The sequence below is a fragment of the Melopsittacus undulatus genome, chromosome 1 (genome assembly GCF_012275295.1).
Source record: "Melopsittacus undulatus isolate bMelUnd1 chromosome 1, bMelUnd1.mat.Z, whole genome shotgun sequence".
Lineage (NCBI taxonomy): Eukaryota > Metazoa > Chordata > Aves > Psittaciformes > Psittaculidae > Melopsittacus > Melopsittacus undulatus.
The window spans coordinates 72,082,179-72,226,357 of record NC_047527.1 but is presented as its reverse complement, the minus strand read 5'-3'; the positions used below and the strand labels follow the sequence as shown (position 1 = coordinate 72,226,357).

Genomic DNA, 144,179 nt, shown 5'->3' with positions numbered 1-144,179 from the left:
ATGCATAGATCTGCAGAATATGAAATACTTCCTTGTATTACTGAACTCAGCAGCCACCATTGTCACAGCATGCCTCCTCTTCTGCTCCTTTTCAGACTGAATGCAACTCATTTTGCTCTTTGCTCCTTGTGTACTCATCTAATCCCATGCCTTTTCTCAGCAAAGTTGGTTATTAGTCCTGTTAGGTTTTGTTTACTTATCACTCAGTGGTATAACTGAGATCATCAGACAAGAGAATCACAGAATCCCAAGGGTTGGAAGGGACCTCAAAAGATCACCTAGTCCAACCCCCCTGCAAGAGCAGGGTAACCTGGAGTACATCACACAGGAACTTGTCCAGGAAGGTCTTGAATATCTCCAACGTAGGAGACTCCACAACCCCCCTGGGCAACCTGTTCCAGTGCTCTGTCACTCTTACAGTAAAGAAGTTCTTCCTGATGTTAACGTGGAACCTCCTATGCTCCAGTTTACACCCATTGCCCCTTGTCCTACCACTGGATATCACTGAAAAAAACCTAGCTCCATCATCCTCACACATAACTCTAAAGGTCTTCTGACTCAAGTACAGTTCCAAACAGAACTGTCTTCAAAGATAATTCAGGTAGCTCAGGGTCTTGTCCATGTGAGTTTTGAACATCTCCAAGGATGTCAGTTCCACCACCTCCCTGAGCAACATATTTCAGTGATTGAATCCCACCCCTTGAAGTGTTCAAGACCAGGATAGATGATGCTTTGAGCAACCTTGTCTAGTGGCAGGTGTCCCTGCCTGTGGCAGGGAGGTTGGAACTAGATGGTCTTTAAGATCCCTTCCAACCCAAACCAGTCTGTGATTCTATGAGTCTATGATTGAGAACTTTCCCTTTATGTGCTGCTTATTCCCTTTTCCCTTTTGTGCTTATGAGGAGAGTTATGCTTCCTGCTCTCTATAATCCCCCTTTGGATGGTGTAAGACTGGGTTATTCATTCATGCAGGGTGAAAACAACTATAGAAAAATATACTATGCAATAGTAGTCATTATCAGTGTCATTAATTCTGATTTCAGAGGTAAAAGTTTTTCTATCAAAGATATTTTTGCTTAGGAAAAAAAAATGAATGCAGACAATTATTGAAATAACCCCTTTTATTTCTTTCTCTTTAGACCTAATTGTTTCTTTCTCTTTTTCATTAAAACATCTTGTTTCCCTGTACCTGTAATCTTTCTACATATCTTGCAAATCTCTCAGTGAAATTATCATCCAGATTTGTTGTTTTACCAAGGTCTATCAAATATAAAGCTGGCAAAATTAATTCTTCTGATTTTCATGTTGATAGTATTTTCTCAAGGAGGTAAAATAATTCAGAACATAAATATACATGTATATTATGTATCTATTCAAATGTCTGGAAGAAATTTATCATGAAAATGTGCAAACTTGTCTGAAGAACTTTGATTTCTCTAAAGATATTATGCTGTATTTTCCAAGTCCTGACATTTTTATTTCTAAAAGGCTCCTTATGATTATTTGTATATAAGGTGCTAGAGGCTTGCTTTTCAGGACTGTTAATCTCAGGAATACTCTGCAGACTTAACCACAGTCTACTCTCAGAAGGCAAGTACAAAACGTGTGTCATTTCCTTGGAGACACCATTTATTCTCCTGGACCTGGTGGAAGTGTCCTCAACCCCACTGAACTTAGAAATCTGCAGAACAAGACACAGGGGAACTCAAGCTCGTCTTCACCTGGGAAGAGTTTATCCAAGAGTTTTTAACTTCTTGATTTATTATTCTTCTTTATTGAAGAGAAAAAAATGCATGAAAACTGTAAGATTCTTAAAATAGTTTCTTTTTTGTTGTTGTTTTGATAATCTGAAAGCACAGTATGAATGCACATGCCAAGACCAAGAATTATCACCTAATATTTGGAGATAGCAATATATTATCACAGCATAGCTTTTCACTGGTGAGAGTTCAGTGTAAGAACCTACTGCTGATTCAAAAGTAAGTCTCTTTGTAGGAAGGAAAAAAACCCAGGGAAGTGAGACAAAAAAAGAGAAAGTCAGAGAGAAAATTCCTTTAAGTGATAATTCAGTCTCTCTGGGCATCTTTTTCAGTTTGTTTTATCTAGCAGGCTGTGAAATACATTGTTCTCTCCAGATGAAAAGGTAAAGATAGACTTCACTGGAGTTGAAAGAGGTATTTAATGAACTCTGCTGATGATATCCCTGGTAATAGAACAATGGATTGCAGTGAAATATCTGAGTTGGTTTGTATTCACAGTAGTTCAACTTAATAGCAGAACTTAATGTTCTACTACTACAAATCCTGGAAGTGCTTTCTAAGTAATAGGAAGCATAAAACAAACAGGCAGGCAGTGTGGCAAAAATGTTTTGCTCTTACATTGATTTTTTATTAAAAAAGGAGCTATTCACAATGTTCAGCTTAGATGCAAATGCTGAAATGCTTTCTCCATGAAGTGATGTATGATACAACCTCCCCACAAAGCCTTGGAGCTATTCCCCTTCAGTATGCAAAAAGATGGAAAGTGTCACGGGGGAGTGGTATGACAACACATATGTTTCTCACCGTTCCTTCACTGTAGAGTTTAACAACTACATATCACAGGAGGCACTCTACCCTTCAAAGCCTTAAATGACATGTCCCATCAAAGTCCTTAATGTAAACAATGTGAGCTATTTTTATATTTCATAATGGAACTGCTAACTCCCCTCCTCCTCATTCAGCTGCACAGTTGCTCTGCATCAGGATGGGTGCAGGGTTCTCTCTATATCTCAGTAGGAAAGGCACAGAAGCAAACTGTGCAACAAAACTGCTTTAATAATAATTACAACAGCACAACTGAAACAGGAAGGGAAATATTGTTGTCATGGTTTAAGCCCAGTCAGCCATGCAGCTCACTTGTTCACCACACATACCCCACCCCCCCACCCCCTTCCTCCCCCCCATTCCTAGAGGGGTGGGGAGGAGAATCCAAAGAATGTAACTCCCACAGGCTGGGATAAGAGCAGTCCAGCAGCTAAGGTATAACACAAACCACTGCTGCTACCACCAATAATAATAATGATAAGGGAAATAACAAGGGAAGAGAATACAACTGCTCACCACCCACCAACTGATACCCAGCCAGGCTGAGCAGTGATCTAACCCTTCTGGGTAACTGCCCCCAGTTTATATAGTGGGCATGGCGTGCTGTGGTATGGAATACCTCTTCGGTTAGTTTGGGTCAGGTGTCCTGTCTTTGCTTCCTTCCAACTTCCCCTCCTCCCTGGCAGAGCATGAGACTCATGAAGTCCTTGGTCAGAGTAAACACTACTGAGCAGCCACTAAAAACATCGGTGTTATCAGCGCTGTTCCCAGGCTGAAAGTCAAAACCACAGCACTGCACCAGCTACTAAGAAAGAGAAAAATGACTGCTACTGCTGAACCCAGGACAATTGTTAGTGAGTGAATCTTACTGTTCTTCAGGTGCTGGGAATCCTGCTCTCCTGCAGCACCGGACAGGCCCCAGATGCATAGCCACAGTATGCTGTGCAGATCCCATCTTTGGTGAGGTTCACTCCTGCCCAGTACCATGTCTCGTTATGTCTAGTATAGTAAACAAAACTATCCATCTTGTTTTGACAGGACTCTTCCCTTATGCCCGCCAGAGTAAGCAGCTGTAAATATATCCAGGAAGTGTATTTGGAGCCTTCCAGCATGTTGCCCTCTATTGTTACATACCTGAGGTCATGCAGCAATTGCTCATGCAAACACATGTATTTATCAAGCACAAGGCCCAGTATGGCTGTCAGGGCTTGCTCAAGATCACTGACTCCTTCAACACAGTGTCTTCCATAAGACCCATGATGCAACATTATTTTTCTTTTGTTTCCCTTGGGGAAATAAGACTGAAAAAGGTATGCCAGAAAGAGAAGCACCGACTGGAAAATAGACTGTGATGGGATGACAGCCTGTGGCAATTAGTATACTTTTTTACTCCAGAAACTCTAATGGTGCCTGTAGTTCTCAAGTTTCACCATTCCTCTGCTGTCACCAAACATCTGTGAAATGAGAGCTGATTTAAATAGAAGTTATCACCAGCTGTTGATGTTAGTCTTTCTATTTTATTTGGTGACAAACACGTGTACAAGAGATCTACTTATGATGGGCTTTGTGACCATCCCCTCTGTGATGGGATCTGTGCTTTTAAAAGAGAAGAAATGGCATGCAGAGGAAATATGAGTAGGCTCAAGCACAAAAAAAAAAAAAAAAAATCAGAGGCATGAACATTAATATTCACTGCAAAAATCCTCTTTTTTCTCTCTTAAATATCATGTTCAGCACTCTAGGTGTGTCTGTCTTTCAGATGAAACAGAATAATTAAATAACAAAGGGAGTAGAAATGCCAGAATTTGAAGGTATGGTGTGATCAAGGCAGGGGGGCATGTGAGACCACACCGGTCTCCCAGTCAAGGAAATTAGATGCTGATTAGTAGACTTAGTATGCAGCCTTGCCTCTTCAGTGTTCTCATAAGAATGCTTGTTAAATTAGTAAATGAAGTTACCCAAAGGTAGTAACTTGTTCCTCTATTCATGGGTTCCTTAACTGAGACTGCATTTTTTCTGATTTGTGACTGCACCAAGTACTTGCAGCCTGAAGTGAAATGAATAGTGCAGTTTCTCTGAATCAATGAGTTTCCTTCCCTTAAGGGGTACTGTGTGAAGATACAGTCCCCTCAGGGGTACTGTGAAGATACAATCATGCATGCTTATAATATTGTCATGAGTCCCAGACAACAGTGTGTGAAGAAAATATGTATTTTTTTTTCATCAGAGTGAGTTCTGAATAGTGTATAGTGAACCAGGTCTCGTTGAAAAATAAAGAGGAAAAACTAGGTAGTGAAGAGGAACTTGATTAACTTGTCTCCAGCTAGGCTGTACACTGAAAGAGGCAGAATGACCACGGGAAACATCTAATGAAATTCTAAGGCTCAGAGTGGATTCAGAGACAGTCAACCTCAGGGTTCAAAATCTCATTATCCTCTGTTTGTGTAACGTTACTGGCTGTTCTTGACAGTTCTGAGAAATGTCAGAGCCCTAAGGGCATTAAGGGCCTTGGCCAATCTCACCAGTGAGGTCTGTCCACCCCTTCTACTCATGAGTACAGGCCCATTTAAGCTCTGTCCTGGGCTACTGGTCCCTGTTGGCCTGATGAATGCTGTAGGTTTGCTTGTCTCTAGCTGTATGACAGCATGCCTGTGCTTGGCCATGGACCTGGCTGCTGTGCCTGAGTTGTGGACTAACTGGTTTAACATCAGACTTGTCACATGCTTTGAAACTGAGGGACTGGATCAGACAAAAACTAGCATTAGAGGACTTGTCTTACATTCACAGAAGACTCCTTGTCTTGCTTCAAATGTGGTCATGGCTTTTTGCTTTAATTTTGAAGTCTAAGGAAAGCATAGTTTTCTTGGAGCTTGGGAAAGAACTACATATGAAAACTACATAATCAAAAATTAGTTGCTTGATAGCAACCAATAGGTCCTCTTTGGACCACAGCACACTTTAGTGAGTTAGAGGGCAAAATACTCTTCCTTGAGAGATGCATCAGTCACATCAAATGCCCTTATAGTAATCAAGAAATGCCAGATTAGTCTTTTGAAGATAACCAGAGATCAGGGAGGGGCGTCATTTACTTCTGTGACTTTGAAGAATATTTTGAACACTATATGAAAATGTGCTATGTGAAACTGGAGTGTGCTTCAGGCATAGAAAAGGCTCCAATCCACATTTGTTATTATTCAATCACACAGTCTTGTGCCTCAATCTGCACAGAATCTAATTAGCTAAAATTAATGGATGGAGCTCTCATTTTCTTTAACATAGTTGAGCACTTATTCTATGTAATTTTTCACAAATCACAGCAGCTCCAAATCTAGTCAACAGGCAGTCTGTACTTCAGCCAGCATAGGATGTGTATTTCTTCCACTCTTTGACAGATAACCTTGTTCTTATCAGAAAACTTGAACAGTAGACCATTAAGAATTTATTACTCCTTGCAGACACTTGGCTGTGATAACAACAGAAGGTAAACCAGACAATTTCCATAGCCCACAGGCAAAATATTTTTGTCTTTTCTTTATGTAATTCATATGAATCTTTCCTTATGAAAAAACAGATTCTTCAAACTGAAGAAGAGAATAATTTAATTATTCAGTTATTCTAATATTTTGGGGTTAGAAAATAGTAACAATAGCAAAAGATCATAAATTTTGCTACAGAAAACAAGGTAGGTTCTACCTATGCATTCTGTAAAGGCAATAGAATAGTCCATAGGATTCTTTTATGTTAAGTGTATGTTGAGTAAATTTCTCAGCTTAGGAAGACATATCCTTTGTTTGAAGTAAAAATATCTGTAAGTAATTTCTATTTAGCATTTACATAATATTTATCTACAGTTTCTTACAACTTTGTCTGGCCAATACCACAGAAGTTTCTTAAGTAGGTCTGTGAGATGTTGTGTAGTGATTTTCTACAAAGCTTAGGAAAGTATTTACCAGATACTTTAAATTCTCAGGATCCTATTCAAGGAACTGTAGAATACTTTATGTTGAAAGTGACCTCAGAAGGTCACATAATCTAGTCTTCTCTTCCAAACAAGGCTAACTTCCATGTTGTACCAGACCTTGTCTCATCACATTTCAGAAATCTCCAAGGATAGGTATTTCCCTAGAGGAGTCTGCCTCCATCTTCTCTGCAGTTCCCTTAGGTAAAGGAAGACAGCAGTGAGGTTTCCCCCATAAACCAAACTCCCTCAGCCACTCCACATACATTACACATTCCAGCCTCCTAATCATCTTTCTCACTCAGACAGTTCAGCTTTGTAAGCAACACAATCCAAGACAGCTGCATGTGACTCTATCTTGAATGGCCAGCTCCCAGTCCACACTTGGATTGACTAGGAAGCCCTTCAGCCCAACCAGCAGCTGAAAGGTGGGCCTCTGGATGCACAACAAACCAGAGCCAAACTTCTATCACAAACTAATAAAGAGCAAGGAAAGCAGTAATTTGTTCATTTATTTATTATATATGGATACAGAATTCAATACTAAAGTACCAGTGTGCATTCAGATAGCATGGAGCACCTAGGAGCAAGAAATGAAAGTGAGCTGCTCTTGATGTCTTAGCAAATTGCAGAAGGTACTTTAAGAAGTAAAGCTTTGAAGTTAGCCCTGCTTGGAGCGCAAGGTCAACCTAGATGGTTTCCACAGGTTTCTTTCAAATTAAATTATTCGCGTTTTATTTTGTGCCTTGGGACACTCAAAAAAAGTCTATACCATACCATAACATTCTCTGTAAAGATAAGAGCAACTGACTGGATGAAGGAAAGACCTCTAAAAAACTTTCTTAAATGGAAATAAAAGAATATAGATACTCAAGTCCGATATTTAGCAACCACAGGATGTTCCCAAAATACCCACTAACCTGCTACATAAAGGTCTCTACCAGTCTGTTTTCCCTTAACTTTTACTCTGACCCCAGTCTCTCATTTGCATCTCTGCCTCACTCCCACAGCACAAATGCCTTGATTGACAAGACTGACACAGTAAAAGGCACATCCCTTCCAAAATTACCTCTCAAACCCTGCTGTTTCATATCTTAGCAAGAACCTTGGCTCCCCTGCTCAAGTCCATTTTGTTTGCTCTCTCCTTAGTGTGATGAGATTTATTTTATGCAATATAGAACAGATTCAACAGGATAAAGTAAAGAAAGACTTTAATCCTACCCAAACTAGACTGCAGGTTATGATATTTTTCTGAACTGACTGAAACCAGAACTGAAGATGTTATGGTTATATCACTGGGAGAAGTGTATGTGGGGAGCTGTCACAGTTTTGGTTTGAAGGTGATGAGCTACCATATATGACTTGACAAGAAGAAAAGTAACTAAGAAAGATCTGAAGTTCCTCTGGGAGCAGGTCTTGGATTTAACTACTGCAATAGGCAGAATTTAGGTCTACCAGATTAAATACTAACTCACTCACTCTTGGGATATAGTCTGTTCTCACAAGAATATCGCATGAAATTACTAACAGGTGTTTCCCCTGTGGAGGTAGGACAGCTGATTGCACTTTGTAAACCTTCATAACACACAACTTTTTATCCTTACCTTCTCTTTGTTTTCCCGTACTTTTTATCTCTCCATTCACCTTGCACACTCTGGTTTCTTCATCCTTATCTCCTTCCCAAAAAAACCCCACATTTTTAATTAGTTCTTCCTATTGTTCCCTGGTTTGTCCCATAGGTAACATTTCTGATATTGTTATTTAGGCCATTTAGGCCTTACATGTTATTACTGATATGGTTACCCAGCTACTGGGGGTCTTGCAGGACTGTGCTCCCCTAATGACTCTAAATACTTCTCTTCAGTTGTCAGTGAAGCTTGACCACTTCTCACAGAACTCACTCACAACCATCTGCGAAATGTGGCCATTTCTCAGGGCACTACCCATGTATTTTGTCAGTGTCATATTGTTTTATTCATTATGTTCAACTGTTTCTCACGGTCTGTTCACTTAGCTAAATCTCAGGCTGTGACCCAGTCATCTGCCTGCACACCTCAAGAAACCCCATCTGTTAAATGGATTATTTTTTAATGCTAATTTGACAGGAGACAGCTTTCTGCTGCTGTTATACTCTACCAGATTTGTTAACTGTGTACTGGGGATTTTTGATTGCATTTACATAAAACACATTCAGCTCCTTTTGTTGTTTGTTTGGTTTTTTTTTTTTTGTGCATGCATTAAATTAATTTTGTTTTGCATGGTATTCTAGTCTAAAAAGTCACTGTCAGTATAGAACTTATTTATAAAACAAACATGCACTTAAACTGTGCTCTCAAAAGTTTATGATGGCAAGAGTTGCCAATTTTCTGATTACTCTCAGACAATTTTACATGCAAGTTCAGAGAAAATGACCAAATAGAGGAAAAAGAGAGTAAGATAAATTAGTACTTCTGGAAGTGGGCTGTTTTGAAAAGGTAGGTGGCATGTTGCGGGAAAGGTGAATGATGTATGAATAGTGCCAGACCAAGGACTTTTGCTCAATCCTGGTGACTCAGTCCTCTGAATCGTGACCACTAGACCAAGGGGCACAGCTGGAAACATTAGGCAGATTTATGAACACAAAAGCCCTTTCCTAGAGCATTTACAAAATCTTGGTGCTAACTTCTAATAAACTCTCCAAACATGCTAAATTCAGCAGTACATTTCCAATGTACACAATATAGCAAAGGGATCTAGACTATGCAAGAAATCTGTTGCAACCAAAGAAACATTGGTCAACAGAACACCACTAATAACATGCTATTACAGAATCTGGGTCAAACCTAAAATACAACTTCTTGGTGCTGATTTCAGTATTCTGGTTCTCCTGACCAAGACCAGCTGGAGGACTGAGCCTGCCTCTTCATATTGCTTCATTTGTTTTTCAGCCACCTCAGAGCACTCAGCTGACACATGTGTGAAAGCATCTTTTGTAACTGCAAATTCTCTCACCCAAGGCATAACAGTCAACTCAGAGCCAACTCAGAGAGAAGAGATTATTCTTCCCTTCATGTGCATCACTTCATGTTTACTAACAAGAATATCAAGATTTGCTGTAGAAACCAGTCAGTACCATAATGAGTTTCTGCTGTGGCAACAATTGGGCACATTTTTTACCCCTCTGGTACCCCAGTATCAGCTGCAAACTGTTACCTCACTGTTTACCTCCTGTTGACAAACATGTTGAACAGCACAAGTGTAAGCCCAAGTCCCCAGAGAAATCTAGCAGTGATCCTACTCCACTCTCAGATCCGACCTTTGCACATTTCACCAGCACAACCAAAGCTCTCAGGAAGTGAGGAGGTGAAAGTAAGCTGCCACGACGAGCCAAAATTAGATCCTGAGTTAATGTGTAAAGGATGAAACATCCAGCCAGCAAGGAAATGCTCTGCACAAAACAAGCACTTCATATCTCAGTCCTGATCCTCAAGGCAGACTTACAAAATACTGTGCACTGACACACCTGGGAATTAAATACGTAACACTGGGACATTGAAACCTGTGGATTCAATCAAAACACCTCTTTATAGCACATTATAGTCTCCTTCTTCCCCCTCCAGCTTTTTTGTGCTCCATAGAACACAAACCCTCTCTCTCCATCTTTCTTTCCTCCCTTACACTAATATCCCATCTGCTTCAAAGATTCCAGACACCTGTATTTGCAAAGTTAGTCTGATAAGTAACTCACTTCAGAGGAAGTAATCTCAACCTCTATGTCTGATGTCTGCTCCTGGAGAAGGGATAAGCTGCTCAAAAATTGTTTACTTTTCTCCTCATTATACCACTTAGTCTATTGAGATATTGCTGCCTACAGGCCTTATCCCAGTGATATCTTTATACTGTCATGTTTACAACAAACTGCAGTATTCTGGTTTAATTTTGCTTGGGTTTTACTGGTTTTTTACATCCACAAGGGATGCAGCTGGATTGTCAGATCTCCAGTCTTGAATACAGCCCTAATATTTCCCAAATATGTTTACACTGGGCAACAGCCCAGTGCAATGCATGATTTCAGGCACTCCTCCCAGGCTACGCCAGCTTAGTCAGACCTTGAACTTCTGAATGCCTCCAACTGTCTTGTGTACATATGTAAAAGTCATCAGTTGGTTTAAACCTTTGGCCATTCAACACCAGAACCCAGACTGCCAGGTATCCAGAATATGACTCTTCAGTAGAAGAATCCTTTGATTATCTTTCATTCCCATGAAAATCTGTCAGCTGCAAGCATCCTGTTTCTCACAGACAGTGAATGAAAATGGAGAATAACACTCTTATTTGTTACACTGAAAGGCACAATGGCACTACAAGTTCCATATATTCTTTATGTAGTTTGTTTGCTTTATGGCTTACAAGGAACAGCAAAAGGAACATATGACACAAAGGATGCTGACCTTGCACACCCTTGTGAGGGAGGTCAGAGGCTGAATGAAGTTATTGTGCTTTTGCTTGCCTACCTTCACTCAGAATAAACATGAATACAATAGGCAGCCGCAGCCATATTCAGGTTACACATCAGTGCTACAAGTGACAGCCAGGCGCTAAATGATGTACAGCAGCAAACCAAGTGCCTTCCAGATTCACAGGAAACTACTATCAAGACAAATTCACATTTCCTAGTACAGTCTGAAACTAAACGAACTGTCATTAAGGAAGGTAACGTGGGTATAGGAGGTGTTTGTCCACAAAAAAATCCCTCATAATCTCACTTATTCATATCCCTTTAAATTGTTATAATGTTTGGGGATTTTAAGTTTTAATTTTAACAGTGACATGCAAATGAGTAGCATGCTGCTCTTAAGCATTCAGAAATGCAAAATTAAGGACAGATACAAAGGAATGTTCAAAGATCTATCATCCTCTCTAAGCAAAATTTCAAGCATGTTGGCTAGGTACTGGACCCGCTTTTATACTGAGCTAGAAGTCTTTGCTGCATTGTACTTACATTGGTTTACACTTTTTGCTCACTTAAATGACTTATTTACACATCCATGAAATGAAGCAAGAAGATCTGTTCTGTGCTCCAACTGAAACCAACATGAGAAGATCTTCATTTTACAGGCACTGAGAGAATAAAACAGCAAAGGTTTAGACTGGATATAAGGAAGAAATTCTTTACTGTGAGGGTGGTGAGGTACTGGAATGGGTTGCCCAGGGAGGTTGTGAATGCTTCATCCCTGGCAGTGTTCAAGACCAGGTTGGATGAAGCCTTGGGTGACATGGTTTAGTGTGAGGTGTCCCTGGCCATGGCAGGGGGTAGGAACTAGATGATCTTGAGGTCCTTTCCAACCCTAACTATTCTATGATTCTATGATTCTATTTCCTACTTGTCTTACTTTTCAGCTTCAACTACCATTTATGTCCAACATGCAAGTTTATTTGTGAAGGACATCTTTTGTTTCCTCTCCTTTAAAAATAGTTTACAGTTAAGTGCAGTTTAAGACAATATTTAGACAACTAATAGCACTGATAAAACAGAAAACTGTGAAAAGCCACAGTCCTCAATCAAACTGCCAAGAACAGTTTCACTGGGATAGGATCAAACTACTGTGGATTCTAGGGAGCTAATTCCCCTTTATCCTGTTTCGACTATGACACTGCTAAGTCCCTTGTTGCCAGAACAGAGCCACAGGTCCTTTCCAACTTTGTGTCCCCACATAGCAGATACAGGGAGCCAGAGCATATGTGTGTCTCACCAGTTACAATTTGTAGCAGCTCATATTAGGTATGGAAATAATCATTAGTGTGATAAACATTTAACACCAACATGTCTGGAATTCCCACCATACGAAAGATGTAGGGATCTGAGAGTTTTTCTTTCTTTCCTGCTATACCTCTTGAAGACAGAAGGAAAACAAAGTGGGAAAGGACACAAAACTTTACAAGAGAGATGGATGTGATACTGACTTTTGGTACTTTCTACCACAGTGTCCTCATTTGAAAACTGAGAATGCATGTAATGGACAGTACTGTTGCATGGGCTTAAAATTGTCTGGACTAACGTGCTCAGGTCATGATCAATGTCCAGCTGGGAAATGACGGTGAGTGAAGCAGAGATTCATACTGGTGCCCATGTGGTTCAACACTTTCATCAGTTGCCTGGATGGTGATGGTGCTCATCTTCTGCAAATCTATAGAGAACACTGACTTAGGGATATGGTTATGACTGTTAGGATTTGCCAAATCCAGTAGCCCAGGAGAGAAAGGTTGCTACAGCTCCACGCCTTCAGAACTAACCAGTAGCAAGGCTGAGCATGTATTGGCCACAAGCACATACACACATGCACATGTGAATAACAGCACAGGGGGTCCCATGGCCAAGAGGCTAGGCAGTCAGAGTTCTGATGGGATGCTGAATTGGAACCCACCAGAGATCTTCTTCAAAGAGCAATTCTATGATAGTTCAGACGATGCTCAGTTAATTGGGGGAAGAAGCTGCATAACCTCCATCACCATTCTCCGGATCCATGGAGCAAGCCAGAGAGCTAAATTTCTTCAACCATTTTTACCCTCCCCTGAGTTATACTTGGGACGATCAGAAAACCTGCCTAATCTGATTTTCCTGAAGAAAATCTGATTATGAAAATGGAGAGTGCTTGCTAATGCAATCAGCATTTCAAAATATGTATGATTTTAATGAACAAACCTGACAAAAGGTTCCGAATTACGCTTTTAAGTATGCATTCATCTTCAACTTTCTGTATTCCCATAGTATCTGTAATGTATTTTCTCTGCTCACATATATTTTCTGTTGTATTCCCTCTTGGCTTTTTCTGTGAACCAAAAGCACTTGGTCATCCAGTAGGGAGAAAAGAAAGGGGTATCACTTTACTCTTTTTTTACATACACAAATAGAAACTAGCAATAAAAGAAAGACCAAGTAAACCATATGAGGAAATACGCTTTGTTTTCAGCATTTAAATGGTACACACAGAGACAAAATAAATACCTCGGAGTGATCAGCCATGCAAAATTGTCAGAAAGGAATGAAATATAATTGTGAGATGCCAGATCTGTAGAGGTGTGTGAAAAAACTTGCATAATGAAGGGCAGAAAGGGAGACATGATGAGAGGCAGGCAAGTTCAGCACTATGTGAAAAGGGAGGTGTATATGAGATATGCCAACAAAACCTACTGTGCTGCAGAAAGGAACACATTCCATGAGAAGCAATGAGATGCAAAGACAAAAAATATTTTCCAAGGAGATGCAAAATGAAAGGTGATCTATAAAAATAAACATGTGTATAAAAGTGAAAAGCAAGCCTTTTAAAGTGATAAGTGAGTAGAAAAAAGCATGAAATGGAGAAATCATAATGAAATGCAAGTACATAAGAAGAGGAAAAAGTGAAAGAAATGCAGTAAGCATCACAGACTGATTTGTAATAAAGAAAAACGGGTAAGCAGGAGGAAATACAAATAAAGAGATACATGATGTTATATAAAAAAGGAAACATAACAGCCTGGAGAAAAGAATGTTCAAAGTAAGGTGACAGAAGTAAAAGATTAAATAAGAGGTAAAAATGAAAAGCAGTAGTGTGCTTCAAGAAAAGGCACATGTGCTTTGAAAGTAAAAATGAAATAGTTCAACACAGTGGTAAGTACGAAATAAGAAATGTAAAAACACATGCTAGGGGATGTGAGAGGATGTGATAGGACAGTTAAAATAGATATTCAGCTACAGGGAAAAGAGCATGTGTTAGAGACGAAGATGCATACTGAGTTAAAAAAATTGAACTCTTCAATAATAATAATGAGATGTGCAATTTAAAACCTAATCAATTATAAAAAAACAACCTACAGTAAGACCATATATAACAAAAGAAAAAAAACTGGAAAAAATATAACGAAATGATAGAGAAATAGATTATGAGGTGAGCAAAGATCACACCTGGTGCATATAAAGCTGCTCAAAACCACAAACAAGTACTCATATGTGGAAAAATACATCATAAGCAACACAAAAGTTGTTGTAAAATGGATATGTGTAATGGCATTTTAAAGACAAATAGGGAACAACATGTGGATAACGGAGCTGCATGATGAAATACAGAGCAGATAAAAAAACATTAAACAAAAATCCAAAATGCGTAATGTTGCACACCAAAGGATGTAGTGCATAAGTGAGCAAGTAAAACCAGGTGATTCATTCAAGAAAGCTTCTAAGAAAAATTTAGGCTTGGTGAGAGACAAAAAGGAAAAATCTGAAAGTCTGAATAAGAAAATGCAAAAATAAAAATGCACAAATAGATAAAGGAGAAAAGCATAAGAGTATTCAAAATCAGAAATGTATCATGAGCTACAAAATATGAAACAAGAGATTAGAAATGAATCAAGCTGCATAATCGCATGCATTAGGAAGAGTGCAGAAATAGCTCTGAAAAAGAAAGCACATAAGAAGATGCACAAATCTGAAAAGGAAACATGGGAGGATTTGCAGATATGAAAATGTATGCTAAGAGGCACCACCACCCCCAAGTTTCAAAAAATACAAACCCAGGAGTTCATTATGCATTCTGTAAATGAAAACCTAGTCTGAGGGAACGAAAAATGAAATTTGCAATATGATACCATTCAAATGAGCAATGAGATATTAAAAAAGAATGTTTAGTGAGGTGCTAAAGAAAGACAGTTTACTCAGGTGCAAAAAAAAATGACAGATTCGAAAAATGATAGTAAGATGCTAGTAAGAATATATTAAATTTATTACAAGACGTAAGAAGTTAACTGAGGAACGTGAGAAAAGGAAAGCACATGAGAAAATCTGAAAGCTCATGCTCAGAATGCTACACATAGTCTGTAATGGACAATGAAAAGGAAATTGACTAATAAGCGATGATACTTCCTAATTAGATCAAAAAGTACGTAATGAGACACTGAAGGAAAACCAAGCAGTGAAATAAAATGAACATGCACAGCAAAAACCAAAACTGGAAACTGGAAATGAGATGTAAAGAAGCATTCATATTGAAATGCAGAATCAAAAAAGTGGGTAATGGGGTGTGAAAAGGAAAACTCATAATAGGATTTGATATCAGAAATGCATAGGAAGTTGAAAAATTATAATAAGCCATGAAATACAGAATCCAAAAGAGTAATGATAGGCAAGACCAGAACTGTTCCTGTAAGATCAAAGAGGAAAAATGAAATTAGATGCAAAGTTAAGTAGGGAATCATGGGATGCAGTAGGGAAAATGCAGAATGAAATATGAAAGTTTAAATGAATGATGAAATGCAGAAAGAAAAATCCATGACAAGTTGTGAAAAATCAGCGCTTGACAGGAAGCAAACCCCCCAGTGTATGATGTAATATGAACACTGAAATCCACAGTGAGGGTCTGGAAACTGAGTAATGAGATGTGAAATCAGAAATAAAATTATTTGTGATAACAATCATTCAAAATGACAGGCAGAAAAATGAATTGAAATGCTAATGCAGCTTGGCATGCAAAATGTCAAAGGGGATACAATAGATGAGATGCGTAATGGAATATGGAAACAGAAATATATAATGAAGTGTGAAAAAGAAAACATGTACCGAGACAGGAAATGTTCAGCATAAAACACACATTACAAACCATTTTGTCTCAGAAGGACTGAAACACATAAAGCAGCATGAGAATTGAACAGTGCCGTTGTTGAACTGTCAAAACTGAAACATTCAAGAGGTTTGTAACAGGAATACTACTTGAACATTTGAACAATGGGATTAACTACAAAGTCACTGGCTGTTGTGGAATCATTTTACCCATTTTTTTTCGTTTTGAGCTTGCTCCACTTGTCTTAGGTCAAATACAAGAAGGATATGACCCTCAAGATACGAGTTCTTGACACAGAGATACGATACTGCAATGTGCCACTTTGTGTGGCATCACCTCTTATCATGCCATAGCAATAAGTTCCACTGACAGATTACACAGGAGAAACAGCCTTTGGGAATTTTCCATCAGGCATGTCAAGGCTACTAAGCAACTTATTAATTGCACATCAGTTTCAGCCTTAAGGCATTTGTACCCAGGCCCAAAAGCAGAAATGTAGGTGGCTTGGTTGGGTACAGATCTACAAAGAATCAGACAACAGGTACGCAGTGATTCTGAGGATGTTAATAGTCTATGCAAACAATGAGCCTAAGAGTTTACAGTGAAAAGCAAACAGTTGCGCAACTTTTTTACTACTTCATGCTTTAGTCATGCCAGGCAATATATACAAGGCTAAATTCCCCAAGCAGCAACAGCATGTTTGGCTTTGAAGCACACTTGCAAGCCTTGTGAGGGTTCTCTGTGAAATGCTGGGTCTGTTTGGCCCTAACAGTGCCTTCTGGGATGTCTCCAGCCATTGGGCAATAACTTTGACTTTCACATGTAAATATTTGATGGTAAAGCAGGCCTGTTCTTCAGTACATACTCCAAAGGCAACATGACACTGGCATCATCTACTGCCCCTCAGGATATTTCCTTCCAATAGGTAGCTCATTTTTGCAAAGACTGTAGCACTGGCATGATGCTGGTACTGCTCATACAGAAGACTCATTTACCCTGCAGTGGGTGCCTACAAAGAGGGAAACCTTCGAATCATACAAAGGAGCAAGATTTGGATCATGCAAGACATGCGCCAAGGAGGCCACACGACCACAGGCAGGTTGGGAGCATGCTTCGCCGTAGCAATGATAAGCAGAAGGCTCTCCGGACTAAATGCAGGAGTGCAGGAGCGATAACCCCACCTGACACATACAAGGCCATCCTACTCCTAATGCAAGTACTTCACAGGCTGGTCTGGGAACACACACCTAAAGTGTAGTGTGGCACAGGCTAAGTCACCCCTGGTTAGGTGGCCTCTGCAGGAAGAATCACTGCATTGAACATGTGCTGCCTTACTTCTGTTGCCTGTCATACTTGCCATGGCCAATGAAAAAGCCACAGCTCAAAAAAGACCTGGTATTAAGGCTTCTGCCATCCTTTCCATTGGGAGTAGCTGCATGGAAAAAGGGTCTCAAACTCTCCCAGGGAGCTGGATAAAGCAGAAGAGAGCAGTGCCGGCACAGACCTCTCATCGTGAAATCTGTCTGCCGACAGAGACATCATGGTATGCCTTGGTATAAACCAGCTGAGCTATCAATTCTGACTGTACAAAGGACCAGCATGGAATGATGGTGCTAGAGCAGGATACCAGCTGCTGGGCAGAGGAAACTGCAAAGCCTTTGCATACTACCTCTAGGTCACAGTTTCCTTTCTTAGTGTCTAGCACTAACAAGAAGTGTTCCATCACTTTCGTAACTGCTTACTAAGCTGTAGGAAGCAATGGAATCATCTGTCAGTCTCATTTTTGTCAGAGCCCCTCAACATCATATGCTTCCTCAAGTTATATGTTATAGGTCTCTGATCATCTTTATCAAGTTTTGTCGTATACAGCCAGCTACTTTATCTTATGCTAAATACTATGACTAAGGTAAAGAGTTGCAAATAAATGACACACCTGTCTTCCTTGCAGTCACCTGAGGTCAGAGAAGCAGGGTGCAATTTACGTAGCTGTTTACTGTAACCGTGACAAACATACATCAGAGAAAAAACCTTTGTAGTCCTGCCTTGGACCATCTTCCAAAGGCAGCTCTGCCTCAACTCCAGTCTGAAAACAGGATAAGAGGCTTCTTGAGTTCTGGAAGTGGTGGCTAAGGACAGCTGCCAGGGACAAGCATGTCTGTGCACCCTGATCTCATATGGTGTTTCGCTCTAGAGATGCCTTATGCAGTAAGGTCAGGACAACTGTCTTGGCTTGGAGGTTAACATGAAAGAAGAATGCAAAGCAGCCTTCTTGGTGGAGCATCGCAGTGGTCAGCATCAACTACTTTGGCACAAATGGTTCAGGGGTTTCTTTTCAGTGGAACAGTTTCAGAGGGTTTTTTAAATAGGGAGAGGCTTCTATCTGCTCACTTCTGATGCTTCTCCTTTTCTTAGTGCCCTCACAAGTTCAATCTGACCCCTGCTTTCTTGAAAGAATCAACACTGAATTTGAAATGTTCAAGCCCTTTCATCTTAGAACCATCCCTCAAAACTGATAAACTACACAAAGGAAACTGATTGTCCTCTTAGCTTCAGGGAAAACTCCAGCTGACTGCAAGAAAATCAGGATTTCACCAATAATCACCTTGATTCTGAAATTCTGAATAGCCTGTAAAATTTGATCTGACAAAAGGCAAAATCCTCTATGGCATAAAGCTTATTAGGCTGATTCAAAAGCTAAAGTAATACTGTGATTAGTGTGTATTACATGCATTAAGACTGTAATAAGTAAGAATACAACTAGTTGCCAGAAGCAGCTGGTAACTTGTCTTAAGCTGTAGAGCCAGTCAAAATAACCCACTGAATGGCAAAACACTTAAAAAAAAAAAGGGTAATGTTTTGGATAAGAAATAGCACAAAAATACAGACTCGGATAGTATAGATAATAAAGCTAACAGCTGAATAGAATAGAACTACTGAGTGCACATATACACTCCATCATCTTTCCACAGCATGCTTCCCTTCTATATATCCTGCATCCTCCATTTATACTGTCTGGTAAAAGACTATTAAAGCCATGCTCAGCCAGCTACAGAAAATGCTCACAGATTATTTTAAATAAATAAGCACTCAGCAGATCTCAACTTTAATGGTGCAAAAAGCACTTTGTCAGAGCTAAAGAGCAGCGTGAGGATTGTGTATCTTTGGTACAAAATTTACCGTGCGGTTGGTTAGTGAGTGTTCCACTTCGTGAGAATGCTGAACTTCTCTTTCCTGAGAAAATTAAAATGTCATTACAAAACAGTCTCCTTGGTCTAGTTATATGAAAGCCGTCTTCATGCATTCTCTGGGCACACATTATTTCTTCTGTAAATAAAACAGGCTCAAATCTTGGAAGGGCACATGTACACATCACCAAAGTTTTAAGACAGATGTGCCAAAACACCATTTCCCCAACCTGGAAATAAGCAGAAAAAAGGAAAAAAAAAAACACAGAAGAAAAAGTCCTTCTTATAAATGTTTCTCTTAAAAGCTTTAGCCCTGCAGATGAAGGAATTACTACAGTCACTAGCATATGTAAAAAGAAGACTTTTTAGTCTCTAAAGGGTGCCCAATTACATTCAAATGGTAATACTCTGGAATGGGAAATCGGAAGTTCGCATACATTCAAAGGCTACAAATTGTCTAAAGATGTGGCTTTCACAGAGTATGGTCTACCCCTTTCTGCTTTACATATCAAACAGCACCTGTTCAATGAGCCACAGAGCAGATCCATATGTATCCGCTTTGGTGCTCAGCTGAAAGGACTTTCACTGCTGATCCTCCTCCTACCTGACAAAAGAGAAAGTCCCTCTTTGAGTTTCCCAGTACTTCTTTTGACAGCAAAGAGCATGAAGAGAGGCAGCCTCTTCTGCTTGTCCTTCCTGTAATGACAACAGGACTCCTACAAAGAGAGACAAGAACAGACTCTCAGCATCTCTCTGCAGACATGTGGGAATCTCACCAGCACAACATGTCTATTTTTTTGTAGTGGCAAGTCCATATACAAGCAACCCTTTCAACAAAGGGATAGAGGGCTGTGGCACTTCAGGCCCCCAGCCAGCCAATGACTCATGCTTTAAGAAGAGCTGATTTCTTTTAAACATTTCCCACTAAATTCTAAGGCAAGAAGTCTAATTACACTTTACGCTTTAGCGCACTTAGGAGAACAGCATGATTTGGAAATGGCTCTTTTCATAAAATGGCTTTGTAGAACACATTTGAAAGTGACTGCTTTCCTGAATGCAAATGTATGAATTCCTCTAATTATATAACTGGGGGAAAAGAGGCTGTTTTTAGACTGCCAATATCTAAAGAAACGATGAAAGGACAGGATGGCTTCTCCCAGTATTCCTTTTAAGTATGTTTTCTATTCTAGTTCTAAATACAAATTACCAGTGTGATTGCCAGCACTTTCTTTCTGATATTTAGTAATTAGATGCCACTCTTTAAAAAAAAAAAATCACAATTTTCAGTTTCGGCTTGTCAATCCTAATTATGCAACACTGTCACACTGAAGTCAGGAGCCCCTCAACACCATCACATGGAGTTCAGAGATTTAGAAAGAATGTCTCCAGAACTTCTTAATATAAACCTTAACTTGTTTTTATCATGACAGGTAAATAACATCCCTGTAGTAAGTACAGAATCTGATTGCATGAAAAAGCAGTAATAAAAAGTGTATTTCTAGTTTCTTTTAATGGAATTTCACAGCAGGAATGGGAAAAAAAACAAGCATCATGGCTACATCTGAGCTCCTTTGGAATATGATTTAGGCACTAAACCAGCTTCTACCCTCATTGCTTACAGGCGAGAGCATCATTAGGACTGAATCTAGAGACATCTGCTGGGTTTTCTGGGGTGCGTGTGAGTGATGGGTCCACTGCAACTTTTATTGAAAACTCTAAATGGAACATTCAGTTGCAGTCAGTCAGCCCCCACCTATCTTACTGACCCTTTTGGTGACAGTATCAGCAAAAAAAGGATGGTCTGTACGTCTTTCCTAACTGCAGGAGAAGATATGGGCTACAGGTGTTGAAAACTCAGTCTGAACACTTATCAAAAGGGTAGCTGTGTATCAGAAAGAGGTATCTATGCTCATGATTTGCACTGGTGAGGAAGCCCTGGTCTCTCAGCCAGTTCCTGAGATAGCTGCAGTGGGAAGCTCAGGTACAGCCGGGGACTGAACAGCCTCTAGAAAAGCTGCCAGTCCTGCCCCTGCCTCCTTATCTTCCAGCTGCCTCTCTTCCTATTATCACACTGTTTGCTGTCATCTGTGTGCTTGAACTCCCATTTAAACTGTCAGTCAGTGAGATTTTCACAGCTGGAGACCAAGTCACTTCAGGTCCGCATGTTACTCATCTCTGATCCTGCTACCTCATTAATTTGTAACCTACAGGATAGAAAGCAGAGTAGTGAGAGGTCTGCTCAGCAGAGCTCTGCTTTCATGCTAGATGTGCTGGGATTTGTCGCAAGGGTTTCTCAGCATATAAGAGGTCTTCCCATGGAGCAATTGCCTTGGATAAAGAAAAGTAATCTCTACACCACTGTATAGAGACTGCATAGAGACTCAGGTAAACTATTTTTTGCTGTGCCCTTGGCTTTCTTCCCCCAGGCACTCCTTGCTTTACTCTGGATTGGATGCAGAGGATGACTTAATTTGCGCGCAGCGGGGATAAGCAAAGGACCAGATCTCTGGGCCACCCTGATAAGGTGAACTGACAGCAAGGTGGCATCAGGAGCACAGGGGAATTCTGGTGAGTCACAGAGAGCAGTGACAGGCCAATGCAGGGGCACTGACAGAAGCTGCCATACCTGGCAGCCCAGCAGAGGCACTGCAGCCATAGCTCCAGTCCTCCACATCCAACAGCAGTGGGGCTGAGCATGTGTTCCCAGTAGGCACATGCACAGCCCTGCTTGACCAGCACTGAGGTTACAGTCAGGTTCAGAGTAAAGCCTAGGTCCTATCCAGCCCGGAGACGAGCACAGCAGTGGGATTCACATCAAGATGGACCGCTCTACACCCCGGGGGTGCACAGAAGATGCTCATCTAGGGCAGACCCAGGAGTGTGGCTGTAGGGTCCCAGGTCCTTTGAAGTGTCTCCTGAGTTCAGAAACAGTGCTCACCACTCCTGGGAGCATGGCTAGATTCCCTTCAAGGGGTTTGCTGAGGCACTGTGAGCACTAGTGACAGTATTGACATGTATAGTCCCCTCATCACTTACAGGGTTATGTTCTGCCCAGGGCTGGATATAGACACAGAAGTTAGGAGAGGACTTGAAAGCATAAAATCCTTCACTGGATAATGGGGCTGAGATTTGTGTGTTTTGTCCCTCCGAAGGGCTCCTGGTTTCTTCCTTACAAATTTGAGCCCTGGTACCTGACTCCATAAAGGTTGAAATTCTTTCTGTAAACTGAGGAAATCATATTGCAGCTGTTTACCAGATTCCTAAAATTCCACAGGGCAGTTTGAAGAGAACCTGGCCTCAGCTTGTTTCTCTCAGGGTCTCTATCTGCTTCATGGCTGTCACAGCTCAGATCTCCATTTGTGGTGGGCTACCTGCTTTCATAAGACACTAAATATGTGCCTTTAAGTGTGCATTTTATTCAAATAAACCAATACCACCCACAAGAGGCAATTTATGTCTCATTTTTGACAATAAACTAGATTATTCTCAATTTAATTACTTGAGTTGTCCCAAGATTTTTTCCTCACAGTCATCTAAATCTTTGGTGAATAATTCCACTACATGGGACACACATCAAAAGTATCAGTCCCTTCTACATGTGGGAAATTTGCCTCATGGTGATGGACATTACCCCCAGACCATAGAGCAGAGAGGACTCTAGTGACAGACCTGGAAGCACCTGGGCCCGGACTCTGTTCCCTTGCTATTGAACTGTACATTGGGTGCAGACGTCAAGATTTTGGCAGCAGTGGGGCTGCAGGGACACCTTCTGCAAGGTGAGCCTCATTCCTGCTGCTCTGGGTGGGGGTAGAGGAGCTGGGAGTGGAGGAGTGAAATTGAGCCCGGGAAAAGGGAGAGGAAAGGTGTTTTAATGTTAGTTCCCCATCCCACTGAGTGAGGGAAGTGAGTGAGTGGCCTGGTAGGAGTCAGCTGTTGGCTGGAGTCAACCCACCACAGCTTGTCAACAACTTGCCTGTCATGTTGGTTCTGTGCTCTTTTGTGTTTGTGGAGACGTGCCTTTCATCAGCAATTACTCACCTGTGATAAGCCTGGGGGTAGCCTGTCATGGTATTATTTGGGTTCCCCACCACCACCATTGTTCCTTTGTGTATGTGAAGACAAACTTTTCATAACAACCTAGCACTTCCTATCTTGATATCCCCTCAAAGGAAATTCTTCCATGTCTTGTGCTTCCATTCCTGCAGTAAGAAATGTCTTCAAAGTAATTTTCAGTAAGATACTCTCCAGTAAGTTTATGTCTATTCTTAACTTTCCCTCCTCTTCACATAGATAAAGCAGCAAATTTCTCTCCTGCTGATTCACTACCCATTCCTGTACTTCGGTTAACACACTGATTGAGACCAAGCATCTCCCCCTTTCCTTAGCAACCACCACAGAATGGTAGATCATTTCAAATCTTCCAAGTCTTATTTTTCTAAGGAGCAATCAAGATGATTTCCTTTCCAGACAAACCTTCAGCACTGTATATTTAAGTTATACTGGTAAGTCTGCATATCCTGCAAGATGCAGGTAGCTGAAATTATTGGCCAGGTTTAACCCTCCAGTTCCTTTAGGACAGACTATCCTCTTCCACTATTTGTCAGTGTTATTATCTTCCCATTCTCTTTAGACTTTTTTCATTGCAGACCAAATCTTTCTGATCAAATCATATATACATGTGTTCAGCTTCTTTATGCTTTTAAGACATATAGCAGGAGCATTCTTATACGGTGATCTGCCTCCTGCGCATGAAGATGAGGACACGGGCATGCAACTTTTTGTATGCTGTTTCCTATAGTTTCCAGTGTCTGAGAGCTCATAAAGCCAAGGGAAGGCTAAAAGGCAAGAAACCATCATGGAAACGTGTATCACATTAAACTATGCGGCTCAAAAGTCCTTCCAAATATACCATACACCTGCACAGCGAACTGCTCCCTGTACTTGGCTCTGAGATAGACATGTATGCATACCTATGCATGTTTTATATATGTATATATATTAATTCCTTAAATATGAATGTGCATATTATGAAATCTCACATGGCAATAGAAGTGCTTCAGCTCTACATAAGGGTTCTTTGTATTAGCAGTTGTTGGCACAAGATATTCTCTGGTCTGTTTACAGGATCCTATCATATTTTTCCTCTTTGTCTATAAGGGTCCTTATAATCTGAAAATTGGTGGTGTATTACAGTAGAAAAGTAAGAAGGTACAGCTACCCATTTCTACTGTACCAAGACAGGAAATGTTCAGCATAAAACACACATTACAAACCATTTTGTCTCAGAAGGACTGAAGCACATAAAGCATCATGAGAACGGAACAGTGCAGTTGTTGAACTGTCAAAACTGAAACGTTCAAGAGGTTTGTAACAGGAATACTACTTGAACATTTGAACAATGGGGTTAACTACAAAGTCACTGGCTGTTGTGAAATCATTTTACCCATTTTTTTCGTTTTGAGCTTGCTCCACTTGCCTCGGGTCAGATACAAGAAGGATATGACCCTTGTCGTGGTTAAAACCAAATCCGCACAGCTCGTTACTCACTCCCCCCATTGCTCCCCCAACTCCCAGAGAGTTAGGAAGGAGAATCCAAAGAATGTGGCCCCCACAGATTGAGATAAGAACGGTTTAATAGCTAAGGCATAACATAAATCACTACTGCCATTGCTACTACAGATAATGATGATAAAGCCAATAACAAGTGAAGAGAATACAACACCTCACCAGCCACCGACCCATAACTCACCCCACCCTACCCGACCGAGCACCGACCGATACCTCCTCCATCCCCCCAGAGCTCCAGCCCTTCCGGGTAACTCCCGGTTACCTCCTGGGTATGACGTGCTATGGTATGGAATACCTCTTTGGCTAGCCTGGGTCAGGTGTCCTGTCTCTCCTTCCTCCCGGCCTCCCCTCCTCCCTGGCAGAGCATGAGCTCAGAAAAGGCCTTGGACAAACCAAACATTTGAGCAGTAATTCAAAACATACTTGCTATCAGCAACCGTTCTCAGCCCAAAAGTCAAAACACAGCACTGCACCAGCTACCAAGAAGGAGAAAAATGACTGCTACTGTTGAACCCATGACATGTTGTTACCATATAATCTAGATTTCCTTACCCTTCTTACTTATTCTGTGAGGGAGGTAAAGCCTCCCTCTGCTGTACATGAGATATTTTCTGTTCCCATTAAAACATCATGAAACATTGTTGGTTAAGATTATTCAGTAGACACATGTAGTATACAGACACATGTTGCTTCATTTCACACTAATAACATTGATGAATTTACAACTCAAATCTCATTTTAAAGATTAAGAAATGTCACTGCTAGTTTTCAGCTGCCAATTAGCAAGTCTCTCCTTCTTCTTCTCATGCTTAAGTATAATTACCTCACTTTTAGATGAATTAAGAGATCCAGCTCTTCAAAGTAGAGAGCAGAAACCAGTGCTGTGGTCTGTCACTATAATAACGTCACATGAAATAAGGAAGCAAAATTAGTGATAATAAAAAAAAATTATTTCTGGTTTTCACAAAGTAGAGGTTTGGGGCTCAGAAGTGATACAATAAAAACACTGAAGGAGCACTTACCTAGACTTCAGTGAAAAACATTTATATGCTTGTACAAGCAGAGAAAGCATTGTCCTTAGTATAAAATGTTACACATAAGTATGCATTTTTCAATGTTCCTGTTCCTAAAACATGTCTGAAAATGGAAAGCAGTATTTTTTCCTTGTCTCACTTTTTGTTTCCTCAGTAGCACTGTTGACAATGATGTGACTTATTTCTAGAATGGTGCAATGTAGTTGTGACATTACCTTTGGGCTCTCATCCTGTCTAAGAAGTAATTATTGTGATTCTGTCTTTGAGTATAACATCAAAGCTCCCTTCCACTATGTGACTCAAATATGCGGAAGATTTAACTGATGTTGAGAAGTGGAATTTTCTTAATCTTATATTATTAAAAAAAACAAACCAAAACTGGAAAACTTTACAACAATACTTCCATATGGACTTCCGTTTCAAATAACACTGTCATTTCTAAAACTACATGCTGCAAAACAAAATACAAACATATATTAAGACATACAGGAGAAGAGTACATTTTGTAACAGACTTTTCTGGTGTTTTCTTTTAAATTTTTAGTTAACTGTAAATTGTTTAACCAAAGAACTATTTTTTAGGATAACAAGGGAGACAGAAGTATATTAAATTCACCCAGAGACTGCTGTGACCCCATCAATGTCTACTCAGTATAAATCATGAAAAAAGACCTAGTGAGTTGGTAGGAAATGTTATTGTTCTACAGCGGTACTCCTTAACAGTGAAATTGTAATCCCAGCATGAGATGTGACAACACCATCAAGAAATGAACATTAGCAGTGTGGATAGGTGCAGCCAAAGCAGGACCTCATAGCAGCCTTCCAGTGTCCGAAGGGGGCCTATAGAGATGCTGGGGAGGGACTCTTCATTAGGGACTGTAGTGACAGAACCAGGGGTAATGGATTAAAACTTAAGCAGGGGAAGTTTAGACTGGATATAAGGAAGAAAGTCTTTACTGTGAGGGTGGTGAGGCACTGGAATGGGTTGCCCAGGGAAGCTGTGAATGCTCCATCCCTGGCAGTGCTCAAGGCCAGGCTGGACAGAGCCCTGTGTGACATGGTTTAGTGTGAGGTGTCCCTGCCCATGGCAGGGGGGTTGGAACTAGATGATCTTAAGGTCCTTTCCAACCCTAACTATTCCATGATTCTAGGATCATTCTTTCTAGCTTGATGAAGAGTAATACATAGTGACAAGAATTTCATTCTTGTAGATGAGACCTTACTGCAGCAGTCTAACATATTAACACTCTGACTCTGTATCCTGACTGTAGCTTGATCATATTTCTCCCTGCGAGTTATCAGAACAGAATATGCTGTATTTCAGGTGTATCAGGTCCCAGTATCAGTTAGACCCCTCATGAAAGTAAGTTTGCCCTGGGGCATCTGAGCTGTAACGTGTCATGTCTTCATTACTCTTGCTATCTTCATTAGGTACTTGAGAATTAGTGTGGGTATGTCTACTCATATTTTCATCTGCTCCATAGATGTCCCCTGCATATTGACTTCAGGAGAAAAACACTAATAACTGAACACTGTGGAAACAGAAGTGCTCCATAAATTTATTCATTGTTTTTATGTGCAGCAAATTTATGAAGTGCTGGTGAAATACTTAATGAAGTATTTTAAAACTTGTTATTAAAAAAAATAATAATAAATCCTCCTCAAACTTCTCACTTGAGTCAGTTAACTGATCACTGAAGGAAAAATGTCCATGGCAACACTTGACATATTTTATTGTGCAGCATAATTCATGAAGATATGGAAAAGGAGTCTGTACACATGTATTGCCTTAACTGTTCAGTAAACAGAACTAAACTGTTCAGTATTTGTGCATTTCATCCCCTAAATAAGATCTTTATTCTCTACTACCCTTCTGTCAATTAAAACCACATGAAGATGGCAGCTATGGATGGTAGTTCAGAAGGATTCACCACCCTGGGAAGAAACAGCCTCCTTTTATGGGAGAGTGCTAGAACAGATAGGTAGGGCACTTACTTAGAAAGAATATTTCACTGTGATGGCTTCTGCTTTCCTGCGTGATATCAGTGTGAGTAGATTGTAGCTAGATAGATGGTATGCTTTTAAACAGTGAGGGGAGATGTTTGAAACCAGGTGTACAGGTTTGTATCTGTTTTCAGACCAACAAATAGAATGATAGTTACTAGAACAACTATTTGGGCAATAATTAACATAACATTCCTACTTTGTGAACACACACTTGAATTTATCTTGGTGTCCCTTACATCTCATTTAAAAATGTATACAGACTGTCATGTAGCTGTACCAGTATGTTCCTTAGTCAAATAACAACTCAGGAAAAATCATTAAAAGACAATAAGGGGGTTATGTTAAAGGCTTTGCTCTCAAAATGATTGCTCTTCTAACAGAAGACTTAAATTGACATTTCTAAACATAAAATAGAATTCAGGTCATAAATAACTTCACAAACAGCTGAACACTAAATATAGCCAGAGAACTGCTGAATATTTCAGAAATAATGACATATTTAGTAAGAAAAAGCACTGCTGTCACAAACAATTCTTATGACATATGGATCAGCCAAACACCATTAATACGCAGCTGTACACATGAGGGTGTGTAAGCAAAAGAACACTGCTGCTGGGTGTATAGTGTCTAGAAAAATATAATGGTGATGAATTCAATTTCTGAGAGAAATGGAGAAGAAACTGCCAACACATTTCCATGAGTGGCCAGGTTTCTTACTAACACTGGGACAATTCCTGTCCAATATATTCTGTGACACAAAGCTCCTTTGTACCATTTTAGGGAGGGACTAATTCTTTTAAAAGGTTTATTTTTTTTCTAGAATCCTTTAAAACATTGCCTGGGTTTGACACACAATCAGCTCTTGTCATAGGTGGGCTCAAACAGCTATAATGGCATTCTTGGAGCAGTCATCACCACCACAGGGTAGCAGGTACTCCATGAAGATACGATAGGCAGCTGCCTTCACATGTGATGATTTTCTATTTTTACTCATTTACATGAATGAAGATACTGCTGAGGAATGTGGAGATGGTAAAAGAATGTTCTAGTAAATAGATTGCCTTAGAGGGAAAAGATTAAATCAGTTTAGTCACTAAATTAACTGTAATATCTCACCAAACAGATATTCATTTGTGGCAATACTGATGAGGAGGGCAGAACCATCTGAAAAAAATCAGCAAGAAAATTCACATCAAAATCTAGTAAGTCTTTACTGTCAACTATTGGAACTTGGCAACTTAGATCTCAGAAACATTGTTCATACAAGAATAGCCTTAGCATAACCAGGAAAGAAACACCTGTCACTGACTGGCTTAAATGTCAAGATTGTTTTTCTTACGTAGAAATTAAGTTGTACTGATCCATGATTTCTGTATCTCAAGCAAATGTGTTGTTCACTGGCCTGTCTTAGACAATTCAGATTAACCAAAATAAGAGATCCAAGCAGGCATCTAGAAACAAAGCCTTCCAAGTTTTGAATAAAGGACCAAATTAGCTAAAGTGAGGCTATTGCAGCTCTGCCTCCCCAGGTCCACCAGCTGCAAGGCTGGGATTAAAATTTAACTGTGCCACTTATTTCTAGTAGAATTGTTGGGATCAAAAACTCTGTGAAGTGCTGCATATTTGCAATATAATTTTGTGAAGACAGGTGGATACCATCAATGAAGATCAGGGTCATTGTAGACCCTGAATTTCATTGAGTGAAATGCCAGGATCAAAGAAATCAAAGCTTTCTGAAGATAACTGATATTTCATCCTTGTAACAGTACAGGCTGGGGGACAGCTATTAAGGAACCACATTTCCATAAAGGATCTGGTGGTCCTGATGGACAAGTTGAACCTGAGTTAGCTGTGCATCCTTACAACAAAGGCCAATCACATCCTAGGTTGTATTAGCAAGACTGTAATCAGTAAGTCCAGGGAAGTGATTGTTTTCCTTTACTCAGGATTTGTAAGATCATATCTGAAGTGCTGTGTCTTGTTTTGGGCTTGCTGTTACAAGAGAGATAGGGACATACTGGTTAATTCCAATGGAGGGCCATAAAGATGGTGAGGCAGCTGGAACATAAGACATACAAAGAGAATTGAGAGAACTGGACCTGTTCAGGCTTAAGAAGAGAAAACTAAAGAGGGACCTTAGTAAGCTATTCAACAACAGGATAGGGGGAAGATAGAGCTCTGCTCAGAGGTGTAAGGTGATGAGATGTGAGTCAACAGACACAAGATAGATCATGAAAAATTCAGGTTAAATATAAGAATTTTTCTTTTTGTAAAATGCGAGAGTGGTCAATTACAGGAATAGGTTGTTCCATGAGGTTGTGGAATCTCCATCTTCAGAGGTTTTCAATATTTGACTAGTCTCTGAGAAGTCTGATCAAATTAGGCCTGCGTTAAGGTGGGTGTTGGATTAATGACCTTCAGAGGTCCCTCCAATCTACATAATTACATGATTCTATGTTCTGCTGTACCAGATGTGTCTTGTTTTACCAAAGGCCTTCCTCTTGATCAGAAGGATTGAGAAGGATGACACCTGAGGCCACACTTCCCTCTCTTTCATTGTTGACTTGCTTCTGCACTCTCCAGCTGTGTGGTGCCCAGGTCAGTGAGTAACAAGAGCCCATATATTGAAATGACTGGAACTTTTCAAACAGAAGACAAGGAAATGGCAAAAACTAACAAGACACAGAAATCAGCTTGCTCGTACAGTGAGTATTTGTATTCATGCTTAGCTTTGGCAGACTTTATGTTAACTCCATGTTAATATGCCAGTTGTTGCCTATTTGTGAACAGCAGCAGGACACACTTGATGCTTTTACTTACAAAAATATCTTTAGCTCTGGGTTGAAACTGTCTTCTGGTTTGAGTTGGGGGTATGATTGAGAAGCAAGATGCCAACGGAGGATGTGGAAGGAGGATTTCAGGAACACCAGACATCACGTACTTATTTTCAACAAATATTTACTAAGGTACAGAGACAAGGATCTAAATTTATCTGCTTCAACCATAAAGATGGTGCTTGCCTGTGTAAATTAAACAGCATGAAGCCTAACAGAGATACACAGATCATAGTGTGTTACCTGGCACAAAGCCAAATAGTGGCACTGCTACATGCACTCCTAGAAAAGAATCACTTATCTCTCTTTTACCTAATAACTGAGGCACTTTTACCAGGATTTAGGTCTGTCATACCCTGCCCCTCAGTGTCTTTTTATCCACTAGTCTACAGTGCTTTCTGAGATCATAACGGGAAGATGCATTTTTTAAGTGCCTTCTTAACACCTCTCCAACTCTGATAATAAATTATTCTCTGTTCCTAAAATCTACATGTTCCAGCTCTTGGTTATTTTTGCAAAATGAATGTTCTTAACTATTACCACAACCTCTTTTATATTCTTCTAATTACTTTTTTTGTTACTTTCCTTCTTCATTTACCAGCTGCTTTAGCAGTATTTTGTAATGTTATTATTTTTAATCTTTATGGACATTTTCGTTGACATTTTGAAAAGTTAAGAGAATTTAATTTATGACTGAAAGCTTTCCAGCTTAGAGAATAGAATGATAGAATAGTTTAGGTTGGAAGACACCTTTAGAGATTATCTAGTCCAACTCCCCTGCCAATGGCAAGAACATCTTCCACTAGCAACCAGGTTGCTGAAAGCCCCATTCAAACAGAACTTGAAAAGTTTCAGTGATGGGGCATCCACAACTTCTCTGGGCAACCTCCCAGTATCTCACCACTCTTATCATAAAGATTTTCTTCTTTATGTCCAACCTAAACCTTCCCCTTTTCAGTTTAAAGCCATTGCTCCTTGTCTTGTCACTGCAGACTTTGGTAAAAACTATGTCTCTCACCATCTTTTTTGCAAGTCCCCTTTATATACTGAAAGGATGCATACATATAGCCTACTGGCACTTCATTTCAGTAAGAAATATTTTGCATGGAAGTGAAATAATTTGTAAGTATTTGTGATTAAATTGATTCATAATTAAAAAAAAGTGAAATTTAAATGAATTTGAATAAAAATCACGTGTCACTGTTGTTCTACTAGTGTGACTGCATTACAAAATCTGTGTCATTGAATATCATAAAAAATCATGACACGGTAAAATCTCAGATTCAACCTTTGACTTTCTTCACAGAATGGATAAAGTTTTTGCCTGGAATCAACTCATATTTTCACTGTCCACTGCAGACTTAGACAAGCCATTTCAGGGAAGAAAGTGAAGTTAAGAATTGTCCCATTTACATACATATTGAGCCTTTTGCCCATGTAGCAAACTGTCAAGTGTGGTCATTAAAAAGCAAATACAGAACTGTATCAATGTCCTCTCATACTTAATCTTAACTGATTTTAATATGGCAGCTGGGAAGTGAAAAAATAGAATCTCATTTGTCATTTGAACAATCAAATTTCAAAGGCTGTTTTTGTCATTCTGCAGGGACTGAGATTGTATCAGTCAGAAAATGTAAGAAAAGGGAAGGAAACACATGGCTAAAAAGCTTTTTCTGAATGTCACACTCCAAAAGACACATAGTGCCAGAAATATTTTCACCTTGCTGATTGCAAAGATTTTTACTAATCACAAATGGTCTGAAAAATTAAACATAGGTATATGTTAATGATCTAAATGAAAACCACAGATATTTATGAATTTACTAGTCTGTTAAATGATCATATTTAAAAGAAAGAATGATCCATGTTAAAAATTAGCATAAAATCGATACTTAAATTAAGGAATAAAAAAAGGAATTAAAACTTTTGATCATTGTAATTTCTTTGTATTGTTACGCTTTAAAACATTTGATGAGCCAAAAATAGAACTTGAGTATTTCATTAGGATACTAGCTTGGGAGAAAATGGGATAACTTAAGTACGATTATGGATTATCAGCTGACACAGCACCAAAAAGAGCAAACCACAACATTTCAATGCAGTATGATATATATTCAACTGCAATATCAGTTATGAAGTTTTCAGATTAAGTTTGACTGTGGTGGAGTGTGAAAAAATTAAGGTAATGGTCTTCAAGTCATGTCTTTATCTTCCCTCCTGAGCACATCATTTATGGACTATATTCTCTGCTCTGGCTTGTAATTTGGGAATACTTTACCTCCCCTCAAATTCAACAATTTTCCTGTGAATCAGTGTAGCTTGCACAATGCTGCATACAGAACCCACTGACTCCTGAAGGTACCTTGTCAGACACAAAAGGAAGAATACTCAACCCAAACACAAAGGGAGAGAAGAAAATTCCACCTTGCTACAGCTGCTTCTTTGTAAATCAGTTTCAAGAAACGGGAGGAACTCTGATGTCTTCTAGTCATACCCATTATAAACTGCTGTGAAAGATCCCTAATAGGAAAAGATCATGAGGTATATACAGGAGAGACTTCATCAGTGCTGGAGCTGAAGGAGCCTGACAAGCAATCATTATTCCTCATACCCTATTAATAACATTTCTCTGTGTATGTGTTAAACATTGTTCAGTGTTTCATTTCTTAATGTGTGCAGTAGTCGTGTGCTGGCAGACACATCTATGCCATAGCTCCTATTAGAAGACACTATGCTCCTGGGAAAATGGGAAGCTTTGGGGGTATAAGTGACCTATTTGAAGTAGCAAAAGGGCAAATCCCATCACCAAAGAAAAGCCAAGTGGCAGTGTGACTAGCAAACCCAGATGCTTAAAGCTTACAAGAGGCAGCAGGAAAGCATAAGATAAAACAAGGGGACTGTGACACAAATGGAGGCACAGTGGCAGCCTTGGTGGATGCACCAGTATTCCAGACACAAGGCTGGTCTTTAGCACATCTTCAGGGTGACAGGTATATTGTGCAGGCCACTGCATAACAGCCAGGGCTGATTTAGTCTTTTTTACCAAGGGCACACCACCTCAGAAGTTATGACTCACTGGGAAAAGATGTTTGAGGCTGGTGTTCCAAAAAACCTTCTAAAGCTGTCTCACATTCACCACATTGTTATTATTACAAATTAAAAGTCTCCATCACAGAGCACCTTAACAGGGCACTCAGAACCAAGATGTAGAGATATTTATAGTGTGCAACACTTTTTGCTACATTAATTAATGTATTTTCAGGGTTTGTAAGGAGCTATAACCTGTAACTGCCTCAGAACAATCACAGCCACAAAGCCTGTGGAAGTGAAATATTTAAACTTTGTGGAGATTAAATTTAAAAATTTCAATTCAATTTAAATCAAAGAATTTTCACCTTTCATCAAAAAGAAAGGACATGTGAGGGTGTCTGAAAGAAAAAAAAGAGATTTGAGAAGGGTTATAACCATTCATGGATGAAAACTGTGGAAAGGGATACCCCATATATCACTCAATAGATCACAGCCACAAATCAACTGAAGGGACCTTTCATGTGGAAGAACCTCAAAAAGGGATTCTAAATAATGTCAGACTGTGAAATTGAGAAGGTCATCACTTTAGAAAGGAAAGGAAGGAAAAAGCAGTTGCTGGTGATGTAGAAGGCTCACCCCAGGTATTTAGCAGTTTCATAGAAGCCTCCCAAGACCAGGACATTTATTGATTGGGTTAAAGCAAGGAGAAAAGAATGATGGTGGACAATGGTTTATACTTCTCAATACTCAGCAATGCCAGCACCAGAATTTTCCCACAGACCACAGTTTCAAGCTTCATCATACAACTGATGAGATCCCTGGAGCTCATGAGCTGGAATAACATCAGTGAAAATGTCACCTTTGTCATATCAGTGCTGGGCAGAACACATGGCACTGTACCTTTCAGAAAGTGGTCCGTTTTGGTGAAATACGTGACCCATCTATCTTATTAACCCCCACAACAAAGCTTCAGCCATCCTGTCTCCAGCCATAGGTCTAGTCTGCAATCCTTTCACAAACCTTAACCCAGATGAAAATCCTACACTTTATTCTGAAACTGGAATTTTAAGACATATCGTAGAGTGGGAGGGGGTGCTTTTCCAGGGGCTCCTGCAGAGAAAGTTCGCTTTGTAGCAGACATCACTGGAGGGTTTATCTGTTTATTTTGCTTTACCTCTACATGCATCTTATGGAGTACCAGCTTGTTGAAGACTTTTTGGTTGCATTATTGCTCTGTATTCTAACCAGCAGTAAAACAATAACATAAGTTCTGCCATGGGTGGTAAGCTGCACTGCCTGCCATTATACTGACCACACATTGACCCTCTCAGAGTTGAAATAAAGATTGACCAGAACAGGCACATCTTACTTTACTTTAGAAAGTTGATTTTGAAGCACCACCTGCAGCCCTGGAAATCTTTGATATTTTAATAAACCCTACGGACACGGTAGAAGTAAACTGGCATAGGGAACCCAGCCTTATAAATAAATTATACAGTCCAGGCTAGCAACAGTGTCCCTAGTTTTCCAGGCACCCCTCCTATGTATGCCACAGGCATAGGTGGTATACTCTGTAGCCTGCCATGTGTTCCGCATATGTAGAAGACACATTCCATATACTTCAGCTGTAGAAAAGCCAGACAGCTTTTGAAATGGGGTTTGGAAACTGGTAAGTCACATGTTGAAAGTATCACACAAGGCATTGCAAAAAATATGTTTGGACACATTTCCAAGACCCTGCTGGGCAAGTTGGAAATGCAGCAAATAAAGGAGGGCTTGTGAGTTATTCACATTCAGAGAAAAAGCTTTAAAAGAAAGTAATACTTATTATGCCTCCTGGCACAGGGACAGCCTGAGCCTGCCCTTTAAGAAGACGAGGACGGGAGGCACCAGACAGAAGTCTGGCTGAGAAGAGGAAAATTAACAACCCAGGCCAAACAGTGCAAAGAAATAGAAAACCCAGAAAGAAAGAAGGCCTTTTCTGCCACTTAGAAAAGTAGCTGTATTTTAAAAGGGATGGCTTACATTTAAGGCTGCTCAGAATAAAACATCAAATCAAAGCTGGATTTGTTTGAAGTGTTCCCAGGACAGACTAGCATTGGGAAAAGACTGTTGAGGCACCTCCACATTCCAGCATGGCAGTGTGCACCTCTGGGCTTTTTCATGGCCAGCAGTGGGGAAGATCAGAGAGATGTGAACAACAATCTGCCATACCCTTGCTGCAAAACTATGAACACTGGGAATTCCAACCTCAGTGCAGTGAACCTGAGCCCTGTCAGCCTCTGATTTCCATCAGTTTTCCTGGGAGGTGGACTGACACACTAGGGCAACAGCTGCTACCCCTCCTGCACACTAATTTTGTGCCCCTCCATTTACAGCAGTGACATTGTGCGCACATTTCTCCATGGGGCTGTTCTGCAAAGACATGTCTGGGCAGCAGAAAGGAGAAAATCAATAGCAGTTGATGAAATGCTCAGCTCTGATGGCCCAGAGTAGGAGATTGAGCACTTGGGACCACTCCACTGTGATCTGTTCTTTCAAGATAAGCTTTTGTAAAACTGAGTGGATGTAAGAATTAGGCCGATACACAGCAAAGGCAGCATTTGTTTGATGAGATCCCTGCAACAGGGACCTGCAAGCAAGTTGTTACGTACGCCTTGCTCTTTGTGACGAGAGTGTGAGTGGCACACAGGGTGCATGTGGGATACACTGAGTCTTCACACATGGCCAGCACTAAATACCTGTTTTACCAGGTAGACATGAAATCATTTAGCATAACAGGCAGGCAGCTATATCAGCAAATAGGAAAATTGGTTTTTGGGGGAGCTGCCCAAGCTGCTTGTTATTGTGCTAATAGAAAATGATGCTTTTAGCAGCAATTATGCTTAGAATCCTTTCAACTTTAAACACTGAGATATAAATTTTGCGGCTCTGTTTCTAGTGCATGTTTCTAGTGAAACAACTGGAGCTTGATTTTAGGAACAGCCATTGTGTGAGAGAATACCTGCAGCTCATACAAGGACTGGCAGACATATGAAAGATCATAAATATATGCTGTCAGCCTACAGGGAGGAGTTACCCCTGGTTGTAAGCTGTTTGCCTTCAATTTGTCTGCAGATCAGCAACGTGTTGATACCTATTCCTTGTTTAAAACAGAAGACACTGGAGCAGAAATATACTTTGCAGGGGCTTTGACCACCACTGTTAATATGATCATGAACAGCATATTTGGCAATATGACAGAAATAAACCAAAGGATGTATGTGCCTTTTGACTAAATGTGAGGAGGGACACCAACAGCTCTCTTTTCTTCAGCAAACCCATGTGCCAGTGAAACATTTTTAGGCATGTACCAGAGTGACTGATGGCATAGGCCTGAGTGCACTCCAGAAGGTACAGGTCACTCCTCAGACAGTGGGACATCATACTCCTAAGCCTGCCTGATAGCCAGGCGGGAGGTTGGTCTGGGTCCCCCGTATTTAGCACTGAATGCGGTAGGTCCTTTCAGTATGCAAATGGTCAGTTGCACTGGCAGAAAAAAGTAAGTTCTTATCCTAAAAGCCACTGGAAACATTTAAACTGAAAACCAGGTACCCATATGGTACATAAGTAGCAACTTCAAATGTTTCTAAAAAGTAGTAGGCCTTACTGGCATACATCTCATTGGCTAAGGACACAACCTCAGGGGTTCTCATGTAGCAGCATATATTTTGAATCAAGGGCAAAGGTGCAGCTCTCAGCAAGTGCCTATTTATCTCTTATTCACCTATGACCTAATGGCCAGTCTTCCAAAATTATTGAGAAGGCCATTAAAATTCTTGGTGAGTACCTTCTTGTAGAGCATCTTTGCACCTTCTGAAGGGTCTTGTTCCTGAAAACAGAGCACTGCACTATCATGATCTTTTGGGATGCCATCTGAATTTATGCTGTAGTCCAAGATGGTGTCCCTCAGCAACTCAAAACTGATGGTTTTTGTTTGCTTCATTTAGAGCGATGCCTTTAGCTTTCATTAATACTGCAGATAGCCACAGGCTATCTTGTCTAGCAACAGCTAACTTGTCAGGTTAGACTGTCACCTAAACGGTCACCAAGCTGGGGGTCTTCTGGTACCCTGAACAATTCATGAAAATCTTGGAATCTGTGTTGTGATAAAGCCAGTGGCATTGGAGGGCATTTAAATCATAAAACTCTAGAGGTATTTATGTAAGGGCAAAACAAGCTATAAAAATGTTAGTGCTGTGTTCCAGAGTCTCATGTCTTTTGGCTTGTTTACATGAAATGAGGGCCACATCTTTATTGACAAAACCACAAGAGAACACAGTGTAAGTCAGAGAAAAGAGGTAGCCACACAGCTCATCTGGTTCTCTCCCACTGGTAGCAACAGCGTTTTCTTTCACAAGCCCAAAACATGCTCTCTGGGTGCCAGAGCTCTCAGAAATAAGTTTGGGGTGTTCAAGACAGTATTGTTTTGTTGATACGGTGATGACGATTAGTAAAATCACAGTAATGAGTCTTCTCGTCAGAGGCTGCTCCATCGTACAGGAAACAGGCATATGCCCTGCTGTTCGGAAGTGCACCGCTGGGGAACAGCAGTGTTTGCTCCCAGCTGAGAACAGCAGGAGCTCCCACCTGGCTTTGTGCAGCAGCCAACTCCTGCGCCCACACAGAGATGATGTTAACTCCTGCTCTCTTCAGGTGGTCCATCCTTCATTGTGTTGTGTAACACAGGTGCCCAAAGGTGGCCTTTGCCAGAGGATTTCAGTCATTTCCATGGTATTATTTGACACAGCCCTGGGAAAAGCACACATTAAACTCAGATGCTGTCAGCACCCTGTTGTTGACTGTGGAGTCATCCAAGAAGTTAGGTGCTTGCTTTCTTTATGTTTTGTAGTGCATGATGGATTTTAGTATTTTCTTTTTTAGCCACCTACATAAGCCACTGCATAGAAAGAATAGAATATTTAGTTTTCCTCTGAATGGAAAAGGGTCACCATGTTAGGTTTAAGAAACCAGGAGACATTAAGTGAACATGAACTAGAGGACAGTGTAATTTACTGAAAGGTTCATCACTATACAATGATAAACACACAGTGATCAACCTTCCCCTTTTCATCTGCCTCCCCCCCACAGAACATGTGACAAACCAGCACTGTGACCTCCTACCTCTGCGATCTTCAAGTGCCCCTCAGAATTTTATCATCCTGTTAGCAAGAACAACCTAGCTCTTTTTGCAGGTCAAACATCTCCTCCTGATTGACTGTTTGCTATGACAAGATTTGTCAGGGACCAATTTGTGAGGGCACTAAAAGTCCCTGATCACCATGACCAGCCTCTTCTGGGGCCTCCACTCATGCCCTTAGCCCAGGGGTTCTGTCCTGGGCCTTCAGTCCCTTCCTGAGTATTAGGTGTACCTCTTCCTAGCCCTGTTCTTGGGTGTTGTCTGGTTTTGCAGGCTTGATCTTGGACCTGTCTTCTTAACCTTGCAAACGTCTGTTGGTCAGAACACAGGTTTGTGCTTGCTCAGGTCGATTGTATGCTGGATAACTACTTTCTTGATGGACAATAGCCTTCTGGTTAGGTCCACCACAGTTACCCCAACTGCATACAAACCATGAAATTTCTTAATAAAAAATGTTAAGACTAATCACCAACCAAAACCAAGCTCTGCTTCTTATGGTATCTGCATAGGATGGTTGTTGTTTGGAGATGGATTTATCTGGGGACAGCAAGCACAAAGCACAGGAGAGCATGCCAATATTTTTAGCCACTCTGCAATGAAATAGCCCGTGGAGAAAGTGCATTTTATGGCTGTTGGAACATTGTGTTCACAGGGGACTTCCATTAAAATCAAACTGAGATGTAATTTCATGCTGGCCTGCAGCAGTGTGATGGTCAATGTCCTATAAAAAACAATTTCAGAAGCAAGTGCAGAAACTGTCACAATTTGCATTAAATGAGTTTGGGATAGTAACTTTGGAGAACACTGTGGGAATAGGAGAACCTATTAACTAATAAGTTATTCATATTGGGGGCAAAAAGAACTAGCATGGTGCACAAGTTTTGCATGAGACTGTTCATTTGGTCTACAGGCTCTTTGGTAGGAATGTACATGAGTCACTTGAAATGAGAAAGGCCACAATAACTTTACTGAGCACATTTCTTCTCATTTCAAAATGTCCCTATGTACTTTAATCCATTAGCACTTCAGTCTTAGAACTTAGGAACACAAATGGGAACATGAACATGCACAGAAAAGCATCACTTTCGATCAACAGTCCATTCACACATTTTTGTCACCATCTTTCTTATAGCAAGGGAGATGGTCATCCTCACCAGGGTCTCACTCTTGTAGCCACTTAAATGTTTTACATCTTGTTTTCAATAAGTCAGCTTTTGCAGGTAAAAAAATTTCTCCTTTGTTTTGTAACATTCCAAGAACTGCTTTTTCTCCTCAAAGATCACTGGGCTGTTCTGATCCAGATCACCTCACCAAACCTGAACCAGACCAGATTGGCTTCCTGGCTTCACCTGGACCTGACTCATTTGACTTTGACCCATGGACCTGACTTGCATTATGATCTGGACTCTGAGTTCAACCTGGCTACCATCTGCAGGGCTGTTCTGGTTGTCTTGGCTCAGGTAGTGCAGGACTGTGAGCTGGACAGCAAGGCACCAGCCCTACTGACTGCTGTTTTGCTCTGCCCATGCTCCCTGAGGAAGCAGCCAGTCATCACTGTTCCCTGACACACATTCATGTTGAGAAATGGATTGTATCATTTTGATTTTTCAACAGTGTTAAAAAAGGGATGGGAAGAGCTGGGAAAAAAACACCCTGCAAGTAACCACCATAGTGTGACAGGACCATAAGAAATACCGATTTGAAAGCAAAGTGTGGTGGGATGAGGAGATCCATTAACCAGGCCCAAACTTCCAACCTGTTGTTTAAGCCTCAAGTATCTATCCAGACAGTATCATACTGACTTGAATACTGTGGGAGACAGTGTTGAGAGCTTTCCTGAAGCTGCAGTAGGTGACATTCACTGCTCTTCCTTCATCCATAAACACAGTCATTCAAACATAGCAGGCAAGCATGTGGGTCAAGCCTAACCTACCCTTGGTAACTCCATGCTCACTGTTCCTAGTTACATACTTCTGCATGTGTGGAAAAATGTGCTCCAAGGTGGCTAACTCCATGATTTCTCCTGGCACCAAGGTGAGGCTCTATCAAAGCTGACTTTTAGGGATTTTTGAAGATGGGTGCAACTTTCTTCAGTTATGTCAGGAATCTCTCCTGATCTCCCTGAGTATTCATAATAGTGGAGGGTGGTCATGCATGGGCATTATAGCTGTCTTGGCACCTTCATGTACAGCCAATAAGATCCCATGGACTTGTGGCACTTGAGTTCTTGCATATATTCCCTGATTCAGTCCTCACCTATTAGTGAAAGTTCCTCTTTCTCCTTGAACACTTTCACTAAGCACAGATGCCTGGGACATATTTTTGGTGAAGACTAAGGCTTTGAGTACCTCAGCCCGTGTCTACTTCATTAAAGCCACTGACCCACTAAGCAATTAGACCATGGTTTTATTACTGAAGTAGCAATAAAAGTTCTTGGTGCCTTTGATGCCCTTCAGCAGCTGAGCTTTGACTTTTCTAAACCATCCCTGCATTCCTAGGCAATATTTCTAACACTCTCCTTTCTATTCTGTACCTGGTGCCTCCTCCTGTAGCTGTTTTTGTGCGTTAAAGCTGCAAAGTGAACCAGGTCTTCCTGCTGGTGTCTAATGATTGTCAAGTAAAGGGGAAGAATGGTTGTCCTGTGAGAGGGTCAGCATGAGGAGGGTGCTTCTCTGCTTCATCTAAAGGGAGTGGGCCAGATCAAGCACCTGGTGAGGCTGCTCTGAGCCCAGAGAGGGCTGGCTGAAAAGGGAGCAAGCATCCAGCATCATCTTCTCTAGAACTTTTGTCAGCTGGGAAAGTGTTTCTAATGAGGGGGACTGCATAAACTGCAGACCCAGGCTAGCTAAGCAACACATACTAAAGGCAGATCCACTTCATTCTGCCATCCAAACATCTGCAGCTCCATGCTGTGTCATTCCAGGGCAGGAGGTGTAGGCCCAGGCCTACCAGCTTGCTAGGCTTTTAGTTTGCAACAGCACCAAGTGGAAAAATCACTGATAGTCTCTGTCCTCCGATTTTTATAGTGCCCCTTCACATATACTTGGGAAGATTCATCTGATGCTACATGCACCTTCACCCCACACATATATACACACTCCTAATCCTTCTTCCCACACAGGGTCCCCAAAATAGAGATCTTCAATTCTTCAGCATCCCACATAGCTCTGAGCTGTTTTTCTTGTCAAAGGCTTCAAAAAACAACAGCCTCTGGGAGTACGGTTTTCACAACACGATGCAAAGGGTGTTTATTTTATGATGGGCTGATCCATGCAGAAGCACAAGACCTAATGGGAAAGAGTTGGAGTACTGAACCAGAGGGACTTTTGTCAAATGGTATGATGTCATCCAAGGAATTAAGCACATTCCCTGGTCCAAACCATGTCTAGGAGCATTTGTAGGCACAGTTTAATTCAGTAGCATACCTGTAGCCTAAGTGTCTGTTCCCCAAAATTTATATTTAATCCCAGCAGGGATCAGCAGTGGGACTTAAGTCTATTCAATACATTTATCACCATTTAGGGAAGGAAATGCACAATGAAATCCCCGAGTTTCTGAGCAATACTGAACTCTTCAGAAGGTCAGAGACTGATTTAAGCGTTTGGGTTGCTTGCGATTGCCCCAGAATGGCCACATGACCAGCAGTCATGTCTTGAGGGGGAAACTTCACATCTAAAAGCTCACTGCTGTTCATCCGAAGCTCACAGTGCTGATTTATGCCACTGTAGAGTCTGGCTTCCTGAGATAAAGATTCTTCCTCCACAGGATCAGTGTCATCAGGGACAACCCCCCACTGATGCTCTTGATGGAACCCCTGTGTCTCCTAGAGAGGTGTCCATGTGCCCCTTCCTTCTCCCCATTCCTAGACAAAATGGCATGGATATCTGCTCACTCCATTTCATGAAGTCATTCTACAGTTTCTTGCAATATGAACAGCCTATGAATACCAAAAAGTATCCTTTGCAAACTTGGAAATTTCACTGTGCATTGCCACTTCCAAGTCAGTCAGTCGTGAAGATGCTGGACAAACCTTGGTCCAGTACAAATTCATAGGACCATAGAATAGTTAGGACTGGAAAGGACCTCAAGATCATCTAGTTCCTACCCCCCTGCCATGGGCAGGGACACCTCACACTAAACCATATCACCCAAGGCTTCATCCAACCTGGTCTTGAACACTGCCAGGGATGGAGCATTCACTACCTCCCTGGGCAACCCATTCCAGTACCTCACCACCCTAACAGGAAAGAATTTCTTCTTTATATCCAGTCTAAACCTCTGCTGTTTAAGTTTCAACCCGTTACCCCTTGTCCTGTCACTACAGTCCCTAATGAATAGTCCCTCACCACCATCCCTGTAGGCCCCCTTCAGATACTGGAAGGCTGCTATGAGGTCTCCACGCAGCCTTCTCTTCTCCAGGCTGAACAGCCCCAACTTTCTCAGCCTGTCTTCATATGGGAGGTGCTCTACTCCCCTGATCATCCTCGTGGCCCTCCTCTGGACTTGTTCTAACAGTTCCATGTCCTTTTTATGTTGAGGACACCAGAACTGCACACATGCTACCACTGATAATTCTCTATCCCAGAAAATTATTATCAACCCTACTTTTTCTTTCCTGTTCTTTAAACAAGCTTTCAAACCATAAGAGGATTTTTCCTCCAAACCTCTAGCAACTTCATCTCTACCTGTATGGGTATCTCATACTCCATTTATCCCCTACAGAGACGTACAGAAACAATCTTGAAAGCAAACCAGATTAGTGTTAGGTTTTAGGAACCATTCAGAGAGACAGTGAGGATGGAGTTCTGTATCCTTTCTTTATCCACCAGAGCCAGAGTAGTTGCTACCGCTGACAGAGCATCCTGATTTAAGTGTTTGCCTTTCTAAAAGACTAATAGGCATGCTGCTGGGTATTCTGGGGTGGCAGCACAGTGCTACTGCTTCTGGCTCTGTCCTGCTCTGCAGGGCAAAGAAAAGAGTAAGAAGGCCTTTGTAACCTCGTGAATACAGTACACATAAGGAGCAGTGTCCAGCTGTGTTCCAAACTGCATTTAAATGTAATGTGTTGCTTTCATTGAGGGACAGAGAATGTAGTTTCACATGACATAGGGACCACCAATTAAATAAAGCAGGAATGACTGCTCTTTCCATCTGTAACCACACTGGAGTCAGCTCAGTGAAACATCTTTCAGAGAAAATGCCCACAGCACTGCACCCCAGAGCATCATGTACAGCCATCCTCTTGACATCATGCCATGAGCCTGTGAGGCAAGAACTCATCCCAGAAAACAGTGGGGGCTTTATGAGGGTCCATCATTGAAACAGGCAAAGAATGATCTGTGCTTCAGTTAGCCCAAAGCAGTGCTGGGGAGCAGCAAGTGGGACCACACAGTGAAAAGTGATAAGCCAGGATCTAAGAGTATCCTCAGCCCAGGCAGTGTCCTCTTCGATGGGGCACAGTCCCGCAGGGTTAGGACACAGCCTCACAGGATCCACACACAGCATCAGGGCAGGGTGCTGGCAATGGGCCCTATCAACAGCCCTGGACCAAGCAAAGCAATCAGTTAGGTCTGGAGGTTCACTTAGGATTGGCAGGAGACAGGGCCAGAGGAAGGAGTGGAAATAATGCCACCTGCTGCATGGGTCCAAGGTCAGTCCTGAGGAGGAACTGGAGACATTATGCCCACAGCATAGCTCAGGCAAGGACCAAAGACCCAACCTTAAGCTTAAATGAGGCCCGAGGTGCAATGGTAGATGGCGTAAGTGGAGCCCCTAGGTGAGGCTGGTGAGGTTCACCAAGGCTAACTGATGACCTCAGGGCCCTGAACATACAAGAGATCAGATACTCTTGTAGCAAGGAAAGCACCATTTCCTCTTCAGTTTTAGGTAATACTTTCAAAGTTATTCTACCTTTTTTTTTTGTATGTTTAGATCTCTCAAATATTCATGTTTTAGGAAGTGAGCTATTTAAAATCATCCTCAAAACTACTCAGTTCTGCCCTAAATACACTCAGAACCTTTTGATGATACTAAAGTTACTGCAAAATTACCTTGTTTCAATTCAGTTAATTTTGACCACAACCCTTTAGAAGCTGAAAGCTGTTAGTGAGTGGTTCTATTTCCCTTGTAATTCAAGCTTATTTCTTTTTCGAAGAAATTATATATACTTGTCTGTGAAACCTTTCCAATGAGGCTCCAGGAATGACATTGAAGGTCATTTTTCGCAGCGCAGTCTCAACTGCCTGGAAATTGAAGTATTAATTTTCCATCCTCTAGAGCTGTACAGACAGCACCTGGATCATGAAACAAACTATTGCTTCTGACTTAATTTTCCAGGCATACATATTACACACAACGAAGCCTGGGGCTAAGTGCAATAAGGATAAGTTATTTATCTTATTTCAGGGACATACAAACAAACCCATTGTGATTTATTACTACTGACAAATTAAATGAAATAGATAGGGAATATCCATTCATGAGGTACTAACAAGTACAGGAGCAATGCACCAATATGCGAATAATAAAAATGATTTCTCAAGATAGACTGCATTATATAAAGGCAATTTATTATTCAGTACAGTTTAAAATAACCCAAATATTTTCTTTTTTTTTTAAAGATACTTTTGCAGAGCAAAGTATATATAAAGAATCAGCAAATAAATTATTCTTTGTCTTGATTATTATAATGTACATTTTTAACTGGATTCTGCCCTGTTGAGTAATCCTACTCTTACTCAAAGGAAGGTTTACTTTCTCAAAACTATTTCTTTCCAGTTTATCACTGTCAATATACTATGAGTACTTCCTTCTCGTATTTCATGTCTCTTCACATTTTTCATCTCTATTATCCTCATTTCTTTCATCTGTAGATGCATGCTTTGGCTCTTCATCTTTTCTACCTGCCTATACCCAAAATCATCACAATGTGCAATTGCCTTTGAAATGCATTCTCTTTGCCAAGTATGTTGGGTGAGATTTATCATTTGAAACATTTATTTTTCCCTTCTATAGCACACTCTAGCTGACATTAATCAAATAAAGTCTCCTCTTAATCTTTTCCATGGGAAGGTAGTGACAAAGCAAAGGAACCCAAGAAACTGGAACTCTGAACTTAATTCTTTCCCCAAAGGCAGCTTCCAGTCAAACCATCCATGCAGAGATCCTTTAGATGGCATGAGAGGCCACAAGAGGTATGGCTACATGTAATGTTATGGAGACTTTGACTACAGTAACAGGGTGTGTTTTACCATGCTGGTGTAAAGAGCCATCTGGGCTTGGACGTATCACTGATTTGTTGTCTTTGGTCCCTTTTATTTCTTCTCCCATCTATTACCTCTGCCCTCTAATACCAGACTCCACTATCCCAAATTCTTCGAGCCTTCCCATCCTGCTGAAATCTTAGACTAGATGAATTCTTGTTACAAATGAAAGGAGAGATTTCCAGGTGGCAAAACTCAGACATCCAGATTAGAAACAACTGCAGAAAAAAGGTTGAAAACCAAGAGCCTAATGCAAAATCCAGGCACCATATTACAAAATGCATAATGCATTTTTCATGTATTTTAAACTTTCCTGTACCAGAAGTTATGATTTTTTTTCCACTTGAAGCACTGAATGCTATTAAGGAGACCAGAGACTTGATAGTCAAATTCCCAAATCTCCAAAATAACAACTGGTTGGATGGATTTTGGAGATCACAGTGATTCCTTTGTTCCCCCAGTTAAAGGAGAAGAGTTCTCCCTCCATTCTAGGTGGGGTAAATATCACTCCCACTCACCTCCTCCCCAGTCCCAGCTTACAGTACTAGGGAATCCACTTTTAATGACTATTGTAAATCAGAGCAGATACAATTGTGATGCAAATACAGGTGCTGCACCGCACCTATGCAACTGTGCCACATAACATGGGAGCCTGCACCATCCAAAGAGTAGCAAAACTTGAAGTGCTTTCAGAACGGGGACTAAATGTGAGTCTCAGCATATATCTTGTGTTCATAGAAACAGGAACGGGGCTCAAGAGGTTTCACAGTTCTTTTTAGCTTGTGGCCAGGGGCTATGAGAGCATGTGTGTGTCTGTGCACAACTTACACTCAAATAATCGAATCTTTGTATTGCCATAGATTATCACTCTTTGCATTACAGAGTATTTTAGTTGCATCAGTGTGCCACTTGTTGCTGTCACTTTAAACTCCTGTATTTTAATGAGATGTTCAGTAAGGGGTACCAGCCATACTGTGATGACAGATACCTAGGCAAACTACTGCGTGTAGGTGTACCTGTCAGACAAATTTCAGGCTGTTAGATTGGTTGCACTCAGATTAGTAATAAATGGCACTAGGTCTGCTCTAACAGAGCAACAACATTGTCTTTGTACAGACAGTGTGGCTCAGTTTCCAGCCTAGCAAATCGAGTTGAAGACCACATGAGCACTCAGCCTGACCCACCCCTCCAAGAAGGCAGCGCAGTCCCCTTGGCGAGGTGGACCAGGCAGCTGTCAGCACAGCAGCAAACACCATACTGGTTGGGGATTTACTAGAACAACTTATCCTGTTCCCTTATGACCTCCTGCTTGTAAAACATTATCTCCACTAACATCCGGCTCTAAATGGAGTCCCAGACATGAGGAGCTCACTGCAGACACTGAGAGTGAGGGAGAGGAGCAGTTCAGGGCTTCTGGAGGACAGGAATCTCCAGGTACACAGGTATCTATGAATGAGAGAGGAATTCTGCTCAGCAAGGGGAGTGAGTGGGTCAAGCCTTACTTCAATACAGGTTAATGAAAAAATCCCTGAGCTGTGGTTTAAGATATGAGCTCTAACTTTGTGTGCAAAACCTGCTACTAACCTTTTTGGGCAGTGAGCAGATAAGAGACCTATATAGAGCAAGGGGCCTTCTGGACTTTCATTCTCCCATCAAGGTCCAAAGAACCTTTGTTAAAGCTACACAACATTTTCTGTTGGGAGACAAGTGGATCCCATACATCTCAGATAAACCCTCAGAGGCAAGAACAGTGGAATGACAGTCACAATGTAGAAAGCCAGGCTGGCTTAGCAGCAGTGCTAGGGTAGCAGGCCAAGGTGGAATTGCTATAGTTAAGTTCAGATAGTCACCTAATGGTGGGCTATTTAGGCTACTGTTGTATAGACCTCTGGGCTAGATGTGGGAATTTGGGACTTTATTCAGTGTCAGATGGGCAATGGAGAGATGCAGATGCTCTGTATTTTGGAATCACAGTGAGCAGACAGGAAGCCCTTGATTGCCTTGGTATTGTCCATTTACTCAGTGCTGGCTTCCCCAGATGCATTATCTTGTCTCGGTGAAGGTTCATTGCCCTGTCAGTGAAGTTCCCTTAGTTTTGCCAGGGAAGTTATTAATGATGGGAACCCAGATGATAGAATTCAGTTCCCCTGGTCTACAGCTTTTCTCATTATTTATTTTTAAGAACACCTTAAAAATTGAACTCAACTTTTCTTCTTACTTGTGCCTGCTAGAAGGACCACTAGGATTTTACCACTTGTTAGTTTATTAGAGTTCATAGCCAGATTTCCTTCTCCTCCCTCCACACTGCACCCCCCACCTCCCCCCAAACGAGGAGGATGTGATCACTGTAGGTTGTTTCTTGGGGGCATAGTCTTTTATAGGAAGTTACTGCAATGTCAGGAATTTGTAATGTTTAATTCTGGCAACACCTGACTTTCCTATGTGCAATAAATCTGGAATTCAGCAGTAGGATGCCTAATCAAACATGCAAAAATGCCTCATCTTGCTGAGTTCTGGCTTGTTGGAAGAGATGAAGAGATGAAGAGATGTCCTTCAGAATGCATAATTAGTAAATCCCTGAAAGAACTGCTAAGTCTCAAGATTTTACATGTTGCTAAATTCTGTAGATTTTCAGTTTGCACAAAGTTTTATGTCAGAATGTATACAGGAAAAATAAACTGCAGCATAAAATTAGACAAATCTCCTTCTGGCTTACTAATAGCTACATAAATGCAAGCTTAACTCTGGTTAATATTTGTCTCCAGCTTGTCATGACAAATGAAATTTTCAGGTTACCCATGGTCATGAAAGTTGAAAATTAATTGCGGATGAAAATTAGTTGCATCCTAATTAGAATTAGGATGCCTGGCATGTATGTTGGAGAGTGACTAAAGCAAACTAATGGTTCCTTTTTATGTTGCTCCTAGTCATCTTTCCTCACTGACAAGCAAAAACAAAAGGTTGTTGTGGTCTTTAATAGGAAGTGGAACTATACTGAATAGTGCAGTTTGTCATTTCCCTGCTATTTTAAATTTTTATTACTATACAGTTTTTCATCTCTATCTGAATTAAAATGTAAAATCTCTCTGCTGACCATTAAAGTCTTACTTTGTTGCTAGCTTATTATGTATAATCTCTTCCATCTATGTCATCTTCATAACTAATAGCATACACTTGGAATCCCCCAGGAAATTTAAGGAGTGTCAGAGTAGCCACTGTTAAATAGTGTCCTCAAAATGAACTGTAGCTTTTTCATCAGACATAAGGAATAATTTGTCCTTTGTGGATAAGTCATAAAGAAAGACTAAGTCAATTTCTGAGCGTTTTCTTTTTGCAAGCTGAACAGTTGAACCACTTCCACTTAATAAAGTCATGGTTTAATAAAGTCAGTTGCAGTAAATTATATGAGAGATACACAAAACAGCAAATGGAACAGTAATAGAAACATATTCTAAATTTGAACTCAACTGTGATTTCTTCTGAACCGTGATAAACTTCTAAAAAGTTAATTTCTATTTTGAAGTGACATAAAACTTCAAGCCGAGTCTGGGGTTTGGTTCCAAATCACGACAGGTATTTTTACCAGTCATGCAGTCATTTGACAGACAATCCATACAGAAATATTCCTGATGTTATATTTAGGGAAATAAAGAAAAATACAAATGCAAATTCTCTGTATGTATTGAATTTTAGGAAGAAAAAAAGGTGATTTCTATTTTGCTTCCTGATGAATAACCTTCATGATGGCAAATACAATCTGTGTCTATTTTAATGAGTCTTCAGTCTCGATAGTTACTAAAGCTACCTCCCCTTCAGGCTTCCTAAGGTCAGCAATTTAAGAGTCTTCATTATATAACCATCATTTGTCAAACTGATCATTCCTAAATAGACAAACATTTGGTAATAGCTTATCCCAGAAATAAATTGCCAGAACTACTGATGCATATGCAAACCATCATTAGAACCTCGTTGCTGTGTGTGCCTGACTCCGGGATCCTGCTTGCCTTTTTTTGTGTATAGCTGTTTGTTGCTCACAGTGCATCACCCAGCGGTCCCATTTGATACCAGGGGTTTGTTATGCAGGACACTGCCTATACATGGAGAGGCTAGCGCCTCTGCCTCAAAGTCACCCCACAGTCTGCTCTGCCCAGGCATTGCAGGGGATGGCAGGAACTGTCCCCTCACCATACCTCCTCTACCCCTGCTACACGGAACTCATACCCTTAGCATCACCTGTGGAAGCAGCTCAGAGAGAGCAGCATTGTTACTCAGAGGAAACAGAAGTAGGCCCTTGTAGCTGCCTGTCTGAAACTCTCCCACACCTCAGAGGAAACAGAAGAAGGAGAAAGATTTGTAATGCCAGATCAGTCTTGTACAAGGTGCTGGCTGAATGCAGAAAAGTGAACAGAGTGGACAGCTCTATTTCAGATGGACATATGTATATATAGAGAGAGAGGTGATAGAGGTGAATCAGAAATGTGGTGCTTTTTTCCCTACCCCTTCTGTTCCCCACTCCCCACCCAACTCTCAAAAATTCCCAGTTGTTCTCCAGTAACCACCCAGTCTCTGAGCCGTTGGCGAGGGAACAAAGGAAGTTGCTGAACTTACCTTGGCATGAGATGAACTCTGCTCAATTTCATACACAATTATATATATATATATATATATATATATAAACAGCTGGAAAAACATAGCAGAGAACTGCCACATTACCCACTGTCTCCTGCAGTCTGCTTGCTACAGGTAATCACTGCGGCTTTGCTCTAGTCCCCCAGGTCTGAGATCACTCACACCAGCATTCTGTAGGCCATGCTGCCTAGAGTTCTCCCCCAGGCAGTTCTCTTTGGACATGGTCTGTAAAAAAGCAATACAAAATTGGAAATAAATAGTTATGCCTAGGTGTGCCAGGAGTAGGGTTTACCCTAGAGAAATAGTTTCTGACTCAGGGTTACAGAACCATAGAATCAGGTAAGTTGGAAAAGACCTTTAAGATCATCAAGTTCATTACGCCAGGACTGCCAAGACCACCACGAAACCATGTCACTGAGGGCCTTACCTGCACAGATTTTGCATATTTCCAGCCTGACAAAAGAGCAGCAGGTAGGTTTAGAAATCTTCTGTAAACTGTAGTCCCAGATTTTTGTGCAGTCTCAGTTACAGTAGTTGAGAATGAGATAGATCTCTCATGATTTACAGGGAAAACAATAGATGCTCAAACACCTCCTTTTTGCAGTACTGCAAACTCTCTAATTTGGAGCTAAAATGACAAGAGACTGTTAGAAAAACTGCAGTATCAGCTAGAGTAGCAAGCAGAGTGTCATAGTTTAAGCCCAGCCGGTAACCCAGAACTACACAGCCACTAACTCACTCCGCCCCCTTCCTCCCTCTGTTCCTGGAGGGATGGGGAGGAGAATAGGAAGAATGTAACTCCCACGGACTGAGATAAGAGCTGTCCAGTAACTAAGGTATAACACAAACCACTGCTGCTGCCACCAATAATAATAATGATAAGGGAAATAACAAGGGAAGAGAATACAACAGCTCACCACCCACTGACCTATACCCAGCCTGACCTGAGCAGTGATCTAGCACTTCTGGGTAACTGCCACCAGTTTATATACTGGGCATGACGTACTATGATATGGAAAACCTCTTTGGTTAGTTTGGGTCAGGTGTCCTGTCTCTGCTTCCCGCTGTCTTCCCCTCCCCCCTGGCAGAGCATGAGACTCATAAAGTCCTTGGTCAGAGTAAACATTACTGAGCAGCAACTAAAAACATTGGTGTTATCAGCACTGTTCCCAGGCTGAAAGTCAAAACCACAGCACTGCACCAGCTGCTAAGAAGGAGAAAACTGACTGCTACTGTTGAACCCAGGACACAGAGCAAGAAGCAGATGTAGCTATGTGAGCAAGCAATTAAGGAAAAGAGCAGCAAAATGGGGAATGGGATCTGCTCACAGCACAAGCTTTACAGGAGATCTTCAAGGATGTAAATATAATCATTGCAAAAATAACCTTCTTCTTGTTTCTTTTTAACTTTAGTAGTTTAGGCTGCTAGGTTTTGAACTGTAGAGCAATGAACAGATTTGTAGATGCCTATTGCATTCCTCTGTTTTTCCTAGGCTGTAAAGTTACATGGTAGACAACCAGATTTGTACAATTGAATAATGGCATTATTTTCTCCCCAGAATTCACATTTGGTCTGCTATTTGTACTGTTACTGGGTGTTGACCCAATGTCTTTACGGAATCATTTAGTATAACTCCATGATCTTATCTAAGTTGCACTGATCAGCTCTGAGCCCATCATTTGCAATTGAAGCTGGACATATCCTCCTCCAAAGTGCATCCTCCAAGTTCAATTTGATCTGGGTAAGTTTATTACAAGACTGAGTAACTTGGAAATGTGCTTCAACTCTTCAGAGCCTGCTCTAAACCTTACTGCTGTGAACAACTTCGAACTATCAGCAATTTTCTTAACCCATTGCTCATATCTTTTTCTGGTGAGCTGCACAAGTAATTTCAAATTGGTGATCTCTCTTCAACCAGACCTCACCATTTACTCTCTATTACTTAACCTTTCATACGAACCATATATAAATGCACGGGCCTTCTGTCCTATGTCATAGCTATTTAGTTTACTTGAAAGGTTTGGTGAAGGACTCTGTCCAAAAATACTGATCTGTTCCACTTTTTTTGTCCTTCTCTGGAAGCTCTCATAGACCAGGTGCCGCAGGACATAAGTCAGGCTATTGGTGCAGCCTAATAGACCTCATGAAATGAAAAGACTATTCAAACACAAGCAACATACTCAGCATTTAAGGCCCAACAGCAGATGCAACAAACGGTCATGATCTGCAGGCTGTTACAATGTCAGGTAGACAGATGCTGAGCATTAACAAGTATTGCATGCTAGTGTAAAAAACAGCATGCAAAATCTGAATGGTACATACTGAGGCAAGGGTCTCTCTAAGTGCTGTGCTGTATGAACAAGGCCAGTCATCCGTAATAAGGAGCACTGGAGACAGATTCAAACCACTTCAAGGTAAGTCAGCCTCTAGCAAAGAGTCACTATGGTGTGGTACAATCACTGTAACTATACATATGTGCATACACATGTATACAAGTATATTAAATGCTAATAATATGTAGAGAAACTCAATATGCATTTTTAAATGTTTCTTTTACTATTCAGTTATTGAATATTAAATCATTATTTATTGAATCATTAGTGATTAATAAATAATAGCTAAAGTAATTAAATATTCACATATTTATTTTAAAATTATTAATTTTAAAAAGAATGTAAAATTTTCCTTTTGGGAGCTTCCATACCCTTCTGTGTCCACATGCCTTGAAGGCCCCAGACTGTGGAGTTCAGGTCAGCCACAGGAACCACTGTGATAGATGTGATGAAAGAACCAGTAGGGTTCCTACCCAGCTCCTCGCATATTTTATAATAAAATCAGATCTGTAGAAGGAAAAGCAATGCCTTGAAAGAAACGGGTTCAACCGTTCAGTTCAAATCACATGTTTTTTCTGAATAAGAATTCGGAAGCAAATTTTCCTCCAGCTAACATTTTGAAAACTACATTTAAGATCTGCTTTCCTAGAGTATTGCAATATTCTCTATGTAATAGCATAAGACTGACAGACACTGTACAGAAACTTAGCAAGATTTAAAATAGATCTCTGAAAATACATGAAGAGGGAAATATCACACTCAAACATTGAACAAAAAATCAACTCAAATGCAGAAATGTAAAATAATTAAAATCTCGAAATGTAGCCTTTTTGCAAGAAAAATACTTTATGTAAGAGTTTACATATCTCTTTTATGAAAGGCAGAATGAGATTTTTGAAAGAACTTTCTTCTTGTTACTGGCACTATTAATAAGTAGTAGGTAAAGCTTTGCTTTCAACATGATCAATGTACTTCACAGTACACTAAGTCAAGGCAGAGCTGTTCTGGTTTTATAATCAGAGAGCCAATGTTGTGTTAGCTTTTCTTTCTGTGTATAGTGCTGGGACACCTTGCTCAGGTTTGCCTACTGCCACGGCCAGGTGGAGGGGAGAAAACACCGATACGATGTAGGTTCACAAAATGCTCCGTTTATTGATTACAAGGCTGCTCTTAATATACTGTCTTACACGCAACCACGCATTACTTGATTGGCTGCTTTGCTTTGCCCACGAGGGATACATGCTCCCCTTTACCTCTCCTGATTGGTTTCACACCTTCGCTTCAGCTTAGCGTTACATCATGCTTCTGCAATTACTGGCATCCTGTTATTGCATTCCTGTTTTGCTGATCTTGACACTTCTTCTTCTTTTAACCTGGGGTCATAAGTTCACTTTCTCACAGCTTGTTGTAGGCCTGTTCAAGCACCCATGCTCGACCCCCAACAGCCTACATAAATTGCTGGTACAATGCAGTACTGGCAAAAAAATAAAATCATAAAATCTGACAGCAAAGGTATGCCCAGTAGATGGAAAATTGCTCATGAGCCATCATCTCAGCAGTTGATCCAAGTGTGATCTGTGCCCAAGAAAGAAGAGTCTTATAAGGCGAATGGAGAAAGCCTACCTAAGACATGAAAGGAGTGGGGAGCCTGTTTTAAAAGAAACTGTGAGAAAGTATTTGCTGTTTGGCTCTAAGCAATCCCCTTAAAAGCCAAAATTATTCTAGCGTGCATACACATACATGTACTAGGCAGATATTTGAGTTAACATCAGGGAAGAAAATGAACTATTATGCATGAGAACAAATGACTCAATGAGCCATGAATAAATATCCATTTGAAATGGGAAGAGAATATCTAGACCATTGAAGCAATTATGTTGTGAAATGGGATTTTGAGAAGAGTAGTATCAGAAACCTCAAACAGCTTATAAATGGGTCTTAGTAAGTTCATGCTTGCAGTACATCTGGACTGATTTGGCCACTCAGGAGCCATTTGCAAGTTCCATTGAACAGTGGCAGTCACAATTTGGATTGGACCACAATCATATTGCACGTCTGTTTCCTTATCTGTAAATTATTGTCAAGCTGAAATAATCTAAATCCATGAGAATAGCCTTTGCGAAGCAGGAAATGAAAGACCCAGACTAAAAAAAACCTCTTGGAAAATGAAGTTTTCTATTTGTATTTTAAAAACTATTCAGCTACTTTCATATCCAAAAGTTTTATTCTATTTCTATGCATCTGCATCCAATTCATATTAAAACTGCATTTTAAACAGCTGCTAGTGATAACTTTCTATTCCTAGCAAGCCTCATTCTCACTCTTAACTGGCAGATTTTCTTTCAGGTCCACAACTAGATGCAGCAGGCAGTCTCAGACCTTCCCAGCAAAGTCTCCCAAAGGTTAGGTCTTTAATGAAAATTAATTGACTGACATGATATTGAAACATTCAAAGCCTGTTGAAGAATACACGTGGGAATAGTTCTTCCTGTAGACAAAATGAAGAGTAAATATGCAGTGGCTAAAGGGTACAGATAATCTGAAAGGCATTGAAAACACAAACACGGGATAGCTCACCTGCACTTGTCTGAACCTGGTGTGTAACAAGGGCAAAAAAGACACAAGAGAAAGGTATCACAGGCAATTTGAACACTGACATTGAGAGCACTATGAACCCATGGTCTCAATAGTAAGGCAAGAAGCTTCCCTCAAAACATGAGATATTCTTCAGCATATAGTGAAGAACAGGCTGAAATAAAAGCACTTCAGGTTGTTTATACAGTCTAATTACAGAAGGTACTGCTACAACTCAAGGACTATATCATTTGTTTCTCAAACAGCTGGTGTTATATATGGTGTTTCCTTGAGCCTGGCATCATGGCCATTAAACCAAACAGGCTCATTCATTGTGACAGAAATAGTGCAGCATCCAGTATGTGATATTAGAACCAAACAAGCGACTATACTTAGAAACTCGTTTCTTATGCATAATTCATGTGGGTGGAACAACAGATCTGAAGACAATTAACCAAATCCCAACTTACTGATACAAGTCTAGAAAAAAACGAATCAAATTATGAATTGTGTGATCATGTAGCCATGTAATACAGTTTTGCCATGACTAGTAACAGGCCATAAGCTTTGTAATGAATTTAAAAGGCAACAGACCTGAGGCTTTTCAGACTCCTTGTCTCAGCTTTACTTGACCTGCCTGCAAGTTTGCTTTACTTCATTGTTCTACATTAGTTTACTTGGTTACCATGTGTTGATGGCTAATTTGTTTTATTTGCATTTATCTTTATACTGTACAACCTTTGTATAAACAGCTTTATATATATAGCAGCAGTAATAAGTTATTCTATGTAGAATGAGGTATTCATGCTTCTAATATAATAATAAAGTACAGAGAAACACAGACCTGGTTAGACAGCAGAACAATAATGCATTTATTAATAGTATTAATAGTATTAATAGCTTCTTGTTTATCTATTATTGCTCCTTTCAGAAAGCAAGTGTCTTTTTCAACCATTCAAAATCTTTCTCATATTATAGAATCATAAAATCAACTAAGTTGGAAAAGACCTTTAAGATCAATAAGTCCTCTTTGAATATTCTGGCTACTTACATCTATTTTGAGCAATTATAGCTGGTCTTTCAGTATATTCTTCTCAGCTAAATCAAACTTAAAACATTAATTTTCCACTTGTGACAAGAAAATGTATTGTTTAGCCTAAACCTCAAAAACATAATGGGCTGGTTCCTACCTACACCTCTATTGCCTGAAATTCTTCTGCTGCTCCCATCATGTCCAAACTAATAACCTTCCTTGTTTGGCTAGTTTTCTCTCAGTCTTACCTAATTCTGCTGTCCAGGTTTTTGTCAGCATTCAAGCACCAGCTGTTTTCTGAGCCTGTTTCACTCTTGATTTTATATTGTGGCTGGAGAGAAAAGAACTACATCAGTCAATAATGCAAAAGAAATATTCCAAGCATATCACATATGTAACAAGCTGTCTTCAGAAATATTCCTGATTTTTAAAAATTAAGTCACATCAACAGTTTTCATCCAAAATAACCATATCAAGATATAAAAAAAAATCTCAGTGGTGCCTCGAAAGAGGATCCAGCAGTTACCACCCCTCATACACCTTAGGTGCCTATGACAGCAGTCATATACAAAAAGCTCATCTTAAGGAGAAAGCCAAAGTCAGCCTCCTAGGTTTTTTCCACATTTAAATGAAGTAAATTGGCAAGAAATATGGGGAGTATTCTGATTACATAAGCTGATTCCTTCCTTTCATGATCTGGGAAACATTTTCAAGAGTGGCTGTAGGAGAAAAAAAAGCTCTATGAGATGTCAGTCTACAAAACATCAACACTCCTACTAAGAGAATTAATTATTATAAGAGAATTAAACTTTAAACCAAGAGCTGTTTTATAAATAGTAGGATTAAAAAAATAAAGACAACTTACATTAATAAATATTCAAGCTGTTAAATCGCACAAAGTGGTCCTGATTTAACAGGGAGGGAGGGGGTTTCCTCACTTCCCTTGACCTGCTATGAGTGTAGAATGTGGTATAGGAAAGGCTTACTGTGATGATTAGAAACAAAATTTGTACCTATTTTTGTCATAGGCAAAAGGAAGCTTTTTTTTTTAAAAGGAGCAGGAGGTCCAAAAATGTAAAAGTTATCTTCTGTTTACACAATTCCCTGTATATTTCATGCAGCTATCTCATAAAGTCAGCCAAATTGCATACAAAAATATGATAATAGAATAGCTATATAGAAAGACTTCAGTCTCAGAAGGTCATCTAACACAACCTCTTGCTCAAGGTAGAATCAAAGCAGAACATTACTCAATGTTTTATCCAATCTGGTCTTCAGAACTTCTGATGATGGAGACTACACACCTCTCTGCATACCCTTGTCCATTGTTTGGCTGTTGCTTTGGTTCAGAAATTTTTCCTTATAACCAGTCAGAACTCCTTGTGTTTCAATTTGTACCTGTTGGCTCCTATCATCCCACCAGGTGCTCTGTTCACCTTCTTGATATCCTTCTTGTCCCAGCAGCCTACCAGATCCCCCTGAACCCTTCTCACCTCCATAGGGAGCCAGCCCCAGTCCCTCAGCAGAGCACATGCTGCACAATCCCTGAGGCAACCCACTTTCTACAGCTTCACCCAAAAGTCTCAGCTAGGTGAAGGGGATGCATAAGTACGTGAGTGTCCAGACATCAAACTGCAGTTATCTCTCTGAGGGTGTGCCATCTGTATGACCATGGTCAACAGGAAAGCTCCAGCTTGGTTACAGGCTCCTTTCTGCCCAGTGGTGATATCACAGGAGACATGTGAGGCACTGGGATCGAGGGCAGGAGACAGAAGCAATAAAACTAGAACAGACTGAAATTCACTAGTTCTGCTGCTGATAAAAAAAGCTTCTTCTATCAGGTTTTCTGATACAAAATTCAATCAAACTCATTATGTAGGGGTTGTATTTGCCATAGCCTTTTAAGCATGTTGCTTCTGCATAGATATTGCTCTCTTTAGAGTTAAAAATGGAGCATGAAGCAAACAATGATCAGCTGGAGCAATTTTATTCTGTATTGCTCAACTCAATCCACATCACCAGTACTTTTTCAGAACAATCCCTGTTTTCCAGTTTTTTTAGAACAAAAGTAACTTTTATTAACTAAAAAGAATCTATTAAAACAAGAAAATAACTACAATTGTTTTCACTGAATGGATATACAGTAGTTATTCCTGATAAATTGCAATCCTGGGCATGGACATTTTACTTTCTGGGACTCCCTGAGGTAACCTATACTTTTTTTATCATCTCAAATAGCGAGCAATTACTTAGCAGGAGGATTTACATTCCAAGAATACTCAGAATCTACCTGTAGCAACAAAGGAGACAAATTTAATCAAAATGTTCTCTGCTTCCAGATTTTGGTATCTGTCACACATGAAAAACTGTAGTTCAGTGGGATGCAAGACTGATGAATAGGTCAAGAAGACCATATTTTTAGGTAGCTTTCCGAAGAAAATGAAGCTTATGCAATTCCATTTTCTAGCTGTCCTATCATCTTTTTGAAGATTTGATTTGCCAGTCAGGATTGGAAGGGGTGACTATGAGGAAGATTACTGAATTACTCTAACTCACATGAATGTTAGCAGCTTGGTAGAGGACACCAAATCACAGCACCTTGCTTGAGAAAGCTACAGAATATGGCTTCTGCACACTCCATTCATCAGCCACTGAAAATGCTTGACATCTGAATCATGATCAAGACAGCGAGAAGAGCATGCAGTAAGCTCACTGCCCTGGACTTCAAGAGAGCAGACTTTGGCCTCTTCAGGAACCTGCTTAGCAAGGTTCCATGGGATATAGCCCTAGAGGGCAGGGGGGCCCAAGACTCTTGGTTAACATTCAAGGATCACCTGCTACAAGCTCAGGAGTGTTGTACCCCAACTAGAAGGAAGTGCAGCAGGAGGGGCACGAAACCTCCTTGGATGGATAAGGAGCTGCTGAGAAAAATTCACAGGAAAAAAAGAGGCTTATAAAAGGTGGAAGCAAGGACAGGTGGCCTGGGATGAATACAGGGATGTTGTCAGGGTAGTTAGGGACCAAGTTAGGAAAGCTAAGGCCCAATTGGAGCTAAACTTGGCAAGGGATGTTAAAGATAATAGGAAGGGATTTTATAGGTATGTAGCGGCTAAAAAACAGACTAAGGACAACGTAGGCCCCCTCCAGAAGCTTTTGGGAGAACTGGCTACACAGGACTTGGAGAAGTTATTCTGAATGGCTTCTTTGCCACGGTCTTCACTGGCAAAGGCTCTGACCGCAGCACCCAAGTCTTGGAAGGCAGACGCAGGGACTGTGAAAACCTAGACCTTGGGCCCACTGTACCTGAGAATCTGGTTCAAGACCATCTTAAGAACCTGAATGTACACAAGTACATACATGGGACCTGATGAAATCCATCCGCGCGTCCTGAAGGAGCTGGTGAATGAAGCTGCTAAGCCACTGGCCATCATGTTTGAAAAATCATGGCAGACAGGTGAAGTTCCTGATGACTGGAAAAAGGGAAATATAACCCCCATTTTCAAGAAGGGGAAAATGGAATGACCCAGGGAATTACAGACCAGTCAGTCTCACCTCTGTGCCTGGCAAAATCTGGGAGCAGATTCTCCTGGAAGGCATGCTGAGGCACATGAAAAACAACAAGGTGCTTGGTGACAGCCAGCATGGCTTCACTAAGGGGAAATCCTGCCTGACCAATTTGGTGGCCTTCTATGATAGGGCTATGGAACTGATGGACAGGGGTGGAGGAGTTGACGTCATCTACCTGGACTTGTGCAAAGCATTCAACACTTCCCCACATGACATCCTTGTCTCTAAATTGTTGTGTCATCAATTTGATAGGTGGACCACTCAGTGGATAAAGAACTGGCTGGATAGTCGCGCTCAAAGAGTTGTGGTCAACGGTTCAATGTCCGGCTGGAGACCAGTAACGAGTGGTGTCCCTCAGGGATCAGTGTTGGGACCAGTCTTGTTTAATATCTTTGTCACTGACATGGACAATGGAATTGAGTGTGCCCTCAGCAAGTTTGCCGATGACACCAACCTGTGTGGTTCTGTTGATACGCTAGAGGGAAGGAATGCCATTCAGAGGGACCTTGACACATTTGTGAGGTGGGCTGATGCCAACCTCATGAAGTTTAACCATGCCAAGTGCAAGGTCCTACACCTGGGTCAGAGCAATCCCAGGCACAGCTACAGGTTGGTCAAAAAGGAAATTCAAGGTAGTCCTGTGGAGAAGGACTTGGGGGTGTTGGTCAATGAGAAAATGAACATGAGCCGGCTTCAGTGTGCACTTCACAGCCCAGAAAAGGCCAACCGTATCCTGGGCTGCATCAAAAGGAGTGTGACCAGTAGGTCGAAGGAGGTGACCCTGCCCCTCTACTCTGCTCTCGTGAGACCCCACTTGGAGTATTGTGTGCAGTTCTGGTGTCCTCAACATAAAAAGGACATGGAACTGTTGGAACAAGTCCAGAGGAGGGCCACGAGGATGATCAGGGGACTGGAGCACCTCCCATATGAAGACAGGCTGAGAAAGTTGGGTCTTTTCAGCCTGGAGAAGAGAAGGCTGCGTGGAGACCTCATAGCAGCCTTACAGTGTCTGAAGGGGGCCTACAGGGATGCTGGTGAGGGACTATTCATTAGGGACTGTAGTGATAGGACAAGGGGTAATGGGTTGAAACTTAAACAGCAGGGGTTTAGATTGGATATAAGGAAGAAATTCTTTACTGTTACGGTGGTGAGGTACTGGAATGGGTTGGCCAGGGAGGTAGTGAATGCTCCATCCCTGGCAGTGTTCAAGACCAGGTTGGATGAAGCCTTGGGTGATATGGTTTAGTGTGAGGTGTCCCTGCCCATGGCAGGGGGGTTGGAATTAGATGATCTTGAGGTTCTTTCCAATCCTAACTATTCTATGATTCTATGATATCTCCCTTTCAGATCCCTATAGGCACTTATTGACTATTTCAGTATTTTACACTTCTCAAGGCATTTTACAAGCATTATATCCTGCATTATGTCAAAACTCCTGAGAGCACTTTCTTAGCTGCTGTAAATCAATTCATTCCACAGGGGTATTCTGACATGCACCAATAGAGGAAGCATCCCCACAGAAAATACAGTAGTGCTGGATTGCAGCTAAGGAGAAAAGAATTACTTCGATGGATTATACAGTCTGCCTGATCGATGTATTCTTTCTATATGGGGCATAGTGAATGTTTCTATAATGAAGCAATAAAAGTCATCTAGATTTCATCTGCCAAAGTCCATGTATAAACGGAGTAATTATGAGGTAAAAATAAAGTCATGACCTATGTGCAAAATCACTGGATTTTCAGGAAGAAAAGTGGGTTTAGCGCTAGACATTGTTAAGTAGAGGGAATAAGAGTATTCCTGCATACCTCTAGAAAACACTGTGTAGTATGAATTAAATAGAGAGAAAGGAGATAGTTACTTTTAAAAACCTCTTTAAAAGCAAGACCAAGGGACTCCCACACACATAACAGCAGCTCTCAGGCTGCCCTGACCTGTACACAACCAGAACTGCCAATAGTCCAAACTAGAGGGCAGACCCAATAGGCAACATTCAGAAATTTGGTGCAGTTAAAATAATCAGTGGAACACTGAAACAATAAGGCTCAGATTACACTATGGAAGAGGCTTCTACACAGTTAAAGAAAGCTTGATTTCATACATATAACATTAACCTTACTGATATTTACCACTGGCCTGAATCCCACTCATTGGTAGGAGCACAGCTGTACTGGAAACAGCATTAGGTGCACAACAGAGCAGTGGTAATGACAGGGAAGGGGTGAATGGCGGAAAACACAACGATAACTGGAGGCTCTAGTACCACACACTATTACACTGTAGGTGGGTAAGTGGTGAAGTGGGTTACAAAAGATAAAGTATTAAAGCCCCATTAATGGCTGCAAATTTTCTCTCTTGTTTTTATCAAGTCCCACTGATCTTTCACTTCACTCCCCCTCTCCAGCACCTCTGTGCAATTAGCTTGCTCTTCATTTTCTCCTCACTGTAAAGCCTTTTACCACTCTCCTGTACAGCTGGAGAAGCCAGTGTGACCAGCTTCTTTTAATGCAATTTTCTTTAATTTCATCTTACGCTTTTCCCCAGATCCTTTCATTGCAGAAACTCCTTTTCTCTTCTGTCCCTTTCCTCCTCCACACAAACCACTCTCAGCTTATCTCACCCTGAAGCCAGCCAAAGCTCTGGAAACCACTGCCTGCCTCTGAAAGAGGATGAAGAGAGATGTAGAGGGAGTGAGATGCCTCCATCTGGACCACACAGCTCCACTTTCCAACCAGCTTCTTCACAGCTCTGGTTGTTGCATCCAGAGGTGTTTTCTCACATTTAATAGCCCCAAATGAGTTTTCTTTTCTTGGGATCCGATTGCTTTTCAAACTCAGCTAGATTTCACATACAAAGTCTTTCTGGGAGAAATTCTGCAGCTAAACCAGGAGTTAGAAAAATCACTCTCTTTCAACCTGCACCAATGTGATTTGTTTGATGCTGTTATTGGAAGGGACTGGCCACTATGACTTCCCCTGATATTTTACACCTCTGACATATTCATCTTCACTTTTGTCAAAGGTGAAAAGCCCTGTGTATTCTAAGCAGTCCAGAAACCATGCAGTTTACATAGAAAGCAACCTGGACATTACTCTCAGCCTCTCCAAATCTGGCCATACTTTGACTAGATTGCTCAGATTCTTAAATTAATCTTAATTGAAGCATGCATGTAATGACTGAGAGTTATGCAGAAGCAACTTGTGGAAAAGAAAGACACATGGGTTAGGCTGCATTACTGAAAGCTTTTTATAAATGTATGTTGAATTCAAAGTAGGAAATACAGCAACCGAACCAGATCAAAAACATTTGGTGAGCCTCCAGCAGACAAAGGTTTGGTAAAACACGTAAGGTTTGATACACAGTTCCAACACACCATGCTTTTTTCTCTGAAGCACTGTTATACAGCCCAGGAAGTAGATGAAGAGAGAAAGAGGCTCTGGGAAAGGTCTTCTTTTGGAAGAAAATTCAAGACCCTCCTGCTACAGTAGGCCAAATGCTTACTTCTGTCAGTGACAATCACACATTTCTCACAGCGGTAATAGAAGCATGAGACAATGAGAGTCTTAGATGGTCTTACCAAATGTTAGTCTAAATGGAGGCAGTACCCCAGCAAAAAGGTACAAGTTAAGAAACAGACATTAGTATTCTTATCTCCAGTAACTTCCAGGAAGAAGTGGAGAGGAAGACAGGAAGAGTTCAGTGGGGAGAGCCAACCCAAGCATAAAACCAGCACCAAAACCCAGAGCAAAATAACACTAATTCTGGGGTAAGGAAAAAACCTTGTAAACAAATACAGTTGTGTTCAGAAGTTCTTACATTACATGCAACAGCATCTTAAAATAAAAGGCCTACTGATTCAGCCTGTTTCACTTGCAGTTCCTCTTTAGAAGCAAAAGCTTAACTCTTGAATGGATGGCAGCACAGATTCCCTGTGCACAGCCAGAATGGCACAGAAGAACTGAAGTTATGGCTCCCACAGGTCATTGCTTTCCGTTAGAAAGTCCTATTCCTATTTATTCTTCCCCATGCACATTCAGTAAACACAAACTAACTCATTTGCCATGGTGATTGCTGTCACTATGTTACTAAGATTTCACTCCAGTGAAAATAGTATTAATGGTAAATTGGTTACTGAACTAAAGCTGGATAACACAAGGAACATCAGCATCCGTTTGCATAACTCAAAGAATCCCCAATCTGGATGATGCTGGGAGCTATTTTTGAGCTTTTACAGCTATGCTGAGTATATTCTATTTACAGCAGACATCTTAAAACTTGAAGGGAGGAAAAACAAAAAAAAAAAGAGAAAATAGCTATTTCAGGCTAGAGAAAACTCATCAGTGTCCTAGTTCTGTTCCCAAGTGCACTTAGGAATAAAAATTCTCTTCTGCATGCTAAACCAATCAGCAGCTCAGGCACCTGAGCTGGATGTGCGTAGTTAAGGGACTGAGAGATCCCTAAGAAGGAAGCAACAATTTAACATCTGGAGGTATGAAACATTATGTTAGTGGTATAGCAGCACAGCCTGAATCAAAGATAAGATTTCTCAGGTACAGTTCTGATAGAAAAACAGCTACCTCGGTCAGTGATCCATCGCTTATTACAAATAAAGTGTTCCGAGTATTAACCGTATGAAACAAAATGAAATTACGTTCAAAGCTAACCTGAGCCTCAGGAAAGGGTTTTCAATCAAGGCAGCACCACACCTCCAAAGCAGAAGCGGGCGAGCTGTTTATTCTGCCGTGGGCCGCAAGAGCAGTGCAAGAGCGCACCCTCTCTGCAGTCAGCGCAAATTGAATTTAGCAGATTGCATTTACCTTGTTAACAGCAGCAAATCTTGTAATACCCTGTAAGGACATAAGTAGAAATATATATATATATATATTTGAAGTCTTCTTGCTAGGTGAGCAACATTCATTTCCAGGGCTCCGTGGGGACTTTTACTTAAAATAAAATTTAAAGTAACCTCTGAAAAATGGACATAGAAAAAAGCTCTTTTTTCCCCCCTCTAGATTGAATGTTTACCTAGAAAGAAATAAGGACAAGCTAATTGGGAAGTAACCACTCAAGGCAATCTCCTTAAAGAAGGTTGAAAAACACCCTAATTCGTGTTCACTGCAATCCTTTTGAGAAAACATCTCAGAAAGGTCCTGCTGAGCTCTACCTCAAGCACATCAAAAGGGTCTCTGAAAGTTAAATATATAATGAATAGCACGTTTTGGCTTGATGATTTAAATAGTATTCATGCCTAGAGAATTAGAGTCCTCATAATCATTAATGCTCCCCTGCTCCTCCCCCTTCATGGATCTTTCTCCTCTCAGGAAATCCTGAGAGCCAGAAAGCAGAGGTTCTTAATTCCTATAAAAGACAAAAGACTATAAGGAAAAAGAGAAGATAGCTGGGAGGTGAATGAGCAGGTGGATCATTTTGAGAAGTGCTTATAAGCCTTTTCTTTCTTTGATGCTTCATTGTCGTGTTTGTTCATACACTTGCACACTCCAGGCAGCATCCTACATCTTAGGGTCTGAGATATTACTGAGGCTTCCCAGCAAGAAACATTCTTAGCACTGCTCTGTGAAATGCCACTATGCACTTGGATGTCCTGACAGTTCTATAATGCTCAATCAAGGTAAACATGGACATCCCACCTAGCTGTCCTGGGCACATTGAGATGGGAGATATTTCTGAGCATGGGGGAATATGCTCTGGCCATTAAAGCCCATCTTCTGATTACTGTGTGATCATGTAGCAGAATCTTGGTCAGATGAGCCCCATCAGCTTGGATGACAACTGCATAGTCAGGGTTGGTCCCAGACTCCTGTCTGCTGTAGTATGCAAGTGTATAAACCAGCACAACAACCAAACATCTCCTGGATGTCAAGAAAACTTTGAAGATTCCCAGAATCAGAGGCCTGGAAGCCTCTGAGAAAATAAACTAATAATTTTCCTAATCCAAAATGTGCTTTAGGAAAAGCTGCACCAGACATTTGACAGGACTGAAAATAGGAAACTAACAAGGATGAAGATTCAATAAGGTCAGATCTGCCATTAAGTTCTGAACTTTGACTCTTTCCAGGAAATGGGTAACAAGCATGAAAAATTCTGTTGTATAAAGCTATAGAGCCATGATATAATCTAAGAACACATGCATAGCAGATTTTTAATTATCAAATTTAGAGCTGCAGGGAGTGAACAGAAGAAAAACACAACTATAACCTGCATAAATCTGAGAACATTGGTATTAAGAATATTGTAGAGCAAGTATCAGATAAAAATCAGCTTAATGGAAATATTTGTCCCCTTTGGGACAGTTTAGACTACCTGTACCAAATGAAAGCAAATACACTAAAAGAGTGGAGAAGAAAGTTCTTTCAGGTCACTGAGACCTGACTGTAAAGGTAGGTGGGAGAGGGGCTTGGGGAAGTGACAGAGGGATTTATTCCATTTAGATACAACAATCCTCTGGTAGACCTCTCCTTCCCCATGGGAGGACCCTTCTCACTGATAAAGAACTAGCCTTTTTTTCAAGCCATTGCAGACAGCTAGGAGCCATGCAATGAGAATTTAAATAGCGTTCATGCTTAGAGGATTGCATTCCTCAGTGTCAGATGCCTCCCCATGTTTCCTCTCCAACACTTTTGGATTTGGACCTATCTGTATCAGTAGGGCAATGAACAGGAACAGGAAGCAAGAGCCATCACAGGACTGAGCTAGGCTAGGTCAATGGGTGTAATGAAATTCTCATCCCATTTTATCTACTGAAGTGCTCAAGGTCATTGGAGGGGACTGAGGTGTTGCATGCCTTTTTTCTTCCACACACCACAGGAGCATCTGACAGGAAACACAGTAAAATCACATGTACTTCTCTAGACCAATTACGTCCAGTCAGATCTTCTGCTTTTGTCATCCATAGATTGGAAATGACAACCAGCTAATATGTTCAGCACCCCCAGGAGGCAAGTCACTCCTAAATCAAAGCCAAAGACCAAAAGTCTATCAATACAAGAATGGTGCAAACTGATGTAAAAAGCTGGGTGATTATATCTGTCATCTCCAGTACAGCATTTTGATAAGATATCGTAAGAGCTAACTTGAGCTTTGATGAATCTTCAGATGAAGTAGATCCTCAGGTGTGAGAAGATTCTTCAAACCTGTGCCTGTAGTTCCTGCCATGACTGAGTAAAGAAAGAAAGAGAATTAAACCTTTGTTTTTGATTTGTCTTTCCCTGAAATGAGGAAAGCCACAGGTAACTTAACCAGTAAACCCTCTGGACTTGTAATAAAATCACTAATACTACTGGAAGTATTCCCTCTGATACATCTTAGGTTCACATATCATCTTTACAAGACAGGTTGATGAATTTCATCATACTGTCAACAAATATGCCCACATCTCCCTCCTCTCTATCCTTTCTAAGCCATGAGCTTTCACTGTTTGAAAGTACCTATAAATTTTTAATTCCCAGCTTTGCACTTCCTATCTCATTCCGTCTCTAATCCTCAGTACAACAAAACTTCAACACCGAGTATTGGTCACACTTCCCACATCTGTCACATCAGCAAATTCAGCCAGTGCATGGCAGTTCTTGTGCCACGATCATCAGCAAACACAGCCAAAGCAATCTCCTTCCAAAGTGAATCTTCAACTGTACCACCTTGGCCCAAACGTTTGTACTCAGCGCCACCTATTGATTCCACTGTGGTTAAGTAGAAGGTAACAACACCCGGTTCGTTCACTTTGTGGCACTGAATCGTGGCATACACTTCATTGAACAATTTAAAAACAAATTGCTTGGTTTTAATAGCAGAAACATTGGGCTAGGCATTACAATGCATTGGATAAATTAGCGATAAATTATGACCCAGTTTCTAATTAGCTCTTTTCATAGAATCATAGGATCATAGAATAGTTAGGGTTGGAAAGGACCTTAAGATCATCCAGTTCCAACCCCCCTGCCATAGGCAGGGACACCTCACACTAAAAACTGTTCTACTTTTCCACAGAAATAAAGATGAAACACTGAGTTGTCCAGAAAATTACTTTGAGTATTTCTTAGGGTATCAGCACCAGTATCTTAGAGATCCTGGAGCTCTTCTCCATACAACAAACTAGTACTATGACATTATCTGCTGGTGGCTTTAAGTCCTTATTAGTAGATCTGCAGCCTGGCATGTCACAATCACCATTCTGCTGAGATGGTTATTTTATATTTCAAGTTAAGATCATTAAGCTCTTAGATTTCAGTTCCTTTTGCTTTGTGGAAATATTCTTTTCTATACACCCACTCCTGGTGAATATTCTCTGATTTCTACAGTGCAAAGTAAGGGACAGCTCTGATGTAGACAGATACAATCTAGAGGTATTTAGATAAAAAACTTTGGTGAATAGCAGCTTCCAAATCTTATCTCTAAAAAAGGCTTTTCATTATGCTTTCAGCTCCATCAGCAGTTTTCCTACCTTTCAGGTAGTATTAGTGTAAGTAATCTACCTCCTCATGTACTGCAGAATAAATGGAAACAAGCAGATTTTAATTATCAGAATTTTCCATGATGAATCTACATAACTATCAACAGGAAGAAAAAGGGGAAGGACTTCACATCTTTAACAGACCACTACTCCTGCACATCTTCACTTGTATCACCATTGCAAATGCAAGTTGACTGAAATGAGCAGAGACAAGCTATAGGTTCATCAGTTATAATAATGCATTTTACTCTGGAAGATTTATTGTTTTACTTCTTGATCAGTGATCTGTGCTTGGCAACTGTGCATGTCCTGGGATTAACAACTTTAGACCTCAGTACGTTTTTACTCATTTCAACCTGTTGGTCCTAGAATGTGGCAATACACTTGATAAAGTGCAGGATAAAGCAAAAAAAAACAGACAAAAAACCCCAACATTCCTGCCTGGCTTCTGCCCCCCTTAAAACACTTCATAAACCCAACAGGGATAAAGTAAAATCAAAAAATAGTTACTCTTTTCTGTGATGATAGATACAAATTTAGCCCAGGAGGAGCCTTACAGAGGTCATGTGGCCTGGCTTCCTGGCCCAACAGGACTGACTCTGAAGTTAGATTGGACTATTTGGAGCCTTGTCCAGGCAGGCTTTTAAGTTTTCAAAGGGAAATTCCACAGCGCCTCCAGAGTATTTGCTCTCAGTGCTCAACCGCTTGTGATTCCTAGCACTCACATCCATAACCTTACATTCCTTGATGATTCCTCCTTAACAAAGGAGTGGGGGGAAACAAAGTTGTTTTCTCAAGAACTAGAAAGCTGTTGCAACAGAGCTGATCTTGAGCAGAATTGGCAGTATTTTCTCTCAATCTGAGGGGCAAACATGTCTGCTGGGCTGACTTTGCTGTACCTGAGGTCCTTGTAAGCGTAGCAGAACAAAACCCACGCTTCCAGTTGAGAACTGCAACTTTGTTTGTAGGCAGAAGACTGCACATAGATGTTGGAAGGACCAATAGGTTAATCTTACTCTGTTCCTCAGTTTCCTATGACATTTCTATGGGAGAGCAGAGATGATTTGATCATCTCACCCACAATTATGCAGTAAGTGGTACTCAAGTTGTCTGTTATCATCTGGTCAGGCAACTCCTGACAAGGGTGAGATTTCACCTACTGGTCTTGGCTCCTCAGATTAGCTAGATGCATCCAACAGTAAGGTGGATGCTGAAAGGGTGGATATAGCCCATCAGAAGAGTGAGCTTTTCCTCTCTGGAAAGGAGAGGCAAGAAACAAGAAATCTTGCACAGCGTTTTCAATAAGGCATCCCTTTGTCAAAGGATCAGTACGAAAGTTTTCACTGATGGAAAGTGGGAATTTTATAGCACAGAGATTATGGACTTCCAGTTTAAACACTGCCTTCATCCTCTTAACACAGAAAATCCTGTAGTAGGAGCTCCTAAATCCCTATTGATTTTGGTTTAAAAATGAGTCAGTGAAGCATTTATTTGGAACCATGTTTTAGTTAGACGGTAAATCAACCCACTGTTCAACTCCCCTAATTTACTGAAGGGGGACAGTTGGGGCACAACTAGGAATTCACAGCAGAAAAAGACATCACATCAGTGGGCAATGGGAAGGTAGCTGGGGTCAGACAAAATGCCCTTTGCACCCCATATCCTAGCCTCAGTGGCAGTGGCATGAGGGCCATTAGCAATAACATGGCAGAGAGTTTTCTTGACCACAAGTGTAGATATGTATACCAACAGTATGAGCATGCATACAGGCTGCTCCTTGATAGAAAAAGACCTCCATTTATAAATTCTTATGTTCATGCAACATTTCCTCATTAAAAATGGTTCATTAAAAAAGCAAATAGTTGGAGAATCCCCAGCTGATTTGAAACTGACTGCTGTGAAATAGGAAACACTTTGTGCCAAAACTTTTGCAGTAGTGTGACACTGAGAAGAAATGCAACCAGAACTTTAGGCAGCAATTTTGCATGTTTCAGGTACAAAGATGACCTAACAAGAGGCATCCCCATCATCCTTTCACTGAAAACTGTAGCCTGCAACCATAGCTTTAACCAATTATAACATTACATAGCAGATATTCTAGTAAGAATCTTGGTTAAAAGGTTAAGAACATTTGCCCAATAAATCTCTTGCAGATACAAGCTGTCCACACGTTTCCTTACAATGATCACTTACTGTCAAGATCATAAGAAGGATTTCTGTTATCCAGAATAGGCAAGGCACCTCCACTGAAACTTGTGGTGTCTTGGAAGTAAAAACAGAAACAAAACCACAACAAAACCAAATTTAATAGAAGCTAATATCCTGGTTGAAAAGAAAGCCTAAAGCTATCTGAAGATGATCTGGGAAAGGTCAGCCACAGCATTCTTCTGCTTGTGCACTCAAGGTTCAGTAAATGGTCAATATTGTCAAGCTGACACTATTTTCTGTTACAGCCAAATTAAACAGTAACCTATACTGGGTCTGAATCATGGGGTTTATTCACAAACAAGATTAGAGCTTCTACCCCAGCTGATTATTCACACATTCATGCACTCACTCCCCCAAAGCAGCATGTTTAATCTCACCTTCCCAGCAGGGAGACTTGCTGCTGGCACATGAAGGTCACGCAGAAAACCCTGTCCCTCCACACTATATAGCTATCCACAGTTACCAGCTCAGGGCAATATCAGCCAAGGTCCTGGGGCACACCCAGTGTTTTTCTCCATGTATCTTCTTCATCTCCAGTCTCTTTCTTTTAAGGTCTCCTTTCTAAGACCACTTCCAAACTCCTCCTTTTTGGCACTCCATCTACTTTCCAGAACACTCCAAGCTCCAATCAAAATAATCACTGTGCAGAAGTACAGAACATGATCAGCCACCTGATCAATAGCTCTATCTGTCTCTTGAGAATTAAGATTTAGCTCAGGTGCCACTAAATTTATAACAGGATACTGGCAGCAGCCAGCAAGTATAAGGCTTGCTGTCCTTGAGAGCTCAGAAGTTGGCAAATTCACCCCATCTACATATACACTGACTTACCTGCTGCCTGTTATCTGTTACCTGCAGTCAACATGCAAGTTTACCTTTTGCCCACAGATGATAGAGGTCACATTGCTTGAAGGTATACTACACTCTTAACACTGTTCTTTGACAGACTGCTGCTGTGCCCATTCTGAAGATGCTGTCCCACACATAGCTGTTTCAGTGGAAATACAGCTGAACTAACACTGCACCAGCAATCACACACTTTTGTCTTCTTACCCTGCCTCAGTACAACGGGATGGAGTACAGAAAAGGATCCAACATCAGCAGCGACAGCTCTTAGAAATGGCAACAGATAGCAACTGAGCTCCTTCTACGATGTACTCTGTGGATCCTGTTCATTACATCAATTTGCAGTCTCTTCCTTCCACATCTAAAGTCCATGACTAATTTTGCTTGTAAACAGTGTACAAAATAGTCAGTAGGGCTGGGAAACAGATCATGTGGGCATCAAATTATAATTGAAGGGTTCAAATTGTCAAGGAGACTCCTAATGAAAAAAAAGACTAACTAGGACGAATAGTTGGGCTGAATCTGTGGGAAAAATAAAGCAAAGTCATAAACCGGACAAGAAAAGGGAAAGGTGGAGCTCAGGAAAACTGAAGTTCCAAGACCAGTGCTGCTGCACTAAATCTTTGTGTCTGCAGAGATTACACATTCTTCTGTCAACCATGTCCCACTGGCTGACCTTTACAGAAAAAAGTTACTAACCCAGCTATTATGGAGTGCGTAGTATTTTCTCATCACTTCTCTGTTTTTCCTCCAGTGAATGCTCACTAAGACTGATCAAGTACTACAGACCTCTTTGATTCTCAGTTCCTAGTCCTGCATTACTGTCTATCAAAAATACTTCAGTTCCCTTTTCTGGAGTTCATGGATTTACAAAAAAAAAAAACCTCACAAGCTACGTCCAATCTTTAAGGAGGCTGAAAACAGGACAAAAATTTTGACAGTGATTTAGAAACTACAGGAAGAGACTTGTACAGAATGCTAAGGTATCCCAAGGGATCAGTTAGTCAGTTCCCAACAATATTCTTAAAAGAGGGATTATCTCCAGTTCCTTTGCTCTCTCATTATCATAGAATCAAATCCACCACTACAAACCCAACAGCCATGTTCACTACTCCAGCGATAAACATAACACAAACCTTTGCAGAGGGTGTCCGTCCACCTTCCAAGCTCATTCTGAAGGTGTTCAGCATGAACAATATAAAGCAGGTGTGCAAAGTGCAAGGCAAACAAGAGGATAAGGTCATGTATTATTTCATCCATTAAATTCCCCATAAAAATGTACAGAAGAGTGACTGGTCTCCAAAGTTTATTAAAAATCAAAGAATAGAAAACTTTACATAAAAATATGTCAATTTTAGCTTCCACATAGTTGTCCACACAAAAAATTTAAACATGATCTCCTTTTAAACCTGTAGCACATAACCACAGTGATAGCCAGGCCAATTTATTTGGTTCACCATGACTGAAGTGTTACATGATACCACTTTTCAAATGAGTTTTGCTTTAAAATGGACACTAGTATAAGACACCAACTAAAAGCCTTTGAAGGCTCTTTAATGCAGTTATGCTCAATATTGCTAGTGTGTGAAGACTAAGCAGTACAGGCTCATGTAACAGCCCTTAGATATTATTGATGAATCAGCTCACAATTTTTAGAACTTGTTTTAAATTGTGATGAGTCTGGAGCATTAAGACAGACTTTTTGCGAACAGATATGCGCTACTCTACTTTGGAATGTTGCCCTCTATCCCCTCAAGGACCTGTTTGTGTTTGACAGATTCAGTAATAACATGAACTACTTCTGCGTCAAAGGCATACAGCATATAAAAAAGCTTCATGCTTGACACCTCATTTTAATATTCAGGTATCAGTTTTAAAACCTTCAGTATCTGTACACAGTATAGATGTCCTGTTAACATGATTCTTCAGCTTTCTCTGCGAGTGGATTTATATAACTGATCTGTAGTTTTCTGTATAGCTTAAGAGCTCTCATTAAAAGAAATGTGAAGTTAGAGGGCATGAGATGTGACCTAGTCCCAGGACAACTGTGGTGCTTTAAAAACTCAGAGTTAGGCAGGATGTACATTTCTCAAAAGTTAAAGACAGTGTTTGTCATGGCAATACACACTTGCATAGTATACCTGTATGCATCTGTAAATTTAGTGCCAGCCACTCATACTGTGTACAACACTGGGCTGTGCTCTCCTGCAATACATTAAAAGATACTTCTCGTAATGCTTAGAGCAGCTGAAGTACTTTTTATATATTTGCTCTTAACAGAACTAATGCATACTGCTATACAGATTCCTTAATGGAATCAACATATTTCCTTTCTCCACATTCCTTAAGCCGGGTACCTCTGTTTAATACTGTTGTTTGAACCCAAACATTAACAGGTTACATTACTAAAATACATCAAAGCATGTAGTTCACAGCTTTTTAATTTCACATCAGGACTTGAACCAACCTTTTTCCCCTGCCCGTCAAAAGTTTTACTTCTGGTACTACAAATGCTGGATTTGTTGTCTAGTTAAAAGAATAAAATTAAAACTCATTGGTCAGAGCAAGACAACTGATAGAGGCCAGACAATGAGCTAAAAAACACAGGGTCAAAATGCTTTGGAGCTAATATCGTCTTAAAACCGTAAGCCAAATCGCACTTTCATTGTGAATCAAGAAGCCTCAAATATTACCAAATGTCATGTTTGTAACACTGCTCAGACAACCTGCCAAAACTATGAACCCAACTTAGATAATGCAACCTGGGAAAGGATCTGTAAATTAAAAAACCTCTTCCCCTTAAATATAACTTATGTGACAATATGAAATTAAATTAAAAATTCCAAGTTATTGCACAAATTATACTTCCAATATTTACAGAGAAAAAAAAAAATCTGAACTTTGAAACAGAAACAGGAGAGCAGCAAATTTACTTCTATGAATTCCCAACGTGATTTGCTGCAAAGACAGAAAAAAGAGGGAAATAAAGAATTCCAAGGGGCTGAAGTTTCCTTCACTTCCAAAATAAAACAAAACAGAACCCACAAAGGAACAGATGTCGCCACAGCAAAAAAGCCACAGCATTTGTAAATGTCCTTGCAGTTCCATTGTCAGAGCTGCTTCGGCACTGTATGAACCATTGTGGGAAGGCAGAAAACAAACTTCCACATTTAATAAGGCTTCACAGATAAGCACAACTACTTCTTGAAGATGGGCTGAACCACCACACAAAGAAACATGCAAAGAAGTCAGCTGCAGATATTTGGCAACACCAATAAAACGATGTGCTGGACGCTGGTCTCTATCCCTCAAGTCGAGTGGCATTCCCTCAGTCTGTCTGAACAGGGAAGGTCATTTTGGCATCTGCCATTATCTGCTCAGACTAATAGGCAAACTGTCTCTGTGTTTTTTTCTCCTCCAGATATTACGATTGTACTGGTGGTGTCCTCGGTTACCAACTGGTTGCCTCATGCCTCCACTGCTGACAGGGCTGTAGCTGTTGCCTTGGTTATGAGTCCCCTTCATGGAAAACTTCATTCCACTGTGCTGCTAAAAAAACCCACAAGATAAGCACTCAGTTTAAGCATAAAAACAACTGAAACAAAACACATATAACCAGCGGTATTTCCTCAACATACAAGTCATTCCCACAGAACACTGCTTGAAGCAACTGGTCTTTTCATGTTCGTCTAATTTTAGCTGTGCAAGTCTGATGGCACTAACAGCTTGAGGAGTGTTTTCTGAAGTAAATGTCCTGCAAATGAAATGGCATAGAATTCAAAGCATCCTTAAAACCCTTGGATCTCAGTACAAAATACACTCACTTTGCACCGCCCCTATAAAAACAGAGACCTTTCACATTAAATACTAACTATGACAGTCCTGTCTAATTCAGATGTATTCTAGCAGGAGCATGACCAAATGAAATACTCAATAAGACTTTCAGAAACATCATGGATAAATGTTAGGGAATGATCATATGAGAACATAAGACTGTTCTGTCCATAATCTCACTCAGTGCCTGGTAAACCAGCTATGGCTTGTAAAGAGCTTGTAAATCCTACTGGCCTCATCATAGGGCTATGCAGCTCCTAGACCATACCCCACATCCAGAACAAATGATAAGGAACACAGCATTATGCTTTCTTTGGAGAGAATCTCCAATAACTTGGAACAGAAACTGGTCACAAGGTTTTAGTGCCAGCCTCAGTAAATCTATGATACCATAAGATAGTACAGGCATCCCCACTGCTTAATTATGGCCAATAATGCCCATTAATAATGCCCATTAAGGCATACAATAAATTGGTTTAATGCATATGTACTTAAAGCAGGTGTAAGAATTAAGATGAAACTGACACAGACTTCCCAAATACGTCAGACATCAGAAAGCTTAAGACAAACGGCTGCCTTTAACAAAAGCTAATACATCATTTTTTCTACCGTAAGTGGTTAAACAGGAACACCACAGAGCTAACATTTGGGGCAACTGCTTATAACATGAAATATCTTCAGCTTCTTTAGTAAACCCTATTTCCAAACAAGGCTGGAGTAGAAAGAAATATGAGAACACCAAGCCATCATATCAATTGAGCATACAAAACCAGAACAGTTATTGAAAGCATAATTCCATAAGCAACATTTTACTGTTAAATTATAATTGGAGGTCTTCTGAGCATACAGAAAAACAAACTGGTGAAGACTAGTATCAAAGAAAAAAAAGTTAACTGCAAGGTAGTAAAAACAACCTTAAACTGTTCTTTATTTTGCAAAGTGTGTCCTACAACCACTTAATTAACCTTCAATATGCAACTTCTAGACTCTCAAGACAGGCATGCTAACTGCTATTTGAAGACTACCAATGGTAAAATATTCAAGGACAAAGCAATGCAATCAAAGAATCCCTCATTCTTAAGAGACATAAATCCCTAAACCCTACTTACTGGCGTATGTTACTAAAACATCTACTAGAAGCTATTTATGAAAGTCAGCAACATGAAATTAAAACAAGTTTAAAATGCTCTATATTTTTGACACTCAATTTTCAGTAGGAAATCCAGAAAGCATTTTCAAAACAGCTTTCTGCAAAAACATCAATATCTCATCTTTGCAAGAAACAGTCAGCCCAAGGCCTAACACTCTCTACAAGTTTAAAGTGTTTCCTTCCTCATGCATTGTCTTGAAAAGTCCTTCTTTATCCCTTCTCAGCTTGCCCTTAAGGAGCTTAACACAAGTAAACTTCAGACTTCAGCCATTGCCTTTCAGATGCTAAGCAGCACAAGGTCCAGCAGAGACTCCTGCAGGACTTCGATGGTGAACTCCATTTACTACAAAAATTGAATCTTAGTTTCTCATCTTCTAACTAGTTACCTGCTCACAAGAAGACACTTATCTTAATTTCTTTCAGAATCTTTGGTACAAGAAATTTACTTCATGCCTTTTGGAAATCCAAAGAGGTTGTATCAAACAGCTTTCTCTTGCCCACACACTTCTGGATATTCACATGCTCAGGACTCCCATAATAACTACAAAATGACATGTCTCTAAGCAAGTGACAGCCACAGAGAGATTAGAAAATCAAAAAAGAAATGCCTTCATCTGTGATATGACAGACAAATCTTTGGTTTAGATGTTTTGATTTCTTCAGATCTGTTTCTCTCAATAGGAAAATCCCCTCTCCCAGCACAGGGCTATTGACGAATGACATGGTTTGGTTTTTAGTCTGTTACGTTGTTGTTTTTGAGAAGTCTGCTACTTTCTCTGCAAGACAGGAAGGGAAAACTTCTTGTAGAGAAGTCTGCTGACAGGATAAAAAAGCTTTCAGGTATTTTAACAGAACGGTAAGAATAGGATGTTCCTGGCCTTTACCCTGAACAGCAGCAATCTGGTGGAAACTGAATTACCAAGTAATTATTTGCTAAGGAAACAAAACTTCTGTATAGTAAATTTGCCAGTACTGAAGAATAAAAATGCTGAAATTAAAAGACCATCAATATTGAAAAGGAAAATTTATAGCCAAAAATAAATGACCTACACTTTGAAATAAACCAAGTAACACAGAGCTGAAGTCTAAACATAAACAGGTTACTAAATTGGTTTGGTGTTTCTTTTTTGTTGCCTTCTAGCATCTCTGAAGTAAGCAGACAAAAAAAAAAAAGCAGAGAAGTGTAAGCAATGAACCTGAAGTATCAGTACTCTAAGAGATTATACATACAGCACTCAAAAATAATTGGCACAAACCTACAAAGCTAAAGAAAGTTTAGGAAAGTCATAAGGCCATTTAGAAAGATCAAGTATTTGCTATATTGTTATTAAAACTACAGGATTAATGGCTGCAGTCTTACATAGTCTTATAGTCAAGATAATTGAATCTAGTGTGCAGTTGATCAGAATTGCTATCAAACTCATGATCAAAATCATTCCACATGAAATATTAAAGTAGTATTCAGAACTTTAATGCATCATTAACATTTTAAGTATCCCCTTAAATACTTTAATATACAACCTCAAAATATTTTATACAGTTCTTTTCAATTTCTCACCCTATTTCCAAATCCTCTATTATAGGCTTGAAGCAAAACAACCCATAAGGAACCCTTTTCTAAAGGATTTATGTCCAATTTCCCACTTTTGGAGCATAACAACATCTGGAAATATACTAAAAAATGCATCTTGCATGTAAGTAAGGTTTAACTTCTTTTTCTCTATGAAATACATTTACTGTTTTGCAGAGAAAGAACTGGTAATGACCTAATCAACATTTTAGTCATTACTGCACAAGCAATAAATCAAGTATTAGGCAACGATTCAACCTAGCTTTATTATTTTACATTAGTTAACAGGATTCTACAAGATATTGGTACCAGCTACCTGGATGTTCTCTTAAACCGGAAAGATTTATGACAGGTTTAGATTTGTAAACTTAAGTACAGCAAAACCAAAATAAGTTCTTACTCAAGTTGTTTAGAACTAGTGATTCTGGGGAAATAAGGCCCAAATCACCGCAAACATCAGACCCCTTCCCTCTTTTGGGCCCCTTTCTTGCACCTACTGGCTATTTTCAGCTACAAGAATCATTACTCCTACACAGATTTTCTATAACAAGCCGAAATCCCTTTCTGCTCCCATTAAAAGGAGAAAACAGCATTTACACAACCAGCTGAGAGAGCAGCAAAGAGGAAAAAAAAAATCAATATGGAGTCTAGAAAGAGCTCAAAGGCAAGAAAAGTTTTAGATATTTCTTATCTACAGAATGAAAGGCTCAAAACCACAAGGGAGCAAGTTGCATTATTCATTTCTTATTTTACTTCATGTGGTAGCTCTGCCAGTAGCCTGTAACAAAGGGCAGCTTTTGGTTCTCTTCACCTTTAACAACAGGTTTGACAGCTATTAGTATGACCAGTTCAAAGATAAACTAGTATTTGAGAGATCAGAGGGCCTAGTCCCCAGAATGAGTGACTGATGTAGATATTACCATCACAATCTGAGCATATTGTTTAACTGCCTTATGATAAAGAAAGTAGAATCTGACACACACAAAAAAAAAGACCCTTTTTGATCCTGACACCAGTCAAGTTTCAAAAAGCAGAGGCTAGAGTCAAAACACAACTATAAGCCAGAACTGACACTGGTCAAAACACCACTATAAGCATAAAACTGACAATTTTAGGCCTTAAACAGAAATCTTACCTCACTGAGATTTCTCACTTTTTCATTTGGAACAAAAACGTATTATTATAGTGAGCAGACCCAAAACACGTTCCAAATTATGAGCTGATATCAATACAATATGTGTGAAAGTCAGTAAAGGAGATACATCTGTGAATAAACAGATCAATCTCAGTTTGGGAGCAACAATCTGATTACAGTGACATTGGAAGGTAAAGGTGCACTATGCACAAACACTACTTCTACACTTCCATAAGTAACCTTCACTTATGATAGCTTTATTTATGTTCCTAGAAACTACTATTTAGACTGTGTGTCTTTCCTGCAACTCAAAAAGCATTCAAGAAGCAGCCACCAAGATGGCAAGGGACTTTCAGACAGTCATGTAAACATCTAGGCTGGATGTTTATATGGAGACTTCTAGAGATTAATTTAATCCAACGTTCTATTGTAAATTAAATCAGATTAGGTTATCCAGGGTCTAGTCAGGATGAGTCACTTTCCATACACAGAAGGATATCACCATATAAAGACTGTTTATATAAATTTACAACAATCCAAGACCAAAAATACCTTAAAGATGGTTTTCAGCTGAACCTCTGGAACACAGATAAAATATCATCTTTTCCTAAGTCTGCATGCATTAAATAAAAACCAATGTTCTGTCATACACAGAAGACAGGAGTCTAATATTTAGAATCAAAACTTCTTCCATAGTAGCAGTATCCTCCTTCTTTTGCCTAAGAAAATACATGAACACCGAAAAAGTACTCCACTCTAATTGAGAACACTCTAAAACCGTAAGAGAAATGCCATCTGGTTGACTGTAAAACTTTCAGTACCTAAACACCTTAATGATGCCACTTAAATCTTCATTGGTGACTAAGTGACCAGCAATCCATGAACAAATTGAACTATTTCATCCCAAAATAACAAGGAAAGTAGTCCCTTCTTCCCTGTGGAAAGTCATGAAGCAATTTCCACCCCCTCCATTCATCTGGACATGCATGCCAATATCTGGTTTTCTGCTTATTCCAGTGGGCAGCATTGCTTCATGAATGGTTCTGCTCTCCAAAGTGAAATTTCAAACTATTTGTGGGCAAAGCACAAGAGTGATTACCTTGAAAAACTGATTATGAAAAGCACACAGACCTGCATCAGGAGCTTTAATTAGTCCCTGAACTACCTGGAAATTCTCCAATTAATTATGCAGTACATAAACAGAACTGGTAACCGCACCAAAGCCATTTCAAAAGAAAGAAAGTATTAGGAAGCTCTAATGGCATTAAATTTGCCAGAAGGCTGCAAGTTGTTCAATATAAAGTTAGCGCACTTGCCCTGGCACCTTCTCCTTCTGAGGGTAGTACTGGACACCTAGGCACTGCTTCCAAGCTGAACTGAGAGCTGAGAAAGTTGCCAGGGAAAAGGCTGAAGAGACCATTCAGACAAATTAATCCCTTTCAAAGACCTTTTGAATATTAAAGAACATTTGCTGTTACATAAAAGGCTTGCCCATGTTCAAGTCTATCAGAATAGGAGTCCTCTGAGCCCACTAAAAGTTAAACTAGGATGGTCTTAAATTACTACAAAATCAACTACAAAAAGAAATGCATCAACCTAATCCAGCTCAGTCATGCTCCAGAAAGTAACAAATTAAAAGGAGACATTTAGAGCATTCTGGGTAGAATTATTTAATTTCCCACTTCTGGCTTGGCCATAATCCTTATGAAAAAAGAACATGCCTACTTCACAATACATAAGCTTTTGGTAAAATCAATGCAAAAAAAAACCCATCATCCCATTTCTGGATCTGGAATTGCAGACAACAACAAAGTCCTACAATTTAACATGAATCTCAAAGGCACATCTTTGTCAAATAAAAGTCACAGAAAATTTCCTGATTTTTAACATGTATTGTACAAACTACTAAAGGAACAGTTAACAAGTACTGGAAAGGACAGCCAAGTAACAGAAAGCCAGAAAAAGTACTACAAAGCAGTTGTTTTCCAAAACTCAAAATTCCAACAGGGATCCAAAATCCATGTGATACGTTGCCTCTTCACAACTAAGGCAAAAACTCTGGATGCCAGCTTGTTTTGTACCAGCAACTGCAAGACTCAAAACTGGATTTTTTATTTCATCATTTTGATGAAGTTAAGCTCCACAGGACCTCTTCAAAAAAGAAGAGTTGTGAAGGGAAAGAATAAACTATACTAGATTTGTATTTTAGTTGAAATTTAAATTAGCTCTCCAGTTTTATTTAAAACAAACTTTAAAAGTTTCAGGCTGTACACCAGCATGTGAATACTAAACTGAAGACACTAAAAAGCACTATACTGTTATATTAGATTCTCACTAATAGAGAACACTTCCTGTACAGGTAAGCTGGTTTTGCCTAGGTAGGGGAGAACCGGTAAAGGGGAGAAGAGTAGGCAGGAATGCATGTCATCAGTTAGAAAATTAAAGCAAAAGGCATACCTCAATATACCAATGGGGCTTACAAATGTCTCAGGGTTGCAGAAGTAGCTGGAAAGCACATGTACCAGCTATCAAAGATGGTGCCCCTTTGATTGTTAACCTGCCTGCAAGGAAATAGTGGAATACAAAGGGAAAGTATCCTCGTCTAAAGGAAAGAGAGTGAAAAACATTTCAGTGAAGTGCCTAAAACAAGCACTTGGGTACTGGCTAAGAAGAATTTGGGCATCAAGTTGTAACATGCCCCTAACTCAATCGTGGTGTTACTGAGCGTTGAAAATATTTCCAGATAACGTTTTTATATAATATTCATCTAAGAGATTCAACTTTTCAAGCACAGATTTAGGGTTGTTTTAGGGGTTTTTTTTTGTTCTGTAGTAAGTGGCAGTGACAATATCTAGACATACAAGTTAAACTCACAAGCTGAATTAAAAGTGCTCCATTACATGCCAAGCTTAAAGTATTTTGATCAGCACCCCAACGTTCATCATTAGGTCAGCAGCTAGAGAGCTGATACTAGTGCCATACTAGTTAACATCTTCATTAATAACCTGGATTACGGGAGAAGTGACCCTCAGAATGGTTGCAGATACAAAATTGGAAGCAGAAGTTGATTCATAAGACAGTTTCGCTGCCAGAAAGAGAAACTGCATGAGGGTGCAGAGTTAGGCTTGCAGGAATCTCATGAAGTTTGAAAAAGGAAGATGCTAAACTCTGCCCTTGGGAAGGAATAATCTCGTGCACCAGTACACACTGGCACTGATCAGCTGGGCATAAATCGCTAGGGATTCTCAGTGGACAAGCTGAACATAATGAGCAACATGCTCCAACATTAAGGAAGAACAGCAACATCCTGAGCATTATTAGGAAGATTATCTCTAACAGGTGAAGGGAGGTGATCATTTCCCCTCAGCTCAGCACTGGTGAGGCCCCATACAGAGTGCTGGGCCAAGGTATGGGCTCCCCAGTAACAAAGAGACATAGGCATATGGGAGTGAGTCCAATGAAGTTCCATGAAGATAAATAAGGTCCAAAACATTTGTGATATAAGGAAATAATAACACAGCTAGGGCTATTTTATCTCAAAAAGAGGGAGCTTGGGAAAGATCTTATTGATGGGTCTAATGAGACAGTGTAAAGAAGATGGAGCCAGACTGTTCTCCCACGAAAAGAACACAAAGCAATGGGTATAAGCTTAATGCAGAGAATGCCACCTAAATTTAAGAAAAAGCTTTTACTAGAACAAGTCGCCCAGAGTACATGGGGAACCTCCATCCTTGGAGACTCAAAACTCCAAATAAAATAAAAAAGGACAAGGTCATTAGGTTGAAAATATCCTGGGCCTAGATTCCCAAGGACTGAGAGACAAAGGAAAAAAGAACCTGACCAAAACTAGGTTTCAAAGAAACCTGCTCATTATTTTCTTACCATATGCAACCTACAACTCACAACTTGCGTTAAAACCTATGTGAGGCAGCTGTTTTGACTAATCATTTTAATAATTACGATTGAGGGAATGTTTTCATACAGATAGAGGTACTGAAGCTATTAAGAAAACTAAGGATTTGTCTTCCATTCTACTATAATGGATACATTAGCTAAAATACTTCAGGCTAGTTGAGTAGCATAGTTTCCCTGTACATTCGCCTCTCAGCACATTTAAGCATACATTTAATATTTTGGTAAAAATTCTTTTTCACATGCCCATAATTGATTTTCTGTCTTTAAAATGTATTACAGAAACTTAAAAGTGTAGTCAGATCTATTCTTACAGATACAGCACCTACATGAAGTTTCTGTTTCAAGAACAGGAAGTTAAATGGCCTAGAGATCTGCAGATAACCAACCTACTGCTTAGGAGTCTGAAATACAACTTAAGGAGTCAGACATCTGACACTCTCTTCAACTTACTCCTAGGTGTCAGGGAAGACTATTATGCTCAGAGATGCATCTCAAACATCAAACCCTTTCCCACCCATTCTTCTCCCCACACTTTCGACATGACAGATAAGTACTTTATTATTACATGAAGCCTGGCACATGCTATATATGAAGGTTATCTTCAGAGGCTTTTAGACTGACAGTACAGTGCAAATGATCTACACTTCTGATTTGACTGCTTTCTCATGACAAAGTTGCTCCATTTAGTTGGCTCATACCTGATTACTGGCGGCCATTATCAAGGTTCTCGTAGGCGCAGATTGGGGTTTACCACTTGGCATAGGCAATGCGGGTGGTAAACTGGCCATAAGCTGAGTCGGTGCTTGCAGACTGAACTGGTAAACATTAGGAGCTGTGCAAGGTGGTGTATCAGAATCCTTTTGGCAGAGAAAAAGGGGAAAAGAAAAGCAACTTTACAGAAAGCACAGTATATACAGGCTATGCATGTGAAAATGCACCCAAATATCAACGTGATATGTGAACACTGTAAAATTTAATTGTTTTTTCCAATGGTAAAAACAAAACACAAGCCAGCACTATGTTTATTTTACACTTCTGTCAAAAGTTTAATTGAACCTGCATCAAGGAGACAATGTCAACAGGCTATGGCAATCACAGATCAGTTCCATTTAGTGCAATCTAAAGCCAAAGTTAAATCTCTACCAAATTTGAATTAAAAGATGGGAAAACTAAGGTTGAGGGAAAAAAAAACCAAACCAAAAAACAAAACAAAAACAGAACAAGAACAGCAACACTGTTAGTGATACGAGGGCTAGAATTTTAGGAGTCATGACAGAATCAGTCCTCTGAAGAGTGTTCTGGATTGTACATATCTGTACAGCAAAGTTACTCACTGTAATTGTTATAGTCTTCTCCCATCCTACCCAGCAACAGCAAAGTTAGGGCTCCACCTACCAAGAAACAAGGAGATGGTCTGCCAGTCAAGACTAGTATATGTGCACCAGTCACCTGCTTCACTGCCAGTTAAGAGTTCTGCTCCTCTCACTTTCCACTGGATATCTCAAGAGATAATTCTTCAGAGGAAGCAAAATGGATGCAGGATTACAGAAAAAGATACTTTAATGGAACTGGTATTACTGATTACTGTTCCTCCTTCTTTCCAACCTGACCAACAGCAGTTACAGATGCATCATAAGCCACCATACTGGTGATGTTAAAATACTGAGTGCCTGGAGCACTTAGCAGGCAACAGGCAAGGAGGCAAGTACGCATGCAGGCTTTTATATGAATCACTGAAGTCTGAGACCACCCAGCTGACTGCCTCAATTCTTAAATGACCAATTATTTTGCAAGCTGAGGAAGCTGAAAAGCAAGATACAGTCTTGTGAAACAACTCTGAACACAGATCCTGTATGACATTTTTCAGCCATAACACAATGGCAAAAAGTAAGTAGCTTTCCCTGCATTTCACTGCTGCTTTTCACTTCGCCCTTAACTCCAACTTATTCTGAACTTGAAAATAATGGGAAAAAAAATGCTTTATCCCAAACCGCTACTGTTTTTCCATTCTCAGCCATCTGGCTCTAAGTATACCAAAAGATTGGGCCAATTTGTAGTTTAGGAGTTACCATATTAAAAAACATTACTTGGATCATCAAGGATCTTTATTGTTAAATTACTGAAATATTCTATTGCTCTTTCTTTAAAGACTAATTGCTTGGAAGCAAAGACACTTCACTTAAACCAAGCAAAATTTAAATAGACCTCCAGCACTACTACTTGACTTCATATGGCCTTGCTTTCTAAATTAGATTCTTCAGTTAGAGAATAGGCTGTCTAGGAAAATATTTTTAAGAACAGAAGCATGAAATATTTTAGAGCTTTTCTTGGGGAAAAAAGATCATTTAAGAGAGACTGACAGTTGCGAGTATCAAGCAGCCCAAGCAACAAACTATTAGAAAGCAAGTAGGTTTCACTTCACAGCTGAAGTGAGCACTGACAATAGAAACAGTCTTCAATGAAACAGTCAGCTATTAGAACAACCACTCCTTTATTGGTCCATAGAAAGTGTGCTTACTTAAAAGTAAGCTCCAGAAAGAATAGAGCTGCTCTCCTACTAGGCTAGGCCAGCTAATGATAAAAGCTACAGTACACCTCTGGGAAGCTGTTTCAGATATCTGCACCATGAATTCATGACACACCTATCATACACTGGTATCAAGAATCCATGCAGAAATTTAAGTCTTATTTATGAAATCAGATGTTTACCATTTAATAAACATGTTCACATTTAGACAACTACATGCTGAAGCACTGATAAAAAAAAAAATGCAAGTCAACTGCCTGGGTGAGATGGCCTTTTTCTCATTTGCCCAATCCTATGATATTAGCCACAGGAACAAGCTACGGTCTCCACTAAGATTAAGCTGATGCATTAATTAATTACATGGTAGCATCAGATACAGGGGCAAGAACTTCGATTTTTACACTGAAGTTTCTTTAAACATTATTGGTCATGGAATTATTAATAAGCTTATTTAAAAAAGCAATGAAAAATAAAGAGGGGGTAGTCATGTTTGACCAGACAACTTCTGAGCCTGTTCACAAGTCACCATGAGCACGAAGGTTAAGAGGGAAAAGGGGATCATACTATCCATCCAAACTAATTCATTATCTTCTGCAATGGAACCTTCAGAAACCTGATCAAAGAATAGTTTCAGTCTCTACTTAAAGACTCTTATTTTTCTCTTCTGCTTAGATACAATTAGACCCCTTGAAGAGTCACATACCTAGCCCATTTGGGACACTTCCCATTTCTAAGATTTCTATGGGGCTTGTGCAACACAAAGTTAACTCCCATATGGAAGCAGCAGCAGATGGAAGACAAAAAGGAGTCATATGGTTTAACTGAGACTAGATAAATTTCAGCACAAGGAAGCTTGTGTTGCTGTATTTAAATTTTGTAATGAGTATGTTCTTCTGCCTCAATGTTATTTACCAATACTTGTCTCATACAAGCAGACTCTATCTCTCTTGGATTGCTATATGGAGCTGATATAATGATTCAGCAGCATCAAAATTCTTTTGTGAGGAAGAGCATTACCTTTCTTACTCAAACTGAAAGGTTAACCTCAATGATGAGAAAACTGAGCTCAATGTGAACAAAAGTGATGTTCCACAAGCACTGCCTACACTGAGGGATTAAGTCTTATTTGGTCTTCTGGACAGGATTCTGAAGTGTCATGTATAAACTTGAAGCATTACAGAAGTTCAGAAAATCTTCAGGTAAGTAAATGCATATAGGGAATAATGCTGACACTTTAGATCCATGTCTGGAAGACAAAATACCTAACCTTTACTAGGGCTACAGAGCCCCCTTTTACATTGTTTATATTTTTACATTGTAAAAATATGAATGTAAAATCAAGGGGTAAGATCCCTCAACTATTTCAGCAAATAATCTAAGTATAAAAGCTACAAAGACTGTACTAAGAGCCAAGGCAAGTTCCTGATGTCTTGAATATTATTACTATGGATGCCAATCCTAGAATCCCTCATCCTGCAAGGAAAACATTGTTTAGAGATGCTTCTGGAGAAAAGGGCACCTGCAAGAATACCAGAGAGGGACTCGTCATCAGGGACTGTAGCAACAGGACAAGGAACAATGGATTTAAATTTAAACTTAAACATGGGAATTTCAGGTACAGGTTCAGGTACCCGCCAGATACAAATTTCTCCTACTGGGAAGGCTCCACTTTAAAACATATTCTTTAAGCCAGTTTCAGCTTCCTGAGTAAGAACTTAGTACCTGGAAGGCAGATTTCTACTATTCATAGCCTTGATTACTGAAGAGTCAAGTCTTTCATCTACCTTAATATTAGAAAGAAGACAAAGTATAGAAGACACCTAGAAACTCAAATGTTACTGATGAACTCTCATTTAATTGCAAATTTTGCTTGAGAAATGGGATTCTCTAGCTTTCTGTCTAGGCAGAAATAGTGAAATACTGCAGTCATATGAAAGATGAAGAGCTGAATAATCTTACAATCCAAACTTCTCTTCCTGACATTGGAAGAGAACTAAAAAAAAAAATCCTTCATTGTTCTGCAAAATGCATCTCCCATTATAACAAATCCCAGAACATCATCAGCAAGAGAACACTCACCAGGAGCTCCTTATTAATCAGGTCTGGCTATAGCATCTTATTTCAACTCCATTAATAACTCCAGGCTTAAGATACAAGACAAACTATACTGGTACAATAGTCTAGTTCCCATAAGTTTCACATGCACTCATTTATAAGCTTTCTTTCCGTGATTCTATATGCATGAAAAAGTGGTGCCTTCTGCTTTGTCTCATGATGTAGTGAGCTGAGAAGTTTCAATTGAGTAACAACAGCTACCATTTTGAGCTTTCCATTTCCAAGACAATTTCTTTTTAAAAGCTGGAGATTAATTAATGGTCCCAGTCTGCCAACTTTTGGCCCAGTGGCAAGAGTTTAACTACCCTAGGAGTCAGTATTCAGAAATCAAAACTTAAACAATAGAATACACTCTTCCTCCTAATGTGGCAGATTTGAGTTTTACACCCCACTCCTCACCCTGCCCCCCAAGAACCCAGAGGTTTTGGCAAATAGGTTCTTAATGTTTCCATTCTCCAAACTTCTCCCACTAATTAAACATTTTTTCCCCTTTCCCACAACATTCAAGAGCTGGAACCTGAGAGAACAATGACCATTTCAGTAAAAACTGTACTATCTTTGAAAGAAAATAACTGAAAATAGTGAGATAATTGGTGTTTGTAGTTAACACTTTACACTATACAGATTTTTTTCATGTGTTCCTCTCTTTTCTCACAATTAAAGTGATTTAACAGGTAACTGCTACCAGTCTTAGTACTTTTTTCCTCTTTTCCTTTTCTGGTCTTCTCTTTTATACCTGAACTAGCATTTAACATATGTATAAGCCAACTCATAAAGGTGAACCACAGAAACAGTAATCATCTTGTTACTAGCTTCACCTTTCGAATCAATTTGACACAGATTATGTGAACAGCAGTGCAGAAAAGCAGGAGTAGCCAGTGAACAGAAACACCCCTAGCAAGAGCATCAAACTACTGGATTGTCTTAGAAAAAGTGTAAAACCACATTCCTTGGAACACAGAGCAACACCAGAAAACGTCAGGCATTTCATAGTTTAGGGCCACATACAGGAAGAGAATGTCAATGCATGCTCTTGCTTGAATGGTTTTAGCCCCAGCATACTTAATTCTGCTTCCAAGGCGATTTCATGGATTATACACACCCCTCATTTCTTCCACATCAGTTTGTGCCATTTCCCCTTTTGGTGGGTGGAGCCATAACTTTAACTATGCTGTAAATGAAGCTGAACTGAGATGAACAAAATTTCTACTTCTTATAGGCAGTCATGGGATAGATCAATTCTTGCATCAATTCTTGCATCAATCAGTTGCACCATTTCCATTTACTGGCCAATAAACAATACAAAACAGTCTCAAGTAAAAAAACAAAACAAAAGAAAAAAGCAATTGGCTGATTTTTCTAGCTTTAAGTCAACTTCATTACAAAAAGAAAATATTGTGGTCATTGTGCTTACAGGAGGGGAAAAGCGAAAGAAGGGATAAAGTAAACACAAGCAAACTGAAAAATATGCAGCCTTCAAAAGCATTAGTGTTTGTTTTAACAGAAAGACAACTAAAGCATAATCTAATTAGTATCTACCAAAATTAAATATAAGCACAGCACACCTTTAACATCACCACACTATATCCTGTCAGGTCTGACTGTAGGCTTTTTCCCTGTTTTATCAGTATTTGCTGCATTTCAGACAAGCCATCTTAGATAAAGGTCCCAGAAATATGTAATTTCAAACTTCCGTTGTTATCACTAATACTTAAATTTCACAGGCTTTCAATTGGTCTGTATTGTTAACACAGTAATAATTTAACTTACTGTTTTTCAAGTTAAGCAATTACAGGACTCATAACAACAAGCTGAACATATACCACACTACAACAGAAATATTGAATTTAGGTTTTTCTTCCATCCTAAAATGGCTTAAGTACCTGTTTGGTTTTGGGTGGGTTTATTTGGCTTTTCTTGCAGGGTAAGGAGTGTTAACATATGGCAGAATATGACTAGCCTTTGGCATGAGAAAACAGGGAGCTTGACTTACAAAATTGTGTGCTTCTCTCTAGCACCATAGCAGTAAAACCCAGTTTTATTTGTTGATTTACACATTTGATCTTTACCCTTTGCTGCTTAGAAAAACTTAATAACATTACTTTATAATTTTGTGTTCAAAATTGTTTCTCCTACAGCTCTGCATAAATTTACTTCCAGTGGGTTCAGATAAAAGACTGCTCTAGCAACTGAGACAAAAGAACTGAAAGAGAGCATGAGACAGTAAAAACCAGCTCATGGTCAGAGATATGGGTTAAAAACACAAATATGAGACTATATGGTGAAAGAGGAAAACAGGCAAAAGCAGGACTGGAAAAATTTGCTCTCTTATCGTCTACAGAAACTGTTAGTAATCTGCACAGCAAGAAAAGGAAAAGATTTTAAATGATTTGGGGCTTAAAATCTTAAATTCCCTAAATCAAATGTTAACCAAATGCTCTTCTCTGGCATCATCAGGTTGTCTGTGTTTGCACGCCCAGGGGTTGCCCACTGCTTTACCTGGAAACAAGCTGGATGCAAGTCAGCACTTTTATCTTTTCTTAAAGACTAAACATTATGAGGCCTACTTTTTAGAGCACTTACCTCTATTTGTTCAGGATGAAAAAAAAAAAGGTAAAATCTGCATTCTTGTACAAAAAGATGATCATCTATACATATATTTGAATTGTTACTCTGGTTAGGACATGAATATTCAGGCATGTAGAAAGAAGGAAAATCTTTGTAGCTCTTGCTCTTGGACAACTCCAGGCCACCCCCCTTCTCCCTCTCCCTACACAATTTCAACTAGAATCATACTTATTAGTCAATCATCAAGACAGACTTAACAAGGCAACAAGAAGAGCTGTTACAGTAACTATTCTGAAGTGTTTGTCCCTCTACTGCAGATAAGCACATGCCTTACGCCTGCACATTTAATTGCTATAAAAAGCTCAGTATTTATTAGGGCAAGATAAGTTACATACTCTCACCACTAATGGTGAATAGGGAAGTACAACAGCTCCTGCTAATAAGCTGAAATTCAGAGTCTTTGACTATTAGGAAAGAAGGGCAAATGGTGATAACTTCATTAAGCATTTTGAGGTCAAGTACTAAGCCACAACTACTACAAAGTAACAGTTTTAAAGTCAGTGTGGATCTTGTAAGCATTCAGCAGAATGATAGGAATAATGACTACTAATCAGTCATATTTACATACTACTCTCATACGTAAGCATCTGATCAAAGTACTGAATATGTAATATACTTGAAGACAGTGCAAAGACACATTCCACGAAACACTTAAGATACTGCTCGGCCTATCCCCCAGCTGATGGAGGTGGAACAGTAGGCAGATGAAGCACTAACATTCTGATAGAAGGCTGTTATAAAGCCTGAACAGCAATGGCTACAGCTAAGATTTCAGGAACAGCTGGAAAGAACATACTGTAAATGTTGAGAAGTTAAATAGAGGCAAGGATTGTGTTCTCCCCCCAACTAGGCTACATTGGTATTTTGTTCACTGAAACTTCAACTACCTTGACATGACTGCATGGTCTTGAGAAGTCAGAATTCTTCACAAACTAATCTTGTCTTAGAAGCCCGAAGAACATTATCACCTGAAACACTGAGATAAGGTGTATGAAATTTCTCAGATCCAAACCTCTAACAGACAACTTTGAGATTCTGTGCTGGACGGAATATGAGATTATATATCTGTTAGGTGGCAGAAAAGAGCTTTAAAACCTTCCTACAAGCCACTACATCTGTTACTGGTATGCAGATACCACTGTCACATAAAATGCTATGCTTTATTTGGCATAACATCATCAAAACTGCAGAGCATACTTAGCACCAGGAACTATACCAGACAAAAATGAGACTGCAAAAACATACCTAGGATTATTTTTACTTGGCAGAGACTGTTTATCAGGCAGCAGACACTCTCCAGCACTATTCCAGGACATCCTGAGCTAATAAAAAACAGCTTTCCACAACACTTAAGCAAGAAGAAATCCAGGTCATTAGTTACAGAGTGCAAGTCCAGAACAAAAAAGCACTCAGGAAATAAAAAAAGGCATCTTCAATAGGAATTTGGTCAGCACTTAGGTTCTCAGAATGACATATGCAACTAGCCAGAACAAGCAGAGAGCTGGGGGCAAACATAGCTTATTTATTCTTGTTTCAGATTAAATAATAATCACATAGTTTGATGAAGGTTAAAGTGAGATTTCCTAATGCCAGAGGCTTATTTTCTATTGTGGAACAGTTTGCAACAGTTTGTAGCATTTTGCAACTTACCTGCTTGCATGAGTAAGTGAAGAACACATAATGCGCCTTTCTGTCAGGCAGCATATGGTATCTTAAATACCTGCACAGCAGAATATTTTATTCAGAAAAGACTTACTACATAGATCAGTTTTATAATTAACAGAATCCAGAGAAATGTACACACAGTCAAATACATCCTGATAACTGGATTCCTTGTATCCATAGGCTTATTTCCATGTGTTCCTCAGTTTGCCTCTGATCATTAATATTCACATTCTTCACTGAGCTGACGTAACATGGTGGACACTTTAGTATTTTGCAAGGAACTGCATTAGAAGTATCAGTGAGAAAGTCAGAGTTCTGTATTATGTACAGTAAGACAAACCCATAAACTGAACAGCTATCTCACTAATAGTAATAGTGATACCAGGAGACAGATTTCTCTCCTACACAGTGTTAGATCCAAAATTTACCAGCCCTTATGAAAGCTTTCTTTTGTGGCTAAGACTTCACTGTTTGCTAGGACACTTATGAAAAACAACACAACTACAATTTCATTAGGCAGACAGTGCTAGCAAAAGCCATTCTGTAAATAGTTTTGTTGCCTTAGAAAATCCATGAAAGGATGTGGATTATAGCAGTTATGATTTAGTCTCAGATCAAGCTCTTCATTTTGGGCTGTGCCAATAGTGGGCCAGAAGTGTGTTCACCTGCAAGCTAGTCCTGGATATGCACAAATGAAAGCAATCACCTTCCTGAACTTAAGGCAGCGTACTCAAGAAAAGTGTACACATATAAAATATGTGGAGAAAGAGAAGGCTGTCCTCGAAGGAGGCAGCTCTCTTGTTCCTCAGTGATACACAAGTTCTCATCTTCGAAAGTATGGTCTCCATCAGTATGGTCTCCAAAGGAAGGAAAGCAGTAGCAGGAACGCAAAGAACTCAGGGCAGCAACTTCAAGCTCTTACATTCTGAGTATGCACAGAAGTCAACAGGGTGACTACAAAATATTAGATCTGGTTTATGGCAATCCAGTCTCCAGAAAAACCTGCTCCTTTTCATTATTCTATTCTGACACCTGCTCCTTGAATAAATGTATAACCACTGCTATCTCTGAAGTGTCTGTAAGCACAAGACACCAAGAGCCTTGCCTATTCAGCTGCTGAGCCATATTTACAGAATAAGGCAAAATCAGTAATGCTGCCAGACCTTCAAGGAAGCAAACATTTAAAAACCATACAGAATGCTGTATTATACCCAACTAAATTGACCACTATTATGAACAACTGTTAAACCATAGGGCTTAATAGGAATTCTAGGATCTCTATGAGCTTTGATAATGCTTGTATGCTTAGCATATACTGTTAATACTGCTTTCAGGACATTTTGACAAATATATGCAAGGCCTCCAAACTTACAGTGTACAGTGACGCAATGACTTCACAATATAGTTACCTCTGTGCTAGAGTGGACAGCTGGAATACTTGAACTTCAGTAGAAGCTGGAGCTCGGGGAGGGGCAATAGGACCAAATAAAGTCACAAGTTGACAAGCCTATTTCCTCTTCCTCAGCATACATGAGTTGACTTCAATTATATTGGCAGGCAGGTCTCAAAGGTTAAGATGAAGCTGATTACTATTACCAGTGAAACTTGAGCAGTAAATTGAAAAGCAAATATACCATCAAGTCTCTAATTTGACAGCTAGGATCTTGTAGTTGATACACAGCAAAAGATACTCTGCAGTCACTCAAAACACATCTCCAGAGACAGTGTCGGGATGCAGATCTTGTGCTTAAAGTAAACAGTGACATCACAGGGATGAATATTTTGCCATTAACTAATGGGAAAAGATCAAGCTGTCCATCAAGGATCTCTCTGCTTATGGCATTTTCTTTATAATCTGTACCTTGCTTTCAGTCTCCAGTATCAGAGAAGTGCAGAAGATTAAATGAATATAGAATCATTCCTGAAGAACAATCCTTCCACAAGATCAGAGCTAGCTCTACCTATAGCTCTACAGTGATGAGATGCACTATATTCATACTCCCTTATTCTGAAGCTGGTACCAAACTTCACCAATTCATACCTATTTGGAGTGCAGCAGAAGTTTTGGCATAAATCTCAGCTGTCACATATGCTAGATATTCCTCTGCTGGAACCTCGGCACAGGATTATGCTAGATCATGCCACAGACGGGCTCTTTGACTCTGGCACAATAGGCTTCTCTTCCTGAATTAGTTGCAGCTCAAGACTGTTCAACCAGAACTTGCTCACCTTCATATATCCATGTTCAACTTACCAGTTATTTGTCAGAAACCTGCCATTCCATTCCAAATTAAGATAACATGCTGGCAGTCTGGTGAGGACATAATACAATAAAAGACGAGGGCTTAAACTATGGTCTGTCACAAGCACATAGGCATAAGGCTTTTTATTTTGTTAGACAGGGTAGCATTTCCATTTATATTGTGGATGCCCAAACTGACTGCAGGTCTTTCTTGTTGAGAGCTTCTTCTTCACCTTTCTCTAATTTCTCTAGCATCAGGCAATAAAGTTTCATCTTCAACATCAGGCAAAAAAGGAGTAACAGGAGGTTACAACCACTCACTACCTGTTATGCTGTGAGGGAAAAATCCTAGGGAAATATTTGCATTTTTCCCTAAAACTTATTACAGCAAAATCTTTCACACTGACATACTCAAACCAAAAGCATGGCTAGAAGTATCACTGGCAAGCATCATGCTGTTCTTTTTCCATTAGACAGATGGTGTAACTAAAACATTTACCATACCCACCAAACAAGTGAAAAGACAATTCAACACAGAAAATTCTGTAGTGTAAATGCATCGCAGAAAGCAACCAGAACCTATATACAAGGCACTTGTCCCTCCAAAGTTACTATATTTTTGGTGAATACAATTCCCAACCTTTACTTCCATATTAGACTAGTTTTTTAAATCAGTCAACAAACAGGTACTTGGACCTCTCTTGGCATTATCCAGTTATTCAGTATTGTCATTAACTGACTATTATATCTTGTTCCAGTTAATACCTCTTCAGTAGATTTATAATGAGCACCTCATGCCATGCAATGCAATTTTGTGTTTTATAATCTGCACTGTCCAATTCTGTGCTGACTGTACTGAAACAAAAACACCTTACAGAATCTTAAGATTCTGGGAACATACCTGAAGAGACTACAGCCTGCTCTTACAGTAAGTTACAATAAAGCCCAGCAATTATTTTCAAAGAAGAAAGCTGATAGCAAGACTTCACAAATGAGGGCCCCCTTACTATTAAAACCTGAACTGACTGCTTGCCCAAATATAGTAAAGAATATTATTCAGCACGATAAGATGTTCATGCTCCATTTGGGGTGTAGGAAAAAAGGACCAGAATCTGACAATTGGAGATTTTGCCTGATGGGAAGACTTATGAAAATGTATTCTTTTCTACTTAATTAGCTAGTGTTAACTTGGGGTTTTGTATTTTTGTTAAATCTAATGACTACCGCAAAGAGTACCAAAGATTTAGGATGGAATTAAGACCTGTTTAATTAACTGAAAAAAAATATTTTATTTCAGTAATTGCTCTGAGAAGGGGAAGGTATTAATTTGCTGTACAGCTTAGGGATAGTATCACATTAACTGCTGTTGTATCAGTAAAGGCTTTGAAGAGAATTATAAACTCTGCTTCTGGTGATTTTAACCCATTAAAAGGAAAAGCTTACAATGTCACTGCCGGAGAGTGATGATACAGAAGAGGCTGATGAGCCTGATGATAACTGTTGTGTACTAGTCAATGACAAAGCCAAGCGTTGGTTGTAGGATGGTTCTGAGTCTCTGTTTTGTTGCTGTTCTCCATTGCACGGAGCTATCTGGTCTCTTATTTTCAACCTATTATCTGTTAACAGAAAACATAAGCATCACTTCAGAGAAGAGAATACAAACACGTGGGCCTCAAAGTCTAAGAGTTGCGATTTAACAAGCTAACCGAAAAATAGGCTCAGAGAAAACTAGTCTTGGGTTAGAAAGTTACAAATTCCTTTTACTTTTCCCTCCATTTCTGAAAGTGATTAATTTCAAGGCATGAGTACTTTGAATTACATCAAATTCAAGAAAAAAATTTATGCTTGTTTCAAAGACTCCTGCTATACCTACCAAGTTCAGGTGATAAATTAATTTTGCTCCCCCACTTCTTTTTAATCCAGGCCCTGTAGTCAATCACTTCTTGGGTCACTTTGATGATTCTACCTAATGTGCTAAAAAAATTTTTCAATTAAGTATTAAACAAAGACTGTTGGTTACATATTTGCAGGCATTTCAACAAGCAATCAAATTATGCTAAAAGTCAGTTTAATATAACCCTAACCAAAGAATCCTGTTGAAATTTCATTTCCTTAGCATACCATTTAACCCACCGATGTGTCACAAGTTTTAAATTAGTATGTTACTTATTTTCTAGCATACTACCATGCAAACCCTGACCACAGGTAACATTTTTACTTTGTATTTCTAAATGGAGTGCATCTTAATTACCAAGATCATACATGCAGATACCAGTGTACTTGATAAAAGCAATTTACAGGTTCTTGCTTTTCTCAATGCAGAAGGTATTTTTCCACAGAATCTGGATTACAACAGTTACAAGACACACTGAAGACCTTAACCTCCCAGCTCCTCAAGCTATAGACAGCTTCATTAGTCTTTGCTTACAGAATTGCAAGACAGCTTAAAAGGTGTAAGATCCCCACAATTATAAAGGAAGTACCATGGATCGTGAAGTAGTGGAAGCAAGAAACAGACTGGCTCCAAAACCAAAGTTAGAATTTAAGAAAATTCTTAACAGCAAATGGTACAGAAAAAAAGCCCACGTGGTCCTGCTGAACACGGACCAGTTATGAACAACTACAAAACAATGTTTTTCCAACATGCCTTCCCAATATTCAGCTATTTGAATTATACTCCTACTTGAGCAGGAGTTGTATCCTTGTTCGAGCACTAAACTTTCAAGCTTTCCTTTCATCAGGGACTAGTGGCTGAAACACTGAAGTCCATACTCTAAAGATACATGAATGAATGACTACTGTACAAAACTGGGCTTTGACAAATTACCATCTTGGAGAAGTAGATGTTATTTTAGTTTTGAAACTCTTCAGTGGTTACAGTTATTTTGTATTTCACATTATAAATGTACACTGTACCTGTACTGGAATTTTCACTCTGTTTAGGCATAATGGAAAAGGAGGACATACATCGCCTAAATGTATCTGGACTACATTTATTAGGTCATTTTATAGTAACACTTTAAAAAGGAGCATTAATTCTCCTACTGGTTTAAACATTACTACTTCATGCAACACCAGATAACACACATTCCATGTTTAGTCTTCCAATTTTAGAGACATGTCAAGATGTTATTACTGAAAAAAGCAACCCAGCATTGTAATATTATTTGGTTCAATATTTGCTTAACTAAGTTTTAAGTCTAACAGCTGCAGAAGGGCCTCCCTCATGGACAGAATTAATGTTATCCACCATTCTATTTACATAATGTAAATAAAATGATGCATGTTGGAAAATAAAATCTTGACATTTACATGCAGATTGTCACCACTCAGCAGCTAAAGATCTGTGTTGTAACAGATAACTCTTTGGAAACCACAGTTCAATAGCTAAGTATTGCACACTCAGAAAGGAACAAATAAAAAGGAGAACAGTATTTTGTTAATGTATACTCCATGATGTAACAGCATTTTAAATACTCAGTGCAGTTCTGGATTCTCAGTCTCAAAAATGGAAGCCAGAGGAGACACAATGAAGACAGGGATGACAAATACTGCAGAGATAAGCTGTGGCCCTGAAGCTGCAGTTTTGAAGACAGTAATGCCAGTATGGGACTCAGACAGGCTGGGTCTCTTCAGCACCAGGAGAGAGAAAGAAATCTTGAACCAAAAAAATTCATCTGAGAATGCCTTAAGAAAGATTTGAGCTTTTACTCCAGAATAATCTATATATTTCCCAACTACTACTAGCTGTGTTTTTAGAACCAGAAAATGAACATGGAAGAACACATGTTTTTATGAAGGAGTCTGTCAAGTCTGAAGCTTCTTGGAATATTTTCCCAGAAACAAATCAACCATACTTCATACTTCATACACCAGAAGGAAAATGAATGATACAGAATGGTATTTTTATCAGCTTGGGTGACTGATACACCAAAAATGTCTCCTGTCAAATAGGTATAAATGGTGAAACTACTGTTACACCAACAATCACAGCAGAGTTAAAACATACAGAACCTGTGTGTCGAAATCTCTTCTCTCATTAACTGATTACACACACTCAGAGATCAAAGCCCCAGCCTCTCATTTTACCAAAAATGGTAAGATAATAATTCTACAAAAATAAGAGAAATTTGCCAAGTTATAACCTCAGGAGTTCTAAGGCAGATCTATGCTACATTGCTTGTACGCCAAAATTAGAAACATTCATTAGGAGACATAAGAAACTGAAAGGTAATTAAGGCTATACTGTCACATACTTAATATAGCAGCAAAGAAGTGTAATCAAGTAGATACTGCTCTCAAGTACACCATTTCATATGTATGTGACTCAAGCACATCCACAGTATCAGAGAAGAGCGGACTGTTGGGTTTTTAATAAACATTTAAAAATTGTGCCTATATTTTCTTTTTTTCCAAACTGAAAATGCCTGGGAACAAAAAAGCTATTAATGTAACCCACCACTAGTATAAGGAAATTTCACACTTTGGGGTTTGGTGTTTTTCTTTTTTGCTGAGCCCAGAATTTCTACAGAAATACAAGACACTCCCACAACTCCTCTTGTTTCGAAGATGTGGTTATCCAGTTAACTGGTTCATAAAATTAGACAGCTCTCTTATGAAAGATACCCCTCTAAGGTTTTTCCCTTACTATTACCATATAGTAAAACTAGGAATAAGCTATTTACATACCTCAATTATTTTATAAGAGCTTAGAAACTCCTCTTTTTACACATTGCAAGCCTTCAGGTCATAGGGACACTTTCTAGCTGTCATTACAGCACAACTACAGTGCAAGTAAATCTTATAATAGGCCCAGATTGATGACATAAGATTCAGTAAAATCAAATACCTAAACCTCCATCTGGGCTCCAAATGAATGAGTGAGCACCAGAGCAGGAATAAAAAACTCACATACTCTGTGAAAGAACAGTCAGAATAACTGTTCAGGTAGGCCTTAACTGAGCTTACAAAATACGGCCCTGGTATTAAAAGGACAATATATAAAAGCAGACTAAGAAGCATGAGCATAATGATAAAAAACACAAACATACCACCCCCCAAAAACCCATACAACACTAAAACCTTTACCCAGACAAATATTCTGTGCAGAAAAAGCTGATATTGCTGATACCTCTCTAAAGAGACTGCATGCATTCTAATGACAGCCACCCACCCACCATTTGAGATGTGAAGCAAAAGGAGGACTGTTTCAGACAGTACATTTCTGCTTTCTGTGTCAGCAGATCTAACAGGAAAATTTAACATTCCCTTTGGCACCTCCCCAGCACTGTCTTGGCCAAGCAGGGGCAATCCAAATCTAATATACAGATCTGTCAGCAGTTAGATCAGTTGTACTGTACACTAGGAAAAGACCAAACAGCTTTCAAGCACAGAGATGGAAAGCTCACTTTCTGTATGGCCCAGACTATTGCTGTTTTGAAGATTATCACCTGTATATGACAACTCCAGTCATGCAGTAACAAAACCCTGCCAAGGCTGCCTCAGACTCTGACCTGTGGCATGACAGTCCCTTTCCCTCATTCATCTGCACCACATGTCTGGCACCAACAAGGAGGAACCTGTTACCAATCTGCAACTCTAGGAAACAAAGCAAGGATTCAAAAGTCTTAAGTTATAACTGAAAAGCCATTTCAAAGCAGAACCAATCTTCCATTCCCTGTGTCATAGGAAATCTTCTGCCTCCCTAATGTGGCTACACTGCTGTTTAGAGATGCAGTCTGAGCATGTGTTTGTATCTGAACCATGCAACAAGCAAGCCAACAGCTTTATCTATAGATACATGTATTAACACCAAAAAATGCATCTTTGTTACATCCAGCTAGGCCTAAATTATGGTCGTCAAATGGTACAATACCATTCTCGGCATCTTCCCCCAGATGTGAACTTCTAATGCTTCCCTTGCTTCTGATCTCCCTATCAGATGGGAATTTCTGCTCTAATAAAATCTACTGAACTATTTACCAACCTCTTCTGAGCTGATCTTGAAGGAGGATGGCTGATATAGGCTGGAGACAAAATAGTGTTAAGGAAATTTCTGTAGCTGTAGGAACTACTTTCAGGACTCAGCTAACTGCTGTTTCCACAAAGACAGAAGACAGCTTGCAAACCCCATTATATTCCAGATACTATATTTGGACACTTGAATGAAGATGCTGGTAAGAGTGATTTGAATCTACCCTTTACAGTTCTGTGGGACTTGCTACTACAGAACATGAGCAGGAATAAGGCCTATGCTGAAGGACCAAAATCTGACTTTTTTTCTAAACTGGGAATATCAGAATCAGCAGCTAGCTAGAAAACCTTAAATTAATTTAGGCTTGTGCTCCTTTGAGTTGGACCAGCCCTGAAAAAGAGAGGCAACAATGATCATCTAGAAAGATTTGAAATCTACTGAGACTGTTATCTACAAAACAGAATTCTGTACATAAAAATTCTCCCTGTAAAGAGCCAATATGAATTCAAACCTACCAGGTAGTTCACGAACAAACCGTTCCACTTAGGGGAAAGCTAGCCCCAGTTATGACAGAACTAAATAAACTCAAGGCAGCCTTGGGAGTTCAGCCTCCTGCAAGTTCCTAGCCTTTCAAGTGCTCTTTGCTTGGTCTCTGTTGATCCTTTTAGTGGAATGTCATACAGCTAGTCACAGCTTTTAAAGGGAACCCACTGCTCACACTTTAACCTCTCACTAACAAGCCTAGAAAGATAAAACAATGGATCAGTACTAAGGGCTTCTGCATGGCTAAGGCTACTTAAGTCAGGCCATCAGAAAAGTCTGTATAAAGACCCTGGAACATTCTGCCAAACAGGTGGAAAAAGGATCTGAAATACACCTGGATCACCAAAGCACATGAAATAATGACTGAGACTGACCATGGACTGCTGCTGCAGTTTTGAAACAAACTTGCTATCAAACAGCTCATCATCCACCTACAGGTCCTTTGGCATTGACAAGACTGATGCCGGAGGAACTACTTTTGCACAGGACTTTATTGAATGCTGGTCCTCTTGTCACACCATTCCCTTTTGTGGGGAAAGACAGAATAGCAGCCACTGGCATGATGAGTTCCAAGACTTAGACATCACTGGCACAGATAGCGCAGTGTACAACACCTGAACACTATTGCTGGGACTTCTTCCTAGGTCTGAAGTTGTGACAAAATTCAAACATTTTCCTAAATACAGTAAGAAGTGTACATGTCATCAACATGTGCACTTCACATCTGAGGCTTCCATTAAATGCATTTTACAAATATACTTTTTGATGTCTGTAATAAACACGAGTATCTCATAAGATGATAACTGTATCATTTGGAACCACAAAGAAGTTCGTGAAGGCCAGGACCCAAGACACAGGCAAATCTTCAGGAATCCCCAGGTTGTCCTATCTACACTTCTGTATGAAAGAAGTTTCATTCAGTACCAAGAACTGCCATCAAGTACACATTTAAAAGATAAAAAGTTTATCTGGCTTAAAACAGCAGTCTCAAATGTGTGTAACACTATGTATAATTCTATCTCCATCACAGGCACAAGTGCTATTTCAATCTTTGTGAATTTAAAACCACAGAAAACTTGGAGATTCATGGGCACTATTAGAATACGGCCAGTTTTAAATCCATAAGTGAAAGACTCTTTGTGGTAAACCTACTATAGGAGAACTACTTTGCCTTCCAATGACATTAATGCCCTGGAAGTTAACAGCTTGACTAGACCTTGGAATTGTATCTAGTTGGTTTATGTGATGTGTTACATTCATCCCTTCCTGCAATTAGCTGGGCAGCACAAAGCCATTGGGATTCTAAGGAAGTCTCAGGAAAGAGACATCCTCTAATCTAGTCCCAGTTTGTACTGAGAGTTAGTGTAACAGATGCTAGAGCAGATGGAATGCAAATGCAACATGGCTGACACACCTTCATTTTCTTTCTCCTCCTCTTTTCAAAAAAAAAGGAAAACTTGCAAATGTCGAGAGCTGAGACAGTACTAGCTACACAGTGTTTCTATGAAAGACATTAAGAACTGCATTAAAAACAGCATGCTTAGAAGTATGCTGCTTTTAATGGCAGTTCTGACATTATGGCCAAGCTGAACTGATTCTTTTCAAAGCTTCATTACATACTCAGCCTTTTAAAACAGCTTATGGGAGCACGTATTAAAGAACAAGAGAAACTTCTAACCTTGTCTAGTTTTGTATCTAAACAAGCAATCTGACCACACATTTCTTTGTGCCATAGTACAGACATTCATCATTCCCAGCATTAAACAAGCAGACCTTCTTTTGAAACACTTCAAGCAGAATATTTGAAGAAAGACCAATTATCTTCTGGATCCTTTCCACACTAAGAGAACCTCACATTAGACACATCTTGGGTTTTGTCAGCCTGTCTGAATTTCAGTGCTGCACACTGAGGTATTACACCACTCTTACACCACTGGGTAGCCTGAATTCCTGGGCAGATATCAATACAGCCACAGTTAAAGAATAACAATATTACTTTTATTTATTTAGACCCAAACATTCCTAATTGATTATATAGACAAATAGATATTCAAAAAGTGGACTAATTACCTCTCAGAATCTCTATTTGGATATGATCTTGCAAGTGGTGATACTGCATGGCTAAGAACAATGTAGGCATAATCAAACACTTGTTTCACTTGCATGGCACCGTAAGAACTTCTGCCAACGTCGTTTCCTGAAATAATGTGACAGTCATCAGATCATCTTTTTTTAATATCAGTGACCAGAAAATAATTCATACTTACAGCTCAGAAACCTTAACAATACAGCTTAACTATGTTTAAATTGGTTAGCCCATCTTACTCATGTGAGGAACAACTAAACGTGCTTGCGTCAATAAAAGAAGCTAACCTTATGAATGACAATATTATGCATTCAATTTACCACTTTCAAAATACCCGTGTACCAGTGCCTGAAAGAAAAATACAGACCAGCTTAAAGTTCTTAGAGCTGTCTTCTAAGAGGGAATCTACCAAGTTTAAAGCATCATGTCTCACTTACCAGTAGAGTTCCTGCAGGACAAATTCAGCTTAAAATTCCACTTGCACAACCACATTATCTTCACATGGCCAGGTATACTTACATCATCAACCCTCACTTGACCTTATCAAAACTAGATTGATAAACCAGCTCACAGAGATTATTTAGCTCCACAGGATAAACCACTTTGTCACATCTATCATAGAGGGCTCCAGAAGTTAGTATGAAATTGTATTTTGATCAAGTTAGTGGCACTTCTTGGTTGCCCCTCTTTAAGCATGAACGGCATTTATAGCAGAACTCCTTCCAAATCCAGTGTCATGTGTAAGAAACTGCAGAATTTAACAACATGCCAAAGATCTGTATCGGTGACAACGTACAAGCATCAGTCTCCCATTTAACACCCAGAAAGATCTTGCTATTTCTAGCAAGAAGAAACTTGGGTTTTTTTTCTGTAGATATATTTGGCACCAGACACTAAAGGTTCACTGTCACCACTCAATTTAAGAAACAGGAAGAAAACTTTCTTCAAATTGCCTGTATAAAATACAGGCTAGAGCTTGAGTGGGTAGAAAGCTGCTTACAGTAAAAGGTTCCCTTATTCAAGCATTATTTAGAATGATATTTGAAATGGTCTAAGAACACTGAAAAGGAATGAACCACTGAACATGTTTATTTAAAGCCTAAAAATTAGATCAGAGTCCATGAACAGGGTTTAATGAAAAATCTTCTTTGACAATTGATGAGTAAAAGACTCTATCCTTCACAGGACCAAATCCAATGAGGCTGAATTTGACTTTAGAGGAACACCATTCACTTGCTGAAGTATTCTCCAGCAAGCCATTATAGATAAATGTACTGAGGTCTGCCATCCAGAGGAAAAATAAAATAGCCTTGGCTATACTACTTGAGAATACATCTTAGTCCTTCAAGATTCTCCAACCATAATGCCACTTTAGCAGCATAATCAAAGCATAATCAGAGCATTTGAGGAACACAATTTCTTCAGTAATTTATAAGGTAAAATAAAAAATTATCAGGAAATATTTCCTGTTTACTGAAATAACTATCTTGTTCTGAATGCACTGCTGCAGTATCCAATGGTTACTAAGCTCAAAATTATAAAAGGCTCTTTAAGTGGCATACTTGCAATTGGACTGTCCTGACATAGAAAACAACGTGGGCCTAGGACAGCAAATCTAGTAAGAAACATATTGTAGTTAAATTCAGAGCTGCACTACAAAGCAGCAGACGGCTTCACAACCAACTTTGTCCAAAGGCAACTAAATAGAGAACAAGGTATTGCGGCAGTAAAGAAATCAGAACACAAAAAATGTTAATGCTACTGGAAAAACAATTATTAATTCAGTACAGGTTTTCCAGGGTCAGGATGCATTGTTGTGTCCTACAACAATGCCACCTTCCACATAATGGCATGCTAAACATATACACAAGACAGAACTAAATTGAGAAGCAACAGAGGTATGGAATATATAGAAGTGGTTAAACACACACAATTGCACCTACCATTAAATTCAATTCCATCTAAAGTTGGACTCAATGATCTTAAGGGTCTTTTTCCAACCTAAATGATTCTATAAATTCACATAACAGGAATTCAAGAATACATAACCAATCAAATTACGTTAGTTTAGGCTAATCTAGTGCCAAGGCAGCTACATTTGATATGCATCTTGCATGGTGTTACACCAAAATGAAGACATTGCTGCGACAAACTGTCAGATACTCCTTTCATCAGTTGTTGCCACCTCCACTGTCATGCCGGCAAAAGAAATCATAAGCCTTCCCTAATCCACTTATGGCAAACTCAGGCAGTTTAGTTTAAACCACCAACAAAGTTGTGCATGAGTCTTGACTGAAGCAGATTTGAGAACAGAGGCAGGATAGCTCATGCCATAGCATGCCTAGGTTCCTGGGTTGCCTCATTCTGCACCTGTAATCAGTTCATAAAAATATCTGAATAAACATATTTTATTCAATTACACAATCTGCAGAGCTTTTGACTTGAACTGCAGCTGAAAAGCAGGTACAGAAGCCAGAGCTACCACACGGACTACTGTGAACTGTAACAGCCATGTCTGTACAAAGGTGGCCCTGCACAATCCAGAAAGCAACAGACTGGAAGAAACCAGAAGGCCAAATATTTGCATTTGCTGCCCTGAATAGATTTTTCTTCTGAGAAATCCTTCTCACTAGTAGATCCCATCTTACATACCTGAGCATCCTTCTTTTGACACCGTGTACAGATCAATTAGTTAAGGCATATAACCCAAGTGTTATTCTTAAAGAAAGAAATAGAATCACTCAGACCTTATTATCTGATACATCAGTAGATAAAAATGGTGTGTGATTTCATGTATAATTCGCTTCTCATTCTTTCATACAAAGTCTTCATCCCTGAAAGAGCATGTCTAAGATTTCTATCACTCGCTATCAGTACAGTATCTCCACCCTGTCAGGTAGCCTTCCATTACCTGAAGCAGTTTTAAGAATGTGGTCTGAAAAGGTAAAGGTAAGACCATGAACTAATATTTAAGCAGATCCCTTTACATTAAGATATTATCTAGTAAATACCTCTTGCAACATTAAGCATTAAAGGGGCTCTTTCAGACACTAATTTTAATGCATTTGTGTATTTTAATAAATATATTTCATATACACATATTTGTAGGTTCTAATGATAAATACCAGGTATTGAAAAGCTACAATGAATAACCTGGGCAGCCACTAAGGCTAGATCAGATAATCCCAATATAGTTGCTGCCAATCTCAAATCTAATTACTTCCTGTATTTATGAGCTATCAAGACATAAAGCAAGCAACATGAAGCATAAACAGTGTTGCAAATTAGTCTCCTTTCAAAGAAAAGACACCGAATTTAAGGTTTAGAACTTCTGTGCATGCCCACAGCTCAAAATGAGGAACAACCTTCCTCATGAAGGGAGCAGGTGGAACTCCAAGTCATAAACTGCGATTTAGTTACCCTTGCCACTTCCAATCTGAACCAAGATCAAATTCATTCTTGTTCTAAGCATAAGAAATGACTCGACAACCTTGATAATGATCTGATTCACCAAGGCTTATTCTAAAATAATAAGCTTCCCTAACAATCTGCTCAGTAAAGGCCAAGTTTGCCTTACAACTGTAGGTAAAAGATATGTCACCTGCAACCAAACTCATGCATTCTAAGACATGATACTGCAAGACCAACTCTGCACAAATGTCTTCTAGGATGGTATCATCTACCCTGCTCCAACATGTTCCTGTAAACATATTTCTGAGTGTCTGGCTTTACAGTTCTCTAAATGAATGCTGTCACTTTTTATACATCAAAGAAAGGGTAACTGCCAGGATAAACAGAAATGATGGCAGCTAGAAGATGTTTATAGAAACTCCTTTCTTTGGATGATGCCAAGGGAGATTTTCCTCTCATTACCCTGTCCTAGGACACTAATGCAAGATGAAGAATGCTAGGCTATCTATGAAGGTCAAGAGATCAAGTATAAACCACCACTTAAAAATGCATCACAAGCTAGATTAGCCTGACATCCCAAATCTGGATTTCAGGACACTTCCCACTTAAAGCGTAGACTCCCAACACCTTTGTTGAAATATTGGTTCCCAAGTCACCCTAATTAGTCTTTGAGAATTTCAGAGGAAACTCTACAGCACCCAGGAGAATCTGAGCAAAACCCGCTATGACCAAAACAACAACACAACAGACTGATGCCTGTTCCTTCCAGATCTAGGAACTAACAGAAGGTACTGAGCAGGTAGAACTGAAGTATCATATCCTTCTGATGACATCATTTATCTGTTAGCTAGACATCACCTTTTCACACAAAGAAAATACATTTTCTCCAACTTAAAACAACTAATCCCACTGAACTTAATCATGTCCCCTAAAAGAATATCTAAAGCTCTTCTTACAAGTTATACCTTTCAGCATCCTACTGCTGAACTAGTACATACACTCACAGAGGGAATTTTACACTACTTGGATAATTTTGAGACACTGATATTTTTTTATTTTCAACCCTATACTTTTTGCCTGATGCCTGGATTAAGGAGTCATCTTTCAAAGTCTTCTTCCAAGCAGCTGTGATCAGGGTAAAGAAGGACAGCAAAAAAAAAATTAAAACTTATGCATACAGTGCAAAAAGGTTTGAAGGAAAAAATTTTACAGAATCTTACGCACACTTTAATCAAGAAACATCTGTGTCCACTCTTTGCCAAAATATTTGTTCCCATCTCCTCCACAGTACTTAGACACTGAGTGGGTCTGACCACAAGCTAATCAACTAGAAATGACTATTTGTCATATGTGCAAAGACCTGAAGCAACAGAAAAGTTTTTTATACTGGGACACAAGCAGTAATAGAACTAAACTAATTACCATAATTCTAGACATTATCTACATACGCTTGACAGGTACTTTTAGATACTGTAGGAATATGCGATTAAGTCTAGCTCTGAGAATCCTCTGATTCAAAGAGCCATCCTATATGTTCTATGCAATTTTCCTCTTAGTTCCATAAGGCAAGTTCTGAAGCCCTGTGGTAGCTGCCAGAAAATATCCGTATGGGACACAGTAGTAAAATAAACTATTGTCAGCTTTCATTTCCCTTGCCAAAACTTTCTATCCTGTAACAATTACATTATCTCAGCCCACATAACCTCATCTAAAATTTAACTCTTATCAGCTCTTTGATAGATAGATGTCTTCTATAGTTCTTTGCTTCTGCAATATTTATGCTTGGATCAGTTCAGAGCCCATACTGGATTTATAACTTTTTTTCTTCTCTGAAGAGTCAAAGAGAAGTAAAAATTCCAAAGCGCTATTAGCAGTGATAAAACATTGCACAGCATATGCAACTTCTTTTTCAGTCCTCAGCAGATAGGAAGAAACAGAACTGGAGGATAGCAAATGTTTCTGACTATAAAGAAATGCAGCTCACGCTGCTATTCACATGAGTCTGCTGGCAAGCTACTGAAGGAAATCTCAATAACACAATGAAGGTTCTACAAATGCCGTCTCATGCCTGTCCAAATGAAAGAGTCATGATGGACACAAACACATGGCTACAAACATAGCAGAGATGTGGTTAGGCAAACGAGAGCCTTAGCTTCAAACCTGCTCTACAGAACTAAGAGCATTCAGACCATTGAATATTTATAGAAAGGTGCCAGACTTCAGCTCCTGATCCATGGTATTTGCTTTAAAAGTGTTGTACATAAGCAGTCTACCCACAAGATGTGACAGTATGGAGTTTGAGTGCCAATTACATTCTAGAAATATTGATGCTGAAGTTCAAATTAACTGAAAATTGACTTGTTAAAAAGCTGTTTTGGAATTTCAGTTACTTGTGACAGTCTAAAGAGAATCCAAACTGAGTACTATAACATTGGACTTTTTTTTTTTCAGGAGCTCAGCCAAAGTTAAACTCGATTACTTTGAAGATTAATGAGTGAAAATCAGATCTTAAAGAAAAAAAATTAAGTTACTTTCAGAAGTACATGCAACTATAACTGGCATTCCCTGAAGGTCCCTGTGCAGCACAGAAGTCAGTTATGCAAGCCACTCTTCATACCAACACCTTAATAAAGCTGGTCCCTTGCTAAACATTCATGGATATACACCCATGTTTCAGTGCAGTCTTTACTGCACATCGCAGTACATGCACTTCATCTGGGGCATTTCTTTACCATATGTTATAATTTATCTGAAGTATGGTACCAGAGACTGTGGGCAGAAAAAACTACACCCTCTATTCTCATTCTCTCATAACAAACAACAAAGTTGTCAATACCAGCAAAACCCCTTCTAGGATTTCCTGAACATCTTTCTTTCACTACCCCTCAGAACTGCTTAGAGAATCTTATTATACACCCAACAGTTCTGAATCTCCAATGCACTATGCAGCTGCACTGTTTGAATGCAATCCAATTTACTCAGTCAATGAATCTTGGGAGACTTTAGGTCCTTATTCCTTACCTCATCTTCACAACTGTACCTCGACACCAGCAATAGTCTCTTTTCTGTGCAGCTTCTTAATTCATTTGACACACTTTAGGGACTCTAACACAAGCTGAGAGAGCACAATTTGAGCCAAAGCTCCAGAATATTGCAAGAAGTGTACAATCTTACCAGGCAGGAGAGGATCTTCAATACATAGCATGGATGGTCTGTATCCATTAGTCATGACTTTCATTATTTCTTCTTTGGCAATATAGGCACCTCCATTTTTTATTCTAATACCAGTTTTCAAGTAGTTAAAATTCCTTCCATAGAGTTCAAAAAATTCTATCAGAAGCATTCCAAGGTTTTCATCAGCTCTTCTGGCATCAATTCTTGGATGCAGCTGTGACAGAGAAGTTGTTAATTATTAAAAATTAATGCTTTTCAGACCACAACACAGTGCAATAAAATCTCTCATTTAAACAGCTGAGTATAATTGCTTTATACAAGTCTGAACTGAGTCATTAATTCTTCATGTACTTAAACTACCAAGAGGGGGCAGCACTTCAGCAGTACCCAGAAGCCAAAGAATTCCTTGTTCCCTCTGTCAGCTTGTTGACACTTAGTAAATTCTTTCCCTTAAGCCAAAAGCAACAAAGTATTGCAAACTACATTACAGCTTAATTAGTAATGGAGTAATGTCTGCATCTTCCCAGAAAACCCATTGTCAATGTTTTCAAAAGTAGCAGGGGGTTCTGTTTACCCTAAAATACATTTTTTACCTCAACCCCCCCATATTATATATGGTAAGTAAAAATTACAGTAATATTCCAATTCATCATTAACAGCAGCAGAATATGTAGGTTTTTCCATTATCACAGCATGAGAGATACTAACATTGTACCTCACCATACACAAATATTACTGTCACGAATATATACTAGAAGATGTTATAACTCATTAGCTATTTCATTAGTTACCTACAATACTTGTATAGCAAAACCAAACCAACATACAATCAAAACCAACTTGACTTATTTCAGAATTTTAATAAACACTGAAATCAACTACTCTACACAATCAGTCTAGGAAGCAACTTAAACTGCATCCTGGCAGACTTACAAAACACCAGTAATGATTCAGGTACTAGAATAGGCTGCCCAGGACAGCAGCATAATCCAATGCACAGCCTTTGCGCTTTTTTGCAAGGCTCCTGCTGCTGCTTCAGTTCACTCCTGTTCACTCACAGCGAACAGAAGTTCTTAGAGGTTTGAGAGGTAGTCCATAGGAGTTGCCAATGAACAAATACCTAGAATCGTAACAATAAAGCTCTGCATTGCTAGGGGAGTCTAAAGAATCAGCACCATAACAGGGCATAAGTACATACACCAAAATATTTTAAAGAACACAAACAAGGAACAAGACTTACCTGCAGGAAACTAATTGCCATTAAAATTAGGCTGTAAGAGCTAATTCCACCCGTAAAAACTTCATTCAAGTCCCTCTGAAGGAGGAACTGTTTTAATACTAAAATCAAGTAAGGCAGCAAAGAATATTTCTGCAAAGCAAAGTAAGTCTTATCAATGATAGTGTCAACTTTCTGAAACAAAGAACAAACTATACAATCTCAACACAATAAGATTCATCTTCTAATGCAAAAATGTTATTCAGTGGTGTGCTATAAAGTGTTTCCACCAGAAGAACTGAAACATGCCTTTTTTTAGTCTAAAAACAGAAGGCTAGACTTCAACTCTCGTTTGATCAAACAGCTTACGTAACAAATTTATACCCACCCCCAAACAGGAAGACTTTCATATCCTCCTTTGAATGCTGGTGTCACTCATTATAGTCAAAGCTTTCTATCTAAACCATACTTTTATTGCAGAGCATGAAAAGTAAACTTGATCTTAAGTAGGTAATTGCAGAAGAATTGATTTTAAGTATGTAACTATAGAAGAATAATCAAGCATCACAAATTCAAGGTAAACAAAATTTCAGACTTGCAAAGTTTAGTACCTATCTGCAGATCAAGGCATGACTGCATAAGTCCCTTCAGTGTACAGGTTTATCCACAAACACCTAGCTCTCAAAGGCAACACTGAATAGACACCAGCAGAAAATAAATTAAAATATCCAGTTAAATTAGTGTTAATGATTATAGTCTTCAGTAATCAACTTTCAAAAGTCTAAGCCGTATTGAGAAAGGTCAGCTGAGCATCTAGCACATCTTTGGCAAGCAGTATAACATTCATTACATGGCTGATACCTTCATATATTCCTTGATAAATCGAGCTGCCTTCACACCAGTTTCTACATTAAAACTGATGTCAACTTTCACTTCTGTCTCCTGGTCAGTAAGTTTTATTATTGGTACCTGAAAAGATTAAAATAAGGTTTTATGAATACCCAGAAATGCAACGCTGTTGCTATTCTCCAGCTTATTCACTTAAGACACAAGTGTACCATCAGTCCAAATGAATACAACTACCAATCTAAGAAAACACAGTTTTGAGAAAAGATGATAATCCTAACGTGACTGAAAAGCAAATGCTTTTTAGTGAGGTGATTAAAAACACAGGCATGTAGTTTCACAGTAGCTTCTCATCACTCATGTACTTTTCCATAATTATTACATATCTGTCTCCATAGCTGCAATGTCAGTGTTTTGTAAGACAACTAAATTGATTTAATTTAATGAGTCACTGTTGTTAATAGGAGACATTCTACACTCATAACCTATGGAAACTGCATTCATCTGACCCAACACTGTACCATTCACTTGCTAAACTGAGAGAAGACTATCCTAGCAGAAAAAAAGCACTGTCTCTTGGTTTATCAAGCTGCACTGGTTCACTGCAGAGTCAAACCAAAGCCAAACTAGATAAAAGCAAAGCAGGAATAGCAGTACTTCCTCTTTTGGCAGCAATGAGTTATTATGGAACTACCAGTACTGTAGTTCAGTCACAGTCTCACACCACCACCACCCTGAGTGCAGTTATCCTACAAAATTATCTTCAATCATAGCCTAAACATCAGCTGATAACATCTATTTTAAATCAAGCTTCTTGCATTTTCAAATCTGAAATGGAAAAAAACCCCAAAAAACACCCCCCCAAAAAAAACCTGAAAGAAGCATAGCACCATTTCACAACAACTGCAGAGGTATAGCCTTCCAGCAAATACAGTATGCCATGCTATTGTTAAGCACAGATTCTAGTAAAATCTTGCACAGACAGAGCAAAACATTTTGCTTAAGAAAATATAATTTGCTTCATGAATTAAGAACACTATCACCAACATCTTAAGGGGTCTGAAAACTCTTCAGTTCAGTATTCCAAAGACTATCACTTACCGTAGCTTTATCAAGTACTTTAATGGAATACGGCTCAGCCACATTGTGTTTTCTTAGTGCTTGCTCCAGCAGCTGTAAAGGTGGCCGTTCCCATTTCCCAAAAACAACTAGATCAATATCACTAGACAAAAACAACACAAGATCCATTAAGTCTTAAACATAATAATTCACACAAAAAAAATGGCACTCTATGTCTTGCAAGTCCTCCAGGGTGACATTTTGCAAATTTCAACCTAAATTCCCAATAAGCTGCTTTTAGGAATGCTAAAGAGATGGCCTAATATGCTTTAAAACCCAAAGCAGTATTCTAGTTTCTTGCTTCCAGTTCTCTGCTGAGTTTTTATCCTCCTCTTCCTTTGACCTTTTTTCCTCCTTCCCCTTTGACTTCCACAGCCCAATCCCATCCCTCATGTACCAGTGTTGACAGGAACGTTAATAATCCAATTTTTAGTGACTGTTATTCATAAAAGTGAAATGTCCAATGCTTTCCTAAGCAAATTTTAATTGATATAAAGACAACATAGTCTTTAAGACACAGCTATACATCCACCTATTGAACCATCAAGTGATACAAAACACTGAATTAAGACATTTTAGACATTTTGTTCTCAAAAATAGGGGAAAATGGCTGTGATGACTCTTGTAACTCTGCATAGTAACTCCGTGGTGATATTGAACAAAACACAATCTTTACATAGGAAACACTGAACATTTGATTTCACTGTATCTTGAAAACAAAGACTAACCCAAGACACAACGAAGTAGAGGTAATTCACCAAAGAGTCAGTAAGTATCTAGAGAAGTACAATGATGTATCAAATACTTAAATATAAGTTAAAAAACTCTTCCCCTTGTAACATGGGACATTAGGTAAATGGAAGTTTGACAGGCTTACACATTCCAGTCTGAATTCCCCTTGGAAATTTACTATTATTCTAAAAGACAATCTTTACATAAAATATTACTTACCTGGTTGGAAGATAAAGCCCTGTACTAAAGCTGCCAAATATCTGGACCTGAAAAAAAAAATCCACACCAGTGAAATAACTTATAATTATGAATGCTCACTTCATTTCACTTTCACAAGACAAAGATTCTTCTGGACTCATTAAGGATATAGCCCAGCAAAAAGTTATTGAACTTAATTTTATTGCATACTGTGTGAAACCTGCAGAAATACACTTTCTCTTATAGATGCAACTTTAGAGGACTATTTTTTAACATGAAATGACTACCAATCCTGCTAGCAGCAGAACACAATCTTTTGAAACAACTCCTTTTTGTTGTTTATTTCCAGTTTGATGTAAGTATAGGCTGTTACAAATTCCCTTCCTCCCCACTTCTTTCTTTCCTCTTAGGACAGCTTTACTGAAATTGAAAGAGTTTAAGGGAAACATTTTTTCCAAATTTTTAGGTTTAAAAACACCAAGTGCATCTAAAACATACAATTCAGATAAACATGAATACTGCAGATTTTACTGCAAGGATGATTATGAAATTGTGGCAAGTGTCTGTGTGTGGAAAAGAAAGCATGCTGAAGAGACATTCATGGCTCACATCAAATGCTTTGGCATGCTTCTAATAGGGAGAATCAAGACTTTCTTCTCCTTCTGCTACAGCAGAGCACGATTTACAAGTTCACTTTGAAATTACCTATGAGAAGGTTGGGCAACACCAGCCCATTTCACTGTTTATCTCTGTTCCCACAAACTAGAAAAATGTTATCACTAAGGAAAAATCGCAGATAAAGATGCAGCAGAGAAGCTTTTCTGTATCATTAGCTCAGCACTGTGGCCACAGCCCTCACTCTTCATCATTGAAGGCTATAAAATCACAATGGTCTGAAATGTTTCTGCTGCTTCACAACATTACTATCTGGTAATCAGAAAGGTGATGCTAGAGATATACTTTACATTACTTCCATATGCTTTTTGCTTGGGAGAAGCTTACTGTTTAGACAATAAAGAGCTTGAAAATACAGCAACTTCATCTGCAATGTAGCTCAGGAAGTCAGGTTCACACTAAAGCATGGTTAAAGTAATTTACTGAATGTCAAACTTGTGAAGTGTACAAAAAAAAAAAAAAATCTGTGTTTTAACCATTCTGTTGTAAAATATTTATATTTGCAAATATCCAGAGCCAGGACTTCTTGCAGAAATAGATACATAGGTAGGCAGTCTCACTTTAATATTAAAAATTAAGTTATACAGTGGCAATCAATTTAATAAGCTTTTACTTTAAGAAATGCACTTCTTAAAGTGGAAGGTTCTTCACATCCATGGTTCTCAAAATGAAAAATAAAATTATCAGTAGCCTTCATTAACCTTAAATCTAGGTTTTAAATTTTCTCCATTTTTTTTAAATGAACTGCAAAGTACTGCAAGAGCTGTGATATTAAGTCAATTGCCTTAAGTTTGAAGTCTTATCTGTTCAATTCTAAACCACAGAAAGATAACAGCAAGGTTAAGTGAACAGAGCTCTATAATTTACCAGAGAAGCAAATCAACACTTAAATTACACTCACATCAGCTGTAGGCCAAAGATCTTTGATGACAGTTTCTATCCTTTTCACCACTTCCCTTCTCATAGCTGCTTCTTCAGGACGAGGGGACATGAAGTCATAGAAGTCAATTATTTCTTCGTGTAGTCTAAAGGACAAAGTAGTATCAGTTATAATGACAAGTTAGCTATTACAGGAAACTGCAACAAAAACAAGCCATAGGCATTATTTAATATCATCATTTAACCAAAACAAGCAGTACTTTCAAGAAAGATGAAAGCCTAAGTGATGTGGCATTCACACAGGTAATTGGAGGGTTTGGGGTATGGGATTTGGGACAGGTATATTCATACTTGATTTTTATGGCAGCACCTCACAGCAACCTAAGCAATACCTACACACCAGCCCTCATCACTTTACCTAAATACCAAAGATGTCAAAAGCCACAGGATGCGAACACTAGTAGACATTCTTACTGGCTCAACAGTGAAAGTTATATTCAATTCCTGATTCCCAAAGATTACTTTCTTTAAAAAAAAAAAAAAAAAAAAAAACCACTAAAAAAAACCCAAAGCATAGTCTTAAAAACTATACAACGACCCAAATGTGAAGCAGCACAAGAACCATTAAAATCTTCAAGTGGGTTTATTTTCAGGGGTTATTACTTCTGTGTATGTGGAAGTTTAGACAGACTTGCAAACAGGCCACTAGCACTGAGTTTTTGTAGAGGGCGATAAAAGGGGGCCATTTGAGTGTTACCTGATGTGAAAATACCCGCTTCAACAGACAGGGATTCCTTTGACCACTTAAGCCCTTTGTTAGCAATTCATTTATATAGGAAGTGACCTTCCAGCTGATCTACTCAAAGTATATAAATATTAAATGTATCCTCAAGTGGAAAGTACATTAATACCAGTGTTACATGAGGAGTTCTGATACTGGATTCTTATACACCTGTTAAGTCCACTTATTCCCCATCTCCTTGTACCTTAGAACACTCGCTGGCAAATCTGAGAGATCAATTTGAATTTTCAGGTGGCTATCATGTTTATTTTCAATGAAAAAGCATCAAGCCAAGCCAAATATTCAAAAAACATATAAATTGAATACTGCAGTGAAATACAAATACTGTCCTAAAATAAAAATATCAAGTCAATCCTTAGTTAATGTGCTTGGCCTTTCAATGAAAAATTTTATAAACCCCTAGTACAACTCCTAACTCTTCCCCTCAAACTTTTGCAACTCACTTTACTAAACAATTCTCACTATAACAGATAGCCTCCAACGGATCAGGTGTCCAGTTTTTAAGTGTCAGGATTCCTTTCCATACACAAACAGATTTTAGCAGCAAAGCATAATGATACTTCTAAAAAGCATATATACTTAAAATTACTGTTTGCCCTTTCGCTTACTTTAAACTGGGGCTGGATCCACAAAAGAACTTTTAACTACACAGCAGACTTGTCAACTAAACATATCAATTTGTTGATAATCTATTTGATTTCTGACAGCAGACTTGTCAACTAAACATATCAATTTGTTGATAATCTATTTGATTTCAAATCTTCAGAGGAAGACAGAAAATACAAACCAAAATGCTCCCATTTTTTGTTTCTAAGAAGTACGCTTTGGGGTTTTTTTTCCCCTTTCCAACATGACAAGACCAGTGAATTGAACACCTGAATGCACCCAACAGCAATGGGGCCACTGTCCTTGCTTATAAAAATTAGCAGTAGGAGAAAGCAAGAAAAGACAAAGCAGTTATCCAACTCCCTTGCATCAATCCTTCCAAACCTCCAGCAATTTCATGTGGCATATTTTCAAGGTGGATCACACCCATAATGTATATTAGCTCAAAGAACATATCTTCCATTGATTTTTCTAGGTCTTTTTAGACCATTTATGCTTTCATAATTCATGGCATTCTATGACAATTTAAATAAGCATCACAATTAAGAAGTGCTTTATTTTTAACTGCTGCTGGTTAATGATTTTATCTGATGCTCTTTTTCCTGGGGGAAAGAAAGTTATTACTGGCAGTTCATCTCCAAGCATAACACTTCTCAGGCTCCCAATTCATATCCACTTGTCTCTATCCACCAGGTCTCTTTCAAGCTAGCAATCCTCATCTGTTTCTCTCTCCATCCACAGGAGAAAGTCAGGAGTTTGATCAGCTTTCTGTTGCACCATGTTCTCAGACAGGTGGCCAGAAATGCACACAGTCAATACAACATTACACCATTCAGTCCACTTGCTTTTACTTCACTGTCCATATCTTTGCAAAGATTGCTACTAATGACTATTTGAGGATATCTGTGCACATAGCTGGCTCTTTGAAAGAAACCATTATCAAAGAGCTTCAAGGTGTTTTCTGAACAATAGCCACCAACATAAAGCCCACTCACTGGGTATATTCAGTCTGAATTACTTCAGATTCATGATTCCATATGTACTAGAATTTAATTTTCCCAGCAATTTTATAACCTAATGAACAACAGACTCCCACTGTGACTGTCTGCAGTCAGCTCCCGCTTTCTATTATCCTTTCCATCCTTTTCTCATTCGTTTCTTCCCTCCAGGTATTTATGAACATACCGAGCAACAAACTCTTGACAAATTCCACTGGTAACACTCCCCTATTATAAATTAAGTATTTTATTCTTTCCTTTGGTTACTTCTAAGCAGTTAACCCATCAGCCCAGCAAACCTGTGACTGTTCAATCTGTACAAAGCCTTCAAAAAAAACCCAAACATATTCTTCTGGGGAAAAAAAAAAACAACTAATAGTTCCATGTTATCAGACTGACCACGTGAATAAGGATTAACAATGAGTCTTTCAAGGAAATTAGACCTGTGAGACAAATACCTTTATCAAAGCCTGCACTAGCCCATTCATGTTTATGCATGAAAGGAAGTTTTGTTTTGTTATGGTATCAACCCTGTCCAAACACTCCTGAAAATAAATGCATTTACAACTGCCATCCCATATTAGGGAAGGAGGAGATGGAAGGGATCTGTTTCCCTATGCACTGCAGCCTCTATCATACAGAGCAGTTTTTCAAAAGCAACCCCTAGTGTGTCAGCAAGGTCAGAAATACACCAAGCACACAAGCACTCTCACTGCCATGCCCCACTAAGCTTCTGTTCAGATGATTAACACTGCTGCAATTCACAATCATGTTATGAAAGACTCAGAAAAAGACCACCCACCAACTAGTCTGTATTTTCTTCCCTGATCTACTTCTTAAAAAGTCAACTTCGTATTTCCTACCTTGCACTGGCAAGGCAGCACTTCATTTAATGTTTCAGTTTGCATTGGACAACAGCACAAAAGCTAGATAATCAAAACTCGTTTAAAATTCAAACCATACACTGTGGTTTCACAGTTAAATTCATCCAGAATTCTTCAGCGTATGCTACCATATAGAGGTGTACAACAGCTTTCTTTCTGCTGATGGACTTAAACACTCCTTACTGAAATTTAAAAAGACAGTTCCCTGTAGTCAAAGGAAGTTCTAGGGATAAATCTCAAGCCCTTCTCTTACAAAAAGCAATGCAATTAGTTCACTTAGTTTTTACTACATGATCTGACTTCTCCTGGGTGCCCTTTCATGTCTTTGTATGAGCCCTAGAGACTTGTAAGTTTCTTGTTTTCAATGTGAAAGGTTTTCAGGTTTTAACACACTTCACAAACCTGTTCTCAAATCCTCGGTCTTAACAGACTTCTATTTTGCTTGCTTTCTCCAGTTTTTCTAATTCAAGTTTCTACATCTCAGAGAGTATCATCTTCCTGGACTACATCCTTCTGGATAAGAATCAATGCTATCTCCACAGTCAGCATAAGACAACATGACCATCTTAATACACCCTCTTCAAGCACTTCATTCTTTCAGCTTCCTCCTGAAGAACCTTCTCAAACCTGAGATGCTTTTTTAAAATTTAATGTTACTGTAGTTTACATTTTCATAAACACCTTTGCTCAGACAAGGTTACTGAAACACAGTCACAAAAAAGGCAGCTCTGATATACATAAAACAAGGTGCTGTGTACTGCTCAGAACTAATCTCAGAGTAACTTCTCTACTAACTGAAGGCATAATTTGCTGTCTGGAAAAAAACCAAATCCCTACATGATACTCACCCAGCCAATACAGGAACAGTTTTTAGTTAAGTATTTTGCCCATGCAGCCTCTATGATCTTCATGAGCACTTGCTACTTCTTTGGACTGTGACTAATCATTAGGAACAAAATTTCAATTTGTGGCACATGATGTACATGCAGATGTAAGTAACATCTTAACTCTTTCCTTTAAAAGAATGTAACTTCTTTCAACATATAGCACAGGTCAATCTCCTCAGCCTCCTTCTGACTTGTTAAAGAATTTGGGCTATCAACAGCATCCCAGCACCTACCTATCTTCTATCACATTTTATGCCTATTATACTACTTTCCTAGCAAAGACAGGCATTTTAATGGCGTTTTCCACACAGCAGTTTCACTATACTTACAGAAACACTTGGAGATACAACTATCATTTTAATACAATGTGGAACAGGGAGATGCAGAAGAGAGGCTACTAGTATTTGCTACATTTTTCAGTTTGCCAATTTTAACAGCCTGAAGGAACCTGTTGTTCACTTAATACTATTACCACTAAGCACAGCAAACATCTGCTGCTTACAGGCTGAACTATGCAAGAGAATTGACACCTTCTGTTTAGCAAAAAATTCATCCCTTTTACTGTTTTAGGAAAGGCAAACACATTTTCAGTCTTCAGGTTAAAATAATACTCAGGAAACATTCTCAGATTTTTGTAACGCCTTTCCTGAAAGACATATTTCTAGGAAAGAAGATCATCTACTCTCATCATTTAGTTGATCTGCAACTATTACTATGTATAATATTGACCTGTTACTTCAAGGGCTAACTTAAATGCAGTGCAATGAAATTATCAAACAGCATCAACTAGGTGAATGAAAAGCTGTTGAACTTTTCATCTTTTAAGCTAGCATCCTGTTTCTTAATCACATCTACACTGAGCACATTCATTTATTCTGAAGGAACATATAGAAGCATGACTGCATCATTTACATGGAACGACTGATTCTTTTTTAAAATATACTTCTTCTAGTAAGTAAAGAATATGATTAAAATAAAAACATAAATTATAATATAATATAAAGAATATGTTTCTGACTGAAAAGTCCAACACATCAGCCAAGAATCCTTATAAAAGGGAAGAATAGATGCCAGAGTTGAAGTATGTGGGTGTGGTAAAGAAACAGAGAGGCATAGACAGCTTTTCAACAGAAGCTTTGATGAAAAAAAGGTTGCAAATAACATCATATGTTCTTTCAATGAAGCATGAACTCCGAAATGTGCATGAGGACTTTGCTGTCTCAAGACTTGAATGGTGAATGGCCCAGCAGCCACTGTTCATATTTCAAAAATCTGTTGAATTATACTTTCACTTACACTCCTGCAAAGCTCAAATGCATTATCTGGGAAATGCACAGGTGAAATCTTACACTACAACAATCAAATGCATTTGATAACAGAAATCAGTGCTAGTCAAACTCGGGAACAGTCTAGTGAAATCAAGCAGAATATAAGCCTTGGGTGATATGGTTTAGTGTGAGGTGTCCCTGCCCATGGCAGGGGGGTTGGAACTAGATGATCTTGAGGTCCTTTCCAATCCTAACTATTCTATGATTCTATGATTCTACATATGTGATTTAATATAGTATATTCTGAGATACAGACTTTTTCCAGTATAACCCAAGATTTAAGACATCTGCAAAAATAGCAAAAAAAGAACTATGTCCAAGGAGAGGCACTTACAGTTCTTCTCCTCACACCCTACTCACAGCACCTATCACGTGCCTTTACTTTTTTATACCAGTCCTCCTCATCAGCAGTAACACTCAGGTAATAGTACTCTATGCCTTATGCAATGTTCTAGGCTTACAGGTGAGAAAAGTATGAAAACATAGTACTACGTTCACAGACCGTAGTGCCATACCAAATCAGTCTCATGATGCTACGTAATTCAGAGTACAACTATCTTTTTTTTTCCCCAGTGTAATTGTACGGAAGGTAGCAAACTGAAAGACAGAGTAAAAGAAAGCAGAACTTAGGAACCAGAGCTGTGAAATGTTTTACAGGTAGCTACCCTAAATACTAAACTCAAACAAGAATGAAAGCTATTTTGCAAGTCAGCTACTAGAGAGAATGGAAGAAAAAAGTACTTTTGTTCTCAACTCCAAACAGAATAGTTCATAGTATTTTGTACCTTTTCCACAAAAGATCATACTTTTCTTATTTCCTCTCTAAGCTTTCTCTTTATCCCACACTCCTGCAAGTCAAAACCAGTCCTAATTGTAGATTTCCTTTCCAATTACATTTTACCTCTTAGAAGCATTTTTGACAGTTCGCACACCCAAGAAACAAAGCTTGCTGGACTGATTTACACTCCAAATTTAAAGAGCTGAGTAACAGAATTTGTTTGCATTCTGGAACAGAAAAATAAAACTAATTTTGTTAAGTATGTCAACCCAATAAAACTCAACCAAGTACCTTATTAATGGCTGGATGTACTCAGAAAAAAAATGCATTATAACTATCTAGAAAATAAATTGATCTACATCTCCAAGTTAATACATGGCAAAATAGACCCACTATGTAAGCTTCTGAACAGCTGTACATTACTCCTGACTTAAGCTGCTGGACTTTACCACACCACCAAGAAAATATCACAATTATTTTGTTGTATCAGTGAAGGAACATACCATATGCTAAATCTTGGAACTGAATCAGCAAGCTTGCTATGCCAATAAATAGAACCGCAAAACACTGAAATTCCTATCTCAATACTGTTCTTTTCCAAAAGCCCAAACATCCCAGGCAAGTCAGAAAGGTTGCAACAGCACTAACATAATAGTGATGAGAGACTCATTATGCCCATGTAGATCAGGTATGTGTTACATCAGGTTAGCCACTGAAACCTTTAAGAGGAGCAGCAGCTCTTGGCATAATCTTGAGCAATGAAGTCTAATGCAAAATGCATCCATCAAAGGACCACAAGCAGCAAACTCTGCACATTAAAGTCAGTATCTCCGCAAGACAACAACAGCTAAAAAGGCCTTTTCTGGATTTAAGTACTGCTTCATTTTGACATATAAAAAATGAAGCTTCTTGATTTAAGAATATCAACCAGAAGAACAATGTGTTTCAGAGACTATTAAAGATATGACACTGGTTGTTTAGCAGTAGTGTGCATCACTAATCAGATTTCAGGGAAAAAGATCTACTACCACCTTGTCACAAGATTCCATCAGAAGATGTCTTCAGAAACCCCAAAAGTCATGTACAGAGCAGGAAAAGAGGATTGGAAGATTAAGGCTATCAAAAAGGATTATGAGGAACAACTTAACAAGATGCAAAGCTATGGTTGAGAAAGGATAAAATAGCTCAGAAGCCCCAAAACCTGCTAAGTGAATTACATGATCAGAACAGAGAAAGTTACATAGAGACGCTGGTGGGGTTTTTCTTCCTTTTTTTTTTTCTTTTAATACCAGAGAGGTTTCTCTGATCCTATATAGCTATACAGGGAAAACCTGTCTCAAACCCAATTTTTAGGAGAAAATACTTCACAGCAAAATCTATTCCTAATAATTTGGGAATCACCAAAAGCACCACTCACTCAAAATCACATTTCTATCAGAAGAATGTGAAGCAGTAATGTTTTTTTTTCTTAAAAAGCATTAGACATCCATAATAATCAAACTAGTCTAAAGTAGAATCAATGCGACACTTGAATAGTTATGACTATATCAAGATATCAACACAGATTTTGTAAATGGAAGTAGTATCCGAAAGAAAACCTGTGGAATTATTTCCAAGAATCAGTGAACCGCAAAGGAAATCCTGTTATCCACTTGGATTTCCAAACAGCATTTGATAATGGTCCCACATGTCCTTATGAAGGCTTAAGAAGAAAATAAGCTTACATGGGAATAGAGGGAAGATTTTCATTTAGATCATTAAAGCAGTGTTTTAAACAGAAACAAGCAGCTAGAATTCTTATTTTCAGTCTTAAAGGAAGATCACTAGTGAAGCCCCAAAGGGTACAAAGAGTCAAGCAGAGAAGTCTGAGACTGCAAAGTTACCTAGAATAAGCCAGCTCAAGAACTGCAAATGGACATTAACATACAGATTGCACAATGAAGCAGCAGGCAGAGTTTGAGACAGGATACGTATAAGCACAACAGAGGCATATGAGAAAATTCTGTCTTTACAAAGATGCAATGACAGGCTCTGCACCAGCTCTAAACACAGAGAAACAAGATCTTGAAATAAGAATCCTGTTAAAAGGTCAGTTCAATACTGGGTAGGCAAAAAGAACAGGCAAATCCCATGTTAATAATCAGGAAACAAAGTACAAGACAGAACAAGATAGCCCAAGACAGGAATACTATGACACTATCACACAGGTCTGATTCATCTAAGTCTCAAAGATACAACAGAACTGAAAAGCATACACAGGTGATATAGATCTAGAGGCATGAAACAGCTTCAGTAAAAAGAATTACTAAATAGACTGGAAAACAGACAACTATCAGGCAATTCAACTTTTTTCCTTCTCTCTTTCAAGTCAGCTGCAAAGGACACTCATGGACTGCCTCAGACCTGTGGCTGGCAGCAACTACAACCTTAGTAACAGGCTCAGGACAAAAAAAAAATAAATAAATAAAAATGGATCTTTACATAATGCATAGTTTAACTGAGGAACACCTTGCCACAGGAGACTGCTGATCCCAGCTCATACCAGCTCAAGATGAGACAAGACAAACTCATACATAAAATCCATAGCAAGCTGAACAATGCACCACCTGTAGCCCAGGTAGCTCAAGAACCATTGATCGTTTAAAACTGAGATCTTATTCTGGGAAATATCACCATAGGCTCACATTAATATATTCCTCTCCCAACATTTGGCACAGTCTCACCCAGTATAGCCGTTTATGTTCCTAGTACCAATCATCTCTACTGCCAAAGCCCAACTATGACAAGCACCATGAAGCTAACTGATGTCAGGATTAAACTGCTCAAAACATGTCCCACTCTCGTTTACACACAGATGTGAGCACCTGTCATGCAAAGCCTTCTCAACATTTCACTATTGTAGCTCAGCCTTTCTGACCTCTAGCACTATGTGTTCTCTCAAATCTACTGCTGCCAAAATATTCTTTTCATTCCATGATTGAAAGTATCAGTCTCTAATGCTACGCTAGGTATCCACTTTGTAAGGAATCTTTGATCTCTACCTACACCACTCAACTTAGTTGACCACAAAAAAAAAAAGGTGTTCTGATCTTTCGACAATTCATCCAGCAGCTACCAGCAAACTCTGCTGTGCACCAAACTTTAGCCATGAAAAACAAATCGCTCAACCACCTCCTGACACTCTCGCAAGCCCCTCTCCAGGAATGTACTGCAACAGGCAACCACTCCCACCCTCCTTCTTGCATGCTACAGTATATACTACCTAGATCTGCCCCAGTGCTAAAGCCAGATGAAGTAAGAATTGAGTGTACATTGACAGCACTGCTTGCACCACATTAAGACCTTCACTACAGGTATCCACGCAACATTACAGATACCAGACACTAACGATTTCACAGTGGTGTGCATGAAGTGTAGCCCACTGTGTTGACTCTATTAGACAGTATTAGAGCACTGTAAGTACAGGGAAGAGTTAGATACCACCCTTGCAAATCTATTAGAGCCTTCACATGTGCTAATAAACATGCCAGTGCAGAAAGTACAGGCTACACAGTTTCCAAAGTCTGCATTTTTTCAGCTCAGCTGAAGTACAACAGAATTTGCAAAAGGGGCTGACAACATGGCATCTCTACATATTAATTTGCATTGCCCATCTCTTACAGCAGCATAATAAGCAGCAAGAGTTGACAAACATGCAACCAGAGCTATGGAAGGTCCCGAATGCAATACATTCTTAGTGCATTGTACAAAACCCAGTATTTATCTTGGTCACCAAAGTTTAGTAATGTACCATAAAAGCAAAAAGACCAGTACAACTGGAGTTAAGAAACGCTTCAGCATAAGGTGAAGGAACAAACAAAACTTACAATAGACTAACATAGACTAATATAGTAACACCACCACATCTGAATAGCTACAGAAATGAATCTCTGGACATAATTTTTGGTAGACAGTGCCCTTCAGCTGCAAACTCAACACTGAAGAACACTGAAGCAAGTCTTCTGGGGAAGCATCATTGTAAGCTTACCTTGCTTATAAGAATTCTTCCCAGGTATCTGCTATGGTCACCAGACAATGCTGGCCTGAATCCTTCTTCAGCCTAATCAGATGTGGAGGTGTTTGTGCTCTTGTGCTCTACAAGACAACTTTTGTGTCATTATCAAGAGATTGTTAAAGACAACAGGTAGCGATGAATACAGTAAGTCATCAGGTACTATGCAATGCTAACTAGCCTAGGCAGAGCACCATACCAATGTATCATAACACTTCTGGTGTTCACACTAAGGCTCAACAAGCCAGTTCTAGTGCTTCTGCACAGCACTGCAACATACCAAGCAGATATGCCAGGTATTTTAGCACTAATCTTATTCAACGTCTACAATTAATCTGAATTATTTAGTTGAAAGTACTGAGAAGAACAGACTTTTTATTGTTAAAAATGCCTTAATTCTTCACTTTGTTAAATTCATATTAAGAAGCAGAATAATTAGGTATGATTTTATACTATTAATACTAAAACTATTAGCTACATCTTCAGAAAAAGTGCTTTATTACCTGTATACCCAAGCAATGCAAACCTAGCAGTAGAGTCCTTAGTAAAAAAAAAAACACGGAATAGCTTGGTGGTACTGGCATTTTGAAATAAAATTTCAGCATTTTTAAAGCCTCTGGATGCTTAAATTACTCATATATTTAAAATATTTACATTACAGAAACAAACAGTATTACTTTGAGGAATGAAAGTGGCAGACCCCAAGAATACTAGATGTAGTTTAAAACCCCTCAAGAGGATACTTAACAGTATCAAGAAACCACATGTGGTTCTGAACATCAGTCACAACACTTTGAATTAACCTCATAATATTAAAGGACACTTATCTGCATCGCATCTGAAACCAATAATTTTGTCATCTGTACAGCTAACTTAAACCCAGACATTTAAGAATTTACACTGTTGCTCTCTTAATCACTCTGTTGAAGCAGTGGAATCACAGAATAGTTAGGGTTGGAAAAGACCTTAAGATCATCTAGTTCCAACCCCCCGCCATGGGCAGGGAAACCACACACTAAACCATGTCACCCAAGGCTCTGTTCAACCTAGACTTGAACACCCCAAGGGATGGAGCATTCACAACTTCCCTGTGCAACCCATTCCAGTGCCTCACCACCCTAACAGTAAAGAATGTCCTTATGCCCAATCTAAACTTCCCCTGTTTAAGTCTTAACCCATTACCCCTTGTCCTATCACTACAGTCCCTAAAGAAGAGTCCCTCCCCAGCATCCTTATAGGCCCCCTTCACATACTGGAAGGCTGCTATGTGGTCTCCACATAGTCTTCTCCAGGCTGAAAAGCCCCAACTTTCTCAGCCTGTCTTCATATGGGAGGTGCTCCAGTCCCCTGATCATCCTCGTGGCCCTCCTCTGGACTTGTTCCAACAGTTCCATGTCCTTTGTATGTTGAGGACACCAGAACTGCACACAATATTCCAAGTGAGGTCTCATGAGAGCAGAGGGGCAGGATCACCTCCTTCGACCTGCTGGTTGAAAATATGGTTTCACTCTCCTCACCCCTTACTTCCAGAAATCTGGAAAGAGATATGCAGGTCAATCTAGGGCATCCTAACGCTATGGTTTAGGATATAATTAATCAAGCATGACTATTCAACACTTGAGTTTTATGAGAGGGAGAATTTCCTTTACAACACAAAGACTGGCATGCTGCTGTCAGAAGGTGGGAAAAGCAGTGAATACAAGTACACTGGAAAAAAACAAATGCAGTACATAAACAAGAGCAAAGCACAATATTTAGATATAAAGCATTCCTAAAAATCACTGTACCTACCACCAGAATGCCACTGAATACGTTTGAAAAAACAATAACAACTTGCACTGCTACAGACCATCTCCATCTCTGAACAAGAAAGTGGAGAGAGCACAGTACTATTTCAAAGCATGCAGGCATTTCATCAAAAGTACTACTGCAGCCTGGGAGAGGGCAGAGATAACCCTTTTTAGTCTGTTACCAAAAGACAATACAGTAACACTGTGAGCTACTGCATGTCACTCAGACATTTCAGCTTGCTGTAGAAAAACATTTGGAAAAAAAAAGTAGAAAACAACATTCATAGCAGAGTAAGCTCTAACATCTACTCACAGGAGCGTAAGAGCATCTATAATCAAGTCCTTCTAACTAGAATTTATGTCCAAAGCAGACTGGAAATGATGACTTTGACAGCTGCATACACCAGTTTAACACCACTGAAGATGCTTTGTCAACAGACCATCACAGTTATGGAAGTGACTGGGCTGGCAGTTTCAAGCAACACCAGGCAATGAATCAGGAACGCAAAGGATCCAGGAGAAACTTCTGTGGGGATTTGTTGCCACATCCATCTTTTCAGTACATTTTTATTTGAACAGCCAAGTAATACACAAACATGGCTTCAGGAAAATTAAGTTAAACTCACCAGTAGTCAAGAATTACTGCAGAAAGTAGACAGCCACTCCACCAGTGACAATATTTTTGTTATTTCTATCATGCAAGTACTTCACAAATAAAATAAAAAAAAAACCAAACAACTTTAACAGCAAACAGAAGCTTCTTTTAGAATGCACACTTGCCCAAGATTCACCTTGGGTAACAGAACTCGATGTTTAAAGCAGAAACTGCTTAAGTCCACAGTTTCAGCTTCCATGCTCTCCTTCAGCACTAGCTCCCTGCTACTCTAAGGAAACTGGAACTACGGAATCACAGATGCTGTAGTTGCTAGTGTCCCACTCCTACCATCAGGTTTCACTGCAGGAATACTGATCAGGAAATACAGCCTCCACCTTCAAAGATATTTAGCCAAGAACTTGTAATTAGCACATCAGCAACAGAACTGAATAGTGCAACTGAAGCTTGGCTAAACAATTTTCTTGTCTATGGATTCTCTATACACTCGAAAGGTGACATAACCTTTATTACGGAAAAACAACTGGAAAAAATAAGGGGGGAGCAGAAAACAAAAGATAAGGATATGTCACTCGCATAGGTGGTGTTGCCTACAGCTAGAGGTCAGAACCTGCAGAGCCCAAATTCAATCCCCAGGTCTGCCATAGACCTGATGAGTGACCTGAGGCAACTCCTTCATCCACTTGCCTGGAGATCTACTTCAGTTACACTGATTTGCCTTACACAGATAAATTAAAATGTTAACTCAATGTTCTACTGCATCTCTATGGACATAAAACAAATATATTCAGAATATTTTTTAAGATGCTACTGGAACTTTAAACATACATCTTAGCACAGGACCCAAAGCTCCCAGCGTATAACACCTCCTGTAAGCAATTTTAATTTTTAGTGTCAGTTTGGAATTAAAATGCAGTAGTCTTGTCCTTCTCAAGAATGGCTACAATTTGAAAAAAAAAAAAACCACACAAAACAAAAAAAAAACCCAAACAAACAAAAACAGAACTTGAAAAAACTATCTTTTAATAGTTTTGGCTGACTTCAGTGCCTGACAGCTCCACCCAGAACAGAAAGGGAAGACACTGTCCGTAGGTTAAATATTCCACTTTATTTCTCCAGTTCTGAAAGCATACCCTGTTATCTTTATCTTTTTCACTCCACAAATATTCACTGCCTCTACTTCATGGGCATCCAAGCATCCTCCAGGAACCTTTAACACTGGAGAACAACCTTTGCCCCAAGTGAAATTTGACAGCTGAAATACAGAAATCTCAGAGAGCACGAGAGAGGTGCTTTTTTCAGGGTTAGTCCCTTCTACACACTGACTGAACCAAACTGAATACTCAGCCTTAATAACTACCCACTGATATGAGAAACTTATGGCCACAGAACAGGATGAGCTTCTTAGATGTGTTCTCTTTAGAAAGTCAAGATTTCAACTCATATATGGGCTGGCTCAGTGCTATACCATTTCCCTCAAAAATGTTATAAGATCACATTGACTTTCACACTTATTTCAGCAAGAATTGAGCACACCCCTTTCAACTGATGTTCCTAATATTCCCCGAAGTAACCAGTCTACTACAGCCTAAGGAGAGGCATTTAAAAATTAGTGCAAGGCTCTTCTTTGAGCTCCTCTAACTGAAGGCTTCCACTTTCCTCTTACATTATGAATTGACCTCAAGAGCTTTGACAGGCACCCCCCACCCATTTTTGGTTTTATTATTGAAAGTGCCCTTTGACAGTGGCTGGACAACTTCACCTCTCAACCTACTAAAAAGCAAGGCCTAACCCCTCGAATGTGTGGGTTCCCAGGCCCTGCCTGCATCACTGCTTTGGCCAAGAGCCACCCAGCCAGCACAGACTAAGGTCATTTACTAAAGAACATGTTTTTGTGATCCACCATCCTCTGTCATCAACCTTGCTGCCCCAGCCGGCTCCTGAGTAGTTCCTGTGACCCCCAACCCACGCATCCCCACGCCCAGAAAAGCTGTAGAAGCTGCCGAGGACCCCCATTCCTCTGAGACTGCAGCACGCCCAGGGGCCCCGGCTGCTCACCCCTGCACGCCGGGGCTGTATTTCCTAGTCTTCCAGGGTGTGCCCGGGCTCTGCAGTGCCGGCTGAGGCTGCTGCCGCTGCTGGTGTGGGGAGTTGTTGACGGCGACGCCTCGGCTGCCGGACAGCAGGTAATTCATCCCATAGGTGCTGGCTTTATTTTCTCGTTTCCTACGGCCCGGGTGGTACTGGTGCTGCTGGGGAGAAGCCGGCGGCGGCGGGTGGGGGCTGCGCGCCAGGTGTGGGGGCTGGTGGTGCCCGTTCACTTTGTTCTCGTGGAAGTTAAAAAACTCCCCGGGTCCGGCCCCGCTGCCCAGCAGCCCGGGAGGAGCCACCGCCGCCGCCCGGGGGCCACTGGAGGAAGAGGAGGAGCCGCCGCCTCCACCGCCGCTGCACGATCCCGAGGAAGAGAAGCCAGGGCTGTCAGTGCCGGACTCCACCGACGAGCAGGAGGACGAGGAAGACACGGAAGGCGACTTCTGCAGCCGCCGCCCTCCGTCGCCGCCGCCGTTGACCGCCGCGGTGCCGGCGGTGGCAGGGGGAACCAGTCCGGTTAGCAGCGCCGGCGGAGAAGGCGAAGGCGAAGGAGGCGAGGAAGAGGAGCAGCAGACACCACCGCCGGGCGCGCCGAGGCGCACACAGCTGTGGCCACGGGGCGGGGAGGCGGCGGCGGCCGAGTCCAGCGCCGGGGAGTTAAGGCAGAGGTAGTGCGGGAAGCTGGCGCCGCCCCGGCCCCCCACGCCCTGCGAGGTCTCCCAGATCTGCATCCACAGCGCATTCGCGGGTCCTTTCTGCTCGGGCTGGATCCAGGCCACGCGGGGATCCATCCACGCCCGTCCGCCGCCGACCCTCACGGCCCGGCCAGAGCGCCGCGCCGCCGCCCGCTCACCGCCTGCCGCGCACTCTCTCCCCTCGGCGCGCCGGGCCCGGCAGCGGGGCTAGACGCGATCCGGGAGCAGCGGCATGTGTCGCGTGGGAGGAGGAGGGCAGAGACGGGCGAGGCGAGAGCGGCTAAGGAGGAGCGAAGGCGGCGCAAACTGTACCCTGCCCGGAGCGCTCCCCTCGCCGTTCCAATGTGGCGTCCCCCTCACCAGGGCCAGAATCGGCACTGCGCATGCCCCGCGGATTTTAAACCTTCACTGGAGACGGCCGCCCTGGCAACCGCACATGCGTGGTGCGCGACGCGAGACAGGCGGCAATAGGGAGGGGGAAGGACGTCGGAAGGCATCCCCCGGCTACCGCCCGCTCGCCCCGTGCGCATGCGCTCCAGGCAGGCGTCGGAAGGGTTAGGAAGCTTTGGGGCGGGAGGACGAGCTTGGGTATCCGCCTGCGCCTGCGCGGGGTGGCTCCGGCTGGCAGCAGGATGTGAGGGGCCTCGGGCGGTAGTAGCTGTGTTGGTTGTTGTTCAGTTGCGATCGGTTGCAGGCAGCGCTTGTGGAGCCGAGTGCTGGCTCTTTGGAGGGGTGTACACCTGTGCCCGCAGACATAAGAGGGCGAATTCTGAGGAGTAACCGAGCTGAGCAGCGGGAATAGACAGACCTGCTTCTAAAGGGGCTGAATGGCCTGGGATGCTGGGCAGGGCTGACCCCTGGGAGGAGGCGGGAGGCTCAGGAGCGGCAGGAGCAGCACACAGTGTGTGAGTGAGAGGGCGTTTTCCTTCCCGTTTGCCTGGCGCCGGGAAAGCACTGTGAAGTGCTACGTCTCTACTGGATACACCGGGGTTTTTTTTTGGACTTGAATCTCGGGGGATCAACCCTGTTCCAAGGGATGTCTCTCACCCTCTCTGGGTGCTTTTGATGTGCAGTGGTGACTGGATGAAATACATATGGCTGTCGGATAAAATACCAATACGCTGTGTTCCTCCCCGGTCTAAAGATCAGTTTAGCTGTCCAGAATTATGTTCACACCTGTTCTCTCTCTGATCCAGTCATTTGGCCTTGGTTTTGAGCAGCTTCAGCACTCGTATGGATCAAGTACTCCCCAGGGTACCCCCAGAGCCGCCAGTAGTCCAGGAATCACAACTCTGTTCAATACAGCCCTTACACGACTTCAGAACAGCAGAGAAAAGGGTTGTACGTGCATATTGACAAATATTATCAGGGTATCATAAATACAAGACAGTTATACAACAGTTGTATGGTACATCTTGGGTGATGTAACAACTTACTGCCAGAGAAAAGGAGAGGTCCAACTCTCCATAATCCTGCTACTCCTTTTCCCTCTTCCCTCGCACAATCCCTGATACTGATCAGTGAGCCAATTTAACTTGTTAATTCAGCAGAAAACTGTATTAGGAAGAAAAGTAATAGTTTTCAGCAGTTCATTTTGAATGAATTTACTTTGTGATCAAAGCTGGCACTAAAGAGGGGTTGGAAAAAGGGCAAGAGAGCTGGACTGTTATTTGTTAGCAGAGGGCAGTTGTATTTCATGCAGCTGTATTCTCTAACTGTTCCCTTGGACTTAGGAGAAACTGGAAGTCATTTAGAGAGAGAAAGTCATTCATTTGTTAAGAAACAAATCTCTTTCCAGGATTATCAGCCAAATTAAACATAAAAGTATGCAATAAACTAACCAAAACTAAACCACATGAAAGAGCCATTAAGCTTGTTTCATACAAAAGCACGTTCACCAAAATTTCCATCTGATGAAATCAAAGCACCCTTCTGACTTGATTAATCACCTGCACAGATTTCAGCTGCTTGAATTACTGATAGCAGTCCTTGGTTGTACAGTTTATCTTTTCAAAGGATTTTGAATATTTTTGTTTTGTTTTTCATTGAACTTGGTGACAAACAGGTGCCTTAAATCTGTTCTTTTTATATAAATACCGTGATAAATAAACCACAGAATTATACTCTTTCTTCTTTTAGCCCTGAATACTTTGCATTCTTGCCTCTATGATGGCCTGGATTCAGCAAGGAGAGGCTTGGATCAGCAGTATTTCTGCAAGGGTGGGTGGCGTCGTGTGCCGGTGGTTGGAATGGTTACTCTGTATATCCACTTTGAAGTACCAAAGAGGCTGCAGATCCCAGATCTCAGCCTTTTTAGTTCTGTGTTCTGACTTTTTCACACAGCAGGTGAAGATCACATCTTCAAGCTGCCGAGTTACTTAATAAATACTGATAAGTATTTTGGGGAAAAGAAAAAAAAAATAAGGAGAAAAAAGACACAAGGACTGATCTTAAGGAAATAATTCCAAGCTCTGCAGATTCATGACTGCTTTTATTTCCTTCCCTGCCTTGCTGCCATTTTTTAAAAGTCAGTGTTTTCAAAAGGGGCCTGATTTCCCGCTTTGCTTATCTCCAACTTCATTTTGAGGTCTAGCTGCTAGAGACTGCTGCCTTGTAAGAGGCAATAACTCAAAAGCATCTTTGAGACACAGTATTCCTGAGACTTTTACCAATCTCAGTGCTTTCTTGAAAGGTGTCAGGCTGTTTTCTGAAGTAGCTACAGTCTTCTGAGAAGTGCTTGCCTCTCAGTGACTTAAACTGTGATCTGTAGAAAGAATTTCTGAAGCTACAGTGGTGCTCTGTTAGTTTTTGCCTGTGGGATTGAGGCAGCAAATACCTTGTGAGTATAATAGACCATGGGATGGAGGTTCTGGGCACAACCTACTCAGGGATCCACATCTGGAGAACACAGAGAAGAAGAAAGTCTCAAGAAATCTGTAAGCAATGGTTTGTTAATACACCAGTTCCCTCATGTATCCCATGGTGATCATCAAAACTTGTGGCAAGTCACTGAACTATCTGCAGAAAAGGAGACATTAAATGTTACCTTCATAAGTACATGTAATATGAAGAAATAACACCCAATGGCCTGTTGTGGCACAAGGACAAGAAGAATTATGTCTTCTAACATCTGCTCTTACTCTTACAGCATCTTTATGAAGAAATCTAAATAAAGCACATTTCTAATCTTGTCTCCTTAAGGTAACAATTTCCCTTTAAAAGTGAGAATTTCCTTTGCAAGGATTGATTTTTTTTTTTCATTTTTTTTTAAGACTGGTTGAATTTAATTCAGTTGTCCTTTCCTGAATGAAACTACTCACTGAATGTAAGACTCAGAAAGTTTGAAAGTCAAATATAGTTTTGATCATCAGAAAAAGATTGTTTTCTTTTGAAAAGAGTTGCCTTCCCAGTGGTGAACTTGTGAGGGTACAGATAATGAAAAGATCCTAACCTCAGGAGACACAATGCCTTGTTTGCCTTGGGGAAGTTCAAATGCTTAATTCAGATTATTAATGTCATATTAAAATGCCTCATATTAGCATTGCCTGTCTCACACCATTAACACAATATGCTCGTGTCTACTCTTTTCATCACTTCAGTTTCTTTAAGGTAGTATTTAACTTTGAAGTTATAGAACTAATGACTAAACATGTAGGCTTATTACTTCTGAGGTCATTTAATTAATCTGTTATAAAGTGGTTTAGTGTGGCTGCTTGTCACAGAGAACACAACCACAGCTCCTTCTTGGATGAAGGCTGTATTTTAGTTTCAGCTTCAGCCAAATACATCTTTGATTTGGCAACACTGACAGTACCAGAGTCTTTGGTAACCTTGTAGTTGATGACTTTGACATCAGTTCAGACTGCAATTCCAGTTAGAATCATAAAATCATAGAATCATAGAATACTTAGGGTTAAGATCATCTAGTTCCAACCCCCTGCCATGAGCAGGGACACCTCACACTAGATCATGTCACTCAAAGCTCTGTCCAACCTGGACTTGAGCACCGCCAGGGATGGAGCATTCACAACCTCCCTGGGCAACCCATTCCAGTACCTCACCACCCCAACAGTAAAGAAATTCTTCCTTATATCCAATCTAAACTTCTCCTGTTTAAATTTCAACCCATTACCCCTTGTCCTGTCACTACAGTCCCTAATGAATAGTCCCTCCCCAGCATCCCTGTAGGCCCCCTTCAGATACTGGAAGGCTGCTATGAGGTCTCCACGCAGCCTTCTCTTCTCCAGGCTGAACAGCCCCAACTTTCTCAGCCTGTCTTCATAAGGGAGGTACTCCAGTCCCCTGATCATCCTCGTGGCCCTCCTCTGAACTTGTTCCAACAGTTCCATGTCCTTTTCATGTTGAGGACACACTGCCAACTCATATTAAGTTCTGTGAATAGTTCAGATGGTTTAATAATAATAACAATTTAGTTGAATACCTACATGGGATATATGCAGGGCAGTGTTGCACAATGCTTGCTATTCCATCTTTTTAACAAGCCCTCTGAGCTCATTAACTCAGGTACAGGCGGATTGTGTCTCATACTTTTAAGTGGCTCAGTTTACACCACTGGAAATGATGAGATGCAAATACAGCAGACCCGTGTGATGCAACCTTAGTTCTGTTCTCTGAAGCTGTGAATTGGCTTGGGTGTGATTCCACCAGGGTAACACAGCAGTTGAGAGGTGATCAGCAGGTTCTCCAAGAGTTCACATGCTTCAGGACATCTCCAGGGTTTTGTCCCATATGACCTTCATTCTGGTCACCCACAATCTTGCTGCAAGCCTCTTATGCATCACCACATTCGCGGTCACCAGATCTCCTTCCTCATAGCCTTGGCAGCCCATGGGATGGATGGAGAAGGCACAGAGAGTAGGGCTCAGCAGTGTGTATGACCAGACTTGTGTCTGCTGGAGCAGGAAGAGAGAAGACCTGAACAAACCACAGCCTTGAGCTGGAAGGGGTGTGAGAGAAAGGTTGTCCTCACAAGGAGGTGCATCTCTAACAGATTGCCTTCAGAATGTGCTAGTCACCAGGAGATAGTGTTGGGGAGGAGGTAGAGACTTTCCTTAGCTGCAGTCTTGCAAATTTTTTGTCGGTAAATACATTTCTGGATGGGGGGTGGAGATACAGTATTCATCTCTGAAAATGAGCTGATCACAATGGGGACACGAGTAGAGAACCAGAACAGGAGTTTCTGGTTCTTACAAGGCATGATTTGGGCATTCTTCTTATGTGTCCTCTGGAAACACATGCTTCTGCCTTCTTCAAAATGGTTTCTCCCTCCCATTAAAGAAGGCCTGGCATGGGTAACCCTGAACAGGCCAAAATCATGTTAACTGTTCCTCCTTAAATCTTTCATTTTGCTGAGTCCTTCCTCTCTTTGTTGCCCCGTGTCCTCTTCCGATGAACACTGAGCATCAGCCAAATTTAGGGTGCTGGGGCATATTCAGAGCCAATTAAAGTGCGGAGGCTGAAACAGCTGTCAACCACCAGCCACCTCCTCTTCCCATCCGTCCTTCCCCACCCCTAGAAGGGTTGCCAGCCCTGTGTCAGAGGAGCTGAGCAGACGATAAATCAACAGCTGAGCAGCTGCAGCTCCGAGCCAGGCATGTTCGTACACATGAAAACCCTTCCCTAACTGCCTGTATGAAATACCTCAGCGATAAATGGAGAGAGCGTGGGAGGTGGCTCACACACCATTCAGTGATGCCTGCAGCCAGGGAGGCAGCCTGGAGAAGAGGCTGCATGGACAGCCAGGTCTGGTCCTTGCCTCGTGCTGCTGGGTGTGTGTCAATGCTCTGAGACCTTTCAGCACTGCGCACGTTGTATAGATGTGCAGTACTACAGGAGGAGCAAGATAAGCATGCCACCTTGATATACCCATGTTCTTTTTCCATTGATATATTTGGGTCTCGAATAGAGATTTCTTTAAAAATTCTTCTTTATTATGAGTATGTATGTTGGCTTATTACAAAGTAGTTAAATACTTATACAGCAGTTTTTACAGTTTTCAGTGACTTAAAACGTTTAAGTATTTAATTATATGTATTGAGTCACTAAAAACTAAAAGTGTTCTGTATCAATGGTGGTCAATGCAACTTTTCAGATTGTTATTGTGTTATATTTTGTTTCTGTTACTCATCTAGAGAACGTTTGGAAGGATACAGGGTTTGGAAGTTTTGTTTTTTTAACTCAGATTAGGAATTTCTGCCTTTAAGACATGGCAGTTTTCTTAAGAGAGAATATGCTGCAGCACTTACACCTAATTGAAGACAATTAGATCTTACAGACCTTCATTCCTCAAAGCCTTATTTAGACATAACAAATTGTGATAAATTAAACTGTGATAGCAAGCTGTCCTGGGTTCACCAGCAGCACTCATTTTTCTCTTTCTTTGTAGCTGGTGCAGTGCTGTGGTTTTGACTTTCAGCCTGGGAACAGCGCTGATAACAATGATGTTTTAGTTGCTGCTTAGTAGTGTTTGGTCTGACCAAGAACTCTGTGAGTCTCATGCTCTGCCAGGGAAGAGGGGAAGCCGGGAGGAAGCAGAGATAGGACACCTGACCCAAACTAGCCAGAGAGGTATTCTATACGAAAGCTCATCATGCCCAGGATGAAAACTGGTAGCAGTTACCCAGAAGGGCTAGATCACTGCTTGGTCAGGCTCGTTATCAGTGGATGGTGAGCGATTGTATTCTCTTCCCTTGTTATTTCCCTTATCATTTATTATTACTGGTGGTAGCAGAAGTGGTTGTGTGTTGTACGCTAGTTATTGGACTGTTCTTATCTCAGTCCGTGGGAGTTACATTCTTTCGACTCTTCTCCCCATCCCTCCAGGAGCTGGGAGGGAAGAAGAGGCGGGCAGTGAACGAGCGGGCTGCATGGGTCTGAGTTACTGACTGCACTTAAACCATGACAGTCCTTTTTGGTGACCAACATGGGGCACAAAGTGTTGAGATAACGACAGATCTGTCCAGAGTGTGTCTAATCGTATTTGTGATAAGCATTAATTTTCTTTGGATTAACAGTCACTCGTCATAATGCTGATTTATTGGCTCTCAAAGTTGTTGCTCTTGATCTCACAGGTCCAGCATGTTGTACCTTACTTACAGCCGGTATTTGCTGTGTTAGTGTTTATTGGCTGGGGGCCTTGGGATAAGGTTCTTGTTTCACTGTAATTTATGGTAACGACTTGTAATACAATAGACTCATTGATCATGAAACTGATCTGGCTTGTGTTCCCAAGTGTGGTCATCACCTCTATACTTTGGGAGGTATATAATAGAAGTGTATAGCACTTACACATTTTTTTCCCCTCCTTGGGTGGTAAGGCTGTAAGGGAGACATTCTCTTACCGTCCCAGTGCCCCCTCCCCACCCCCCCCCCCGGCCATTCGCAGCATTATTTGAGAGTTCTGAAGGGTTTGGATGGCCATTGGGTACCCTTGGGACCTGCCTACTGATTGTGATGTGGATCACCATGTTGGCACACATACAGAGTGTGTTTTACCCACAACCATTTTGTCTGATCTCAAAAGTCAAGCAGAGTTGGGTTTGGGACTTGTCTAGGGTTAGACAACGATATAGGAGGACCAGGAGGTTTTCCCCAAGGCTGGACAGTCATGAGTGGCAGTGTGTGTGGGATAGTATGGGCAAGTATCTTGTCCACTGGGCCCCTCCAGTGCTTTGGAAGCGTCAGAGATGGAAGGCAGTTGTATGGAGTCCCCCAGCGACAAACTGCAGAAACTGCTGAAGGGGAAGGTGAATTATTTTGAACCTGGTGGGCCCATGACACTTCAGGCCATCAGGGCAGAGATGCAACATACAGATGGACTCATGATCGAGGGGCGGACTTGACACTATTGCCCAGGTTATTCACGAGTGTGAACACTGCACACAGCCTTTCCTGCTCTGAAAGACTGTTACAAGAGAAGGAGCCTGATATCATGGACGGGTGGACTCAGCAGCTTTATAGGGATTGGCCCATGCACTAAGGTAAGAGTGCACTGAGGTAAGACTGATGGTATTTTAAAAACATGGGATCTGAGCATGACGTGAATGATATGGAATAAGGGGTGGATACTGTCTTGGGTTCAGAAGTAATAGTCATTTTTTTCTCCTTCTTAGTAGCTGGTGCAGTGCTGTGGTTTTGACTTTTGGCCTAGAAGCAGTGCTGATACACACTGATGTTTTAGTTACTGCTCGAATGTTTAATCTGACCAAGGACTTTGTGAGTCTCATGCTCTGCCATGAAGGAGGGGAAACTGGGAGGAAGCAGAGACACCTGACCCAAACTAGCCAGAGAGGTATTCCATACCACAGCACGTCATGCCCACTATGTAAACTGGGGGCTATTACCTGGAAGTGCTAGATCAGTGCCCCATCTGGCTGAGTATTGGTCAGTGGGCAGTGAGCGGTTGTATTCTCTTCCCTTGTTATTTCCCTTATCATTATTATTATTGGTGGTAGCTGCAGTGGTTTGTGTTATACCTCAGTTACTGGACCATTCTTATCTCAACCCATGGGAGTTACATTCTTTTTATTCTCCTTCCCATCCCTCCGGGAGTGGGGGGATAAAAGGGGGAGAGGAGTGAGCAAGGGCTGTGTGGCTGAATTGTCAGCTGGGTTTAAACCACAATAAAAGCTCAGAAAAGATTTTAAGAATAATTTTAGGTGTAGAAAATAATCTGTGAGAGAGATGATAAACAAGTGAATTTTATGTTTAATATCTATGAAGCTTTTGAAAATATTTTTTAAGTGGGATCTGAAGAGTTGTATGAAATCAGGTGCTTCTTTCCTGGTTGATGCACGACCCAGCAGATTTGCTTTCATAAGGAGGAGTACTTGCCTTTGAATTACAGGTTGAGAGAAGACATCAAAGAGACTTTTATGAAAATTCATGGGAACGAACTGGTCAGGATTCCTCCCTTACTTATGTTTCCAAACTGGGAGGTCACAGGATCATCTTTTAAGTTGTTATTCTCCAGACTATTGTGTAGAGAACAGTTGAGAGCATACAGAAACAGCGGTGTGAATCCTGGCAAGGGGAAGGGATCCCAGCTCACAGTGTGTTTGCTTGTGCTTTAAAATGGAAGTTAAAAATCAGATCTGGTTAGACTTTCTGTCAGGAAAAGTATCTATAAGTAATGCATTGTTCCTTCTAGGAGCAATATTCAATTAAAATGCTTTCCTTCAGATCTAAGTTTTCTGCTGAGAAGAGCAAGATACTTTTATAAAAAAGCAGGATAAATATGTGCTAAGATATACAGGACAAGCTGTGACACATCCGATGTAAAATTTGCTTAGTGAGGATGTGCCCTGGGGCTCTCATCTGCCATGTTAGCATGGCATCAGATAGGGCACCAGCTGCTTCTATACTAAACCTGAAAGAATCACTTATGCATAGCAGAATGACTGTGGGTAGAATTAAAGAAAAGTTACGTCATGTGTCAAAGATGGTCATGGTGAAAGATGTAGCTCACTTTTATTAGCTTCCAAGCTAGATCAAAGCCATATTTAATCTTGTACAGATTTCTAGAAGCTAATTTATCTTGCATGGTCAGCTGCCTAAGTATTTTTCATTGGTTCATCCTGCCCACTGGTTCTCATCTGTAGGCAGCACATGCACATACCTAAACATATTCGCTTTTTTAATAGAAACTGCACTCTGTTGCACCTCCATCTCAAGTATATCTATATCCTGCATCTCCACCTTCAAAGCTAATATTTTAACTGTTCTTGGGCCACAGTTAAATCATTTGGACATCCCAGGTAGGAAATTTCCAGAAGAGAAATAGCTTGATGCCAGTGTAAAAGTGCTGACCTGAGCCATATTCACATTGGCCAATGGATAAGTTAGCAGAAGAGTACAGAAGATCAAAAGAGAGCAAGATTATTTTGGCAGGGTTTTTAGGTAACGTTAATGTGCAGCAGCTGTAGGGTAGATTAGATAGGGACTGACAGGAAAGAATAATAATGTTTAGCAGGTCCTTTGGCATCAGGATAGGAACAAGGATGGGAAAAGTGTGTCAGTAAGAGAGCATGGCTGAACATTTAATCTGATGCAAAGACCTGGTCTAGGAATAAGGAGAACAAAGGAGGTGGAGTGCACAGTTGCAGGTGTTGGTAAGGGGGCAGGAAAACTGGCAGAACACTGGCTCATCCATCAGCACACACATTTGCCATTTGCTCTTTGAAGGAGCCAAAGTGAAGGCGAAGGGCTGTCAAAACAGTATTCAGACAGCTTTCCCCCAAACTTTCTACCAGCATTCCAACTTTCTTACACCAAATTCTGCTACCTGGTGATCCTCTCTGCTGAGTCCTGGTCTCCAGATAGTCCACTGATGATTCTTGTGCTTCCCAGCTGAGCAAGAGGTCTGACTGCCTTGCAGCCAGAAACCTGCCTTTGAACAGTCGCCTTCAGTACTACAACCCTAACTAGAAGCTGTTTGCTTGCCATAGTTGCTGCCAGATGAAGCTCACAATGGGAGACTTTTTTTCTTGGAGAGTCTCTGGTACAGCTCATGGTGTGGTATTGACTAATGCCATGAAAAAGGTAGATGGAGGACTTGCTTCTCATTGGAAACAGGTTGATTTAGACACAGAACAGATGTGCCTGTGGCTCTGTGGCTGCCTAGTGGGACCTGAAGAGCTTTTTTTCATCTCTAGTCTGTAGCTGTTTTCTCATTCAGAGTTGCCTGGTGATACCTATGAAGTTTATCCAAGGTGGTTCCTCATGAGGTGGGGACAGATATGATTCAAGGCACCTATTTTTGATGGATGGAAATAAATTCTTGAGCATATAGTCAGAAAGTGACAGATATTAACAGAGTGTAAACCTCAAGCTTTTTAGGACTGTGGAAAATTCTCAGAACCCAGCTAAGCTATGTGGCTACCAGAGCTTAGAGTTAAGATCCATGCTGCCAATGAGTCTTGCATGGCAGGAGAAAACTGTAGAACAAAATGCATTGAATGTATAACTCTTGTGCAGTCTCTGCCTCTTACTTGCTCAGTTAATCTACCATGAGTGAGGAGCAATTCAATCAGACTGGCCCTGCAGACAACTCCATAGAAGTGATTCTGAGCATATAGACATGCTACTGCCCTTTCCAACTGCACACATTTGTCACTGGTTGAAAAGTGCCTCTCTGACACCTTTGTTGCCATTTTTTAAAATGTTTTTGTTGGTTTATTCCTTTGTTGATGGCATAGGTCATGCTGTCCAGAGCTGATCCTTTCTGCCAGTAGTGTTCTCAAGAGATGCTGTGTCAGGGACTCAACCAACTCCTACATGATACAGTAATCCTCTACTCCTTGTTGGTACAGACTGACCAGTCCCTCTGTACCTCTAGTGGGGACTCTGTCTTGATTGTTCTCTTCCTTAACTTACCTGTAAGAACAATACAGCACCACTCTACACCCCATACTACCTAGTGGGGTGCTTCAGGAGTGGCAGTATATGTATCTATGGCTGACTCTTGGATGAGTCTTCTTTCGGCCTATGTCTGTTGGGAACAAAAAGTAAAAACTACAAGAATCTGTCTAAAACTGTTGTCCTGAAGACGTGAAAGCTGCCTTTTTCACCTTCTGCCCTGTATTTCTTCCTGCTGTTGTCCAGTTTCAGCATCCTTGTGACAATGGAAATCTTTCCCCTGCCCTGAGTGCAATATGTTTCTTGTTGAGGACAGGTTATGGTGCATAATGAGATACTTAGCCTAGCCATAAGGATCCTATTGCCTGGTGGTGTCCTGGAAACCATCTGTCACTACTAGTAATGCCTCTAGCATAAGGCTAGGAGACTGGGTGGAAGTTGTTTGACCTTGATTGTGCCATTTATGGGATAGACAGCTCTGCATCAGCTTTCTGCACAGCCGCTAAGAACAGTTTCCTGACATTTATACTGCATGGCATAATTCTTTGCTGGACCTGATTCAAACTCTCATTCATTCTGAACTCTCTCTTTTTGGCCATATGGAACCCAGCAAGAATTACGGACAAGATGTTTTGGTCCCACATTAATTACATCTGCAGTTACCCACAAGGAAAAAGAAACGGTTTGTGATGTCAAAGGGCAGATCTTATCAATCCCTCAGGAAAACCAGATCAAACCAGATCTGCTAGAACAAAATATTTACAGTATACGTTAGGAAAGAGAAAACCTTTTCTAGACCAAGTAGAGTTGTGGCTGAGTTCCGAGCCTTGCTGCCAAACAGCTGGCCTTGCTGTTGGAGGAGAAAGTAGAAAAAGGCAGTATGTTTCTCTGAAGGAGTCTATACAGCGGTTAACAGAGGTAAGAGACTTTGTTCCCACAGACCAAAATTGCTTGGAGACTTCACTAATACCCATTCCAAATGCCTTCTGGAGAGCCGTTAGGAAAACTGGTTTACTTAAAATGAAAGCACATTCAAAGGCTGCAATTCAAAATGCCCACAGAGACATGCTTCCTTAGGCTGATAAATACGGTATTATGGAAAACAATCTCTATAAACAGTGGAGCCATACTTTGAATTTTGTACTTTTGCTTACAACTTATGCTACACTCACATACTTGAGAACATATTTTAGTTGCAAATCACTAATAAATGTAGGACCAAACTGCTTTTGGTGAGAACCAGCATTTCCCTTTCTGGTCCTCCTGCAAACAGGATTTTGCCTAAAATTCACCAGCACAAACACAAACAATTCTATGTTAAAGAGCCTTGATATTATTTTTTGGAAAAACACAAAGAAGAAAAAAAAACAACAAAGAAACACTGTGCTTCAGTAAGCAATCTTTTCTCCACAGTTATTTCCCAGACAAGGACTAATACTGTCAGACTAATGAGAACAGTAATGACATACTAATACAAAGTCATTCGAGTGACTTGCAGAAGCTTGCTTTTCCTAGCAGGCCACAGCCTCCCTTTGCTTTCTATTGATTCTTGGGAGGCCCTTTGCTCAGCCTGCACATATATGGGCCAGTCAGCATCATAGTTATTCTTACATGAGTACTTATGGGAAGCGGATAAAGAAGTTAAAATTCCATGTGTGAACCATTTGTGCTAATGGCTGTAGAGCAGATTTTCTATTTACATCACCATTTCAGAGAGATAAGGGAAATACATTTTGCTAAAAGGAGATTAATTCAGGAAAAAAAATACGTTATATA

General features: G+C 40.0%; 1 protein-coding gene across 5 annotated transcripts; it reads right to left on the bottom strand.

Annotated features, from left to right (window-relative positions):
- Window positions 1-73,162: 73,162 nt before the first annotated feature.
- Window positions 73,163-131,395, bottom strand: TENT4A (terminal nucleotidyltransferase 4A). Of its 5 annotated transcripts, none has more exons than XM_034061265.1 (12): window positions 130,300-131,395; window positions 115,527-115,650; window positions 113,972-114,018; window positions 113,003-113,123; window positions 111,917-112,024; window positions 111,080-111,208; window positions 109,840-110,053; window positions 103,239-103,365; window positions 96,525-96,625; window positions 96,095-96,267; window positions 84,173-84,331; window positions 73,163-75,419 (listed from the first exon to the last, which is right to left on the bottom strand). In XM_034061265.1, the coding sequence occupies exons 1-12, from the start codon at window positions 131,121-131,123 to the stop codon at window positions 75,240-75,242; spliced, it is 2,307 nt and encodes a 768-aa protein (XP_033917156.1). In that variant the 5' UTR covers window positions 131,124-131,395; the 3' UTR covers window positions 73,163-75,239. The 5 variants fall into 5 exon arrangements, with proteins under 5 accessions (XP_033917156.1, XP_030908710.2, XP_030908711.2 ...); XM_031052850.2 differs by having other exon boundaries at window positions 73,163-75,416; XM_031052853.2 differs by lacking the exons at window positions 73,163-75,419; window positions 84,173-84,331 and adding exons at window positions 94,138-94,155; window positions 94,664-94,720.
- Between the last annotated feature and the right edge of the window lie 12,784 nt (window positions 131,396-144,179).

Bases quoted from the DNA above. Each gene is read 5' to 3' on its own strand.
- TENT4A (XM_034061265.1), bottom strand. From the start codon at position 131,123: ATGGATCCCCGCGTGGCCTGGATCCAGCCCGAGCAGAAAGGACCCGCG. The intron at 115,651-130,299 runs GTGAGCAGCCGG...TTTGTCCTTTAG, and splicing joins TACAGCCCCGGCGTGCAGGG to ACTACACGAAGAAATAATTG. The intron at 96,626-103,238 runs GTAATTAGTCCA...AAATTTTTTTAG, and splicing joins CCAAATAGAGATTCTGAGAG to CACATTAGGTAGAATCATCA.